The 144,179-nt window shown below is 49.1% G+C and overlaps 2 protein-coding genes and 1 long non-coding RNA gene across 4 annotated transcripts; all 3 read left to right on the forward strand.

The window, feature by feature from the left end:
• The first annotated feature begins 4,698 nt into the window (after positions 1 to 4,698).
• On the forward strand, positions 4,699 to 74,118 carry LOC144805561 (uncharacterized). The gene is made up of 2 exons (XM_078672086.1): positions 4,699 to 6,526; positions 74,078 to 74,118. Exons 1-2 carry the CDS (start codon positions 4,699 to 4,701, stop codon positions 74,116 to 74,118), a joined length of 1,869 nt encoding a protein of 622 aa, XP_078528212.1.
• A 25,724-nt stretch (positions 74,119 to 99,842) lies between these two features.
• LOC144805555 (uncharacterized) lies at positions 99,843 to 132,700 on the forward strand. The gene is made up of 3 exons (XR_013605541.1): positions 99,843 to 100,023; positions 132,391 to 132,507; positions 132,601 to 132,700. It is a non-coding gene; the product is annotated as an uncharacterized LOC144805555 (long non-coding RNA).
• LOC144805548 (uncharacterized) lies at positions 108,698 to 111,853 on the forward strand. Of its 2 annotated transcripts, XM_078672079.1 has the most exons (2): positions 108,698 to 109,472; positions 109,551 to 111,853. In XM_078672079.1, exons 1-2 carry the CDS (start codon positions 109,339 to 109,341, stop codon positions 111,511 to 111,513), a joined length of 2,097 nt encoding a protein of 698 aa, XP_078528205.1. In that variant the 5' UTR covers positions 108,698 to 109,338; the 3' UTR covers positions 111,514 to 111,853. The 2 variants fall into 2 exon arrangements, with proteins under 2 accessions (XP_078528205.1, XP_078528204.1); XM_078672078.1 differs by having other exon boundaries at positions 108,698 to 111,853.
• Positions 132,701 to 144,179: the final 11,479 nt, after the last annotated feature.

Genomic DNA, 144,179 nt, shown 5'->3' on the forward strand with positions numbered 1-144,179 from the left:
CTTATTTTCATATCCTCATTCACAAGAGTCATCGACAATTCTTGAGGTTTGCAGTAGCAGGCAGACACTACCAGTTCAGAGTATTACCATTCGGCCTGAAGTCAGCTCCACGCATCTTTACAAAGTGTCTGTCTCCAGTTGCGGCATACCTTCGCCAGCATCATCACCAAGTCTTTCCCTACCTGGACGACTGGCTCGTCAAAGCTCCTACTCGGACAGGCGTGGCCATGTCCTCTACAGCCTGCCTTCATCTCTTCGAGAACCTAGGCCTAACGCTCAACCAGGAACGTCACAACGTCTCAATTTCCTGGGGGCGACGTTGGATACAAAACAGGAGAAAGCGTTCCCTTCCAGGGGACGTCAGGTCAAGCTGAAGACCCTGGCCGTCCAACTTCAGTCCAAAAAGAGAGTCAAGGTTCGACTCTTCAAGTCGTTACTAGGAATGATGTCTTCCAACATTTTTCTCATTCCTCACTGTCGCCTCCACATGCGACCTCTTCAGGAAGCTTTAACAAATCAGTGGATCCAAAGTACAGGATCCTTCGACAACTGGATCAAGATCACTCAGGTCATGAAGAAGGCTCTGAGATGGTGGCTTCTGGGCGACAACCTGAACAAAGGCCTGCCTTTTCTACTCCCAGTCTCTCCTTATGTGATAACCCCAGACGCGTCACTGGAAGGACCGGGGGCATTCCTTCAAGAACTGCAAGTACACGGTCAGTGGTCAGTGGCAGAAAGACAACTCCACATCAATTTGCTAGAGTTACGAGCAGTGCGCTTGGCACTTCGAGCATTTCTACCCCGCATCAGGAACTTCCCAGTGCTTGTGAGGACGGACAACACCACCACAATGCACTACCTGAACAAACAGGGAGGTACTCGATCCAGGACGTTGTCTCGAGAATCTCAGCAAATTTGGATCTGGTTGCTCCAGCACAACATTTCTCTGCGGGCAGAGTATGTCCCAGGAGTAGACAACACCCTGGCAGACTCGCTAAACAGGCAGCGCTCAATTTGCCACGGGTGGGAGCTCGACCAGATGACGCTCGACTCGGTGTTCTCCCGTTGGGGCAAGCCTCACCTGGATCTCTTTGCGACGGAAACAAATGCGAAATGCCAACATTACGCAAGCTGGCTTCCCCAGAAAAGGTCCCTAGGGAATGCCTTTTCGATGACATGGTGCAAACTCTTTGCTTACGCTTTTCCACCGTTTCCCCTGATCCCCAGGGTTCTCCGGAAATTGAAAGCAGAGAGTTGTACCCTGATCCTGATAGCCCCAGTGTGGCCGCGCCATCACTGGTATACAGAACTACACCTTCTATCGCTGGAACCTCCAATTCTATTCAGGACCTGCCCACATCTCCTCACAATGAACCAGGGACAAGTCCAGCGTCCGGATCCAACATCTCTCAAATTATCGGATTTACTCCTGAGTTCAGAGAGTTCCGGAATTTAGATATTCCGCAGGAATGCAGGGTCGTCCTAGCCCGGGCCCGGGCTGAAAGTACTAATAAGACATATTCCCTTAAGTGGAAAAGGTTCTGTTTGTGGTGTAGGGCTCAGAAATTACATCCGTTCACTTCTACTCCAGCACAAATTCTGCCCTACTTGCTCCACCTAGCCAATTCAGGGCTAGCGCACGCTTCAATAAAGGTCCACCTGGCGGCCATATCCAGGTTCAGACGTTCTTCGTGTGGAGCTTCACTATGGACCAACAGACTGGTCAAGCAGTTTCTGAAGGGGTTATTCAGAACTTTCCCTCCAGTACGAGCGTCACCACCTACATGGCAACTAAATGTGGTACTAGCTCAACTAATGAAACACCCGTTTGAGCCAATCCACAAAACAGATCTTAAATATTTGTCATGGAAAACGGCTCTATTACTGGCGCTCACGTCAGCAAGAAGAGTGAGTGAACTGCAGGCTTTTTCTGTGCAAGACCCCTTCATCCAGTTCAAGAACGACAGGGTCATTCTACGGACTAATCCTAAGTTTATACCGAAGGTTCCGTCCTCTTTCCATCTCAACGAACCTATTGTCCTGAGATCTTTTTTCCCGAATCCATCATCTGCGGCTGAAAGATCTCTACACTCATTGGACCTCAAGCGATGTCTCAAATTCTACATACACAGGACAGAGCAATTGTGGAAGTCCAACCAATTGTTTGTTGCATTTAGCAGGCCCAGGAAAGGCCTAGCATTGACTAAACAGAGCATTTCCAGATGGATTTCATCGGCCATCGCATTCTGTCACCAACAGGCGGGCCATCCTCTGCCTTCAAAGGTTCGAGCACACTCCACTAGAGCGGTAGCCACCTCCATGGCGCTCTTTGCTGGGGTTCCCATTGTCGACATCTGCAGAGCAGCGACATGGAAGACGCCACATACGTTCACCAAGCACTACTGCTTGGATTCTGAACTTATGAAGGATGCAGCAGTAGGACAGGCGGTCCTACGTCATCTATTTCATTAGAGGTGAGCCTTCTTCCTATCATCCCACCTTTCAGGTAATTTATTGCACATTTCTTATCAGGTTGTAAGTATCATGTAACTGTGTAACAACTTATGATAAGATTTTTATGTCTTTACAGATGTATTATGTGAAATGTGCTCATTATTGCTTGCTATTCTGATTCAGGCATGTGAATCTATGAAAGATACCCATAATACTGGATAAGAAATGCGTTACTTACCTGTAACAGCAGTTATCCAGTATTGGTATCTTTCATAGATTCACATGCAACCCACCCGCCTCCCCTGGAAGGGCTCACCTTTGTCTCCTCAGTAGGTACTACTTGGCACTGTGCTTACGAAAATCTGAGGGACTAGGGCTCCTTCCAGGAAGGTGAGGAGGGTGATAGTGGCTGATTGACTACTGGCCAAAGTTTGGTCCTTTTTACATAAGGACCTAGATAGGCTACTAATGTGAGGCCTCTGGCCTAGTACTAAGTATATGTCCATGTGACATTACTATATTTATTTACCGGGGACTCCCACCCCGACGACGGGGAATGATTCAGGCATGTGAATCTATGAAAGATACTAATACTGGATAACTGCTGTTACAGGTAAGTAACGCATTTCTTAAAAATTAATTAATAGTATCCTTTTTTAAATATCTGTTTGGTGCCAGTGCATATGACTTTAATTTCTGCCTTTGGGATTCAATGTTACAAGTCCATAGGGTGCATGTATCCTTTGTGAGCTTAATAAAATGTTGAAAATTCTATAAATCCTCACTCCTACATCCAAGTACTCTCAGGCTACAATTTTACACTCTGCTCTGTATGAAAACCAGCTCAACATTTTCAAAATTCTGCAACTCTGCATTGATTTGGCTTGTAAATTATATTTTGGGAAATTTTCATGTATTAACTATTTAATTGTAATACTATAGGTGATTGAAATTACTGACGAAGAAAGCAAGATTTAGCACCAGGCAACTGAAGTCTGTGCCATAAGAAGGATTATTTTGAAAAACTGAAGGACATCCAGCATTCTACGTTTAAACAATTTCCAAAATCTAAGTGTGTCGAGGAAGTGGGAGCTGAGGAAAGTACTATACTGTAAGTGAAGTCTCTAATTTAGCATTTCATTAACCCAGAGCAAAGCCATATCTGTGTACAGAATAACCTTCATCTAAAACATCATGTAATTCCAGAGAGGAAGCACACACTGCATAAAAAGAAAGTTATAACAAAAGGTTTCTTCTGCAGACCATCAAAGAAAAGACGCTGAGAGAAGACTCCGAAGCTGACACGTTAACAACCAAAAGATTGGAAAATCACCTTTGTTCAACAACTGTTTTTAACCAGTTACACAAGTTTGAGACTATCTGACTCTGGGTAGAAAACCACGACCCACTCTGCAAACTCGTGCGAAAACCTTAAAAATTCACCACTTTATTGTGTTCATAACCATCTCAGATTGTTTATTTTTTATTGTGTACTGTTCTGTAATTCTATGTAAATCGCCTCAACAGTATCTGCTGTGAATGAGTGATATGTAAAACTATTAAATATGAAAATGGATTAAATGAGCACAGTTGCGCTATAGGTAATGTAAATAAATCCTCTTCTTCAGAACTACAAACCTTAACCTTACACCAAACATAGAAAGGGTAAAAGGAACTGATGTTCTGAGACTCATGATCCACAATAGTACTGTGCACGTTCGAACGCCTTCAATTACTGCCATTATGTCAGTGCAAAAAGGTACTTATCAGTTTAATCATTAAATATCAGACTAACACCTTATCACTGCATTGCTAAGAACCTATACAAATAGATTTGAGAAAATCTTCAGTCACAAAATAAGTTGCTGCCGGATAGGCTATAACCTAAAGACTATTATCTGCTAGAAATATTTCTACAGGTGTTACAGGGCTGCTTTCAGACATATTTTGCTCAATTGAAGTGTTAAAGATTACACACAATTTCTTTTAGAGATAAATGCTGAACATTATCTAAACAAGCCTAACTCTAAAATCGGGTTCACTCTTACTGTGGTATATAAGCAAGAGAAAACTAAACGTAGAGATATTAACTCTAGGAATACACCTTATAAAAACACGGACTGTGAGAACAAATTCAGTGTTCAAAACCGCCTAAATCAAGGCAAAATATCCTAAGTTGGGGAAAAAAGTTACATGTGCCAAAAAAGATACAGCCATAAATCTTATCTCACAGAATTTGACACAATGCACACTGGGGGAAACCACTCTCAGTGCAAAGTATGCCAAAAAAGTTTCAGGCGTAAATCTTATCTCACTGTGCATATGAGAATCCACACTGGGGAAAAACCTTATCAGTGCTCTGAATGCCAGAAAAGGTTTAGTGTCAAAGCGAGTCTATATCTACATGCATTAACCCACTCTGGGGAAAAATCTTACCAGTGCGCTGAATGCCCGAAAAGTTTCGCCCGTAAATCGAAACTCACTGAACATATGAGAATCCACTCTGGAGAAAAACCTTATCAGTGCGCTGAATGCCAGAAATGTTTCAGTGACAGAAGAGGACTTACTATACATACAAGGACCCACACTGGGGAAAAACCTTACCAGTGCTCTGAATGCCAGAAATTTTTCAGTGACAAAAGAAGACTTACTCAACATACAAGGACCCACACTGGGGAAAAACCTTACCAGTGCTCTGAATGCCAGAAATGTTTCAGTTACCAAAGCATTCTCACTCGGCATAGAATAACCCACACTGGGTATAAACCTTACCAGTGCTCTGAATGCCAAAAATGTTTCAGTTACCAAAGCATTCTCACTCGGCATATAAGAATCCACACTGGGGAAAACCCTTATCAGTGCTCTGAATGCCAGGAAAGGTTTTGTAACAAAGAAAAACTTTCTAAACATGCAATAACCCATTCTGTGGAACAACCTTATCAGTGCTCTGAATGCCCAACATTTTTCAGTGTAAAACGTAATCTCACACAGCATACAAAGATCCACATTGGGGCAAAACGTTATCAGTGCTCTGAATGCCACAAATGTTTCAGTGACAAAAACTGTCTCACTCGGCATACAAAAACCCACACTGGGGAAAAACCTTATCAGTGCTCTGAATGCCAGAAATGTTTCATTGACAAAAACAGCCTCACTCATCATATAAGAACCCACACTGGGGAGAAACCTTTTCAGTGCTCTGAATGCGAGAAATGTTTCAGTGTAAAAATCAGACTCACTAAGCATACAAGAATCCACACTGGGGAAAAACCATATCAGTGCTCTGAATGCCAGAAAAGGTTTTGTAACAAACAAAGTCTTTCTAATCATGCAGTGACCCATTTTGTGGAACAACCTTATCAGTGCTCTGAATGCCAGAAATGTTTCAGTGTAAAAAGTAGTCTCACACGGCACATAAGAATCCACACTGGGGAAAAACCTTATCAGTGCTCTGAATGCCAGAAATGTTTCAGTTTAAAAAGTAGACTCACACAGCATACAAAGATCCACACTGGGGAAAAACCTTATCAGTGCTCTGAATGCCAGAAATGTTTCACTGACAAAAGAACTCTTTCTCAACATACAATAACCCACACTGGGGAAAAACCTTATCCATGCTCTGAATGTCAGAAATGTTTCAGAGACAAACTCAGTCTCACTCAGCATATAAGAACCCACACTGGGGAAAAACCTTATCAGTGCTCTGAATGCCCTAAAGATTTCACACTTAAATCACTTCTAACTGGGCATGTGAGATTCCACACTGGGGAAAAACCTTATCAGTGCACTGAATGCGACAAATGTTTCAGGGTAAAAAGCAATCTCACTCAGCATATAAGAACCCACACTGGGGAAAAACCTTATCAGTGCTCTGAATGCCAAAAATGTTTCGGAAAAAAAAACAGTCTCATTAATCATATAAGAACCCACACTGGGGAAAAACCTTATCGGTGCTCTGAATGCCACACATGTTTCAGTGAAAAAAACAGTCTCACTCAGCATATAAGAACCCACACTGGGGAAAAACCATATCAGTGCTCTGAATGCCAAAAATATTTCTGCCAAAAAAACAGTCTCATTAATCATATAAGAACCCACACTGGGGAAAAACCATATAGGTGCTCGAATGCCAGATATGTTTCAGTAAAAAAGGCAGTCTCACTCAGCATATAAGAACCCACACTGGAGAAATACCTTATCAGTGCTCCAAATGCCAAAAATGTTTCAGCCTTAAATGTAATCTCACTAAACATATGAGAATCCATACTGGAGAAGAAAATTATCAGTGCTCTAATTGTCAGAAAAGATTCAGAGGTAGAGATAATTTCAAGCGCCATAAGAAAACACACCATCAAAATATTTTAGTGCCAGAAAAGCATCCGTTTTAAACACAATCTCCCTCTACATGAGCAGACGCACACAGGGGAAAAACAATACCAATGCTGTGAATGCCAGAAATTCCTATCTGATAGGCACAGCTTCACTAACCATAAGCGATTCTCCATACTGATGAAAAACTTTATGAGTGTTCTGAATGCCAGAAGAGCTGCAGAGAAAAACGCTATCTCACCATGAGAAGCTCCACACTGGAGAAAATCCTTATGCCAAAAAAGCTAGTATCTGAAAGACAGAATCTGAAAGAAACACGTTAGTGTTAGATTCCTTACCTTAGAATTACCCCCAGGCGTCAGACTGGATACGGAAAGTTTTTCGTCAGCAGTACCCCTGCGCGTCGGTAGGCGTCGTCTGCGGCTCCGTGTCCGTCGTCGGTGTCGTGATCGCCGGAATGATGTCGCTGGAGTACTTAGACGCCGCCCTCGCGCGCTGACGTCAGTTCTTCTTTTTTCCGCGCCAGCTAGCGCAGATCCGGGAAGAGCACGTACCTTTAGTCATTTTTTGACTAACTTTTTGGATGTTTTTGTCTATCTTTGTCGAGTCGACTCGACTCCTGGTGCCAGTAGGGATGCCCGGTTTCAAGCTGTGTGACGCCTATCACCGACTGATGTCTGTTACCGACCCCCTCCGCCGGTGTTCATACTGTTTGGGGGTGACCACGATGACAAGTCGTGCTCCGACTGCCGGGCCTTGACGTCGGAGGCTAGGCGGGAGCTTTCCCGTAAGCTCCTCGAGCTCCGGCAGTCGACTCTGTGCCGCTCGAGGTCCTAGTCGGGGAGGAAGTCGAGGAACTGGTCGCGGAGCCGCAGTCATCACCGATCATCCGGATCCAAGTCCTCGCACTCGGGTAAGTCGAGGCATGTCAAAAAGAAGCAGTGAGGACTCCCCTCGCCATTCACGCGGCTCAGGAGTCGCATCCTGTCCCACACCCTCTGGTCCCTGGACTGAATGCGACTCCGGGCGATATTAGAGACTTCCTTGTGGCCAAGAGGACTCTCTTCCCGCCGTCGACACCTGCCGGCGCGGCTTCAGGCCCGCGGGTCCGACTGGGAGTCCTAACTTGCTGGCGGCTTCGGCCCCGGTGCCGTCGGCAACTTCGGTCTCGGCGTGCAGGACCTGTGGGATCCAGGCCTGGATCCCGGTCGAAGCCAGTTGACCTTATGACTCCTCCGCTGGTGCTGACCCCGGCGCCATCCTCGGACAACACCGTCTCTGGTTTTAGCCCCAGTCCCGGTTCGGCGTACGAGCAGCGCCGTCTCCGATGTCGATGGGTGAGCCCTTCACCTATGACCCGGCTCTGTCATTTATGCAAGTGTGGCTCACTGGTTAGAGGAGGCAGACCCTGAAGCAGAGGTCAGACCCGGGACCAGGGTTCAATTCTCTACGCGGCAGGGTCTTGAGCCCAAATGTCCACGGACTCGACAATTCTCGCTACGGTGCCTACTCGAATCACGGGTTCACACTCTGCAACTCTGGGCAATAGCTTGCTTAATCTCCACTATGGCCCCCCAGCGGCGGGATGCCTGGCTTACACCTTGGGGATGCCCAGTAGGGGTTATCTCACAGGGAAAAGCCAGGACGGGTTCCCAAAGCAAGCGCCTTGAGACCTATCGGTGATAAGGCGCTATATAAGAACCTTTGACATTTGACATGCCTGTTAATCAGGACACGGATCAAGGGGAGGACTGGGAGGGGTCTGAGGACCCTCTGGCACAGCAGTGCCAGTTAAGTCAGGACTGGGATGATGAGCTTGGGGATGCCAGTGGTCTAGACACTTCGCCTGACACTGGTTTTCTCAATCCTCCCTCCGTGACTACGGAGGAGGGGGCTACTTATGCTGTGGTGTTGCGCAGGGCGCCCAAGGCCCTAGCCCTTGAGCTCCCTGCAGCAGCGTGAGGACTAACTTCCTCACCGAGGTGCTTCAACCGCCAGTCAGCTCTACGAAGCCTCTGCTGCCGTTTAATGAGGCCCTCACTGACTTTCTGATGGGCACTTGTTCCAAGCCCTCCACAGTTCTCCCTGTGGATCAGTACGTGGACCCACGCCAACGCCCGGCTCCGGGCGACCCCTGCTTTCTGTCCACCCACTCCACCCCCGAGAGTCTGGTTATCCAGGCCTCCACGTCCCAGACCGCATTCCCGACCGCTCTGCCATATCAGGAATCCAAAAGGCTAGATCAGTTTGGCAAGAAACTGTTCTTCTCGGTCAGCCTAGGATTGCGGTCCATTAACACTGCATGCCTTTTGGGCTGTTACACCCACTCTCTGTGGGATACGGTGGCGGACGTGCTGCCCCAGTGTCCGGCGGAGGCCCAGACACGGCTCGCCCAGGCTGTCGCTGACGGCCGAGACGCAGCACGGTATTCCATCCGATGTGGACTTGACACCACGGACTCGCTGGGCAGAGCAAATTCAATGACTGTGGCGATTACTCGTCACGCCTGGCTGAGGTCCGCCAGTTTTTCAGGGGATGTCCAGAACACACTCATGGACATGCCCTTTGATGGCCGTCTCCTCTTTGGCGACAAAGCAGATAGCGAGCTTGAGCGCTTTAAGGACTTCAGGGCTATGGCCAAGTCCTTGGGCCTGTCGGGCCAGTGCCATCAAACTTCAGCTTTTCGTCTCTTTCGTGGCCATGGAAGGGGCACCCCCACACGTTTATACAGCCTCAACGCGGTCGCGGACGTGCTGCCCGCCGTGACGGAGCAAGGGGTCAGAGAGCCGGTCAGTCCACATCAGCTCCCGCAGCTTCTGCCTCAAAGCCTTCCTAGTCCGAGCTTTCAGGCTCATTCCACGCCAGTCGGAGGCAGGGTTTGCCATCACGTACTCCACTGGCGTTCCATCACTTCGGACAGGTGGGTGCTGCAAATCATCCCAAGGGGCTACTCCCTCCCCTTTGAGGCGACACCTCCAGCCATGCCTCCACAGTACCATGTCGGGGGATCACTTGCAACTTCTGCGAGAGGAAGTTACGGTCCTCTTGGCCAAGGGGGCCATCGAGCGCGTTCCTAGTCCAGAAGTAGGATGTTTTTAAGCCCTAGAAGATACGGTTCGGTGGTTGGTTCAGTATTTAACACAATGTACTTACGCACACTAGGCTTCCACAGCTCAATTACCTCTCTATCACAGCAGCTCATTCTTAAAAAACACTCTTTGACCAGAGAAAGGTCCCTCTTACATATGCGCTCAGGATTAGCAAATAGTTCCTACCTACCCTGGAGAGGCCAACTCTTACATACTGGAGCCATCGGATGCTTGAGACATAGTCAAGTGAAAGGCATTCCCGTAGGCCATCTTTGCTAAGTGTATTTGCTTAATTAGCCCAAATGTTAAGCCACAAAGCCAGGGGACGAAGAGCCAGTACATCTGAGAGGAAAGGCATCCCCAACTCTTCGTGCACGACATAAAACAGGGTGCTTTGTGGGACAGAAAGGGCCCATCGCAGGAAAGAGTTTTCAGCACTTTGCACTACCCCTACCCTAATGTGGCCCCATATCTCACTCCCATAACCAACCGTTGAAATATATTTGGCTTCATATATCTTCAAAAGAGCCGCTATTGGCTTCCCTCCCACTCTACTGGCAAAGTTAAAAACAGCTGCAAGAGCTTTCACTATATCCCCTTTCTTCCAAGTAAGCACAGGGCACCAACTCAAGGAATTGTCTTTTTTTTTATTTTATTTTTTTATTGTAAACAGGCTGACAGGAAAACATACATTAATACATATATCAAGGACATTGAAGAAAGAAAAATTATGTTATACAAGCAAATAGATAAATAAGATAAAAGAGAAAAAAACAAGGACAAGTAAATCCATAATTCATAATCAACCAATATGCATAGAATTCATTACAGGTCCAAGAAGAAGTTTTACAAAGTCCTGCAATATTACTCCAGAAAAGGTCCCCAGTTTCTTTCAAATGTAATCAGTGAACGGATTCCCCTTAAATTTGCTAAAGCTAGCTCCATAGCATGTATCTCGGTTACTAGTGCCCACCAATCCCAAACCGTGGGTGGGTCTGTAGCGATCCAGGCTCTGGCCAAGGTTAGCTTGGCACAAGACATGAGTATGGTAACCAGAGCAGATTGTGAAAATGAAATGGAGTAAAAATCTAACAAAACAGAAGCAGCCGTAAGGGTCGGTAACATGATCTTCTTAGTTCGACAAACATTCTGTACGTCACCCCAAAAGGTCTTGAGTTTGGGGCAGGAGAACAGCATGTGAACTAGGTTGGCTGCCTTCAGCAGAGCACTTGGGGCATTTTGTGCGGGCGGTATAGGCGGGGTTGGGGGACCATCTAGTGATTCTTTCAGGAGTATAGTAGAGCATACAAGTTGTTCCAAACTGCTGTAGCCTTAGGCTAGAAGATCGTACTAATTTGTTGATGTTAGAAAGGGAGTTCTCTATTTGTTTCGAGGTGATGTTAAATCCCAGTTGAGCCCCCCACTTCTCCGCTAATTTAAGATGGTCGTTCATTTTATATTTAATTAGTGATTTATATGCCCCACTAATAACTGATTTATTTTTGTTTGAATATAAGCAAGTCCATATATCGCAATCGGTGATATCTCGAATCTTTTTTTAATTAATTAGATAATCATGAATCTGTAAATATTTATATCTCGCGGTTTCCAGTAAACCATGTATAAGTTTAAGTGTATTAAATTCAAGAAACCCCTGCGAGCCATAGAGATCCGCCAAAGCATTGATTCCCTGCCCGGCCCAACTATTAGTGGTGTTATCGGTGAAAATAGCCGGGAGACCTGGGTTACCCCATAATAATAACTTCGGATGGAAAAAGGATGTTTTACAAAATGTTAATACATTCCTCCATATCTTTAAAATATCCCTGGCCGTCTTGAATCTTACTCTCTTGTAGTAATTAAGATCGTTTGCTCTACGCAAAAACATATTTGATTCTTGTTTTAACATAAAATAGTGAAAGAATACTGCTCCTTCTTTGTGGAGTAGAGAAATCGTAAAAAAAACGAGGACCAAAAATACAACTTAAGATCTGGAAAGTTAAGCCCTCCGTCATGCGTGCTATTCTTCATAAATTTCAGTGATCTTCTCGCTTTTTTATAGCCCCAAATAAAACTGCTCAAAACGCCGTCTAATTGTTGGAAGAACTGATTGTTCAGTGCCAGTGGAATGGATCGAAATAGGTACAAAAACTTGGGTAATACCTTCATCTTGATAAGATTAATTCTGCCGATAATATTCAAAGGTAGCCTATGCCACTTCCTTAAAAGTAAAGTAGTGGATTTAATCAACTCATTGTAGTTTATGTTGTTAATTTCCTGTACTTTGGCCGTGATTTTAACGCCTAAATAAGTAGCAACTTTGCATATCTCTGGGATAGCCGTAGAAGGGAGGTAGTTAGCAATGACTTGTGTCTTCTGTAAATTAAGTCTGTATCCAGACACCTTCCCAAATTTCGCAGCCTCTAGTGTGATACCTTTCAGTGCCTCGCTGATGTTATGTGTGTAAACGGCAATGTCGTCCGCATAAGCGGTCAATTTAAGTTCTTGTGAGCCAGAGCTAAAGGGTACGATCAGGGTTTGGGAATTAAGGGCATGTAAAAAAGGTTCTAAGGAAAGGGCAAATAAAAGAGGTGATAAGGGGCAGCCCCGACGCGTACCACGCATAATTGGAAAATCTGAGGAGGTCAGGCCGCCATAACTAGTACAAGCAATGGGATTGTCATATAGCGCCTGTATACCCCTCAGAAACTTTCCACCAAACCCCATTTTAGATAGCACGCACCAAAGATAGTCCCACCCCACTCGGTCAAAAGCTTTTTCAGCATCTAATAAGATCATGCCGAGTGGGGTGGACTCTATCTCTGCAATATCAAAAGCTGTGATGGCCATATTTACGTGTGTGGTAGTGTCTCTCCCAGAGATAAACCCATGTTGCTGTGGGTTGACAATTTGAGGCATAATAGGGGCCAATCTAAGTGCCAGAATTTTCGCAAATATTTTCGCGTCTGTGTTTATCAGCGAGATGGGTCGGTATGACCCTCTCTCAACTCAAGGAATTGTCAAACACAACTCCCAAATAGGAGAAAACATTGGTCTTCGCTGTTGACGAAAGTCCGAATTTAAAAGTGAACTGCTTAGCTTTACGATGTCCCACCTGCATAATGAACGACTTGGAATGAATAAACGAAAGGTACAAGTCCTTCATAAAAAGGGCAAAATAATTCAGAAGAAGTTGTAGGCACCTAGCTGTCCTCGCCTAGAGGACTGCGTCGTCCCTGTATAGGAGGACTGGCAGGCTACGCTTGCCTACCTGGGTACAATCCGCATTTGTGGCCAAGAGGGCCTTCTCTAAGGAATTATTATATAGGTTAAAAAGAAAGGATGCCAAAATGCACCCCTGATACACCCCTCTCTTGATGTCAAGCTGACTGGACACTTTCAGTTCCTTTGAATAGCGGACAACCGCGGTTGAATCACGGTGAGGATCCCTCAGAAATAAAATGATGTTACAGTCAATGCCAATGGAGGACATCAGCTGCCGCAGCTTGGACCTATTGACCCAGTGGAATGCTGAGGACAGGTCCATGAAGGCTAGGTTTTTGGGGCTGGAACAAGCCACAGTGCATTTGTTCAGAACCATGTAAAGGTTTAAACACTGTTCCACAGCGGAACTACCTGGGTGAAAGCCGTATTGGATATCAGATATAAAGTTGTTTTCATCAACCCAAGATACAAGTGTGTCAAGTACCATGCGGCCCACCTCCTTCACCACAGAGTCAAGAAGTGAAATGAGCCTATAACAATAGGTACTCTACCGATTTTCCTTTTTAAATACCGGGACTATATAAAGCCCAAGAATCTGGGTGGCCAACCTGGACTGCAGCATTGATAACAGCTGTGAGGACAGGTACCCAGGTTTCTACGTGGGCGATGTAGAGATCTGGTGGGATCCCATCTGGCTCGGGGTCCTTGTTTTTAGACACACCCAGAATACTGACTCTCACCTCTTGCATGGTGATGGTGAAAACTAGTTCCGACTTGCTTTCCACCCTTTTCTACCCCGCAATTGGCGGGGTATCCGACTGGAAGATACCCTCGAAATTATGTACTCAATTGTCCTCAGTGATATGGGCCTCCGGTAAATTTGCATTATTTCCATATAGAAATGGGCTGTTAATAATGCCCCAGAACTTTGAGCTATTACACAGTGTACTAGCCTCGAATAAATCAATCCAGGCCTCCATCTTCAGGGCCGACTCGGGAGTTGCTAGAGCATCCTTATATGCTCTTCGTAGGCCTTTGACCGCCACCCGGTCTCGGGGCTTAACACCCAAGGGCTTTCTCAGATTCCTGGAAGCCTGGGAGCACGCCGAAGCATCGTGGACCTGGTTGCTTACAGCCCCCACCCGAGGCCCGTAGTAACTTCCTTATGACAGTAGACATGGATCCAAATGCCCCCATGATGTCCAGACCACTTGCCTCATCATCGAGACAGGTTGCAAACTTGCTGCGACACTGAGTTAAAAGGGACTCGTGGAGTAGCTCTGGGACAATACAGCCCCACTTTACGCTCCTTCCCGCTTGCATCACTTTAAGGGGGACACCAGCCCCCCCCGCCCATATTGGTATGTCTGAGTGTTCGGGTCTAGCCTGTTAAAACACAAATGGGGTTGTGGTCACTACATTAACACGCCTGCACAGAAAAATCTGTAACCAGAGAATAAGGGGGGTAGATATAAAGGTGAATTTAATAAAGGTCTCACAACCTCTTCCAATAAAGGTGGGAGTAATGTCTGTTTTCCCCGGAGGCAGCTTATTCATTACAGATGTTAGACCAAATTCAAGCAAGATGGAGTTAAGCTCAATACTATGGGGAGTATGTTCCATGTGTAAGCCTGCTTGGCATGTACAGCCCATAGCTTCCACTCCTCCTTGCCTGATGTCCCCACATGAGTGTTAAAATCCCCTGTTAGAAACATTTAGTGATAATTCTGACCTTTCAAGCTGCTATCCTGAAGTACAGACCCCATCAGAATTATATAGCCCTCATCCAGGCAAGGAACTCCCACGTTGTAAAAGTTTACCAGAAGTACCTTGCTCTTACCACTGGACAACAACATCACATGTAAATTGGGAGAGACATAAATGTAAATTGTAAATTGATACTTGTATAGCGCACTACTCACCCGCAAGGGTCTCAAGGCGCTTGTACGAATACCGCTGTGGAACCCATCCTGGCTTTCCCTGTGAGGCGTCCACTCCTGGGCACCCCCAAGATGGAGGCCAGGCATCCTTAGCGTTGTGGGGGCCATTGTGGAGATTAAGCAAGCTATTGCCCAGAGTTGCAGAGTGGGACTCCATGATTGGAATAGGCACCGAGGCGAGAATTATCAGGTCCGTGGAATTTTTGAGCCCAAGACCCGCCGAGGCGGGGCATTGAACCCTGGTCCCGGGCTAGACCTCTGCATCAGGGTCTGCCGCTCTAATCATTGACATATAGTGAGGTAGCAGAGATGCCAAGGACAGCTAGAGAAACAAAGGTGATAAGCCCCCCCTCCCCCCTTGGCTTTCCCTGACCTGGATGTGGTAGCTGGAATGAAGAGGGTTTTATAGCCATCCAGGTGATAATTATTGTCTACAGCCCATGTTTCCTGGAGGCATATCACATCAAAACACTTAACAAGAGCCAACCATTCGGTGTTCTCAATCATGCTCTCCAGCCCCGCGATATTCTGAGAAAGAAATTTACACCCTCCATTCACACTCGATACCTGTTCTGGGGGCGATACATTACCCTCGGATGCGGGTTCCATAGGGCCCGAGAGACCCACACATCGTCAATCGCAATCTTCCAATGAGCTCAGAGGAGTAAACCTATTTGCTGTGCTTACCCCTATCATCCCCTCTGCACAACCCCTATGACCTACCTCTTGGAGCCGCTCGCGCTGGGACAGTAGTTGGTAATAATTGGGTCTGTAGAAGTGTCGAGATTGCTGAGTTCCAACACCTGTGGTTAGACTGGGCAACCGTGGTTAAGGTTCGGTTTACCATGACTGGATTGTTAAAATTGATGATAATGCAGACCCCCAGACAGGATTTCTTGGTACTACCAACCCACTGTGTCCGGTGCACCATGAGAATTTGGTTTTCCACCCTAAGCCCATGGGCAATGTTGGAATTGAGCCAGTGCACCACCTTATTGTTCAGCTGGTAAAAGTCTTCCTTGGTTCCGGGTGTTGAGGCATGGTACTCACACCACAACAAGCGGAGTGGACTCAGGTAGGAGATGAACAGAGCCCAAACTAGGATGATAGTTATTGTAGTCCCCGGGGGGGCATGGCTTCCAGCCCTTTCCACCTATCATCGGAACTGTACAATCCGCCCACTTTGAAACCCTGAGATTACAGAGCCTGAAAAGATACTGAGTTCTGGGTGACCCTCGCCCCCCTCCGGTTGGTTGAACGGTCTTTAGGGTCAGTTCTGGGCATAATAGGTGGCGTTGTATCTCCTACCATGTGACTAGGCTGCTTCGTGATAGACACTGCTCTGTCTCCTGCTTCTGTGCCACTACTACTGGGACTGGTAATGGTGGTCGAGATCATAGGCCTTGTAGGAGGGATACTTGTGGAGAGAAGGACACGGTCCCTTTGCAAGTGGCTATCAGTGCAGACAGGTTGCTTTCCAGTGCAGAAAGTCAGAGTAGGATGGGGTCCAATTTAGTTCCAAGTGCTGACAGCAAGGCTGTTTTGAGCATGTCTAACAAAAAACCATCCAGGTTAGGCAATTCTGGGTGGACTGCTGAAGATGACTGTGATCCAATGTTCTTTTTGCATTTACAAGGGCCTCCAGCAGAGGGGCGCTTCCTCTTAGCGCCTCCTGGGCCCCACCCATTGCCAGGGGTCATGTCAGGGGCTGACCTAAAAATTGGAGGCTGGGCACCGACCTATTCGACAACAACTGGTGTAAGGGGGACGATACCCCCAGCCTAGCCTTGAGGCATATCTTGAGGTTTGTCCACCAAGCCTACTTGAGGGGACTGAGTATGGGAACCAGCATATGGAGCAACAGAAGAAGCCCCTAGGGAAGAGTGGAAAGGTGAGCGAGATAATCGTCTAATAGCCAGTTCAATCTCCTTGTCCAGAACCCCAGCAGCCTGCTGCAAAAAAGCATCCTATCAATGACTTTTATGTTTTTTTCCATTTACAAAACCGAATACAGTTTGTTGAATCCCCTAGTGTTTAGAAGAAACATAGATTAGACAGTACTGGACCTTAAAGTAAGACTTTTCTGCCTGCTATTGCTGCATTTGGTGAGCCAAGTCTACACAGGAAGTAACTTGATTGGTATGAAATAAAATCTTAGGCATCGCTATCTCCTTATTATACCTTTAGGGCCTGATGTAGGTAATCTCAATTTACCGATTCTTACATACTGAATTTGACCGATTCGGTATTTAAGAATCGGTAAATATGATGTAGGAAAAAAATAGGTAAAATTTACCGATTCGGTAATATTCCTTATTACCGAATCGGTAATACCGATTCGGTAATGAGGAATACTTTCCCATTCATTCCTATGGGCCTGGAATGAATAGGAAGCCATTCACTATTACCGATTTGGTAAATACTGAATCGTTAATAGCGGGAGCATATTCAAGGGTTGCAGGGTGTCACATTGACACCCTTGAATCGTGCATGTGTGCCCATGTGGCGCACATACATGCCCTATGGGCATGTATGTCTGCCACATGGCACTTTGAAAAAAGCAAATAACTGCTTTTTAAAGGTATTCGGTATTTACCACCAACTTGTAGTTGGTGGTAAATAGAGAATCCTTAAAGCAAAAATGCACTCACTTAAGTGCTACCTACATAGGTTTTAAGGATTCTTAATTTACTGATTCCTTAAAATAAGGAATCATTATTTTACTAATTCCTTAAAATAACGAATCGGTAAATTACCGAATCCTTATTTACAGCCTCCTACATTGGTAAGGGCTAAATACCGGTCTGTAACGGAAAATTCACTGATTTTTCGCCATTACCGACCGGTATTTAGCTTCCTACATCTGTCCCTTAGTCTCTTATCGGTAAACACTTTCAGTGTTTGGAAACTGGCTCTGTTAAAGTAGCGAGTGCTTTAAAAAAATCTTTGTGAATCTCCCCCCCCCCCCCACCCCCCTCCCCCAACAAGGTGTTCACTGATTTGGGCAGCCACAAACCTCACTCATTTATTTGTGGCTTCACCTCTTTGCCAAAATATTGTGGTTGAGAACTCTCTATTCAAGGTCTGGGCAGCTCGCACTCAGTGGAATTTCCATGATAAGAACAGTCCCGGTCTCACCATCACAGACCGTGACATCCACTAAAAAACAAGATGGCATCTATAAAACCAGGAGATGTGTTGTTTTTCTTAATTCTCAGCCTACCCTTGTGACAAATTGTGTTATCAAGATCAATCTCTTCGTTTTGAACAGTTACAGGAATAGCTTAAATCAAACAAAACATTTGAAGTAAGTTTGTGATAGAAAAACAGGACTGAAACCTTGGGTAGTCTTAGATGCATACTTCATATAATCCCACTTGTACCATACAGCAAGCGGCAGCTAAACCGCTACTCAACTGATCGGCTATCTTACACGAGGCCTTTGAACACTGCATGTACACGCCGCGACAGCCAGCTGCATCCTGTTTATGTTGTAGGTCTTCTCTGCCATGTTTCGTTAACCAGAAGCGCGGAGAGAAGCCACAATGAATATATGAATCTTTTACTTATACTTTAAGTTCTTTGACTCTAAGTTCCCTGACTGATTGTAACAAAATGTAAATTTGAGCTAGGACAAGTGGACACTGTCCTTATAGAATCCCTTTGGGATCGTAAAGAAGTGCCACACTCAGCGCAACTTCCTGCAAATTCGTTTTTCTACTTCCCTGCACAGAAAAACTAGGAAAGATTACATCAAAGATGGCATTATGAACTTTGGAACTGTATCTTATATAGCAATCCTAATTTAACTAATTTTACTAAATATGTTACTTTGCCCCATGGACAAAACATTTATCCACAGTTTTCATCTCATCCCGGCTGGTAAGTGAGTCTTAACATGCTTTCTAGTGTTGCGAGTGTTGAGATGAATGCATCTAAGGTAGTTGGGATCTTTCCTGGTAGGAGGGTGTAGTGACCGGATAATTTGTTCTATTTTGTGAGTGGTGGTGACTGTGGTCTACTACCATCTTAGTATAGTGGATAGATCCCTATTCTTAGCCTATTCTTAGAGTTTGCCTATTGACTTTGACATAATTCTGTGCCCTTTACATCGTTTTTGGGCCTGAAGGCTTATATTAGGAGGTAGATTCTTTATTTTTGGCCTTATATTACCTATTGGTTGGGCTTGCCTATGTACTTTGACAGAGCTGTGCGTCTCTTTCATCTTTTTCGGGCCTACAAGGCCCAAACGAGAGAGACTCCATTTTTCTTTCTGCCTCGGCTGCCCGAGGCGATTGTAGGTCAAGAGTAATATTTTAGTTATGAGCTGTTGTTCGCTGAAGAGGAACCGGTCAGAGCTGACCCTTATCAGAGGAATGTAAATGGAGCTCAGGTTTAAGACGAAACAACAGGTGGCCACTGTGGGAGCATCGAGAGCCCGGGGCCTGGTGCAGGAGTCTGGTGAGCTGCAAGTTACTGTCTGGAAATTTCCACGAACAAAGAGCTCTCTATATTATCGAAATGCAGAAGGAGAGAAAGGGCAGATGCAGATGATCCTTGGAGAGAAAGGCAGATGCACATGATCCTTTGGAGAGACCGAAGCCACATCATGTGTTGGTCGGTTAGAGCAGTTGGAGTTAGTTTGTCACCAGAATTGGAATAATCAGAGTGAAGAAGTTAGTTGAACTGATGGTTCTCAGAGTAGTGGAAACTATATCATTAGATTGAAGTTTGGAGGTGAAGACAGTTCGTGGGAGAGAAGAAGTCAGTTCAGATTGACCAGTGCAGAGCTGAGAGACAGAGACGAAGACCAGAGAAGGGTTAGAGTGCTTTGGAGGGGTGATGGAGGTGAAGGAGCATAGCAGTGCAGACGTGTATCCGTGAGTGCAGAGCAGAGTCTGAGAGGAGCCGAGGCACAGATGAGAGAGGGACCCAAACGACAGCCAGAACCGGACTACGTAATTATAAGGTGAAGTCTGTCCTGCTATTATAGTGTTCAAATATATGAACTATTTCCTTTACTTTTCAGGCTATGCTTAGGTTGCTAGGTGCTAATATGACTTTCTAATTCATTTTTTATTTTTATTGTTTATTAAAGGGACCCCAGTTCTTAATAAATACATCTGAATATTGTTTCCATGATAGGGTTAACCTTTCTTTTTAGCCAGGTGCTGACGAACAGAAGGATGGGACATTCCCTTCTGAGAAGGTAACTGATGACAGGGGAGAGTGTGAATCATATTAGGGAATAATTCTTGCATGTAATAATTTGGCAGTTCTTGTGTGAGAGGATCGGATCTCCTATCCATTACATGAGGGATAATAATAAATCATATGATAGAAGATACTTCCAGTAGATATTAGGTACTTAGGAAATTCCCAATAGAGAGCAGGAGGTATTAATAGGAAAGTGGGAACACAATAAATAGCTGCTCTCCGACTCGAGAGAGAGTAGAGTAGCCCGGGCCACATTGCCGTGGGGCTACAAGTGGGAACACTATAAATAGCGGCTCTCCGACACGAGAGAGAGCAGGTTAGCCCGGGCAGATTGTCGTGGGGCTATAAGGTGAGATCATAGGATATAGGATGGAATTCCGTAGTTCCTCTAGGATTTAGTGGTATATTAGCTGTGTAAGCTTGTATATATTGTGGGTTCCCCATTCCCAGGTAAGTACCCCAGTTACTGTTGTAAATAGGGTCTGGGAAGGGATGAAGTTACGTGATGACTGGGTTTGTGGTTTTTGGGTGAGCTGATAACTTGGTCAGGAAATCCGGTCATTACAGAGGGTTGGCGGGCCGGATGGTGGTGAAGCTGCAGTTCCGGCAGGAGAAGGGTCCTTGGGTGTGTTTCGGGGCAGCAAGGCAGCAGGTGCATGATCGTCCGGCGTTGAGTGCGTGGAGGGAGATGAAGTAGTAGCGGAGACCGGCGTCGTGGCGTTCGCGGGGGCCAGGTGTTCTGGCTCTGGGCGCGGTCCAGGCGCGGACGCCATAAGAAGGGGAGGTGGAAGGGAGGAGCAGCTGGGTGTTGGGGGCAGACGAATGGGCAAGCGGGGGGGCGGGGGCGCAGTGGCGGGAAAACGGGGGAGGAACGGTGAGGGTACAGAAGGCAGAAATGGCACAGAAATGGCACAAGAGGAAAAGGAGGAATGGGAAGGAAAACAACTAACAATCCAACAAAATGGAATACAAAATACACTAAGGCGAAGTGTAGCAAGTGGAGGGGTGAGGCCGGAGGGGACGCAGCGGCGGAGAAACCATGGGAGGAACGGCGAGAAGGCAGAAGCGCACTGGGCACAGAAGTAGCTCAAGAGGCAACCGGGGTAATGAAACAAACAAAATAAACAATACAACAAGCAATACAATTACACAAAGCAACCTACCACTGGTCACAAGGGATGGGGCGCAGGTGGTAGCCTGTAGGTGGAGGATGGCCCGATCTTGCGTCCAAGGTAGCTGCAGCGAGCTGGAAGACATGGGCAGACAGGTGGTGCTGTTGCGGCGTGGGAAGCCACCTGCCTGTGAAAGGGTCAAGGGTCGTTCTCCTCCGTGCAGCAGCCGCCATAAGAAGGGAAGATGGGAGGGAGGAGCATCTGGGAGGTGGGGGCGCATGAATGGGCGAGCGGGGTTTGGGGCCACAGGGGGCGCAGCGCCAGGAAAACTGGGAACGGCGAGGGTACAGAAGGCAAAAAGTGCACAGAAATGGCACAAGAGGAAAAGGAGGAATGGAAAGGAAAACAACTAACAATCCAACAAAATGAAATACAAAATACCCTAAGGCGAAGTGTAGCGAGTGGGGGGCAGGGCCGCAGGGGACGCAGCGGCGGGGTAACCACAGGAGGAACAGCGAGAAGGCAGAAGGGCACAGGGCACAGAAATAGCGCAAGAGGCAACAGGGGGAATGAAGCAAACAAAATAAACAATACAACAAGCAATACAATTACACAAAACAACCTACCACTGGCCACCAGGGATGAGGCACAGGTGGTAACCTGCGGGTGGAGGAGGGCCTTGAACTCATGTCCGAGGCAACAGCAGCGAACTGGGAGACACGGGCAGACAGGTGGTGCTGTTGCAGTGTGGGGAGCGACCTCCCTGTGACAGGAAACCTATTGTCCTACCTTCCCCTGCTCGGCCATGGCCCAGCAGCAGGAGGGCAGAATTGTGTCTAGCATCGGCAGCAGACCTAGGTTGCGGTTAGGCTCTGTAACGTCGGTCCCGGGAGCAGGGAGGGTTCCCCGGAAGAGCTCTCCTGTGATTGGAATCATACCTTCAACACCGGATACAGTGTTGGGGTGTGATTCCAACAGGTTTGATACCAAACATGCCCAGGTTCGTTCCAGTCAGTTTCGATATGGTCATCGCGTGATGACTCCTGGCCTCTCTATTTCAGGATTGCTGTTCCACTTACAAAGCCTGGAGAATGGACTCTAGGGTTTGTAGGGGTGTCCCGCTCATGCAGGGGCACCCTCACACTTAAAACCGAGCTCCCTGCCTCTGGGGCTGAAAAGGCCTGCCAGAGGGGTGACCTCTAGGGTCTAAGTGCAGTGGGGAGAGATATAAGGAGCTTATATCTCTGGTGAGAGGTGCAAGCACCAACTCACACAGTCTGCAATGGCAGGCCTGTAGTCAGGATTTGGAGGGACCCTCATGGGTGGCATAATACATGTTTCAGCTCAGGGAGGAACACTGGTGCACCTATGCCCCAGGTACCTCAGTGCCATATACTAGGGACTTACAAGGGTGCACCAGTAGCCAAACAGGAATGTACCAAGGTACTTGCCATAGCCAATTTAGGGAAGAAAGAACAGAGGCTAGGGTCCTGGTTAGCAGGATCCCAACCAGACTAGTCAGAAACAGTATAACACCGGGCATAAAGGGAAGGGAGCCACAGAAGCATATCCTACTTTGCTACACCGCTGCAGACAGTCTTTTTTCGAGCGTCACCATCCACAATTTATGGTGTTTGTTGGAGCAGAGGCTGTGCCTCTCACTCTCTGAGGAGGACTCCCATGACCTTTGGAAAGACCATGGCAGTTCCCTCCAAGAGGCCAGGTTGAATGAGTGACTAAATACGCACTTGTGGAGCGCATGGCTACCCAAGGGCATCCCAGCACTTCTTGTGACACCTTATCATTCACCACTGCTCAAGGAAAGATAAACATCTTCAAGTGCTTCCTGAACCTAAGATAGTTATGTTCAAGACGAATATGGTCCGGAAGCTGGTTCCAAAACTTGGCCGCGTTGTAGGGGAACCGTCGACCTCCCGCCCGTGACTGTTTAATCCTAGGGACTGCAAGAAGTTGTTTATTGTTAGATCTAAGAGTCCGATTGGTGCGATATAATTGCACCAAGGACTGAATCAAAAAGGTTGAAATTCAGTTATTTCAAGGTCCTACACCACTGGCACTGGATGCCGGAGTGGGTCTATAAAGCACATATGACAGAGGATTCCAAGTCCTGGAGGTGCTGAAGGTGTGGTTCACTGGCCTGTGACATTTTGCATTTCCTGTGGGACTGTATAGTACTTTTGTGCTACTGGGGCTCAGTTTGGGAAACCTTGATGACCAACCTAGGGGTGACACCACAATTAACGACCCGTCTGACCTTGCTTCACAAAATGTCAATATTCCCAGATTTAACCCACCATTGTAAGAGTTGGCTGGCTACGGCCTTCGTAGAGGCAAAGGTGGAATTTCATGCCATTGGTCATCCACCACACTACCGTCTCATAGTACATGGCTCTTTGACATGCACAGCATGGCCACTTACAAAAGACCTATGTGTAAGCTGAAAGACCAACTGAGAAAGTTTGGGGATTCTTCCTACATCGGTAGCAGTATACGCTGACACCAATCGGCCTGGTTCCGTCTTCTGTGCGTGCCCCTTGATTACTTTGGGGGTGGGAGTGGCTTCTTGAGGGGCTGCCAGGTGGCCTGGCACTCTGACTTTTCACTCCTGTTCCCATGTCCCTACTCCTCGTGTTCCCCCTCGTCCTCCTTCCCTAATCATCTGCGGGATCTTCTGGGCCGTATCACCTCTATCTCGAAGGGTTATGCTATTTGTTTTTTCTGTTCTCAATGCATTCTCACACGTTTCAATTTACACAGTATCTTGGACTCTGCTTCATAGATGATCTTTCATACCTGTTGATTGTATATGGAAAATGAATTAAGAATTCAGATATTTAAAAAAGGCCACTCAAGTTTTTGAAAACTAATTGGCATACTGATGACCTTACGGGGAGTGATGTCACCTAACATTTGACTTTGACTATGCAAAAGGCAAAGACATTACTGAATTTATAGATATGATGAGAACACGTGTAAAGTGATAGAAGTAACAACCAAGTCTCACTAAAATAGACATTCACATCAGCATTCTATTGAACTGTAACATGTGCAGTGCTCAAGGTGAAATATGAGAAAGGTTTTGCCACCAAAATGTGGACGGGGAGTCTGCTCTGTGCCGAAAGTTAGGGCGATGCTACTCAGCACACAGCAGATGTCATGTGTGAAATTCTAGTTCATCTCCATAGTTTTGAAGAATGAGCCAGGTTTGAGTCAGACTTCAGCACAACCTCTAAATGTGTGAGTGTCACTCGTGATGAGTGAAGCTTGAGGGCTCTGATGTATGCGCGTCTGAACTAATGTCATTGTTGTGTCACCCAAGGCAGCTTGCACGACAATGCTGCAAAGAGTTGATGCACTCACTAATAAACGGTGTATTGATGACGAGCGTACTATGATATAGGGGCCTATGTGAAGGAGAACAATATTTTCGAGTAGTGAAATGCTCCTCCCCTGTTCTTCAGACCAGAAACACCCACACATTTTTATGATTCAACGCACGCTGTGAGAAATCTTTGGATCATTATTGATTGCTCTATGATCTTAGGAGTTAATTGTTTCAAAGACATATTGCTTTATTTTTTTGTGAGTGAATCTCCGTTGAAAGATGGAGGTGGTTACTCTAAAGACAACAAAGCCTGGAAGAGGCCGCTATCTTAATATTTTAGGAGACAGTTGTGCTCTTAAACCAGAAACTCAAAACCTAATTGGGGCCTACATTTCAGTCTTGTTCGAGGATATAAAACCATATCAAATATCAGCAATATGCCACAGACACAGGAAAATTAGAAATAAGCTGTTCCTTTAATTGTTGCTTTGACACATGACCTATGCCGCATTGTCACTGATCTGGTGTTTAAAACTCCATGGTATTTTCCTCTGTTTACTTTCCTATGTACCACGCTGTGGATTTGAAAAATCTCCAGATAAATTATTTAAATAAATAAATAAGCTGTGCAGTTTAATTGCAAAACTGACCGATATACTCATATATTCATTTAAATACAGATATATTAATTGAAATACAGATATATTAATTGAAATACAGATATTGTCATTGAAATACAGACTGTCGCTTCCAGTTGTCACCTTTCTGTAAATACTCTTTAATCCTTTACGTCAGTGTTTGGAAGATGCTCATCTGAAGTGTAGCTATAAATACTTTTCCACAGCAGCAACCAAGTGTGAGGCCCTGTACTTGAACTGTCTGACCCTTAAAAACATTCACGTCTGTGACATCTGAAATCCCAGGTATTTACAGGTATAAATGCTTGTTTGTGTGAAATGTATTCACCGCTGGAGCCTGGAGGCGGCGGTTCCGTCTGCGGCCATCAGAGGGCGGTCCTCGCCTGCTGATGAAACTCACTGAGCTGCACATTGGATGAAGGGGATAAGGGTTTCCTCTTCCGGGTCAGTGGTGGCAGAGACAGCACCAGCAGCGGTGGTGACATCACTTCCGGCCTCTCCTGGTGTTTGCAGCCAGCAGCCGAGGAGGAAGGAGCCCTGTCTTCAGACCCTCACAGACCACCCCCCCCCCCCCCCCCCGCCTCCCCTCAGACCCCAGATCTGCCCCCAGGAGGAGGAGAGAGCCTGGACAAGTTTCTGCTGAGGTAGGAGAGCTGCCAACTCACTTGGCTGCAATTTATTAATCCATGGATCAGATTCCCTCCGACGGTGACATCAGGAGAGCTGCTGAGGCTGAGTGGGAGCGGAAGAGGTGAGGCCTGTCCAGGGTCAGAGGAGGTGAGGCCTGTCCAGGGTCAGAGGAGGTGAGGCCTGTCCAGGGTCAGAGGAGGTGAGGCCTGTCCAGGGGTCAGAGGAGGAGAGGCCTGTCCAGGGTCAGAGGAGGTGAGGCCTGTCCAGGGTCAGAGGAGGAGAGGCCTGTCCAGGGGTGCAGAGGAGGAGAGGCCTGTCCAGGGTCAGAGGAGGTGAGGCCTGTCCAGGGTCAGAGGAGGAGAGGCCTGTCTAGGGGTGCAGAGGAGGAGAGGCCTGTCCAGGGGTGCAGAGGAGGTAAGGCCTGTCCAGGGTCAGAGGAGGTGAGGCCTGTTCATGGGTGCAGAGGAGGAGAGGCCTGTCCAGGGGTGCAGAGGAGGAGAGGCCTGTCCAGGGGTGCAGAGGAGGAGAGGCCTGTCCAGGGTCAGAGGAGGTGAGGCCTGTCCAGGGTCAGAGGAGGTGAGGCCTGTCCAGGGTCAGAGGAGGAGAGGCCTGTCTAGGGGTGCAGAGGAGGAGAGGCCTGTCCAGGGGTGCAGAGGAGGTGAGGCCTGTCCAGGGTCAGAGGAGGTGAGGCCTGTCCAGGGTCAGAGGAGGTGAGGCCTGTTCATGGGTGCAGAGGAGGAGAGGCCTGTCCAGGGGTGCAGAGGACCAGAGGCCTGTCCAGGGGTGCAGAGGACCAGAGGCCTGTCCAGGGGTGCAGAGGAGGAGAGGCCTGTCCAGGGTCAGAGGAGGTGAGGCCTGTCCAGGGTCAGAGGAGGTGAGGCCTGTCCAGGGGTCAGAGGAGGAGAGGCCTGTCCAGGGTCAGAGGAGGTGAGGCCTGTCCAGGGTCAGAGGAGGTGAGGCCTGTTCATGGGTGCAGAGGAGGAGAGGCCTGTCCAGGGGTGCAGAGGAGGAGAGGCCTGTCCAGGGGTGCAGAGGAGGAGAGGCCTGTCCAGGGTCAGAGGAGGTGAGGCCTGTCCAGGGTGCAGAGGAGGAGAGGCCTGTCCAGGGTCAGAGGAGGTGAGGCCTGTCCAGGGTCAGAGGAGGAGAGGCCTGTCTAGGGGTGCAGAGGAGGAGAGGCCTGTCCAGGGGTGCAGAGGAGGTGAGGCCTGTCCAGGGTCAGAGGAGGTGAGGCCTGTCCAGGGTCAGAGGAGGTGAGGCCTGTTCATGGGTGCAGAGGAGGAGAGGCCTGTCCAGGGGTGCAGAGGAGGAGAGGCCTGTCCAGGGGTGCAGAGGAGGAGAGGCCTGTCCAGGGTCAGAGGAGGTGAGGCCTGTCCAGGGTGCAGAGGAGGAGAGGCCTGTCTAGGGGTGCAGAGGAGGAGAGGCCTGTCCAGGGTCAGAGGAGGTGAGGCCTGTCCAGGGGTGCATAGGAGGTGAGGCCTGTCCAGGGGTGCAGAGTAGGTGAGGCCTGTCCAGGGTCAGAGGAGGTGAGGCCTGTCCAGGGTCAGAGGAGTTGAGGCCTGTTCATGGGTGCAGAGGAGGAGAGGCCTGTCCAGGGGTGTAGAGGAAGAGAGGCCTGTCCAGGGGGCAGAGGAGGTGAGGCCTGTCCAGGGTCAGAGGAGGTGAGGCCTGTCCAGGGGTGCAGAGGAGGTGAGGCCTGTCCAGGGTCAGAGGAGGTGAGGCCTGTCCAGGGTCAGATGAGGAGAGGCCTGTCCAGGGGTGCAGAGGAAGAGAGGCCTGTCCAGGGGGTCAGAGGAGGTGAGGCCTGTCCAGGGGTGCAGAGGAGGAGAGGCCTGTCCAGGGTCAGAGGAGGTGAGGCCTGTCCAGGGTCAGAGGAGGTGAGGCCTGTCCAGGGGTCAGAGGAGGAGAGGCCTGTCCAGGGTCAGAGGAGGTGAGGCCTGTCCAGGGTCAGAGGAGGTGAGGCCTGTTCATGGGTGCAGAGGAGGAGAGGCCTGTCCAGGGGTGTAGAGGAGGAGAAGCCTGTCCAGGGTCAGAGGAGGTGAGGCCTGTCCAGGGGTGCAGAGGAGGAGAGGCCTGTCCAGGGGAGCGGAGGAGGAGAGGCCTGTCCAGGGATGCAGAGGAGGTGAGGCCTGTCCAGGGGTGCAGAGGAGGTGAGGCCTGTCCAGGGTCAGAGGAGGTGAGGCCTGTCCAGGGGTGCAGAGGAGGAGAGGCCTGTCCAGGGGTGCAGAGGAGCAGAGGCCTGTCCAGGGGTGCAGAGGAGGAGAGGCCTGTCCAGGGTCAGAGGAGGTGAGGCCTGTCCAGGGGTGCAGAGGAGGAGAGGCCTGTCCAGGGGTGCAGAGGAGGAGAGGCCTGTCCAGGGTCAGAGGAGGTGAGGCCTGTTCATGGGTGCAGAGGAGGAGAGGCCTGTCCAGGGTCAGAGGAGGTGAGGCCTGTCCAGGGGTGCATAGGAGGTGAGGCCTGTCCAGGGGTGCAGAGGAGGTGAGGCCTGTCCAGGGTCAGAGGAGGTGAGGCCTGTCCAGGGTCAGAGGAGGTGAGGCCTGTTCATGGGTGCAGAGGAGGAGAGGCCTGTCCAGGGGTGCAGAGGAGGAGAGGCCTGTCCAGGGGTGCAGAGGAGGTGAGGCCTGTCCAGGGGTGCAGAGGAGGAGAGGCCTGTCCAGGGGTGCAGAGGAGGAGAAGCCTGTCCAGGGTCAGAGGAGGTGAGGCCTGTCCAGGGGTGCATAGGAGGTGAGGCCTGTCCAGGGGTGCAGAGGAGGTGAGGCCTGTCCAGGGTCAGAGGAGGTGAGGCCTGTCCAGGGTCAGAGGAGGTGAGGCCTGTCCAGGGGTGCAGAGGAGGAGAGGCCTGTCCAGGGGTGCAGAGGAGGAGAGGCCTGTCCAGGGTCAGAGGAGGTGAGGCCTGTTCATGGGTGCAGAGGAGGAGAGGCCTGTCCAGGGTCAGAGGAGGTGAAGCCTGTCCAGGGGTGCATAGGAGGTGAGGCCTGTCCAGGGGTGCAGAGGAGGTGAGGCCTGTCCAGGGTCAGAGGAGGTGAGGCCTGTCCAGGGGTGCAGAGGGGGTGAGGCTTGTCCAGGGTTGCAGAGGAGGAGAGGCCTGTCCAGGGGTGCAGAGGAGGAGAGGCCTGTCCAGGGGTGCAGAGGAGGAGAGGCCTGTCCAGGGTCAGAGGAGGTGAGGCCTGTTCATGGGTGCAGAGGAGGAGAGGCCTGTCCAGGGTCAGAGGAGGTGAGGCCTGTCCAGGGGTGCAGAGGAGGAGAGGCCTGTCCAGGGTCAGAGGAGGTGAGGCCTGTCCAGGGTCAGAGGAGGTGAGGCCTGTCCAGGGGTGCAGAGGAGGTGAGGCCTGTCCAGGGTTGCAGAGGAGGAGAGGCCTGTCCAGGGGTGCAGAGGAGGAGAGGACTGTCCAGGGGTGCAGAGGAGGAGAGGCCTGTCCAGGGTCAGAGGAGGTGAGGCCTGTCCAGGGTCAGAGGAGGTGAGGCCTGTCCAGGGGTCAGAGGAGGAGAGGCCTGTCCAGGGTCAGAGGAGGTGAGGCCTGTCCAGGGTCAGAGGAGGTGAGGCCTGTCCATGGGGTGCAGAGGAGGTGAGGCCTGTCCAGGGGTCAGAGGAGGTGAGGCCTGTCCAGTGGTGCAGAGGAGGTGAGGCCTGTCCAGGGGTGCAGAGGAGGAGAGGCCTGTCCAGGGGTGCAGAGGAGGAGAGGCCTGTCCAGGGGTGCAGAGGAGGTGAGGCCTGTCCAAGGGTGCAGAGGAGGAGAGGCCTGTCCAGGGGTGCAGAGGAGGAGAGGCCTGTCCAGGGGTGCAGAGGAGGTGAGGCCTGTCAGGGGTGCAGAGGAGGAGAGGCCTGTCCAGGGGTGCAGAGGAGGAGAGGCCTGTCCAGGGGTGCAGAGGAGGAGAGGCCTGTCCAGGGGTGCAGAGGAGGTGAGGCCTGTCCAGGGGTGCAGAGGAGGTGAGGCCTGTCCAGGGGTGCAGAGGAGGAGAGGCCTGTCCAGGGTCAGAGGAGGTGAGGCCTGTCCAGGGTCAGAGGAGGTGAGGCCTGTCCAGGGGTGCAGAGGAGGAGAGGCCTGTCCAGGGTCAGAGGAGGTGAGGCCTGTCCAGGGGTCAGAGGAGGTGAGGACTGTCCAGGGGTCAGAGGAGGAGAGGCCTGTCCAGGGTCAGAGGAGGTGAGGCCTGTCAAGGGTCAGAGGAGGTGAGGCCTGTCCACGGGGTGCAGAGGAGGTGAGGCCTGTCCATGGGTCAGAGGAGGTGAGGCCTGTCCAGGGGTGCAGAGGAGGTGAGGCCTGTCCAGGGGTGCAGAGGAGGAGAGGCCTGTCCAGGGGTGCAGAGGAGGAGAGGCCTGTCCAGGGGTGCAGAGGAGGTGAGGCCTGTCCATGGGTGCAGAGGAGGAGAGTCCTGTCCAGGGTCAGAGGAGGTGAGGCCTGTCCAGGGGTGCAGAGGAGGAGAGGCCTGTCCAGGGTCAGAGGAGGTGAGGCCTGTCCAGGGTCAGAGGAGGTGAGGCCTGTCCAGGGGTGCAGAGGAGGTGAGGCCTGTCCAGGGGTGCAGAGGAGGAGAGGCCTGTCCAGGGGTGCAGAGGAGGTGAGGCCTGTCCAGGGGTGCAGAGGAGGAGAGGCCTGTCCAGGGGTGCAGAGGAGGAGAGGCCTGTCCAGGGGTGCAGAGGAGAAGAGGCCTGTCCAGGGGTGCAGAGGAGGTGAGGCCTGTCCAGGGGTGCAGAGGAGGAGTGGCCTGTCAGGGGTGCAGAGGAGGTGAGGCCTGTCCATGGGTGCAGAGGAGGAGGAGAGGCCTGTCCAGAGGAGGAGAGGAGGAAAGGCCTGCCCAGGGTCAGAGGAGGTGAGGCCTGTCCAGGGGTGCAGAGGAGGTGAGGCCTGTCCAGGGGTGCAGAGGAGGAGAGGCCTGTCCAGGGGTGCAGAGGAGGAGAGGCCTGTCCAAGGGTGCAGGGAAGGTGAGGCCTGTCCAGGGGTGCAGAGGACCAGAGGCCTGTCCAGGGGTGCAGAGGACCAGAGGCCTGTCCAGGGGTGCAGAGGAGGTGAGGCCTGTCAGGGGTGCAGAGGAGGTGAGGCCTGCCCAGGGTCAGAGGAGGTGAGGCCTGTCCAGGGGTCAGAGGAGGTGAGGCCTGTCCAGGGGTCAGAGGAGGAGAGGCCTGTCCAGGGTCAGAGGAGGTGAGGCCTGTCAAGGGTCAGAGGAGGTGAGGCCTGTCCACGGGGTGCAGAGGAGGTGAGGCCTGTCCATGGGTCAGAGGAGGTGAGGCCTGTCCAGGGGTGCAGAGGAGGTGAGGCCTGTCCAGGGGTGCAGAGGAGGAGAGGCCTGTCCAGGGGTGCAGAGGAGGAGAGGCCTGTCCAGGGGTGCAGAGGAGGTGAGGCCTGTCCATGGGTGCAGAGGAGGAGAGTCCTGTCCAGGGTCAGAGGAGGTGAGGCCTGTCCAGGGGTGCAGAGGAGGTGAGGCCTGTCCAGGGTCAGAGGAGGTGAGGCCTGTCCAGGGTCAGAGGAGGTGAGGCCTGTCCAGGGGTGCACAGGAGGAGAGGCCTGTCCAGGGGTGCAGAGGAGGAGAGGCCTGTCCAGGGTCAGAGGAGGTGAGGCCTGTTCATGGGTGCAGAGGAGGAGAGGCCTGTCCAGGGGTGCAGAGGAGGAGAGGCCTGTCCAGGGGTGCAGAGGAGGAGAGGCCTGTCCAGGGTCAGAGGAGGTGAGGCCTGTTCATGGGTGCAGAGGAGGAGAGGCCTGTCCAGGGTCAGAGGAGGTGAGGCCTGTCCAGGGGTGCATAGGAGGTGAGGCCTGTCCAGGGGTGCAGAGGAGGTGAGGCCTGTCCAGGGTCAGAGGAGGTGAGGCCTGTCCAGGGTCAGAGGAGGTGAGGCCTGTTCATGGGTGCAGAGGAGGAGAGGCCTGTCCAGGGGTGTAGAGGAGGTGAGGCCTGTCCAGGGGTGCAGAGGAGGAGAGGCCTGTCCAGGGGTGCAGAGGAGGAGAAGCCTGTCCAGGGTCAGAGGAGGTGAGGCCTGTCCAGGGGTGCAGAGGAGGAGAGGCCTGTCCAGGGGAGCGGAGGAGGAGAGGCCTGTCCAGGGATGCAGAGGAGGTGAGGCCTGTCCAGGGGTGCAGAGGAGGTGAGGCCTGTCCAGGGTCAGAGGAGGTGAGGCCTGTCCAGGGTCAGAGGAGGTGAGGCCTGTCCAGGGGTGCAGAGGAGGAGAGGCCTGTCCAGGGGTGCAGAGGAGGAGAGGCCTGTCCAGGGTCAGAGGAGGTGAGGCCTGTTCATGGGTGCAGAGGAGGAGAGGCCTGTCCAGGGTCAGAGGAGGTGAGGCCTGTCCAGGGGTGCATAGGAGGTGAGGCCTGTCCAGGGGTGCAGAGGAGGTGAGGCCTGTCCAGGGGTGCAGAGGAGGAGAGGCCTGTCCAGGGGTGCAGAGGAGGAGAGGCCTGTCCAGGGGTGCAGAGGAGAAGAGGCCTGTCCAGGGGTGCAGAGGAGGTGAGGCCTGTCCAGGGGTGCAGAGGAGGAGTGGCCTGTCAGGGGTGCAGAGGAGGTGAGGCCTGTCCATGGGTGCAGAGGAGGAGGAGAGGCCTGTCCAGAGGAGGAGAGGAGGAAAGGCCTGCCCAGGGTCAGAGGAGGTGAGGCCTGTCCAGGGGTGCAGAGGAGGTGAGGCCTGTCCAGGGGTGCAGAGGAGGAGAGGCCTGTCCAGGGGTGCAGAGGAGGAGAGGCCTGTCCAAGGGTGCAGGGAAGGTGAGGCCTGTCCAGGGGTGCAGAGGACCAGAGGCCTGTCCAGGGGTGCAGAGGACCAGAGGCCTGTCCAGGGGTGCAGAGGAGGTGAGGCCTGTCAGGGGTGCAGAGGAGGTGAGGCCTGCCCAGGGTCAGAGGAGGTGAGGCCTGTCCAGGGGTCAGAGGAGGTGAGGCCTGTCCAGGGGTCAGAGGAGGTGAGGCCTGTCCAGGGGTCAGAGGAGGAGAGGCCTGTCCAGGGTCAGAGGAGGTGAGGCCTGTCAAGGGTCAGAGGAGGTGAGGCCTGTCCACGGGGTGCAGAGGAGGTGAGGCCTGTCCATGGGTCAGAGGAGGTGAGGCCTGTCCAGGGGTGCAGAGGAGGTGAGGCCTGTCCAGGGGTGCAGAGGAGGAGAGGCCTGTCCAGGGGTGCAGAGGAGGAGAGGCCTGTCCAGGGGTGCAGAGGAGGTGAGGCCTGTCCATGGGTGCAGAGGAGGAGAGTCCTGTCCAGGGTCAGAGGAGGTGAGGCCTGTCCAGGGGTGCAGAGGAGGTGAGGCCTGTCCAGGGTCAGAGGAGGTGAGGCCTGTCCAGGGTCAGAGGAGGTGAGGCCTGTCCAGGGGTGCAGAGGAGGAGAGGCCTGTCCAGGGGTGCAGAGGAGGAGAGGCCTGTCCAGGGTCAGAGGAGGTGAGGCCTGTTCATGGGTGCAGAGAAGGAGAGGCCTGTCCAGGGGTGCAGAGGAGGAGAGGCCTGTCCAGGGGTGCAGAGGAGGAGAGGCCTGTCCAGGGTCAGAGGAGGTGAGGCCTGTTCATGGGTGCAGAGGAGGAGAGGCCTGTCCAGGGTCAGAGGAGGTGAGGCCTGTCCAGGGGTGCATAGGAGGTGAGGCCTGTCCAGGGGTGCAGAGGAGGTGAGGCCTGTCCAGGGTCAGAGGAGGTGAGGCCTGTCCAGGGTCAGAGGAGGTGAGGCCTGTTCATGGGTGCAGAGGAGGAGAGGCCTGTCCAGGGGTGTAGAGGAGGTGAGGCCTGTCCAGGGGTGCAGAGGAGGAGAGGCCTGTCCAGGGGTGCAGAGGAGGAGAAGCCTGTCCAGGGTCAGAGGAGGTGAGGCCTGTCCAGGGGTGCAGAGGAGGAGAGGCCTGTCCAGGGGAGCGGAGGAGGAGAGGCCTGTCCAGGGATGCAGAGGAGGTGAGGCCTGTCCAGGGGTGCAGAGGAGGTGAGGCCTGTCCAGGGTCAGAGGAGGTGAGGCCTGTCCAGGGTCAGAGGAGGTGAGGCCTGTCCAGGGGTGCAGAGGAGGAGAGGCCTGTCCAGGGGTGCAGAGGAGGAGAGGCCTGTCCAGGGTCAGAGGAGGTGAGGCCTGTTCATGGGTGCAGAGGAGGAGAGGCCTGTCCAGGGTCAGAGGAGGTGAGGCCTGTCCAGGGGTGCATAGGAGGTGAGGCCTGTCCAGGGGTGCAGAGGAGGTGAGGCCTGTCCAGGGTCAGAGGAGGTGAGGCCTGTCCAGGGTCAGAGGAGGTGAGGCCTGTTCATGGGTGCAGAGGAGGAGAGGCCTGTCCAGGGGTGCAGAGGAGGAGAGGCCTGTCCAGGGGTGCAGAGGAGGTGAGGCCTGTCCAGGGGTGCAGAGGAGGAGAGGCCTGTCCAGGGGTGCAGAGGAGGAGAAGCCTGTCCAGGGTCAGAGGAGGTGAGGCCTGTCCAGGGGTGCATAGGAGGTGAGGCCTGTCCAGGGGTGCAGAGGAGGTGAGGCCTGTCCAGGGTCAGAGGAGGTGAGGCCTGTCCAGGGGTGCAGAGGGGGTGAGGCTTGTCCAGGGTTGCAGAGGATTAGAGGCCTGTCCAGGGGTGCAGAGGAGGAGAGGCCTGTCCAGGGGTGCAGAGGAGGAGAGGCCTGTCCAGGGTCAGAGGAGGTGAGGCCTGTTCATGGGTGCAGAGGAGGAGAGGCCTGTCCAAGGTCAGAGGAGGTGAGGCCTGTCCAGGGGTGCAGAGGAGGAGAGGCCTGTCCAGGGTCAGAGGAGGTGAGGCCTGTCCAGGGTCAGAGGAGGTGAGGCCTGTCCAGGGGTGCAGAGGAGGTGAGGCCTGTCCAGGGTTGCAGAGGAGGAGAGGCCTGTCCAGGGGTGCAGAGGAGGAGAGGACTGTCCAGGGGTGCAGAGGAGGAGAGGCCTGTCCAGGGTCAGAGGAGGTGAGGCCTGTCCAGGGTCAGAGGAGGTGAGGCCTGTCCAGGGGTCAGAGGAGGAGAGGCCTGTCCAGGGTCAGAGGAGGTGAGGCCTGTCCAGGGTCAGAGGAGGTGAGGCCTGTCCATGGGGTGCAGAGGAGGTAAGGCCTGTCCAGGGGTCAGAGGAGGTGAGGCCTGTCCAGTGGTGCAGAGGAGGTGAGGCCTGTCCAGGGGTGCAGAGGAGGAGAGGCCTGTCCAGGGGTGCAGAGGAGGAGAGGCCTGTCCAGGGGTGCAGAGGAGGTGAGGCCTGTCCAAGGGTGCAGAGGAGGAGGGGCCTGTCCAGGGGTGCAGAGGAGGAGAGGCCTGTCCAGGGGTGCAGAGGAGGTGAGGCCTGTCAGGGGTGCAGAATAGGAGAGGCCTGTCCAGGGGTGCAGAGGAGGAGAGGCCTGTCCAGGGGTGCAGAGGAGGAGAGGCCTGTCCAGGGGTGCAGAGGAGGTGAGGCCTGTCCAGGGGTGCAGAGGAGGTGAGGCCTGTCCAGGGGTGCAGAGGAGGAGAGGCCTGTCCAGGGTCAGAGGAGGTGAGGCCTGTCCAGGGTCAGAGGAGGTGAGGCCTGTCCAGGGGTGCAGAGGAGGAGAGGCCTGTCCAGGGTCAGAGGAGGTGAGGCCTGTCCAGGGGTCAGAGGAGGTGAGGCCTGTCCAGGGGTCAGAGGAGGAGAGGCCTGTCCAGGGTCAGAGGAGGTGAGGCCTGTCAAGGGTCAGAGGAGGTGAGGCCTGTCCACGGGGTGCAGAGGAGGTGAGGCCTGTCCATGGGTCAGAGGAGGTGAGGCCTGTCCAGGGGTGCAGAGGAGGTGAGGCCTGTCCAGGGGTGCAGAGGAGGAGAGGCCTGTCCAGGGGTGCAGAGGAGGAGAGGCCTGTCCAGGGGTGCAGAGGAGGTGAGGCCTGTCCATGGGTGCAGAGGAGGAGAGTCCTGTCCAGGGTCAGAGGAGGTGAGGCCTGTCCAGGGGTGCAGAGGAGGAGAGGCCTGTCCAGGGTCAGAGGAGGTGAGGCCTGTCCAGGGTCAGAGGAGGTGAGGCCTGTCCAGGGGTGCAGAGGAGGTGAGGCCTGTCCAGGGGTGCAGAGGAGGAGAGGCCTGTCCAGGGGTGCAGAGGAGGTGAGGCCTGTCCAGGGGTGCAGAGGAGGAGAGGCCTGTCCAGGGGTGCAGAGGAGGAGAGGCCTGTCCAGGGGTTCAGAGGAGAAGAGGCCTGTCCAGGGGTGCAGAGGAGGTGAGGCCTGTCCAGGGGTGCAGAGGAGGAGTGGCCTGTCAGGGGTGCAGAGGAGGTGAGGCCTGTCCATGGGTGCAGAGGAGGAGGAGAGGCCTGTCCAGAGGAGGAGAGGAGGAAAGGCCTGCCCAGGGTCAGAGGAGGTGAGGCCTGTCCAGGGGTGCAGAGGAGGTGAGGCCTGTCCAGGGGTGCAGAGGAGGAGAGGCCTGTCCAGGGGTGCAGAGGAGGAGAGGCCTGTCCAAGGGTGCAGGGAAGGTGAGGCCTGTCCAGGGGTGCAGAGGACCAGAGGCCTGTCCAGGGGTGCAGAGGACCAGAGGCCTGTCCAGGGGTGCAGAGGAGGTGAGGCCTGTCAGGGGTGCAGAGGAGGTGAGGCCTGCCCAGGGTCAGAGGAGGTGAGGCCTGTCCAGGGGTCAGAGGAGGTGAGGCCTGTCCAGGGGTGCAGAGGAGGTGAGGCCTGTCCAGGGGTCAGATGAGGAGAGGCCTGTCCAGGGGTACAGAGGAGGAGAGGCCTGTCCAGGGGTGCAGAGGAGGTGAGGCCTGTCCAGGGGTCAGAGGAGGTGAGGCCTGTCCTGGGGTGCAGAGGAGGAGGGGCCTGTCCAGGGGGGTACAGAGGAGGTGAGGCCTGTCCAGGGGTGCAGAGGATGTGAGGCCTGTCCATGGGCGCAGAGGAGGGAGGCCTGTCCAGGGGTGAAGATGAGGAGAGGCCTGTCCAGGGGTGCAGAGGAGGTGAGGCCTGTCAAGGGGTGCAGAGTAGGAGAGGCCTGTCCAGGGGTGCAGAGGAGGAGAGGCCTGTCCAGGGGTGCAGATAAGGAGAGGCCTGTCCAGGGGTGCAGAGGAGGAGAGGCCTGTCCAGGGGTGCAGAGGAGGCGAGGCCTGTCCAGGGGTGCAGAGGAGGAGAGGCCTGTCCAGGGGTGCAGAGGAGGAGAGGCCTGTCCAGGGGTCAGAGGAGGTGAGGCCTGTCCAGGGGTGCAGAGGAGGTGAGGCCTGTCCAGTGGTCAGAGGAGGTGAGGCCTGTCCAAGGGTACAGAGGAGTAGAGGCCTGTCCAGGGGTGCAGAGGAGGTGAGGCCTGTCCCTAGGTGCAGAGGAGGAGAGGCCTGTCCAGGGGTGCAGAGGAGGAGAGGCCTGTCCAGGGTCAGAGGAGGTGAGGCCTGTCCAGGGGTCAGAGGAGGTTAGGCCTGTCCAGGGGTGCAGAGGAGGTGAGGCCTGTCCAGGGGTCAGAGGAGGTGAGGCCTGTCCAGGGGTGCAGAGGAGGAGAGGCCTCTCCAGGGGTGCAGAGGAGGAGAGGCCTGTCCAGGGAGGCAGAGGAGGTGATGCCTGTCCAGGGGCAGAGGAGGTGAGGCCTGTCCAGGGGTGCAGAGGAGGCGAGGCCTGTCCAGGGGTGCAGAGGAGGTGAGGCCTGTCCAGGGGTGCAGAGGAGGTGAGGCCTGTCCAGGGGTGCAGAAGAGGTGAGGCCTGTCCAGGGGTGCAGAAGAGGTGAGGCCTGTCCAGGGAGGCAGAGGAGGTGATGCCTGTCCAGGGGCAGAGGAGGTGAGGCCTGTCCAGGGGTGCAGAAGAGGTGAGGCCTGTCCAGGGGTGCAGAAGAGGTGAGGCCTGTCCAGGGGTGCAGGGGAGGTGAGGCCTGTCCTGGGGTACAAAGGAGGAGAGCCCTGTCCAGAGGAGGGGCAGAGGAGGTGAGGCCTGTCCAGGAGTGCATAGGAAGTGAGGCTTGTCCAGGGGTACAGAGGAGGCGAGGCCTGTCCAGGGGTGTAGAGGAGGTCAGGCCTGTCCAGGGGTGCAGAGGAGGTGAGGCCTGTCCAGGGGTGCAGAGGAGGTGAGGCCTGTCCAGGGGTGCAAAGGAGGAGAGCCCTGTCCAGAGGAGGGGCAGAGGAGGAGAGGCCTGTCCAGGGGGGCAGAGGAGGTGAGGCCTGTCCAGGGGTGCAGGGGAGGAGAAGCCTGTCAAGGGGTGTAGAGGAGGAGAGGCCTGTCCAGGGGTGCATAGGAAGTGAGGCTTGTCCAGGGGTACAGAGGAGGCGAGGCCTGTCCAGGGGTGTAGAGGAGGTCAGGCCTGTCCAGGGGAGCAGGGGAGGAGAAGCCTGTCAAGGGGTGTAGAGGAGGAGAGGCCTGTCCAGGGGTGCAGAGGAGGAGAGGCCTGTCCAGGGGTGCAGAGGAGGTGAGGGATGTCCAGGGGTGCAGAGGAGGAGAGGCTTGTCCAGGGGTGTAGAGGAGGTCAGGCCTGTCCAGGGGTGCAGAGGAGTTGAGGCCTGTCAATGGGGCAGAGGAGGAGAGGCCTGTCCAGGGGTGCAGAGGAGGAGAGGCCTGTCCAGGGGTGCAGAGGAGGAGAGGCCTGTCCAGGGGTGCAGAGGAGGAGAGGCCTGTCCAGGGGTGCAGAGGAGGAGAGGCCTGTCCAGGGGTGTACAGGAGGAGAGGCCTGTCCAGGGGTGTAGAGGAGGAGAGGCCTGTCCAGGGGTGCAGAGGAGGAGAGGCCTGTCCAGGGGTGCAGAGGAGGAGAGGCCTGTCCAGGGGTGTAGAGGAGGAGAGGCCTGTCCAGGGGTGTAGAGGAGGAGAGGCCTGTCCAGGGGTGCAGAGGAGGAGAGGCCTGTCCAGAGGTCAGAGGAGGTGAGGCCTGTCCATCGGGCAGAGGAGGAGAGGCCTGTCCAGGGGTGCAGAGGAGGTGAGGCCTGTCCAGGAGTACAGAGGAGGCGAGGCCTGTCCAGGGGTGCAGAGGAGGAGAGGCCTGTCCAGGGGTGCAGAGGAGGAGAGGCCTGTCCAGGGGTCAGAGGAGGTGAGGCCTGTCCATCGGGCAGAGGAGGAGAGGCCTGTCCAGGGGTGCAGAGGAGGTGAGGCCTGTCCAGGGGTGCAGAGGAGGAGAGGCATGTCCAGGGATGTAGAGGAAGAGAGGCCTGTCCAGGGGTTACAGAGGAGGTAAGGCCTGTCCATGGGTGTGCAGAGGAAGAGAGGGGTGCAGATGGGGAGAGGCCTGTCCAGGGGTGCAGAGGAGGTGAGGCCTGTCCAGGGGTGCAGATGAGGAGAGGCCTGTCCAGGGGTGCAGATGAGGAGAGGCCTGTCCAGGGGTGCAGAGGAGGTGAGGCCTGTCCAGGGGTGCAGATGAGGAGAGGCCTGTCCAGGGGTGCAGAGGAGGAGAGGCCTGTCCAGGGGTTCAGAGGAGGTGAGGCCTGTCCAGGGGTGCAGAGGAGGAGAGGCCTGTCCAGGGGTGCAGAGGAGGAGAGGCCTGTCCAGGGGTGCAGAGGAGGGAGGCCTGTCCAGGGGTGCAGATGAGGAGAGGCCTGTCCAGGGGTGCAGAGGAGGAGAGGCCTGTCCAGGGGTGCAGAGGAAGTGAGGCCTGTCCAGTGGGCAGAAGAGGTGAGGCCTGTCCAGGGGTGCAGAGGAGGTGAGGCCTGTCCAAGGGTGCAGAGGAGGTGAGGCCTGTCCAGGGGTGCAGCAGAGGAGAGGCCTGTCCCGGGGAGCGGAGGAGGTGAGGCCTGTCCAGGGGTGCAGAGGATTAGAGGCCTGTCCAGGTGTGCAGAGGAGGATAGGCCTGTCCATAGGAGGGGCAGAGTAGGTGAGGCCTATCCAGTGGTGCAGAAGAGGTGAGGCCTGTCCAGGGGAGCGGAGGAGGTGAGGCCTGTCCAGGGGTGCAGAAGAGGTGAGGCCTGTCCAGGGGAGCAGAGGAGGTGAGGCCTGTCCAGTGGTGCAGAAGGGGTGAGGTCTGTCCAGGGGTGCATAGGAAGTGAGGCCTGTCCAGGGGTGAAGCAGTGGGGAGGCCTGCCCAGGGGTACAGAGGAGGAGAGGCCTGTCCAGGGGTGCAGAGGAGGAGAGGCCTGTCCAGGGGTGCAGAGGAGGAGAGGCCTGTCCAGGGGCAGAGGAGGAGAGGTCTGTACAGAGGAGGGGCAGAGGAGGAGAGGCCAGTCCTGGGGCAGAGGAGGTGAGGCCTGTCCAGGGGTGCAGAGGATTAGAGGCCTGTCCAGGTGTGCAGAGGAGGATAGGCCTGTGCATAGGAGGGGCAGAGTAGGTGAGGCCTATCCAGTGGTGCAGAAGAGGTGAGGCCTGTCCAGGGGAGCGGAGGAGGTGAGGCCTGTCCAGGGGTGCAGAAGAGGTGAGGCCTGTCCAGGGGAGCAGAGGAGGTGAGGCCTGTCCAGTGGTGCAGAAGGGGTGAGGTCTGTCCAGGGGTGCATAGGAAGTGAGGCCTGTCCAGGGGTGAAGCAGTGGGGAGGCCTGCCCAGGGGTACAGAGGAGGAGAGGCCTGTCCAGGGGTGCAGAGGAGGAGAGGCCTGTCCAGGGGTGCAGAGGAGGAGAGGCCTGTCCAGGGGCAGAGGAGGAGAGGTCTGTACAGAGGAGGGGCAGAGGAGGAGAGGCCTGTCCAGGGGAGCAGAGGAGGTGAGGCCTGTCCAGGGGTGCAGAGGAGGAGAGGCCTGTCCAGGGGTGCAGAGGAGGAGAGGCCTGTCCAGGGGTGTAGAGGAGGTGAGGCCTCTCCAGGGATGCAGAGGAGGTGAGGCCTGTCCAGGGAGCGCAGAGGAGGTGAGGCCTGTCCAGGGGTGCAGAGGAGGAGAGGCCTGTCCAGAGGAGTGCAGAGGAGGCAAGGCCAGTCCATGGGTGCAGAGGAGGTGAGGCCTGTCCAGGGGTGCAGTGGATGTGATGCCAGTCCAGGGGTGCAGAGGAGGCGAGGCCTGTCCAGGAGTGCAGAGGAGGAGAGGCCTGTCCAGGGGTGCAGAGGAGGAGAGGCCTGTCTGGGGTGCAGAGGAGGTGAGGCCTGTCCAGTGGTGCAGAGTGGTTGAGGCCTATCTAGGGGAGCAGTGTCTCTCTTCGGGGGACTGGGCATAGCGCCTCGAGGCTCAGAGCGGAGTGAAAGGCACTGTATGTTGTGGAATGAAGTCTGGGCTCCTCTGACCTTAATGAGAATCCTTCACCGAAAGCTCCTGAGATAAGCACCGAGAGGCCTGTCCAGGGGTGCAGAGGAGGAGAGGCCTGTCCAGGGGTGCAGAGGAGGAGAGGCCTGTCCAGGGGTGCAGAGGAGATGCCTGTCCATGGGGAGCAGAGGAGGCGAGGACTGTCCGGGGTGTAGAGGAGGTGAAGCATGTCCTGTAAGGGGGTTAAGCGCAGGTGAGGCCTGTCCAGGGCTGCAGAGGAGGTGGTACCTGTTCCTGGCTGGGGGGGCAGAGGAGGTGAGGCATATCCGGGAGGGGTGCAGAGTGGTTGAGGCCTGTCCAGGAGGATGCAGAGGATGCAGAGGAGTGGAGGTGTGTCGTCTGCTGGGATGAAACCTGCCCTGTATGGGGTAGGAGGTGAGGCCTGTCCTGTTCTCTTGGTATGAAGAATGTGGACCGCCTCAGCCGCTGCTCTCACCGCCCAGAGATGCTCCTTTCCAGACATATCATTTTATTTTAAGAGCTCATAATCCGAGTTTTTGAAAAGTATCTGGAGTTACCTTAGAGGCTCAGATGGCTCCTGACAAAGGCAAACTGGCTAATTTCTCTTTCGTGAGTGCCCTGCCTTGCTTTAAGATGTTTATGTGTTGAATTCTGCTAGTTTAGGTGCTCCTTTGGTAACGCATCCTGTCCTGGTGACGCAGAATGTCTAAAAGCTTTAATTGTGCTTCCAATTAGTAATTGGGTGCATCCCATAGGGCACACTTACATGGTTCCAGTATAGGATTCCATTAATGTTCAAAATTAAATTAATTTTGCAAAAATTGTTCCAAAAGAATAATGTTTATTCCAATCGTTCAGAAATTATATTCATTTCTTTTAATTTCTTTCATGCTCAATAAACCGAAAAACTTTTATATTATCATATCGAGTTCAGTTGTTAGTTCCAATGCATTTCGGGCGCTGTGCCCTTCATCTGGGAGCGTGTCTAAAGTAAAAGTAACATAGCTAAGTTTTAGATTACATAGACATCATAAAAAATGTATATAAACAATTGTATCAGCCTGCAACAGTGTCCCCATGCTCAATAAAACGTGAAGTGAGACGTGATTTAAACGAGGTGTGTAATTCAGCACAGTAAGTGAAGAACGCTCTATGAGTGAACAACAAGCGTGTGGTTAAAAAAATGGTGCACCCAATTACTAATTGGAAGCACAATTAATGCTCCTGACAAAGGCACACATCTCCTCCAAGCATGGAGTTTATTTTTTAAACCACTGTCTTTAGTAAAGTAACCAAGACTACAACCCCCAGAATGCACTTATGTATTACAGGCATGAATATTCGGGGGATTACTCTATGGAAATATTTGGTACTTCCCAGGGCTTCGTGGCAGATGATAGTAGAACAGTTCATGTGCAAGGACGTTCATTCTCAGGCTCTTTCTGCAGATTGTGAGTTCAGTGAGATCTGTGATAATATGAATCTCTCTCAAGGAGATTTCACACAGTTTTATCTGTTTCAGGGAGAAATACAATCAAAAACAGGGGGTGCAAGTCCAGCGCCAGAGTTTCTAGTGTCCTTGGATCTCTGGACTGACGCTTCCCTGGTCCTGCAAGAGAGGACAAACCAGGTGTTTAGTCTGGCCTCTCTAAGGGAGCGAGAGCAGGCTCAGTATCCTGGTCCAAGTCCCGTCTCCCATCCTGGTCCTCACAAGGCTCCAGCTCATGTCCTGGTCCTCACAAGGCCCTGGCTCGCGCCCCAGTCCCCACAAGGCACTGGGTCATGTCTTGGTCCACCATACCCTGGCTCACGTCCGGGTCTACCAGGCCCACGCTTATGTCCTGGTCCTCACAAGGCCCGGCACACGTCCTGGTCCACCAGGTTCCAGCTCACGTCCTGGTCCACCAGGTTCCAGCTCACATCCTGTTCCACCAGGCCCCGGCACATGTCCTGGTCCACACAAGGCCCTGGCTCATGACCTGGTCCTCACAAGGCCCTGTCTCATGTCCTGGTCCACACAAGGCCCCGGCTCACGGCCTGGTCCTCATAATGCACCAGCTCACGTCCTGGTCCACACAAGGCCCCGGCTCACGGTCTGGTCCTCGCCAGGCCCTAGCTCACTTCCTGGTCCTCACAAGGCCCCGACTCATGTCCTGGTCCTCACAAGGCCCCGGCTCACGACCTGGTCCTCACAAGGCCCCGTCTCATGTCCTGGTCCACACCAGGCCCTAGCTCACTTCCTGGTCCTCACAAGGCCCCGGCTCACGTCCTGGTCCTCACAAGGCCTCAGCTCACGTCCTGGTCCTCACAAGGCCCCAGCTCACGTCCTGGTCCTCACAAGGCCACAGTTTACTTCCTGGTCCTCACAAGGCCCTAGCTCACGTCCTGGTCCTCACAAGGCCCCAGCTCACGTCCTGGTCCTCACAAGGCCACAGTTTACTTCCTGGTCCTCACAAGCCCATAACTCACGTCCTAGTCCTCAACAGGCACTTATCACATCCTCATCCTCACTAGACTCCGGCTTACGTCCCGGTCCTCCCCAGGCCAAGCAGAAGAGGGAGATCAATTGGTTGTTGGCCCACAATGCCATCTCAAACAGGAAGCAGACATATGCAAATCAGCTTTAGACTTCTTCCAATAGGGCAGTCCAGCCTGAAGAGCCAATCCAGATCCTTTCTGAATCGGAACAGAAGCAGCCCAGGACCGGTTTCAGCCTATCTGGGCGTTGACTGTAGGGTGCGGGTTCATATCAGTGGTGCAGCGAGCACGGGACCCATATCTGGGCACTGACTGCAGGGTGAGACTTCATTCCAGTGGTGCAGTGAGCACGGGACCCACACATGGGCACACCTGGCGTATTTATGAATAAGCAAAATGATGGGTGGAAAGTTTGAGTTCATCTCTGCCACTGGTAATTACTCTGGGACACATCCAAGCCCAACCTTCTTATTCTTGCCCTCCGTGACACCTCAGCATACAGCCAATCAGAGAGTTTTAGCTAACATTACTTCCATTGTTTTCCGCTTCAGTAGTCACAGCAGTTCTAACTCTAAGGATCTGCCTGTCTCTCTGTTCCTGATGTTCACCAAACTAACTGAGGCCATGGTGAACAAGCAGCTCACCAAATACCTTGAGTCTGACCAACTTCTGCACAAAGTCCATCTGTCGTGCAGGCCTCAGCCAGACCCGCTAGTGCAAGGGGTTTGCCCTTCTGCGCACGAAGTTCTCCGACCCAAAGGAAAAAGTTGGCACGGAAACTGGAAATGACAAACACATAGTTTATTACACCTCATGAGGTGGTGCTAAAGTTCGGACAGTACCCTTCGGCACTGTGAGAAGTAGCACAAAGGGCTACTGGACACATAGTTTATTTATACCCACACAGGGGCTCAAGAGAAGGCGGTACAAAGCATAAGAGCACATTTTATGTCCATACAAGGTAATATCGAGAGGCAAAATCGATCAGTGGGAGGAGTTAACAGTCTTGGGGTCTCGGCTAACACATTCCAATCTAGTGCTAACCATTAGCAGATGCAGACCCCAACGGTCAGCGGCAAAACACAGAGATGCTACTATTAGCCTGTTGCCGGGCAGATTCAAAGGCCATGAGCAGAAAGATAGGACAACGCACATGGTCGACACGTGGCAGCGTATGGCAGACAAAATGGCTGCCATGAATCCAAAATGGATGCCGCTAAACGTCAAGATAATGGCTAAAAACTCAGATGTCTTTTGCTAACGCTCAACTCAATCGCCGTCATAATACAACAGACGACCCTTTTAGCGTTAGCTAAAAACATATGCTCTTTTTGGATAATCTGTGCATTCATCTCGTATATCTATGCACATTATATTGGTCACTTCTTTATCCAACGATTGTTGCGCTTTTACGGCATTTCGTTTGGACGGTATGCAGGCAGTTATGCACATAGAACATAGCATTGGGTCACAGTGTATACACATACAACAAGTGAAAATTAGCGCAGCTGCAATACACAAAATAGTCAGTAGTTTCCAACCCCAAGCAGAAATTAAAGCCCAGAACCATCCAGCAAATGTCCAGGTACCATTTTTCTCATGAATATCAGAGGCTATCTTGTGCAGTTTAAGAATTGCTTCATATACAGAGGGCGAATTATCAGGGATGAACACGCAACAACTACTTCCGATGACTTTACATGCTCCTCCTCTATCTGCTAACATAACATCCAGAACCATTTGGTTCTAAAGAGTTACAATTCTAGCAATTTGCAGTTCCTCAGTAATGTTACCAAGTGCAACATCAGTTTCATTAGTGACAGCTTCCACAACTCTAGTAAGTTGTTGTATTTTCCTGCTGTTTAAAGCAGCACCTACAAACGGAAACAGGCCCAAATTAAAATCAACATACTGCTGCAGACTAGTGTCTGTCTGATCGATATCATCAATCCGAATTGTTTGTTTATAACGGTTCATGGAAATATTTTTAAACAGTTTAAAATCTCGGTGATAAGAAGCAGGTGCAAGGAAAACAGGGGGTAATAGGAAAGACACATAACAAATACCAGACCACCCTATAGGTAATCTATGATACCCATGACTTCCACATACTAGATATGTGTTATGTGAGGCCAGGAAAGTACCATCATTTATTCCATCTATATTTAACACAACAACACATTCGCTAACTCCCACTGGAATTCGTCCAGTACTTTGTACACAAAGATTAGCTTTAGTTCGTGTTACAGTAATTACAGATTCATTGCTTGTGATAGAGTCTCTTGTATGGGTAAAAACATAAGGTGTAGAAGCATTGTCTGGTCGATATTCTTCCCACTCCCATATTGTGATATAGGGTTCAAATCAGGCCTACATACTCTGCTAAACTCTCGAACACCTTAGTATAGAAGTTGGCACGGACACTGGAAAAGGTAAAAGACAAGTTTATTAAGACCCCATGGGGTGGTGATACATTCCTACAGCACCCTTCGGCAATGTAAGAAGTAGCACACCGAACATCGATGCGCGACCTCTTTTATACAGTTTAATAGCAATAAAAAGATAGGCGGGTACAAGTTACACATTTTAGGTACATATAAGGTCATTTTTGGAACACAGCCAACATGTGGGAGGAGTTTCAACAGCACTGGTCAGTTAGTGTGAACATTCCTAAAGAGTGACCAATTGGTGCATAGTGCGCATGTGCGCTTGACCAGTACTAAAAATAGCCTGTTGCCGAGCAGACTAGTGACCATGGGTATCGAGAAAGGACGAAAGGGCACACTGACCACGAGGCAGCGTTCATAGGAAACGGAAGTCAGAGGGATTCAAAATGGCCCCCGTTCGTTTTGGTCAAGTTAACAGAAAAGACCGTGTAGCTGTGCTAAACGCTAACTCAGGAGCTGCCAAAACACGACAGACGGCCCTTTTAGCGTTTAGCAAAAGCTACCTCATAGTGAACGTAGTCGGAATGTTCATCCTCAATGTCAATAGCCATTATTTTCAATACTTCATCATTGATCATTTTCTCTTGCTTGACAATAGCTCGTTTGGACGGAATACAGGCTGTGATACATACAGAACATAATGTAGGGCCACATTGAATACATAAACAAAGGAAAAATAGTACTCCAATAAAAACACAGAGAATCGTTAATAATTTCCAACCCCAAGTACTAAGCAGGGTCCAGAACCAACCAGAAAAGGTCCATGTTCCATTTTCTGGGTGGATCTCAGCAGCTATCTTATGTAATTTTGTAATCGAATCATATACAGAAGGTGAGTTATCTGGTACGTAAACGCAACAACTACTTCCGATGACGCGGCATGCTCCACCCCTATCAGCTAGTATCACATCTAGAACCATTCGATTCTGGAGCGCCACAATTCTGGTAATTTGTAATTCTTCAGTAATATTCCCTAAAGCAGAGGCAGTTTCATTAGCGACGGCTTCCACCACACGTGTAAGCCGCCTTATCTTCCTGCTATTCAGTGCAGCTCCTACGAATGAAAATAACCCCAAATTGAAATCTACATATTGTTGTAATGTGGTATCAGTCTGGTCTATTTCATCAAGATCTATTGTTCGTTTTACTCTGTTCAGTATGAAATCATGGTACAGAACATAATCATTGTGGTACATGGGAGGAGCAATAAATACAGGTGGTAATACAAAAGCTATATAACACGTTCCTAACCATCCCAACGGTAGACGATGGTATCCCTTATTTCCACAAATGAAATATGTGTTACGTGAAGCTACAAATGCAATTCCAGTTGGTGTATCAAAGGTAAGTGTAATATTACATTCACTGCGGCCTACAGGGATTGTACCTTTATTTCTAATACACAAATCTGCTTTTGTATCGATAACGGTTATTATATGCATGCTCGTCACATTTATAAGTCTTTGATTTGTATATACACGAGGTGTAGAAACATTGTCCGGACGATATTCTTCCCATTCGAATTTAGTTCCTTCAGCGTGTGGATAGCCATCTTTATCGTTATAGCATATTTTATTCAACCGAAAAAGTAATCCACCTTTCGTTGGCCATCGCAGAGTAAAAAGAAGAGTGTACCAAGCATGACAAGAACCATTATGAGAAAACGGGAGAGGAATGAGTGGTGTTCCTCCCTTCTTTTGGTGTCCGGGCAACATTCCACATACCCAACAATTGGACGTGTTGGTCATATTATGAGTATGATGCAAAATCTTAATAAAGCTGTTGTTCAAATAAGTCTGCCTATGTCTTTCTTCGTGAAAAGGCAGAGTGAAATGAAAATGTTCAGATGGACTTGGAGTGGTGGGCAGCAAATGTTCTCGTACAGGAAACAATAGTTCTATAGTCCAGGCTAATACTGCGATCACCACTACGGTCAAGACAAACAAAACAGCACCAAGAATTCTTCCTTTTTGTGTCGAAGGAGATGCCATAGTTCACAAAACAACACTCTTCACAAGCAACACTAAGCGAGAAAAAATAAAACGATGGTTCTGAACCGAGGCTGCCGTTGATTTGTTCTCCGGGATTCAAGACGGGTGTCGCTACACTGGGCAGAACTGATCCCCCCCCTTGATATTCCCGGCTTCCGTTTCACAAACCTCAGAGCGGTTACCAACCAGTTTCAAAAACACAAAAGGAATCTTATTTCCTGGGGCGTAGATTGTACTTCACTTTATCTGAAACAACGTGGTCCGGGAAGGCTCCCTCCAATTCATCAGGCGTGACAGCTGGGCTCTTTTCTGTATCCAAAATCTTTCTGTAGTCGGATAGCACCACAGGGCTCACCAGATCCGGAGAGACACGTCGGCAATGCGTTGAATGTATCCACCGCTTCTTGTTGGTGACTCTCACAGCAGTTCGCGTAGCCAGCAGCACTTGCTCAGGGCCATGCCATCTCGGTTCCAAACTGCTGGATCGCTCAAATACTTTGACCATCACGTGGTCTCCAGGGCGGAGATCGTGAGCCTCACCAGTGGAGTTATCAGGGAGCGCCTCTCGAACCTGTTGATGAATAGAAAGCAAATCATTTGTTAATCGTGCCAGATAATCGTTCATCATTATACAAGGCATATCATGTATCAAACGAGGCTTTGGAACCCCCCAAATATTCATAGGCCTTCCAAACACCACTTCGTAGGGTGTGAGGCCAGATCGAGAATGTGGCACTGACCGAATGGACAGCAATGCCAGAGGCAAAGCGTCCGGCCATTTCAGAGATGTCGATGCCACTATCTTTGCTAACTTCAGCTTCAGAGTTGCATTGTATCGTTCTACTAAACCTGCTGATTGCGGATGAAAGACAGCATGGAATCGTTGCTTGATTCCCAATCCCTTCAGGACATATTCCACTACTTTTCCAATGAAATGAGGGCCATTATCACTCCACATAAGTTTACAAACTCCGTAGCGCGGGAAGTACTCCTTGAGTAACACCTTAGCTGTTGTCAATGCTGTATTGTCTTTCGTAGGGTAAGCCTCAATCCATTTGCTGAAGGCACACACCACTACTAGGACATACTTGAGATTATTACAGCGCTCCAGCTGGATGTAATCCATTTGTAGTACTTCGAATGGTGCAGTAGGTGGAACAAACCCACCTTTAGGAGTATGAGTCCCTTGTCCAGGATTGTGCTGCAAACATATCAGACAGGTCTGCACTACTCTCTTAGCCGTGCTAGCAATGTCAGCATTTTCCCAAACTCGTGTAAGCAATTTAGTAATTGCGAGAGCTCCAATGTGTGCCAGCCCGTGTGTCATTTGCACCATTGTTTGTAAATAGGCCATGGGTAGTTTCCATCTCTCCATATCTTTACTACGCCAGCAACCCTCATCATCCAATACTCCTTCAGTGGCCCATTTCACAAGTTCTGCCTCTGATGCTGACTTCTGTATATCTAATATTTCTTCTCTAGCATCATGCCACCGTTCAGCTTGTGACTTCACCACATACATGGGGAAATTATTTTGCAGCATAGCGGTCTCTCTTGCAATACGGTCTGCAAAAGCATTGCCTTGTCCTATTTTGTCCGTCACCTTTTTGTGTGCACTGCACTTGACTATTGCAACTTTCTCTGGGCATAACAGTGCATTAAGGAGATCGCGTACCAATTCTCCATGCATGATGTGTACTCCGTGTGAAGTCAGGAATCCTCGTTCCTTCCAAAGTAGGCCAAAATCATGCACTACTCCAAAAGCGTAACGACTATCCGTGTAAATGTTCACACATAGTCCAGCACTTAACTCACATGCCTTCGTTAAGGCTATCAACTCAGCTGCTTGAGCCGATTTTTGGGGTATCCGTGCTGCTTCTACCACAGTCTTAAGTGTCGTGATCGCATAAGCTGCGGAAGTCGTACCATCTGGTAACCTCACGCACGATCCATCAACCCACAGTTCCCCATCTACATCTGGAAATGGCGTATCCTGTAAGTCGATACGACCCTTTGTCTGTTCCTCAGTCAGAAAAACACAATCATGTTGTTCTTCCTTCTGGGTCTCAGCAACAGGGTCCGGCAATAAAGTAGCAGGATTTAGTGTTGCACATCGTTTTAGTGTGATGTGAGGCGCCAACAACGTTAGCTCATATCCTGTGAGACGGGCACTGGTTAGATGCTGCGTTTTCGTTTGATTCAGTAACGCATCTACCGCATGGGGAACTAGCACCAACAATTTGTGCGACAAAACTATTCCCTCACTTTGTCGTATCGCAACTGCTGTTGCTGCAACTGCTCGAAAACATCCAGGCAATCCTCGAGCCACAGGGTCGAGTACCGCCGAGAAGTATGCACAAGGCCTCTGTTTGTCTCCGTGTGTCTGCACTAAGACTGACAATGCGCACCCATCCTTCTCGTGTACATATAATGTGAAAACCTTCGTGTAATCAGGTGTACCTAACACTGGTGCAGAACAAAGAGCTTGTCTCAATTGTTCAAAAGCATTCTGACATTCATCCGTCCATTCAATGGGAATCGGTGTATCTTTATACAACAATGCTAACAATGGTTTAACAATATGTGAAAAACCCAATATCCATTGCCTACAAAAAGACGTCAAACCTATAAAGGCGCGAACATCCTTCTGAGTGCGAGGGACTGGAGTATCTAGAATTGCTTGAATTCGATCTGGTGTCAATGCACGGCCCTCCTTAGACAAAAGATGACCGAGGTAGGTCACCTTTGGTCTACAATATTGCAGCTTTTTCTTCGAAACTTTATGATTATGTTTGGCCAGGAAGGAAAGCAAGGAAAAGGTACTCTTCTCACATTGTTCTGGCGTGTCTGCAGCAAGTAAGATATCATCTACATATTGAATGAGAACCACTCCCTCCTGTAAGTCAAAGGAATCAAGCTGTCTTTTTAATGCCTGACTATAAATGCTAGGACTTTCAGTATAGCCTTGAGGAACTCGACAGAATCTGTACGATTTATTATTTAATGTAAAGCCGAATAAATATCGACTGTCAGGATGTACAGGGATCGAAAAGAAGGCATTCTTCAAATCGATGACTGTAAAAGTAGTTGCCGTCGGTGGAACCAACGTAAGCAATGTGGTGATGTCAGACACCACCGGATACTGAGGCACTACTATCTTGTTTATTTCCCTCAAATCAATAATGAAACGGTAAACCTTAGCATCTGTATCTCTTTTAAGGATTGGTAAAATTGGGCTATTACAAACATTGTAGGGGACTTCCTCAACTACTCCTGCCGAAATTAAATCATCTACAATGTGTATCAAAGCAAGTTCACCTTCTCTAGAAATCTTATATTGTGGGACACGTGGTAGAGATACTCCCTCCTTTACCGTAATACGCACTGGAGGAATTATCATCTGCCCTACATCCGTATCGGAAGTGGCCCACAACGTTTTCGGTAAGGAGGCCAGAACTTCAGATTCATGGAGAAAACACACTCGCTCTAATTCCGGGTAATTCTCATTCAACACAACTCGCACTCCTTCTGGGGCACAGCGAATAGTAGCTCGAAAGTGTTTTAACATATCGAGTCCAATAATATTATCTGGTGTATTTGGAGACAACAAAAAGGGACAAGGGGCAGCAAATTTATCAACATGAAATGTAACTGGTTGAGACAGTGGGCTAGAAGTAGGTGTTCCATCGAACCCTATTGCTGTAATTACCTCGCCAGACAGGGGAGCCCTTGGAACCAAGTATTTGGACAAAGCGCTACGAGTAGCTCCTGTATCGACCAGAAATTGATCAGTGGAACCCAGAACATGTGCTTCTATGTATGGACCCCTTTGATCAACTGGTACCTCAACCGATTCCACACCCCATCCTACGCAATCCTATGCGTAATGCTCATCCCGTAGTTCAGCAGGACCACCCTCATTTATCTGATATTGATTGCGATTATCAAATGTATTATAATCTGACTGACCACGACCCCTTGCTCCATATCCCCCATGATCGTTCGTGCCATAACCTCCTCTTGACCCTCCATAATAACTTCTAGACCTTCCACTTCCTCGTCCCCTCAAATTACGCTGCTCTCGAAACACCGGACAGTCTGCAATCCAATGCCCGAACTGTTTGCAGTATGCACATTGATTCACAGAAATGTCAGAACGAGGGGGAGGAGCATTACTGTACGATCCTCGCCCCCCTCTATTGTTCCCTCTCGTAGCCTGAACCTGAGCTAACATTACCTTCGTTTTCAATTCCTTCGCCTTCTTTTCACTACTTTCTTTCGCCTCCAATTCCTGTCTTTCATAATATTGAGCCATAGTCAATAAAGAAGCAGGGGTTGCTGTGGTCCATGAACTTTCACTCGCTTTTAATCGTTTCGCAATCTCCGGTAGGAGATTAGCTACATACTTATCAACGAATAGATGCCTGCCAGTATCTTCTGTCAATAATTGACCACTGTAATCATGGAACGCTTCCTCGAAGCGAGAGAAAAAATCGGAAACTGATTCATCCGCTTTCTGCTTACAAGAGGCTAATATAGTCCAATCAATCTTTTTAGCGGGGGCAAGAGTTTTTAGTTTTGTCAGTATGGCCCCTGGAAGGTCTAATATTAATTGACACGGCTTACATGCTGGTTCTCTATCTAAATCAGCCTGAACAAGATCTTTCCAAGTGGCCCCGAGAGTCGTGAGGTCATCAAACCTACGAATCGCTCTCCACATATCAGGGGGCAATATCAACCCGAAAAATAGATCAATATCAACTAACGTCATGATACACGAAGAAATTGCACTTTCAACATTTTCATAAAAAGCCGCAGGGTTTTTACGGGGATCAGGTAAAGCATTCTTAAGCGCCATGACATCTGCTCTATTCCAAGGCGTATAAACCCAATTATATACAAAATACCCTTTCGCGTCTTTGGATCTTTTATCATCATCTGTGCCATCCCCTTTATGAGGGACATATAAAGGCGCAGCTTCTCGCATAGGTCTAACATTAATCGCAGCGATCTTATCTGTTTCAAAGATAGGGCATTCTTTGGATATCCCCGTCGCTCCGGACGCAGACGAATTCTTCGACTTTGCCACCTCCCGTAGTCGTGTCGCTTCATTACGTAGTTCAATCAAACGCTTGAAGAAGTCGTCCGCATCTGAAAGAACAAAAAGACCTTTACGAAAATTCTCACGACTCTTGGATATCTCCTTTGGTTCTAACTCGAGAGAATATTTTCTATACCGCTCAACAACTTCATCTCCAAAATGATCTAAAAAATACAGTCGTTCCTTATCAGGCCACTGTTCCATTTGTTTAGTAACATCAGAAACAGTAACAGTATTAATATTTAGCTTTCGTGCAACTGAGCATAATTCCGCAGCTCGTTCCGCATGTAACCTGGTACGCTGTGTTCGATCACTATCCTCGTCCGAGTCCTCGTTCGGAGCCGTAGGTACGACGTACGGAGGCGGACAACGATCTAGTAAGGAAAAATCATCTATTTCATTAGTAAGGACCGGATAAAGAGGACGCCTGATAGGGAATTGACCATTAACCTGTAAATTTCGTTCTCGTCTCTCCCTCTCTTTCTTTTCCTGTAATTCCTTCTCCTGCAGCTGTAAAGCTTTGTCATGTGCAGCCTTCTGCTGCACTTTCTCCGCCAAGGCTACCTCACGCTTCGCTCGTTCACGCACCTCTTTCTCCCACATACGCACACAATCAAACATATCTTGCCTAGACCTTCGCTGAAACAAACACTGTTCTACATACTGTACCTTTCGAAGGTCAAACGACCCATATAGTGGCCACTGTAATTCACGATCAGTTTTAGTATACTTATGCCATAATGTACTATACATTATTGGTGGAATACCGAATTTGACATACATTTCACGATTTGGAGTCCCCTCTGGGGGAGCCGGCTGTTTTGCACTTAATCGATAATTGGTACCATTTTCAGAACAGCACATCCTACGGAGTGTGCTAAAAACAGGCATGTTTCAAAAAGTACCACGAAAACGCGATACTACAAAAATGCCACCTAACACGGTGCACTATTCAAATCAAATAAATCAGAGAAATATCCCTACATGCCTGCCTATGTGAGGTGCACTTCACATATTCAAATTCAAAATCAAAGATTCAAAACGTTAGCTAACAAATTCAAATTCAAATTCAAAGTTTCAAAAAGCCACAGTAAGCGTCAGTAGACTACCTCACCAATCAAAAGCTTACCAATTTTCTTTTCAAACGTCCAAAGTCCAACTGCCAAGTTCTGTGGTCAAATCAGCCAAAACGGTACATCACGACAATCCAAGATCAGAATCTCAGTCGAAGACCGGCGCCACCTGGAAGGTCAGATCGGAAGGACGGGAAAACACACCGTGGGTGCCGAGACTCGGGTCACTCAGTGGCAGCGTACGCGTCCATGGCGAGTTTCCTGACCTTCGTCACGACCTCTCCTTCGGGCATCCGAGTCGCCGATGAGTCCCTTCGTGGTCGCCAATTGTGATATAGGGTTCAAATCAGGCCTACATACTCTGCTAAACTCTCGAACACCTTAGTATAGAAGTTGGCACGGACACTGGAAAAGGTAAAAGACAAGTTTATTAAGACCCCATGGGGTGGTGATACATTCCTACAGCACCCTTCGGCAATGTAAGAAGTAGCACACCGAACATCGATGCGCGACCTCTTTTATACAGTTTAATAGCAATAAAAAGATAGGCGGGTACAAGTTACACATTTTAGTTACATATAAGGTCATTTTTGGAACACAGCCAACATGTGGGAGGAGTTTCAACAGCACTGGTCAGTTAGTGTGAACATTCCTAAAGAGTGACCAATTGGTGCATAGTGCGCATGTGCACTTGACCAGTACTAAAAATAGCCTGTTGCCGAGCAGACTAGTGACCATGGGTATCGAGAAAGGACGAAAGGGCACACTGACCACGAGGCAGCGTTCATAGGAAACGGAAGTCAGAGGGATTCAAAATGGCCCCCGTTCGTTTTGGTCAAGTTAACAGAAAAGACCGTGTAGCTGTGCTAAACGCTAACTCAGGAGCTGCCAAAACACGACAATATAGTTCCATTCGCTTGAGGATAACCATGTTCATCTTGATAACACTCTTTATTCAAACGGAAGAGAAGTCCACCTACTGCAGGTTTTCTGTTAGAAAAGAGAAGAGTGTACCAGGCACGACAAGAACCATTATGCGAAAAGGGAAGTGGAATAAACGGCGTTCCACCTTTCTTTTGATGAGCTGGAAGCATACCACAAATCCAGCAGTTCGTAGTATTTGTGGCATCGTGAGTGTGGTGGAGCATTTGAACAAAAGTATTATTCAGGTAAGATTCTCGATGCTTATGCTCATGATAGGGAAGAGTAAAACGCTGATGCTCTTCTGGAATCGGAGTAGTAGGAACCATAAGGAATTTTCAAGCAGGACTCACCATTTCGACTGACCAAGTGATTACTGCTATAACTGTTAGAACAACAAAAACACCTAATACTCCTAAAATCTTTTTCTTAGTAGTATTCATAGTCACAAAGTCTTCTTCAAACTAAAAAATAGAAAAAACAAAATAGTCAATGAGCTCTTTACTCTGGGCAGACGTTGGTTTCTTCACCACAGACCAAGACAGGTGTCACTACACTACGCAGGGCTGATCCCCCTCCCTTGTCATATCGGCTCTCCTTTTCCACTACCCAGAGAGGTTGCTCATCCAGTCTTGCAACCAAAAACCTCAAAGCACTCTCTTTGATCTCAAATCGTAGCGTGCTACTCCAGGAGTCGTCTGGTCCGGGAAGAACTCCGCAGATCCGTCAGGTGATAAAGCAGGGCCTTTCTCCGTAGCCAAAATACCCCGATGATCGGTCAAAACAGCAGGTGCCACCAAGGGCGGCAGTACCTTGCGACAGTGGGTACTATGAACCCAGTTCTTCTTGTTGGTAACTCTGACTGCCGTTCTCGTGGCGAGGAGTACTTGCTCTGGTCCACGCCACCTCGGTTCCAAGCTGCTTGACCTCTCGAATTGTTTTATCATGACATGATCACCAGGACGGAGTTCATGGCCTTCACCTTGGGATTTATCCGGGAGCGCTTCTCGAACCTGTTGATGAATAGAAACCAAGCTGTCAGTTAATTGTGCCAAATAGTCATTCATTAAAACACAAGGTACATCATACACAGAACTTGGCTTCGGAACTCCCCAAATATTCATTGGCCGTCCAAATACCACCTCGTACGGGGTAAGACCCGTCCTAGAATGTGGTACCGATCTAATGGACAACAATGCCAATGGCAACGCATCTGTCCACGTCAACTTCGTGGAGGCTTGAATTTTCGCGATTTTGAGCTTGTGAGTACCATTATACCTTTCCACCAATCCTGCAGATTGTGGATGGAACACAGCATGGAACTTCTGCTTAATTCCTAATCCCTTCAGGACATACTTGATAACTTCCCCGACAAAATGAGGTCCGTTATCATTCCATAAAAGTCTGCAAACACCAAACCTCGGGAAGAACTCCTTCAGTAGCATCTTAGCAGTAGTAATAGCCGTATTATCTTTCGTAGGGTATGCCTCAATCCATTTACTGAAGGCACAAACCACCACTAGGACATATTTTAAATTATTACACCACTCAAGTTGAATATAGTCCATTTGCAAGACTTCAAAAGGTGCAGTTGGTGTAACAAAACCTCCGGATGGAACTCGTGTCCCCTTTCCGGGATTATATTGTAAACAAATCAAGCAGGACTTTACTACTCTCTTAGCTGTGCTAGCAATCTCAGGATGTTCCCAGACTTGCGTAAGCATTTTCGTTATCGCAAGAGCTCCAACATGTGCTACCCCATGTGCCATCTGAACCATAGGTTGCACGAAAGCTATCGGCAGCTTCCATCGATCCATTTGCTTGTTTCTCCAACAACCTTCATCCTCTAACTCTCCTTCTTTATACCATTGTTCACCCTCTTTGTCAGAAGCTGTCTTCTGTATCTCTCTCACTTCCTGCCTAGCATCGTGCCATCTTTCAGCTTGCACTTTCACTACATACATAGAGGTGGTATTTCTCTGTATTGCAGTCTCACGTGCTATTCGGTCTACAAAAGCATATCCCTGTCCAATCTTGTCTGTGGCTTTCTTATGTGCACTGCACTTCACTATGGCAATCTTCTTCGGCAATGTCAATGCAGTCAAGAGATTGTGCACTAAATCTCCATGCATTATCTGCATTCCATGAGATGAAAGAAAGCCTCTTTCCTTCCAGAGCAGGCCAAAATTGTGCGCTACTCCAAAGGCATAGCGGCTATCTGTGTAAATTTTCACACACAAACCAGCACTGAGCTCACATGCTCGCGTCAGCGCTATCAGTTCAGCTGCTTGAGCCGATTTCTGTGGTATGCGAGCTGTCTCCACTGTTGTCTCAAGCTTGGTGATTGCATATGCGGCTGAGGTCGTACCATCTGGCAATTTCAAACAAGACCCATCAACCCACAATTCACCATCTACATCTGGAAGGGGCGTATCCTGTAAATCAATGCGACCCTTTGTCTGTTCTTCAGTCAGAAAAATACAATTGTGCGTGTCTTGTGACTGCGGCTGAGTCACCGAATATGGCAACAAAGTAGCTGGATTCAAAGTTGCAGACCGCTCAGCCCTCCACAGGGCTTGGTCGCCCCACTCACTGCTGCCGCTCCTGCCTGCCTATGCCGCCTCCTGCCTGCAGATTCCTTCGCTCGCTGCCCGCTGCTCCTGGGAATTTCCCGCTGCTCCTGGGAATTTCCCGCTGCCCGCTGCTTCTTGGAATTTCCCGCCGCTGCCTCCCTGCGGCCCTGCCCCCCTGTGATTCCATTCGCCGCCCCGCTCCCGCCATCCAGCTGCTCCTCCCTCCTGGCTCCTTACTTAAGGGGACCGTAGGGGACCACAGAGTGTGACCGCTCAGCCCTCCACAGGGCTTGGTCGCCCCACTCATTGCTGCCGCTCCTGCCTGCCTTTGCCGCCTCCTGCCTGCAGATTCCTTCGCTCGCTGCCCGCTGCTCCTGGGAATTTCCCACTGCTCCTGGGAATTACCCGCTGCCCGCTGCTTCTTGTAATTTCCCGCCGCTGCCTCCCTGCGGCCCCGCCCCCCTGTGATTCCATTCGCCGCCCCGCTCCCGCCACCCAGCTGCTCCTCCCTCCCGGCTCCTTACTTATGACGCCCCCAGAGCGACCGCGCAGCGGACGCGCGCAGCGGGAGCACCGATTGAGCGCCGAAGGTGCGCCAAAGGTAAGCCCGTCTGCGCCCGTCCGCGCCTGGCCCGTGCCCAGCACCAGGACCCCTGGCCCTCCCCGCCGAGTCTAGACGACCTGACTGACCTACGACGCACCACTCTCAACGCACTCAATGCCGGCCGGACCCACGCCTGCTGCCGAGCCACCCCGAGACGCACCCACGGACCCTTCACCTGCTGCACCTGCAAGTTCACCTGCCTCCGAACCTGCCCCGCACCCGCCAAGACAAACACCAGCAGCAACCACCTCAAGTGCATCCTGATCAACACCCGCTCCGTCCACAGACACGCCGTCGAACTCTGGAACCTCCTCGACGCTACATCACCGGACGTCGCCTTCCTCACGGAAACCTGGATGAACGCCTCCTCTGCACCCGACATCGCCATCGCCATCCCGGACGGGTACAAGATCATCAGGAGGGACCGCATCAACCAGACCGGAGGTGGCATCGCCATCGTCCACAGGAACACCATCCGCATCACGACCGACGCCAACGACTCCTTCGCCGCAGCCGAACATCTCCACTTCCAGATTCACACCGACCCTAAGACGACCCTCAGAGGCACCCTCATCTACAGACCCCCGGGACCACGCACACAATTCAGCGAAGACATCACAGACTTCATCAGCCCGCACGCCCTCCCCTCCACTGACTACATCCTCCTCGGGGACCTCAACTTCCACCTGGAGAACAACAAGGACCGCAACACCACCGCCCTGCTGGAAAACCTCACCAACCTCGGACTCAAGCAACTGGTCAACACCCCCACCCACTACGCCGGCCACACGCTTGATCCCGTCTTCTCTTCCAGCAAGTACATCACCTTCAGCCACGCCACTGGACTCCACTGGACCGACCACAGCTGCGTCCACTTCAGCTTCAAAAGATCCACGACCCACCACCACCCGCAACAGGTACCTCACAGGAATTGGAGCAAGATCACTGCAGATCAGCTCACCACCTCCCTCAGCCAGAGCCCACCCGCCAACACAACGGACCCCAACGAAGCAGCCCGCAACTTCACACAGTGGCTGACCGCCTGCGCCGACGACCTCGCGCCACTAAAGAACCCTCCCAGCAGACCCAGAAGCAAGAAGGCATCCTGGTTCACCGACGACCTCAAGGACTCCAAGAAGACCTGCCGCACCCTCGAGAAAGCCTGGCTCCTCGACTGGACCACCGACAACATGACTGCCCTCAAACACGCTACCCGCAAGCACCACCAGCTCATCCGCACCACCAAGAAGAAATCCCTGAAGGAACGACTGGACAACAACGCCCACGACAGCAAAGAGCTCTTCACTATCGTCAAGGAGTTCTCCAACCCCAGCACCGGCACCAACGACATCACTCCGTCACAAGACCTCTGCGACTCCCTCGCCTCGTTCTTCCACCGCAAGATCGCCGACATCCACAACAGCTTCGGCGCCCCACCCACGCACCCAACCGTCGAACCAACGCCCCCCACCGCCACCCTTCGCACCTGGACCACGGTGACCACCGAAGACACAGCCCGCACGATGAACACCATCCACTCCGTATCACCGACCGACCCCTGCCCACACCACGTCTTCAACAAGGCCGACTCCACCATCGCACCCCAACTCCGGAACATCATCAACGCCTCCTTGAACACCGCCACCTTCCCGGAGAGCTGGAAGCACGCCGAGATCAGCGCCCTCCTGAAGAAACCTACAGCGGACCCCACCGATCTCAAAAACTTCCGCCCCATCTCGCTCCTCCCTTTTCCTGCTAAAGTCATCGAGAAGATCGTCAACAGACAGCTGACCGCCTTCCTCGAGACGAACGGATCCCTTGACCCCTTGCAGTCCGGCTTCAGAGCCAGCCACAGCACCAAGACCGCCCTCATCGCAGCCACCGACGACATCCGGACCCTGCTCGACAAGGGGGAAACAGTGGCCCTCATCCTCCTGGACCTCTCCGCTGCGTTCGACACGGTCTGCCACCGCACCCTAGTCCAGCGCCTCAGCAACATCGGTATCCAAGAGAAGGCACTGGAGTGGATCATCTCATTCCTCGCCGGAAGAACACAAAGAGTCCGCCTCCCCCCTGTTTCGCTCCGAGGCCACCGAAGTCATCTGCGGCGTCCCGCAAGGATCTTCACTCAGCCCCACCCTCTTCAACATCTACATGAAACCTCTCGCAGCCATCGCATGCCAGCACAACCTCAACATCATCTCTTACGCCGACGACACCCAGCTGATCCTCTCCCTCACCAGACACCCCGACACCGCCAGAACCTGCCTACACGAAGGGATGAAAGACGTCGCCGAGTGGATGAAGGACAGCCGCCTGAAACTGAACTCGGACAAGACGGAAGTCCTCATCCTGGGATCTTCGCCCTCCGCCTGGGATGACTCCTGGTGGCCCCCAGCCCTGGGCACCGCCCCCAAGCCAACCGACCACGCACGCAACCTGGGCTTCATCCTGTACCCCTCCCTCTCGATGACCAGACAAGTCAACGCCGTCTCCTCATCGTGCTTCAACACCCTGCGTATGCTTCGCAAGATCTTCCGCTGGATCCCGACCGAGACCAGGAAGACTGTCACCCAGGCACTCGTCACCAGCCGACTGGACTACGGAAATGCCCTCTACGCCGGAACCACAGCCAAGCTACAGAAAAGACTCCAGCGCATCCAGAACGCCTCCGCCCGACTCATCCTGGATGTCCCCCGACGCAGCCACATCTCCAGCCACCTGAGGAACCTGCACTGGCTCCCCGTCAACAAGAGCATCACGTTCCGGCTCCTCACCCACGCACACAAGTCTCTCCACGACCTGGGCCCCAAGTACCTCAACGACCGCCTGACCTTCTACACGACCACCCGCCAGCTACGGTCCACCAGCCTCGCCCTCGCAGCCGTACCACGCATCCGAAGAGCCACCGCCGGAGGAAGATCCTTCTCTTACCTGGCTGCCAAGACTTGGAACTCCCTCCCCATCCACCTTCGGCTGACCCAGGACCATCTCGCCTTCAGGAAACAACTCAAGACCTGGCTGTTCGAGCAGTAGCATACCCCTCCCCCCAAGCGCCTTGAGACCCTCCCGGGTGAATAGTGCGCTATACAAATGGCATGATTGATTGATTGATTGATTCAATGTAATGTGGGGGGCTAGCAATGTCAGTTCATATCCTGTAAGATGAGCGCTAGTCAAGTGCTATATTTTTGTCTGATTCAAAAGGGCATCAACAGCATGTGGTACTAGCACTAACAATTTATGTGACAAAACTATTCCTTCACTCTGTCGAATAGACACCGCTGTTGCTGCAACTGAACAAAAGCATCCAGGTAATGCTCTAGCAACAGGGTCAAGAACTGCAGAAAAGTATGCACACAGTCGTTGCTTATCGCCGTGTAACTGGACCAACACTGACAATGCACATCCATCTTTCTCGTGCACGTAAAGTGTGAACATCTTTGTGTAATCTGGTGTGCCTAACACTGGTGCTGAACAAAGGGCTCGGCGTAATTGTTGAAAAGCACTTTCACATTCTTCAATCAATCAATCAATCAAAGCATTTATGTAGCGCACTACTCACCCGGAGGGTCTCAAGGCGCTAGGGGAGGGGGGGTCCGCTACTGCTCGAACAGCCAGGTCTTGAGCTGCTTCCTGAAGGCAAGGTGGTCCTGGGTCAGGCGGAGGTGGGTCGGAAGGGAGTTCCAAGTCTTGGCAGCCAGGTAGGAGAAGGACCTTCCTCCTGTGGTGGCTCTTCGGATGCGGGGGACGGAGGCGAGGGCGTGGCCGGTCGATCGAAGCTGGCGTGTGGGGGCGTAGAAGTTGAGGCGGCTGTTGAGGTATCCTGGGCCTTGGTTGTGTAGGGCTTTGTGTGCGTGGGTGAGGAGACGGAAGGTGATTCTCTTGTTGACCGGGAGCCAGTGCAGATCTCTCAGGTGTCCGGAGATGTGGTTGCGTCGGGGGGATGTTCAGGATGAGTCGTGCAGAGGCGTTCTGAATCCGCTGGAGTCTCTTCTGGAGTTTGGCGGTGGTTCCGGCGTAGAGGGAGTTGCCGTAGTCCAGACGGCTGGTGACGAGGGCCTGGGTGACCGTCTTCCTGGTCTCGGTGGGGATCCACCGGAAGATCTTACGTAGCATGCGCAGGATGTTGAAGCACGACGAGGAGACGGCGTTGACTTGTCTGGTCATGGAGAGGGAGGAGTCCAGGATGAAGCCCAGGTTGCGTGCGTGGTCTGTTGGTTTGGGTGCGTTGCCCAGTGCGGGGGGCAACCAGGAGTCGTCCCAGGCGGAGGGTGAAGAACCTAGGATGAGGACTTCCGCCTTGTTCGAATTCAGTTTCAGGCGGCTGTTCATCATCCACTTGGCTACGTCTGTCATCCCTTCGTGTAGGTTGGCTCTGGCGGTTGCGGGGTCGTTGGTGAGGGAGAGGATCAGCTGGGTGTCGTCGGCGTAGGAGATGATGTTGAGGTTTGTTGGCGTGGGATGGCTGCGAGGGGGCTCATGTAGACGTGGAAGAGGGTTGGGCTGAGCGAGGAGCCTTGGGGAACGCCGCAGATGACTTCAGTGGCTTCTGATCTGAACGGGGGGAGGCGTACTCTCTGTGTCCTTCCGGCGAGGAACGAGATGATCCATTCCAGTGCCTTCTCTTGGATTCCGACGTTGCTGAGGCGCCGCACTAGGGTATGGTGGCAGACAGTGTCGAAGGCCGCGGAGAGGTCCAGGAGGATGAGGGCCGCTGTTTCTCTGTTGTCGAGCAGGGCTCAGATGTCATCGGTGGCTGCGATCAGGGCGGTCTCGGTGCTGTGGTTGGCCCGGAAGCTAGACTGCGAGAGGTCGAGGGATCTGTTCGTCTCGAGGAAGGCGGCCAGCTGCTTGTTTGTGGTCTTCTCGATGACTTTTGCAGGAAACGGGAGCAGCGAGATGGGGCGGTAGTTCTTGAGGTCAGTGGGGTCGGCTGATGGCTTCTTTAGTAGAGCGCTGAGTTCGGCGTGCTTCCAGCTCTCCGGGAAGGTAGCGGTGTTGAAGGAGGTGTTGATGATGTCCCGCAGGTGGGATGCGATGACAGCGTCGGCCTTGTTGAAGACGTGGTGAGGGCAGGGGTCGGTCGGAGATCCGGAGTGGATGGAGTTCATCGTGCGGATGGTGTCTTCGGTGCTGATCGGGGTCCAGGCACGGAGGGTGGTGGTGGGGGGCGGTGGTTCAGTCATGGCGTGCGTCGGTTGAGTGCTGAAGCTGTTGTGTATGTCCGCGATCTTGTTGTGGAAGTAGGAGGCGAGGGAGTTGCAGAGGTCTTGTGAAGGGGTGATGTCGTTGTTTCCAGCGTTGGGGTTGGAGAGCTCCTTAACGATGTTGAAGAGTTCCTTGCTGTTGTGTGCGTTGTTGTCCAGTCGTTCCTTGAATGCAGTTTTCTTGGTGGCGTGGATCAGTTGGTGGTGTTTTCGGGTGGCGAGCTTGAGGGCAGTCATGTTGTTCGGTGTTGGGTCTCTGCGCCAGGCTTTCTCGAGTGCTCGGCAGTTCTTCTTGGAGCTCTTGAGTTCGTCGGTGAACCATGGGGCTTTCTTGCTGCAGGGTCTGCTAGGCGGGGTCTTCAGTGGGGCGAGGTTGTCTACGCAGTTGCTGATCCACTTCGTGAGGTTGGTGGCAGCCTGGCTTGGGTTAGTTGCGCTGGTGGGAGGGTTCATGCTCAGGGAGTTCACGAGCTGGTCGGCTGTAATCTTGCTCCAGCTTCTGCGTGCCACCTGTTGTTGGTGGTGGTGGATCGTGGTCCTTCTGAAGCTGAAGTGGATGCAGCTGTGGTCCGTCCAGTGGAGTCCGGTGGCATGGCTGAAGGTGATGTCCTTGCTGGATGAGAATACGGGGTCGAGTGTGTGTCCGGCGTAGTGGGTGGGGGTGGTCACCAGCTGCTTGAGACCGAGGTTGGCGAGGTTGTCCAGCAGGGTGGTGGTGTTGCGGTCGTTGTTGTTCTCCAGGTGGAAGTTGAGGTCCCCGAGGAGGATGTAGTCAGTGGAGAGGAGGGCGCGCGGGCTGATGAAGTCGGCGATGTCTTCGCTGAATTGTGTGCGTGGTCCTGGGGGTCTGTAGATGAGGGTGCCTCTGAGGGTGGTCTTGGGGTTGATGTGGATCTGGAAGTGCAGGTGTTCGGCGGGTGCGAGGGTGTCGTCGGTGTTGGTCGTGATGTGGATGGTGTTCCTGTGGATGATGGCGATACCTCCTCCTGTCTGGTTGACGCGGTCCCTCCGGATGATCTTGTAGCCGTCCGGGATGGCGATGTCGGGCGCTGAGGAGGCGTTCATCCAGGTTTCCGTGAGGAAGGCGACGTCTGGGGCTGTGGTGTCGAGCAGGTTCCAGAGCTCGACGGCGTTTCTGTGGATGGAGCGGGTGTTGAGCAGGATGCACTTGAGGTGGTTGCTGCTGGTGCTCGGCTTGGTCGGTGCTGGTGTAGTGCAGGTCCGGATGCAGGTGAACTTGCAGGAGTGGCAGCAGAAGGGTCCGTGAGTGCGTCTCGGGGTGGCTCGATAGCAGCCCGGGATTCGGCCGGCGTTGAGTGCGTAGAGTTCAGTGGCGTCGTAGGTCCGGCGGGTGGGCTGGTGTCTGCGGGAGACTGGGATCCTGGCGCTGGGCGCGGGCCAGGCGCGGACGGGCGCAGACGGGCTTGCCTTAGGTGCGCCTTCGGCGCGCCAGCAGCGCGCCCGCTGAGCGCGTCCGCTGCGCGGCCTCCATATGAGTGGGAGAGGGAGGGAGGAGCAGCTGGGAGGTGGGAGCGGGGCGGCCAATAGGGTGTTAAGGGGCGGAGCTACGGGACGTGGCGGCCAATAGGGTGCGACGGGGCGGAGCTACGGGACGCGGCGGCGGGAAACGGGCGGCGAGGGGGAGACGCGGGGAATGCCAGAAGAAAAAAAATGGGACACAATCTGGGCACCAAAGGAAAGGGGAACAATCAAGGCAGCAACATACACAGGTACAGTGGGGGAGAATCACTCACTCGTGGGTACAGAAGATAAGGAGGGCACAGTCACTCTTAACGCAGGCAGACACAATGCAGCAGCGGTCAGTGGTCACACAGGGGGCTGCGTGGCGGTGAGGGGAGCAGCCTGCCTGGTAAACAGGGTCAGAGGTCGCTCTCTCTACCGCTGCGCGGCCTCCATATGAGTGGGAGAGGGAGGAGCAGCTGGGAGGTGGGAGCGGGGCAGCCAATAGGGTGTGAGGGGGGTGGAGCTATGGGACGCGGTGGCCAATAGGGTGCGAGGGGGGCGGAGCTACGGGACGCAGCGGCAGGAAACGGGCAGCGAGGGGGAGACGCGGGGAATGCCAGAAGAAAAAAAAAGGGACACAATCTGGGCACCAAAGGAAAGGGGAACAATCAAGGCAGCAACATACACAGGTACAGTGGGGGAGAATCACTCACTCGTGGGTACAGAAGATAAGGAGGGCACAGTCACTCTTAACGCAGGCAGACACAATGCAGCAGCGGTCAGTGGTCACACAGGGGGCTGCGTGGCGGTGAGGGGAGCGACCTGCCTGGTAAACAGGGTCAGAGGTCGCTCCATGGAAGAGGTACTGGGGTATCTTTTGTCAAAAGTGCTAACAAGGGCTTAACAATATGTGAGAATCCCAAAATCCACTGTCTATAAAACGAAGTAAGACCCAAAAATGCATGTACTCCTTTCTGTGTGGTAGGAACTGGTGTGTCTAAAATAGCTTGTATGCGATCTGATGTCAATGCACGTCCCTCCTTAGACAAAAGATACCTAAGTAAGTTACCTTTGGTCTACAGTATTGCAATTTCTTTCGAGCGACTTTGTGATGATGTGAAGCAAGAAAAGAAAGCAAAGATAAAGTACATTTTTCACACTGCTCTGGAGTGTCGGCTGCCAGCAAGATGTCATCGACATATTGTATGAGAGCCACACCTTCGGTCTGTACAAAAGAATCAAGTTCCCTTTTCAATGCTTGGCTGTAAATACTCAGACTTTCAGTATAGCCTTGAGGAACTCTACAGAATCGATATGATCGATTATTCAAAGTGAAACCGAACAAATATCGACTATCAGGATGAATAGGGATCGAAAAGAAAGCATTTTTCAAGTCGATTACAGTGAATGTAGTGGCAGTTGGAGGGACTAAAGTGAGAAGTGTTGTAATGTCAGAGACCACAGGGTATTGTGGTATCACTATCTTATTTACCTCCCTCAAATAAATAATGAACCTGTAAATTTGTGTATCTGTATCTCTCTTCAAAATCGGAAGAATCGGGCTATTGCAAACATTGTATGGAACTTCCTCAACAACCCCAACTCGTATCAAATCTTGCACAATTCGTATAAGTGCCTCCTCTCCCTCCTGTGAAATACGATATTGTGGCAAACGAGGTAACACAGCTCCCTCCTTGACACTAATCTGGATCGGAGGAATGGCCATCTGACCCACATCAGTGTCTGAGGTAGCCCATAAGGATTCAGGAAGTGAGGCTAATGCTGTGTCTTCTTTAACCAGGCAAATTCTATCAAATTCAGTGTAATTATCGTTCAAAATGACACGCACCCCTTCAGGAAAACATGGTATTGTAGCTCTAAAGTGCTTTAACATATCAAGGCCCAAAATATTGTCTAGTGTATTCGGGGAAAGCAAAAACGGACATGGAGCATTGAATTTATCAACATAGAATGAGAGTGACTGGGACAATGGACTAAGGGAAGGTGTTCCATCGAAACCTATCGAAGTAATAGTTGTGCCAGACAGGGGAGCCCTAGGAACCAATTGTTTAGACAAAGCGCTACGTGTAGCTCCTGTATCAACCAGAAACCGATCAGTAGAGCCCAAAACATGTGCTGTAACATAGGGACCCGTCTGATCTACTGGAACTTCAACTGATTCCTTACCCCATCCTAGGCGATCCTATGCATGAGCAGAATCGTACAAGTCAGGCTGAACATAATCAGATACTTGACATTGATTCCGCCTATCAAATGTGTTCTGTCTCTGCTGTGGGCGTATATTCATGTCAGACCGGGCACGATCATTCATATTCCCTTGATGCTCCGAGGAACCTGAACCAGTTTTCCCTTGGCCCCTCCCCCTAGCATCCTGCTGAGGACGTAACACTGGGCAATTACGGGCCCAATGACCATGCTGCTTACAATATGCACATTGATTTGAAAATAGATCTGTACGACCATAAGGAGTATTGGAAGACGTTCGGCCACCTCTGTCATAATTTCTATCAGGGCCCCTATCATAACCTCTAGAAGGCGGACCATATACCTGGGCCAACATAACTTTCGTTTTTAACTCTTTCGACTTCTTGTCCTCAGTCCCCTTCGCCTCTGCCTCCTGGCGCTCATAATACTGAGCCATCGTCAACACAGAGGCTGGAGAGGACGTAGTCCAAGAACTTTCGCTAGCTTTCAAGCGGCTCACTATTCCAGGTAACAAATTCGAAACATATTTATCGACAAATAAATGTCTGCCGATGTCGTCAGTGAGGGACTGACCGCTAAAATCATGAAAAGCTTCCTCGAAACGAGTAAAGAAATCAGAAACCGATTGATATGTCTTTTGTTTACAGGACGCTAAAACAGTCCAATCAATCTTTTTAGGGGGAATAATCGTTTTAAGTTTAGTCAAAATAGCTGCAGGAAGATCTAATATTAGCTGATGCGGTTTTTGGGCGGGCCATCTATCCGCATCCATGCGCTCTATCTCCTTCCATTCGGCACCAAGAACAGCGCGATCATCAATTTTACGAACGGTCCTCCACATATCTGGGGGTAAAATAAGACCAAAAAAACAAATCTATGTCACATAAAGTCATGACACAAGAATTTAAAGCACCCTCAACTTCTTCATAAAAGGCGGCTGGGTTTTACGCGGGTCAGGCAACACATTTTTAAGTGCCATTACATCTGCTCTATTCCAGGGAGTGTATACCCAATTATAAATAAAATAGCCCTTCGCATCGACAGAATTTTTATCATCATTATCACCCGTTCCTTTAGGAGGAACATATAAAGGCGCGGCTTCCCGCATAGGTTTCATGACAACTGGTATTATCTTATCTGTCACGAAGATAGGACGCTGTGCCTCTCCGGGCAGATTGGTCTGTGGAACAGCATCCGCAGCCTTTTTCTGGTCCTTCAGATGTTTCGCCTCATCTCGTATTTTAACCAGTCGTCTAATGAAATCATGCGCCTGGGAAAAAACAAAAAGACCATCACATACTTGTTTATGATCAGTTGCAATATCAGCAGGTTCTAAAACTGCGGAATATTTCCGAAACATTTCTATAACTTCATCGGCAAATGATGCAGTGAAATATAACTGCTCCTTTTCTGACCAATCCTGTATACTAGCTAAAAGATCGGAAGCAGAATTTGTGCTACGTATTGCCTTACGAGCAGCTTGTCTGATTTCAGCCGCACGTTCCGCAGACAGCAAGGATCGAGTGTCCCGCGCTTTCTGTTGTCCCGAACCAGAATCCTCATCGTCCCCGGACGGAGCAGACGGAGCGATATACGGAGGTGGAGGTCGATCTAATAACAAAAAATCATCTTGTGGTTTATTAAGGACAGGATAGAGAGGCTGACGGACAGAATATTGGCCAGATATCTGTAACCTACGTTCTTTTTCCTCTCGCTCCTGTAGTTCTTTTGTTTCTTTTCTTCTCAACTCCAGCGCTTTCTCATACACAGTCTTTCGCTGTTCTTTTTCAATCAACGCTTGCTCACGCTTCTCTTGCTGTCGTACTTCTTTCTCCCACATTCGCAGACTCTCAAACATATCACGCCTAGACTTTCGCTCAAACAGACATCGTTCCACATATTCAACCTTTCGCGCGTCAAATGACCCATGCAGTGGCCACCGTAACTCAGGATCCTTTTTGGTATATTTATGCCACAACGTGCTGTACATTATGGCAGAAAGACCAAACTTCACATACATATCTCGATTAGGAGTCCCCTCGGGGAGAGCCGGCTGCGGTTCCTCAAGTCGTAAACTGGTACCACCAAACAAGCAGCACATCTTTCGAAGTGTGCGACAAACAGGCATGCTCAAGAATAGTGCAAGATATAAACTACTATGGGGAAAGAGCCCTTAAGGTACTTTCTTAGTACGTTGCGCTATACATATCAAATGCGGAGAAAAACTCCATGCATCGCCTGCCTATATGAGTTGCAACACATATATCAAAATATCAAACAAACCTATCAAACAAAATCCAAAGTAGACAAGTCTATCCCAAATTCAAATATGCCACAGTAAGTGTCCTAAGACTACCTTACCATACAAGGCATCCAAAGTCCAAAACCTACAACAGGCGCCGCAAAACGGCTCTTACCAATCATAGGCTGTCCAGATTCCAACTGCCAAGTTCTAAATTCGACCAAACGGTCACTGCACGGCAGACCAGCAGAAGAGATCTCAGTCGAGGACCGGCGCCACCTGGATGGTCGGATCGGAAAGTAGGGAAGGATCACCTTGGATGCCAAGACACGGGTCCTTTCTGGCAGCGATCGCGTCCTCAGCGAAGTTCCGAACCTTCGTCACGACCAATCCTTCGGGCATCCGAGTCGCTGATGAGCCCCACGTGCCAGGCGCCAATTTGTCGTGCAGGCCTCAGCCAGACCCGCTAGTGCAAGGGGTTCGCCCTTCTGCGCACGAAGTTCTCTGACCCAAAGGAAAAAGTTGGCACGGAAACTGGAAATGACAAACACATAGTTTATTACACCACATGAAGTGGTGCTAAAGTTCGGACAGTACCCTTCGGCACTGTGAGAAGTAGCACAAAGGGCTACTCACACATGGTTTATTTATACCCACACAGGGGCTCAAGAGAAGGCGGTACAAAGCATAAGAGCACATTTTATGTCCATACAAGGTAATATCGAGAGGCACAATCAATCAGTGGGAGGAGTTAACAGTCTTGGGGTCTCGGCTAACACATTCCAATCTAGGGTTAACCATTAGCAGATGCAGACCCTAACGGTCAGCGGCAAAACACAGAGATGCTATTATTATCCTGTTGCCGGGCAGATTCAAAGGCCATGAGCAGAAAGATAGGACAACGCACATGGTCGACACGAGGCAGCGTGTGGCAGACAAAATGGATGCCATGAATCCAAAATGGATGCCGCTAAATGTCAAGATAATGGCTAAAAACTCAAATGTATTTTGCTAACGCTCAACTCAATCGCCGTCATAATACAACACATCCAGGGCTCCAAAAGAGCTCTCTGCAGAGACCTAGCTAGCTAAAGCCACGTGGGATATTAGTGACATTATGTATGGGGGTGGGGAGGTGGGGGCTCTGATCTGATCAGATCTGTCTGCAGCCTTTGCCCCCATCTCCCACTCCACATTACTACAGCGATTGCAGATGGTGGGTCTTAGGGGGAAGTGCCTGCTTGGTTCTTATCCTTTTTGAAAGATTTGACCCAAGTGGTGGCATCCGCTAACTTCAGATCAACCCCTAAGACCATTACCCCTCCCCCGGCTGGTTTTGAGCCACAATCTTTTCAATCTTTACATGGCCCACTTGGCCACCCTGATCGAGTCATTCGATATCACCTCTACTCGATGATACACAGATCATTAGATTAGAAGAAAATACACCTGATCGAGTCATTCGATAATTGATATCACCTCTACTCGATAATACACAAATCATAAGATTAGAAGAAAATACGCCTGATCATGCCATTCGATATCACCTCTACTCAAATGTACACAAATCATTGGATTAGAATTAAATACAGATAAAATGGCCAGTAATTTCAGGAGCTGCCGCCAGGAAGTTGCTGATTGGATGAGCTCAAACTCCCTGGCGCTAAACAGTGAAAAAAACAGAAATCTGGGTATTTGGGACCGGAGCCTCACGGCACAAGGGTGGCGGCCGGTGCCTTTGGGAGCTCTGTCTATCCCATTCCATCAGGTCTGCAAACTGGTCGTTTGGTTGGACTTGCATCTGTTCCTAAAAGGATTCATTAAAATTACCTGCTCTACAGGCTTCTGACTGCTGAAAGTTATCAGAAAAATACTTCCATTAATCCCTGCTTCATCTAGGAGGACCTGGTACTGGTTCTGAACCTATCGAGAATGGATTCCTGCATCACTTTATAGGTAGGCATATCTGAATATCGCCTACATAGATTTTTGCTGCTAAAAAACAGCAGTTGGGCTGGTTCTGAGGTTAATAAAATCAAGGTCGAGCTCCAACAAACTGGTCACATTGCGCCGGCTTCCTGTTCTGAAAAGATGTCAATATAAAGCACTTTATGTCATAAACGCTCTACAATCAGGGGATTCATTCTTATATGTCCTCGCTTTTTGCCTGGTATCAGCTGGCCGAGGGGTGAGATCCCATCATGCTTTGCTGACTAAAGTCTCTATGTTTACGAAAATCAGAATAGATGGATGCTCTCCGCCTGTGGTGACTGCAGGTACCTGGAATGAAATGCCCTCCCACCTGCCCTGTGCGCCCAAGAAAACATGAGTTCTTTCAGGAAACAAATCAAAAACTTTCTGTTCATGTTCTGGGGCTGTGGGATTTTGATACTTATGTGCTCATATTAGCGCTAGGACACTTCTTTCCCGAACTAGCTGTGCAGCGCTATATAAATTGGCTCTCACATCCAGTCATAGCCATCGATCTCTGGGCAACAGATCGTTGCAGCTATAGACAACCTAGGAGGAGGAAAGGCTCCGGGATCTGAAGGTCTGGTGTAGAGTTTTACAAAGCTTAGAAACAAATACCGGCCGCATATCTGCTAGCTAGAGGTGTATGCCGAGGCATTAAAGCGTGGTGTGTCGATGCCATCTATAAGTGACACAATCATATCAGCACTCCCCAAGCTTGGGACAGACCCGGCTAAGTGTACCTCTTATCGCCCTCTGTCACTGCTTCACTGTGATAATAAATTCCTGCCTGAGGTGATACGACTCGGCTATCCCTCCTACAAGAGAGAATAGTCTCCCCGGTACAGTTGGGATTTGTCCCAGATAAATCCACAGCGGTTCATCTACGGACGGTATTCGCAGTGCTGCATCGGGAAAACACACACATGAAGGCTGGTGATGCCGATAATGTGTTTGACTCCCTGGAATAGCCTTATGATTGAGACATTTAGGCTCAGGGAGTTTGAGATCACTCATGAAGCTGCTGGACACACAGCCTATGGCCTGAGTTTTCGTAAATGGGCTCAACTCAGACGCCATTCAGATCGCATGGGGCACTGGGCTGGGACGCCCTCTGTCACCCGTTCTTTATACCAGGAATGAACCCTTAGGCCTGTGAACTCCAGGAGAGGCATACCATAACCATACTGGGCTGACACCTTTTAGACACTGAAACCAAGAAGTAAACACATCTTTATAAATTGACAGGTTTATAGTCACGGTGGCCAGGCCGGGAGGTGGGTTGAGAGTTGAGAAGGTCAAACGACGGAACTTCAGAGTTCAATTGTTCGAAATCCTTGAAGTTAGAGGTTTTCTGGACAGGTCCGCTGTCCTCTGGAGATCTGGTCTCTATTGAAGAGTAGAAAATAAAATATCCTCTTGGAATCAAAAGTATCACCAAATAGGTATAAACACCATACAATCCACTCTACTCAATCACATCCACACAAGATCCGTTAATTATACATATATACCACCAAGAAAGAAATTCCACATAATAGCTGTGATATAAAAAATACAACTCATGTTATTTCCTTCGTACTTAAAAAGGAGATTATATATGTGACTCATTATAAACAGTGCAAAATATAATTTGGCGCACTAAATCACTTCAGATAAAAATACATGAGTCCCCCTGTCTTTTTAACCTTTTTATGGCTGATTTGTCGCATCATTTACATAGTGTAAATGCACACTCACCAATTCCTGCAGGCCAAAATGTGAAATATTTGCAATATGCAGACGATACAATTCTGCTGAGTCACACGCAAATAGGGCTGCAAAGATTGATAGAGTCATTTGATCAATATATATTGGCGAATGGTTTACAAATAAATGCCAAAAAACTAAAATTATGATAATAGGAGCGACAAAATCAAGTAAGACATTATGGAAAATGAAGGATTTATCTATTGAAACTGTAAAGCAGTATAAATACTTAGGAGTTACACTGGACGAAATAATGAATTTTAAACCACACTTTGATAATTTAAAGGCCAAGACAACTTCATTGTCTTTTGCCTTTAGATCATTGCGTGACAAACTTTCTTGCCCAAGTTACAATCATTTACTAAAAGTAATGAAGGTGAAACGTATCCCTGCGCTTACATATGGGTCAATCATTTTTAGAGAAAAGATAGCCAACTGCTGGATAAATTACAAATAAAAGTTTTTAAGTCAATTTTTAGGATTTCTAAAAATGTTGGACATGCTAGTTAGACTGGAATTTGGTTTGCAAAATCAAACATTGGTAAGACAAGCTGCATTTTTAAAATGCCTATTCTCACTTTACTTATCGGACCCGGAGTCCCTTGCATATATGTGTTGGTAAGAAATGAATAAGAAGGAGTATAGAAGACCATGGAGGTCATACTTAACAGAAAGTTTGAATACTTTTAAGCTCCAACCTTTTGATAACATGATTAGAAATAAAACCATTTTAAAACAGATTTTAAATCAATCAACTAAATTGGTATCATTAATATTGGATCAGGAGCAGACTATAAAAAAAAAGCATGCCTGGTCGGTTATCAATTCATAAAATAAAATTGAACCCCAATTCTAGCTATCTTTTTGCTTGAAACCGGCGGTAAGGGATATATTCCTCAAGCTTAGGTTTGGATACTACCCCACAAAAGATGGTACACCGAGATGGGTACAAGTTTGGAAATCACAAAAGTGTAGATTATGTGGTTATATTAATGAAACGTTATTGCACATTGTATGCATTTGCCCCAAATTGTGTCAAGAAAGATTAACTCTTTTAAAACCAATATTCAACAAACAAGGGGTGAGAACATGTCGCCAAGCGATAATACTGTGCGTTCAAGGGCGTATCATCAAATTAACAGTTTACTTTGTCAAATTTATTCTTCTAGCTGAGAAAAAACTGGCTCAGGACGACGTTGTGGTCATTTAATAAGAATTGAAAGCGGCTATGATTCCAATTATATTGTTTTTCTTTATACTGGCAATGTAACTTGATAATTTAATAAAGTATCTGAGGATTGGGGAAATTTTAAGAAGCATGGATGCAATTTATATATTAAGTATTAAGAACACAACTGGACCAAACATTTGTTACTGTATGCTCTGCTTCTTATTAGGGGCTGGTAAAAAATAAAAAACAAAAAAGATAAACAGACAGGGGACTCAAAGATTATTTGTATGAATTGGTTTATTAATATATAAGGTGAATAATAATGAAATGTATTCTTTTATATGGTTATGAACAAAATACCTTTTTATGATATGTTATGTACTTCTAACAGTTATAAAGATATTTTAATACTTCCTTATTATCTGTAAGGAATGTAAGAAATTGCTCCGATTCACGAACTGTTGTTTTATTGCAATGATTTTAATTAATCGCACAATAAAGAATATATATATACATGAGGTACTGGCATTAGTGTGGGTTTAATGTGCTGAGAAGTTTGATACCAAACTTCCCAGGTTTCAGTGTAGCCATTATGGTGTTGTGGAGTTCGTAATGACAAACTCCCAGCACCATATACTCTTAATGGCAGCACTGTACTTACAGGGCTCATTCACCTGTACCCACACTACGGGTATAGTGCACCCAGCTCAAGGGGTGGTTGATCTAGGCCAGGGCAGTGGGTTGTAGGCATGGCACACAGGGATGTGTGCCATGTCGACTCTTCACTTTGTTCTGCATCAAAACACGCAGCCTGCAAAGGCAGTGTCTGTGTGTAGAGGTACAGGGCCTCTAAGGGTGGCACAATAAGTGCTGCAGCCCTTAGAGGCCTTCTCTGGTCACAGTGCCCTTGATACCTGTGGTACCATTTACCAGGGGCTGACCAGTGGTCAGATAGGCCAATTGGGTTAGTTTTGGGGAAGGAACACAGGCCCTGGGAACCTGATTGGTACCAGGGCACATCAAGTCAAAGTGCATCAGTGGTCTGGAAAAAAGTGGGGGGGGGTTACTACAACAGAAACCCACTTTCCTACAGGTAGTCTTTGAACAAAATGTGGAGATGCATACCATGCGTTCTAACTTGTCATTTGCGGGTCTATTTTCCAGAAGGGTCTCTCTTGGAGTCCACCAAGCACGTTTCATCGTATTTTCAGCAACTTGTTTGGGTATCCGCGTTCCTTTAATTTGTGCACAAGAATTTCTGCATTCATGAAATAATCACTTTTATCTGAGCAATTCCATCTTATCCCGAGAAATTGGCCCGAAGGCAAATTGTCACGTAAACTGCATGGATGATGACTTGTATAATGCAGGGCATTGTTCCTAACCCTTGAATTGGTAAACAATGTACTTATTTATAAAGTTTTATATAGCGCGAACTTGATCCCGAAGGATATCAGAGCGCTTTACAGTTAGAGGGAGAGGAAGGAAATAGATCACAACAAGACTAAAATGGTGAAACTAATATGCATAAAATAATATAGTGCAAACAGAACAGATCCTATCTAATTCAGGGTTAACGTAGAGTGGGCTAGTCAATGATAAAATGACATCAAGGGAGTGATGATACATAATGATGTAAGCGGGGCTAATACAATTGTAACAAACAGAATTATTAATGCGCATAGCAAGCTTTTTTCAAAAATATTGGCTAACAGTTTGAATGATTTAATGCGAAGTCTAGTTTCAATAAGGCAGCATGGATTTATCTTAAATCGAGATACAACAGATCACGTGAAAAGGATTATCTCTCTTCTGGATTGGGCACATGCTACAGGATCTCCTGTTTCGGTAGCACTGTTAGATGCTGAAAAAGCATTTGACAGGGTTTCCTGCAGGTTTCTGTGGTCTACTTTAGTTTGGAAGGGATTCCCTAAAGAATTTATAAACGCAATACAGGCATTATACAGTCACCCGAAGGCAGCAATCCGTATTTCTGGGGATCTTTCAGACAATTTGGCAATACCAAAGGGGACCAGACAAGGTTGTCCTTGTTCCCCCTTGTTATTTGCCTTGTACATTGACCCATTTTTAAGTAGACTGGAAAAAACAAGAGGTATCATTCCGGTTAGGATACACCAGGCTGCATATAAAGTGTTTGCCTATGCAGACGATGTCGCTATCGTAACTTCAGATATTAAGAGTGCTTTACCGAAGATAGTGGAATTGGCGGAACAGTTCGGGGGATGTTATGTTATGTTATGTTATGTTAAGTATGTTTGTATAGCGCATGGCTGCCCCAGCAACAGGGCGTCCCAGCGCTTGCAGACAAGTCAATCAGAGGAGTGAGCAGGATAGGTAAGTTGAGCTAGAGAAGCTCGTGCTAAATGGAGGCGAACAGCCAGGTTTTTATTTTTTTCCGGAAGAGCCAGTGGTCTTGCGTTGCGCGTGCCTCAAGGGGGATGGAAATCCATAGAGCTGGGGCCAGGGATTTGAAGGAGCGTCCGCCTGCTCTGCTCTTGCGTACCGTAAAGGTGCGGGTGAGGTGGAGGTCTGCAGAAAGAAGGGCACGTGTGGGGGTGTAGAAAGAGCAGAGACCCCATAGTATTTGGGGGGCCTGGCCATGTAGGATTTTATGGGTAAGACAGAGTATTTTAAATTGAATTCTCTGTTTCACCGGCAGCCAGTGAAGACGGCGAAGGATGTGTGAGGAGTGGCAGCGTTTGGGTAGGGCAAAAAGAGTACGAGCTGCTGCATTTTGAGCCCTTTGGAGTCCATTCGTGGTCGTCAGGTTAGCACCAGGTAATAGGCCATTGCAGTAGTCCAAGTGGGATAGGACCAAGGACTGGACTATTACTTGTCTGGTGGGCGGCTCAAAGAAGCCCAAAATGGGCTTAAGAGTGCGTAGGCAACCAAAACAGGTACCAGCCACCTTTTTTGTATGTGACTCAAAGGAGAGAGAGTTGTCCATTAGGACTCCCAGATTCTTAACTTCATTCTTGGGAATCGGGGGAGGGTCCATCGTCGGGGGCCACCACTGGTCGCCCCATTTCTGTGAGTCCCGACCAATCAGGAGCACCTCCGTTTTCGAGAAGTTAAGTTGGAGGCAGTTCTCCGTCATCCAGCGTGAGATGGCTGTGACATCTTCCTGAAATTGCACCTGATCCGATATGGTGTTATTGGAAAAGGTGAAAATAAGCTGCGCGTCGTCAGCATACGAGATCAACTTGATCCCGCGTTCTTTTGCTATCAGGGCCAAGGGGCGAACATACATGTTAAACAGCGTAGGGCTGAGGGCAGAACCCTGGGGAACGCAGCATTTGAAAGGGAATTTGCTGGATGAATAAGGTGGGGCGTGAATCTGGAAGGAACGATCAGTCAGAAAGCATGCGAACCACGCCAAAGCCTTGCCCCAGACCCCGATCTCTCCAAGACGTTTGAGTAAAATCTTGTGGGAGACCGTGTCGAACGCCGCACTTAGGTCGAGCAGGATCAAAGCCGAGGTGTGTCCAAGGTCCTTAGTTGCTCCGTGACTGCCAGGAGCGCAGACTCTGTGCTATGGTTTGCCCGTAAGCCGTTCTGTGACTTGTCCAGAATCCCATGTGCTTCCAGATATTTGGTCAGGGTGGAGTTCACATGGGCCTCCATCACCTTGGCCAGGTACGGTAAGAGGGAGATGGGTCTGAAGTTTTCTGGCAGGGAGGGGTCCAGGGTGGGGTTTTTTAACAGGGGATGACTTTGGCATATTTCCAGGATCTGGGGACTGTGGAGGACTGGAGGGATCTGTTAATCAGTTCCCCGCCTACGAGCAGAATGGAGTCCTGGAATTGCCTGAAGGTATCAGGTTTGACAGGGTCATCGGGTGACCCAGACTTTACCTTTATGGCCAGGAGCTCAAGGTCTTTATTGGTCATGAGCGGGAGAGTTGGGAGGGAGTAACGGGAGTCCAGCTGGTCAGGGGGGTCGGGGGCTCGGTCGGGTAATGGGGAGGGTCCACTAGTATTCAGCAGTTTATAGATCCCCTCTACCTTATTAATAAAGAAGCAGGCCAGATCTTCACATTGGGAGTTGGAAACTATTGTACTATTGGTTCCCTCTGTTTCTTTAGTCATATCTTTAATTAGTGAGAAGATAGTTTTGGATGGGTGGGACTGATTTTAATCATGTTCGTATAGAAAGCAGCTTTCGTTTTTAGGTCTCGCACCTGCGACGCATCGCAAAGCGATGTCGCAGCGAGACCTATTGTTGTCAGCTCTGCTTACAAGGAGCTAAAGGGAGACAAGAGATGGGCACGTGCAGCCTCAGGAACCGGACCAGGTCGCGCGCGCGTTTACCATCTCCTGTCTCCATTTTAGCTCCATGTAAGCAGAAACACACGAGCGCACACACAGCGACATACACACGCACACACAAGAGCACACATACATGCACGCACATATAGAGACACACACCCCCACCGCACGCATACACAAACACTCAAGCGCGCGCACACACACAAGCGTACAGAGACACCCGCCCCCCCCCACCTACAACTAAGCCCCACTCACCTTCTCGGTGCCACTCCGGACTTCTTCAGCCTGTCCGGGGCTCTCCCTCGGGCATGGGAGCCCCGCGTCTCCACTGCTTCTCTGGCCAGGCACTCCCTGGACGCGGGCTTCTCGCAGAAGACGGAAGCCCCGCCCCACCACAGGTTTTGTTTTTGCCAGTGCATGCGCACGTCTTGTTGTTGCGCTGTGTGTGACATGCGCACCACTGTGTCTCAGAGGAAGCTGGATTGCTGTAAGAAGTCCTCGGACCCAATTCACAGTAGAGTAACTACTTTCTTTCACAATGTTTAATAAACTTTCTAATGTTTCTAACTCCACACCGCTACTTTAAAGCCGAGCCCGCTCCCACGTCTTTTTCCGCTTTAATTTAGTATTACATATGTTTATTGAAGATACAACATGTGAAAAAACAGTGGCGACATGAAAGAGTGGAAGATCCGTCCGAGGACAGACCCGCCGAGCAGTGGTAAGGAAGGCACAAACCCCTGATTACGTTATGGGCAAACAGTCTTATACACAGCAAGCTGCCTACAACCCAACCAGGGCCGGCCGCGTCATAAACATAATGTGAATGGAGAGCATCTCTGGGCCGTCACTACTTCCCCGTCTGCTTAAAGGCCGGTAGCCCAGTTCTCTGCATTACGGCCGCTGAATGTTCAACAGTCCCTCTTCGAGTGCCTTCCTATGCTTCTACCGTTTATCCGCCACTGCCAGACCCTCCTCCTAAGGAGTTTAGTAACCAACCCAAAACAAGAAAAAGAAGGGAGGACCCCTATTAAACAGTCTCAACTTATCCCAAGCCCTCATCCCCCAACCCCCCCAACAACCCTCATCCCCCTCCCAAACTCCCTTTGGTCCGTGGTCCGCTTTTGCCGCCACCTAGGGCCTCCTCAATCTTCACTGGCAAGTCAATGTGTTTTGGGATCTGTGTCGGTGTCTGTTAATCTCAACAGCCGGAGGTACTTAGGACAGGTCACCTCCGTGAACTCAGACGCTAGCAGGGACAGGAATGGTTTCCACAACTCTGCATAGTTCACTTCCTCCCCCGCCCTGGACAATGACAGTTTCTCCATGCCCAGAACCATCCATAGACGATGTAGCCACCCCTGATACGTGGGGATGTGTTCGGATCACCATTGTGCCACTATGTTCTGCACTGCTGACCCCAGTGCTATCGCTATCAGACGACCTCTTCGTGATTTCAGTGGGTAAGTCAGTGCGTTATTATAAACAAAATGGAATCCACTAGGTGGACGGTGGTTGTCACCACAATGGTGGGGAGCAACCAGTGTTGTTAAAATACCCCTCACACACCAACAGGCCCCTTGGTGTCATGCTTCATCATTGGGGTCTTCGCAAACCTCTACGGGATGCGGCGTGCTACGACTTCACGACTACGCAGGAGCACTTTCCTGTGAACTATGTGTTTGGTGTGTGTGAGAGTAAAAGATGTGAGTGGTGAGGTGAAGGTGAGAAGTTAAAAAATACCTGGCACGTGAGTACCGAAAAATTTTTTTTTAGTCTCCGGCTGGTATTGTTAAAAAGAGTGCTAGAGTGGTTTTGGTTTACTGATTAGGGTAACCCAACCATGTTAGTGCGTCGACATGTTTCGGAGTTAGAGAACTCCTTCTTCAGGACGAGGATGTGCACTACTTATCCCCACCTTACTCACATGTGTGTAGATTTTAAAGTGTGCTCTACAAAAATAAGCGAAGCGGCAGACACTGCACTAAGGCTGTCATAGACACACGGAGGTAATGCGCATGCGCGTCTGTCCCTCATCCCTCTGCCGCACATGCGCATTTGCACGGGAACGCCCTACCCGATGCGCGCAGAAGCGGCATGGAGACTAAGGGTCAGGTCCTGTTATGGGCTCTTTCCGCTTTCAATCAGTGGCTAATTGGGTAGTTAGACTATAAAAAGCCCTCTCCTCACCACACATATTACTCGTCGGAGCCGCGTGGAGGGGTAGGAAGCCAGACAGCCCTAGGAGTAACCGTGAGTGTGTATGAATGTATGGATATACTAAACGGTGTGAAAACCTTCATCAAAATCGAGGGATCACAATATTTTGATCCATTTCCTTGAATACCTCACAGGTTGCCATATCGGGTAGAACGGACCCCCCAACACGCTGTGGCTCATGAGGCCATTTGACCTCTTTTCATAAGTAAGCAACACATCTGTGTCAAAAACTACGCCCTCAAGGGCTTATCAGATACTATGAATGAATGTGTGTCTCAGTTTATATGTTGTTCGTTTTTTCGTTTTTTCTGTTTTTTCTTCTTTTTTAGGGTTCCTGGACCTTCACTTTTGTTCCTTGTTACCCTTCTGTGTACTTACACAGTATGAGACTAAAAAAACATGTATTATCCTGTTTTATTTGATTTTCTCTGTTTACAGGTGTCTTTAATCGCCAATTGGGCGCAACGGACCTTACATTAAACATAGATAGGTACATTTTCACCTAATCTTATTTTTGTAGAGCACACTTTAAAATCTACACACATGTGAGTAAGGTGGGGATAAGTAGTGCACATCCTCGTCCTGAAGAAGGAGTTCTCTAACTCCGAAACATGTCGACGCACTAACATGGTTGGGTTACCCTAATCAGTAAACCAAAACCACTCTAGCACTCTTTTTAACAATACCAGCCGGAGACAAAAAAATTTTTTTTCGGTACTCACGTGCCAGGTATTTTTTAACTTCTCACCTTCACCTCACCACTCACATCCTTTACTCTCACACACACCAAACACATAGTTCACAGGAAAGTGCTCCTGCGTAGTCGTGAAGTCGTAGCACGCCGCATCCCGTAGAGGTTTGCGAAGACCCCAATGATGAAGCATGACACCAAGGGGCCTGTTGGTGTGTGAGGGGTATTTTAACAACACTGGTTGCTCCCCACCATTGTGGTGACAACCACCGTCCACCTAGTGGATTCCATTTTGTTTATAATAATTGCTAGGGGAGACAGAATCCACTATTCCCTCTCCCTCCCCCTTCTGTTAACGATTATTTGTAGACAGCGCACAGCTGTGGGAGCCCCTCCCTTATCGAACAACACATTTTTTTTTGACGACACACTTCACACTCAACATTATATTGACCATCCACCTAAACCACCATGGAGGATGAACACGGGCTAACATTCACTGAGGATGAGATTGACAGAATTTTGGCGCAGGACAATCCATTCGAGGGTTTAAGCACCGACAACCCTGCCCCTACAGTAGGAGATTGGGATGAATTGACCAATGTACGGAAGGTACAGATCAGAGCTGCCCTACATGGTCTACTAATGAGGGAGTATTTAAGGAACAAACTAGCCCCTCAGGGTTTGCTAGTAAAAAATGAACCTTTTATCTTCCAAGATGACTTGGCCTTCAAAAAAGCATGGTCCTTAATCTCCTGGCATTGCACCAGGGACTGGTTGGTACTGATAGTACAAACGGCAAGTAAAAAATCCCAAGAATTAAAGATTGAGATACAGAGACTGGAAGTCCAACTAAAAGGTTACATCCAACCGGCTGATTTAAAGAAAGGTTTGGAAGAACTTAATAAACAAATGTCTGATTTCGAAGCCACTTTAAAACAAAATAAATTTAACAAATTCAAAAAAGACAAGGACCGTTTCACAGCTGAATGGGCTTACCCATACACCAAAGCGGACTATGTGGCTAGTGGGAATATCAGTGATGCTGACAGCGTCAACTCGGATGGGAGTTCTTCCAGTAACAACTCTGGGGGATTTAGGAACAAAAGACAACAAAGGGGCGGTTATCGGCAACAGAGAAACCAGTATCCACGCCAAAGAGGATGGCGAGGTTTCCAAGGACCACCTATGTTCAACCCCTTTCAGGGCCCTTTCCAGTTTCCACAATACCAGTATGGCCCACCACAAATGGGACCAATGTACCCACAATGGGGGGAAAACCAATCCACCGTACCACAACAAAACCAACAACCTTTTTTATCGTGGGGCCCAGGATCCAACAGGGGCAGGAACAAGAGAGGGAACAATGTCACCTGGCAACCGGTGACAGAATCAGACCCCAGAATGCACACCAGGAGCATGACAGCGGGTCAAGCCTCAACCAGCAAGAGAGGGACTTAGTTATAAACATATCCCCGTGGCCACTAACTGAAATACAGAAAAAAGTATTGAACAAAGGCCTAGGCTATGTACCCACGAACAAGCCAGACATTTTTCTCCTACACAAAGAGGTCCAGGATTTTATTAGGACCATCAAACTTAAGGCTTTCTTCCACAATCAAGCACCCAGAGTCGAGACATCCGACACGGGTTTGAAACCAAAATCTTCCTTTACACCTCAGGATAACCAGCTCCCGGTGGAAGTTTTAGCTTTTGAAAAAGCAGTTATGTCAGATTTAGGCAAAATGGATACAGACTCTAGGGTCTTTCAAAACATGAGCAGACTAGAGAACGAAGCTGTGAGGGAATTATCACAAAACAAATTAATCATAAAACCCGCGGACAAGGGCGGGGCCGTTGTGATCCAAACAACGACGGCGTACGATCAAGAATGCAGGAGACTCCTCGCAGACAGAAGGAACTATCAGGTTCTGGATGAAGACCCCACAGAGTCCATACGAATCCGAGTAGGAGCAATGACTGAAGAAGCTCTAAGCCATGACTGGCTCACGAAAAAAGAGGCCTTTTTCTTAACACAAAAAAACCCACGAGTACCGTATTTTTATACGATACCCAAGGTTCACAAGAATCTTGAGAACCCCCCAGGTCGCCCATCGTGTCTGGCATCGCTTCGATATTGGAACCCCTCTCCAAGTTTGCAGATGCTTTCTTGAGACCTTTGGTACAGGCCACTGATACGTATCTCAAGGATACTAAAGCCGTACTTCAACTACTAAAAGACCATCCTTTCAATCCTACCTCTCAAATCTTACTGAGCCTCGATGTGGAGAGCTTGTACACCAGTCTCCCACACGATGAAACCCTCAACATCATTGAGGAAGTTCTATACAGCAAACAGTGGCTTTACCATACCCCACGAGGTGTGGTGATGGAATGCATCTCGATGGCCCTCACCAAGAACTTTTTCGAGTATGAAGGCACCCTCTACTTGCAGCGCCATGGGACTAGCATGGGGAGCACATTTGCTCCAAGCCTGGCAGGTCTCTATGTACACCATCTGGAGACTACTAAAATCCTTCACCAGGACAACCCGTTCAGGAGTAAGATCCTGTCCTGGAAACGTTATATTGATGACGTCTTGGTCATATGGGAAGGTAATAACCAATCTGTCATGGACTTCATGCAATGGATCAACAGCCAGAATGATTTTCTGAAGTTCACCCACCAAGTGTCCAATGAGTCCATGGTCTTTTTAGACCTTAACATTTATCATGAAGCAGGCCATTTGAAAACGGAGACACACTTTAAACCGACAGCAAGGAACTGCCTCCTTAGGTTCGACAGTTTTCATCCACGTCACCTAAGAGAAAACTTACCATATGGGCAGTTCCTTCGCCTACGTCGTAACTGCAGCGATGTGGGGAAGTACAAAATCCAAGCACTGGATCTGAGTAAAAAACTACAACAAAGGAAATACCCAGATAAGATCATTAACCAGGCTATGAAAAGAGCCCGGAACAACAACCGGGAAGCTCTTTTGGATGACAACCCACCAAAAGAGGAATCTGGCAGACCAGTCTGTGTCACGACCTACAGCCCTGTATCGAACCAGGTATCCAAAATGGTAAATAAACATTGGCGCATCCTGACAAGTGTGAGTCTAGATCTGGAAAAACCCATCTTAGCCCACAGGAGGGGAAGAAACCTGAAAGATATCCTGGTCCATACGAGACCCCAAACCAATGTAATACAGCAAACAAGGCTGAAAGGACTACATGGGCATTACCCGTGTGGGAATTGTAACAACTGCCACCTGACTGAGAAAAGCTTGACTCTTGAATTCAGTAATGGCGAAAAGTGGGAACAACGTGCTGTCACGAATTGCAACAGCCGCAATGTGGTGTATCTCATCACATGCCCTTGTGGAAAAGAGTATGTGGGAATGACCACACGTGCTGTAAAAACTAGAATTAATGAACACAAGAGCAAAGTGAGATGCAAAAAACAAACAACAAAAATGGCATCCCATTTCCTAGAAGCTCAGCACTGTGTAAATGATATACATTGGACTGTTATTGAGCAATTGCCATCAGAAAGAGGCTTATTTGAGAAAGAACAAAGATGGGTGTTTCGTCTGGGCTCAGATGTGACTGGGTTGAACGACTCCATTCCATGGAGCCAACTACGCTAAAAAACCCCACTACTTTGCCAAGTACGCAAATAACTGATAGCCAACTACTTCAGTAACTGGTAACCCCTGATACCCAACTGCATGAGTTTTTTTTGCCAAAATTCCATATCCAAGTGAACATCCTCGCTATCATTTATGCTGTATAAACTATATCCGCAGCAATAACTGTACCTACAGCTCAAAGGGTTTCTCTGATCAAACCCTCCTGAACAATGTATTTTATTTCCATTAATATTGTCAGTTTGTTTTGTTCAGGATTTAAGTAATTTTGACAGCTCCCCTAATGTCCTTTACATATCTAGGGTTTAACTATACCCTTGATATTATAGGCGATTTATGCATGGTGCCTAAAACCCTCATCGAATCTTAAACCATTCCTGCAGCTCGACTCAATGTATTTTATGTATTTTTTGGTCTCTGAGGCAATAACTTCAGGCTGAGACAGTCACGGCGTTTATTATCAGTTTCGCGCATGCGCGAAGCGGCAGACACTGCACTAAGGCTGTCATAGACACACGGAGGTGATGCGCATGCGCGTCTGTCCCTCACCGCTCTGCCGCACATGCGCATTTGCACGGGAACGCCCTACCCGATGCGCGCAGAAGCGGCATGGAGACTAAGGGTCAGGTCCTGTTATGGGCTCTTTCCGCTTTCAATCAGTGGCTAATTGGGGCTAGTTAGACTATAAAAAGCCCTCTCCTCACCACACATATTACTCGTCGGAGCCGCGTGGAGGGGTAGGAAGCCAGACAGCCCTAAGAGTAACCGTGAGTGTGTATGAATGTATGGATATACTAAACGGTGTGAAAACCTTCATCAAAATCGAGGGATCACAATATTTTGATCCATTTCCTTGAATACCTCACAGGTTGCCATATCGGGTAGAACGGACCCCCCAACACGCTGTGGCTCATGAGGCCATTTGACCTCTTTTCATAAGTAAGCAACACATCTGTGTCAAAAACTACGCCCTCAAGGGCTTATCAGATACTATGAATGAATGTGTGTCTCAGTTTATATGTTGTTCGTTTTTTCGTTTTTTCTGTTTTTTCTTCTTTTTTAGGGTTCCTGGACCTTCACTTTTGTTCCTTGTTACCCTTCTGTGTACTTACACAGTATGAGACTAAAAAAACATGTATTATCCTGTTTTATTTGATTTTCTCTGTTTACAGGTGTCCTTAATCGCCAATTGGGCGCAACGGACCTTACATTAAACATAGATAGGTACATTTTCACCTAATCTTATTTTTGTAGAGCACACTTTAAAATCTACACACATGTGAGTAAGGTGGGGATAAGTAGTGCACATCCTCGTCCTGAAGAAGGAGTTCTCTAACTCCGAAACATGTCGACGCACTAACATGGTTGGGTTACCCTAATCAGTAAACCAAAACCACTCTAGCACTCTTTTTAACAATACCAGCCGTAGACTAAAAAAAAATGTTTTCGGTACTCACGTGCCAGGTATTTTTTAACTTCTCACCTTCACCTCACCACTCACATCTTTTACTCTCACACACACCAAACACATAGTTCACAGGAAAGTGCTCCTGCGTAGTCGTGAAGTCGTAGCACGCCGCATCCCGTAGAGGTTTGCGAAGACCCCAATGATGAAGCATGACACCAAGGGGCCTGTTGGTGTGTGAGGGGTATTTTAACAACACTGGTTGCTCCCCACCATTGTGGTGACAACCACCGTCCACCTAGTGGATTCCATTTTGTTTATAATAATTGCTAGGGGAGACAGAATCCACTATTCCCTCTCCCTCCCCCTTCTGTTAACGATTATAAGTCAGTGCGTTAGGCAGCCCCAGGAGCACATAAGCGGGGAAGCGGGGATTTCTGTTTCGAAGTGTGTGTCTACCTCTCCCAATATCTGGCTCCAGTATTCCTGTAAAAGTGGGCATTCCCAGAGCACATGCACTAATGTGCCAATCTGACCGCAGCCACTCCAGCACCGCGGGTCCTGTTTGCTATCCATTTCGTACTAGCGTTCGGGGGTGTAATACCAGTAGAACGCGACTTTCGTGAGGGTATCTGTAAGTCCCATGTGATAGGATGAGTGGCGCGCTCTATAGTAGACTCCCTCCCACTCCTTATGTGTTAGGTTTCTCCCCAGTTCCCGTTCCCAACGCACCCTGCTCGCATTATAGGTGTATTTGTGTTTCTGCATGAGTGTCTTGTAAAGGTCTGAGATCAGTTGTTTGTCATTGGTGCGGGAGATCAGCCAGTACTCGAATTTAGTCAGGTGTCTGTCAGCTGTCGACCTTACTGTGGGATTGAGCGCCCAGTGCCTAACCTGTAAGTAACGGAGCCTTTCCGTCTCTGACAGGTCGAATTCCTGCCTAAATTGTTGGAAGGGAATCACTCCTTCTGCGTCATAGACGTGATGGAGACTTCTCGTCCATCCCCGGGTGGAATTCCGGATTCCCGACAATGGGTGTAAGGGGGGAAGGAAGGGTGGTGCGAGTTGCTGGCGGACTGCTTTTAGTAGCCTCCATATTCTCGGAGCCCCCGTTCTCTAGTGCATCTGTTCCAACTCCCTGGTCTGCTGTGTGAGTTCTTCCCTCTTAAATTGACGTTCTGCATTTTCTGCAGTCGCGAGTGATATAAATTCACCCCTAAGAACCGCTTTCAGCGCAGCCCATTGCGTGGATAGCGTGGTGTCATTGTTGCTGTTATGTGCGAGATAGTCAGTGATCGCGCTTTGGATTTTGGCGACCACCGCTTTCCTCTGTAGTAGTGAGTCTCGGAGGCGCCAAACCCTACTTGAGCGCTGTGTAGGTGGCATGGAGAGGATGACTTTCACTGGTGCATGGTCGGAAAGTGAAGCCGTTCCTATGTCGGCGCTGGTGGCAAGCGTTTTGGTGGCAGTGGAAACTAGCAGGTAGTCAAGACGTGCATATGTTTGATGGGCAGCTGAGAAATGTGTATAGTCTCTCTCCCCAGGATGCAGCTCGCGCCAAAGATCTAATAAACCTAAGTCCTGCATTCTGGCTTTGCCTGCCGTTGTGAGCACTCCCACCTGTGTAGTGCATTGACAGGACCTGTCAAAAGTGTTGTCGAAGACCAGATTGAGGTCTCAGCCCAAAACTATGTGACGGTCCGTTGTATCGGTGACATCAGTGAGTGCTCTGTGGAGAAAGTGTTCCTGTCCATCATTGGGCCCATATATCGAGCCAATCGTAAGAGTCCTGTCGCCTACAGCGAACCTGTATACCAGTAAGCGCCCCTTGATCTCAGCCAGCTTCCCCAGCACCTTGCACCTGAACTTTTGTGCCACTAGGATCGCAACTCCCGCCTTCTTATCCGGACATGAGGAGGTTAATTGATGGGGAAATTTACAAGACCTCAGCCTGTAACAATCTTTATTCAGAAGGTGTGTTTCCTGCAGGAGGCATATGTCCGCCTTTGACTGTTCTAGCTGCAACAGGATCGCTTTGCGCTTAACAGGATTATTCAGGCCACGCACATTCAATGTGAGGATAGTTAGCTCATCATTCTTCATCTAGAGGTTCCAACCCGCTTCCTGCCCCTTGTGTAGCCCTAGAGTAGCCGGGCCCGTTAACCCCCAACCGCGCCGTGGCTCCAACCATTCTGCCTCAGAGCCGTCTCTACCAGCAATCGAACCATGGACCAAATTCCCTCCCCAACTCAAACTCCCCCCTGCCCCCCATCAACTGTAAATTGTCATTGTCTCTCATCCAGGGATGAAAAGGAAAAAAGATTAGTGTAAGGTAGTCTTACTAGTCTGTTCGGGAGCACTCTCCCGCCAACGGCCATGCGGCCAGAATGGACAACCAGATCAGTAGGCGTCTGTAAGTCTCTCATCTCGTGGGACCGGTGCCATTATCCGTGGCTACTGCATCCACTGCGGCACGTTGTCCTACTGCCATCTCCGTCGCCGGAGGCTTCTTGACTCGTTTCCGCCTTCGCTGTTGGCTCCATTGCGGCCTCCTCCCTTCCGACTCTGGCGCGGTTCCTTGGGCCCCCGCGTGGTCCTCGGGTACTTCTATTCCTAACAGCGTGCAGGCCTCGGAGACCGACCGAAGCTGGTATTGTTTATTCTCCAGTCTGAAAATGAGGCGAAAGGGGTGGCCCCAGCTGTATGGAATATTGTTCTGCTGCAGGTAGGCTGTGACTGGCTTAAAAAGCCGGCGTTTGTGCAATGTGAGCGCCGCCAGGTCCTGGAATAGCAGTGGCGATGTGCCTTGGAATGCTATTGGGTGTTTCTGGCGTGCCTTCTGTAGTATCTCCTCTTTGGTACGGAAGTCCTGAACACACACCAAAATGTCCGGGGGGGGTGCCATCGCCACGCGGGGTGGGCCAGCCCTGTGAGCCCTATCTAGCTGTAGAGGAGAGTCTAATGGCCACCCCAGCACGTGGTTGAAGAGTTCTCTAGCGTAGCGGAACGCATCTTGGGTGGCTTCGGACGTAGCCACGTTGCGAATGCGGATGTTATGGCGTCTGGAGCGATTTTCTAAATCTTCCAGGTGGAGTTGCAGATCCACCTGCTGGTCGTGCAGTCGAATGATCTCCTGTTGCTGGGCAGCGAGTTCCGTCTCCCTTTCGTCGCTTTTGGTTTCCAGGTCTGCCACCCTTTCCCTTATGCCATCCATCTCGCGCCGCACCTCCCGGATTTCGCTGGTGAACTCCGTCTTGAAGGTCTGGATATCATCCCGCAGGGACGCAAAGAGGGACTCCAAAAAGGCCTTCGTAATGGGTTCCGCACCGTTGTCAGAGGTCTGATCCAATTTCTCCAGTGGGGTGGCGCTGGGTCTCCACGGGACCAGTGTGCACCCTCCGGACAGCCCAGCGCGAGTCTCCCTCCTCAGTCCGTTCCTGAGCGCGGTCGTTCGCCGTTGCGTGCTCAGCCCGGCTCCGCTGTGGGCAGTCACCCCTGCTCAGTCTTGGTGTGCCTCTCCTTCCCTTCAGTGCCCGAGACGCTTCCTGTCTCCCAGGCCGTGAGGGAAAACTCCCTTTCGGGGGGTGCGGTACTGTGCCCCTGATGGTTCCAGCCTTGTGCCACCATTCGATGCCGCTCGCCGAGGGCCCTACAGGGACGGCTGGGCCCCGATCAGGGACGCATCAATTTGGTTGCCCCAACCACTTCCGGGACGATATGGCCCCCGAGTGAGCTCCCTGCCCTCCAGTAACTCCCCGCTGCTGTGTCTCGGGACTCACAGCTATCCCGCTCGTGCCCTCCGGTCCTGGGTACACCTCCGGCCTTCTTTCCTGCCTGGCGCTTCCACCGGCCTCTGGGCTCCGCGGCGTCTTTCAGTAGCTCCGCCGTCCACCGGACCCTCACCTCAGCTCCGCCGGCTTCCAGTTCGCCTCCGCAGACGCCGTAGGCCTCAGCTCCGCCCTCTGGCAAGCGCTGCTGTCGCCCGCCTCAGGCCGCACTATAATCGCCGAGAAAGGGGCCTCCTCTCGGTTGCGCTCCTCTTCCGATGTCGGTCTCGTTTTCAGAGCTGCGGGGGGGATGGGGCGTTTCGCGCTCTCGGGGCTGCAGGTGACCGGGTCCGTCGCGCGTTGCTCCTCCGCCGGTACCTCCGGGTCCGCTCTGCTTAAAAGACGGTTCCGACAGTCCGAGGCCCCTCACTGCAGGCACGGAGGTGCCGGAACCGGTGCTGAAACAGGGCCGTTGGCAGGAGCAGTGGCGATGCACGTCGGCTCACTCCGCCATCTTCTTCCGCTTTAATTTAACAGAATGTGCTCTCACAGCATCAAAGCGTAACGGTCTCCGGATTTGCGTCTGGAAGGGGGCGCGCGGGCAAATCCGCCTTCTGGGAAAAACAAGCCTCTGATGGCACAGGTGTCACTGTTCTCACAGGTGAACACAACAGCGGTTCTAAGTGCTGCTTTTAGCCGGAACCGTCGTAGACAGCGCCTAGAGTGAGCGGCTTCGTGGTGCTGGCCGGTCGTCAGGGAACGGGAGGACAGGAGCGCCTCAGAAGTATCCTGTTCGGCAGACCTGACCCCGGCGGCACCGGAATCTGAATCCGCAGGGTTAAAAGGCGAACTTGCAGTAAACCTGCCCCCTCCAAGGCCAGGCATTAAATATTCAAGACCATCTGATCGGGAGGCTGTCTCGGAGCTGGAGGCTGTCTCGGAGCGGCGCTTTCTCCTGCCAGACCCGGTCTCAGCCAATCTCCGTTTCACCGACGCCCTGCCAAAAACCCCATTTAACGCCTTCACTCCTTGCCAGGCACAACAGCTCTTGGTAGATGCTCGGTGGGTCAATGCACCGGGTACTGCCAGTGTAACCTCCACGGGAAACCACCCCATCCCGGCAATTTGTGTGCTTGGGCGGAACAATCTATTTCGGGAGCACCTCTGAAAATAGTTAGCAGCACTTTCTTCAAAGCGCTGGACAGAACGCTCTCACTCTTTCCTGGAGCGGGCCTATTTTGATGGGAGGACAGGGTCAACGACCTGGGGATTTATTTTCACCCATAGCGCCCCCCACCCCCTCTCCTTGGGCTGTGGGAATCTGCAAGCAGGCAGTTGGGTTAAGTGGGGTTTGGTGGCCCCCGAGCTGTCCTCATGAGGGTGTACATCACTCGGTGTCGGCGGCACTGACTGGGTGGGCGATTCATACACGTTTTAGAGACGGTAGTTTCAGTTCAGAACCTGCCGGGTACCAGGCATACAGACACACCCCATACCACTGAGAAACACACACGCACCAAACATTGACAGACACAAGGATACGAATGAGCACAGACATGCAACAAAGTCAGACATGCACGACCACACACAGGCACACCCCACATAAAACACCCAAGCACAGACACGGACACACACCGCACACAAATACACCCCATCCATTGACAACAAATTAAAGTGCCACGCACAACACAGGTGCACGCAGTTACACCACAAAGACACAAACACATACACACGGACGAATACATACCGTCACAAACCATGCCGAATCACCTACGCATGCAGACATCCCTCATAGAAACACACCGCAAACATTAACAACTGCCTAAATACACAGAGCTACAACAGGTGCACATATATATCACAAAGACAAATGAACAACACGCACAACAACATTTGGCGCACACCTCGCCGGATCTAAACACGCACACACACCAGGTACAGACACACGTAGCCAGGTGTGACAAAGGCATGCACCAGAGCGCGCTCACGCACTTCTTACATATCCACGTAGACTCACCAGACGGTCTTCGTACACCTGCAGACACATCATACACACACACATATCACACACTGCACACTGAATGAAAACACACAAGTACCTTGGCGCAGATCCGTGTCTAAACATGCATCCAATGTGCACGCACCCATGTGCAGGGTCTTAAAAACACGGTCACTAATAATAAAATATAAGTTGTGTTTAGTTATACAGTGAAGTACACACTGGCACCTATAACCATATAGTCACTTCCTTATATTAAGTGCAGACGCATGCATCCCTATAATTTTTATGAGGCAAACACACGTACATAAATAGACAACGACGCAGAGCCACAGGCATGCATATGCAATCACGTTGACTCATGGACAGACACACAGACATCACACTGACAGACACGCACACACACGCATCCCTGCAAAAGACACACAGCCTCCTGGTAAATGCCCCCTGCCGCTCCCCCTTTGAGGACCTCACTGTTCTGTCCCTCTGGGGGGGGAGCAGGGCAGAGAGACACAGCCCCTCCCAGACAGGCAGAATTGTGTCGGGGACCCCCGAGCGGAGGCCGTTAATAAAGTGACCCCGCACCTGGGTCCGGCGCTGCTGTAACCCGCAGAAGTGACAGTCGAAACACAGCGGGCGTAACATGCATGCTCTCTCCTCGTAGGGGTGCTGAGAGGGGAGGATTGTTAGGCTCGAATCGTTCCTTTAGTGCCACAAATCATTAGTTAAGGAAGGTGGGTTCTGTTAAGTTGCTGATGAATATTCCAAGGAGACAGTCAGCAAAACCGGCATTAAGAGCATTGCATTGGCTTCCGGTACGGGAGAGGATAAAATTTAAATCTCTCTGTACGGCTCATAAAATCCTGCGGGGGAAGGGTCCTCCCATTTTGGGTAATATGGTGCTCCCTTACAAGGCTATCAGAGCTCTACGCTCTGACCATAACTCTTTGTTAAAGTGCCCAGAGTGAAAAGAGCTCGGACGGGCGGTAGAAGATTCTCGGTGAACGCAGCCAAGTTATGGAATGCGCTGCCTTTGAATTTACGAATAGAGACTGTTACTATTCGGTTCCGAAAGCTTCTTAAGACCCACCTATTCCCCGCTTAATGCTGTTTTCAATGTTGTTTTCTTAGCTCCATTCCCTTGAGTCATGAACGAGCGCTGGGATGCCAAAGGGTAACCGTGCGCTATACAAGATTCCAAATAATAATAATAATAAGTTAAAAACAAAAAACTCCGGCACCTGGGAGAGGAAAAATGAAAGAACCTCATAAAGCTTTTTTACGTTTTCTTTTGTCCCGTGAAAGTGCTCCAGTGACAAGTGGGCTCGTGGCAAGAAACTCCGGGGGAACTTTTTAACGCTGCGTAATATCGTCCATCATCTAAGTACACTACATTCGTGGCCTTACAAAGGTTTCATTTGCCCTGAGAGAAGTAAGTCAAAGGAGGCCCCGCCCCTCGCTGGATAGTTAAAGACAGCCGTAATTGGGGTGTGGTGAGCTTCTTACACATAGCCAACACTGCTTCTGCTGCCACAATTACAACTATGCCACTGCACTACACAGTTCATTTTCCCGCCCAAAATGTACTTTTTAGTCACCGTCATCTGGTCAAAAAATTACGTACCCAATTGTTTAACTGAAATTATTAGATGCTCTAAATCCTGCACAATTTGAAACGACATGCCTAGTGCATACACAGTGATAAACAACACACGCAACCACACACACACAACCACACACACACACACACACACACACACAACCACACACACAACCACACACACCACACACACAACCAGACTATCAGTGCACACTTTCACCAGACACAGACACCATCAGTCGTCAGTGCACACTTTCACCGGGCACAAACACCACCAGCCTTCAGTGCACGCTTTCACCAGGCACAAACACCACCAGCTGTCAGTGCACGCTTCCACCAGGCACACACCACCAGACGTCAGTGCACGCTTTCACCAGGCACACACACCACCAGCCATCAGCCATCAGTGAACGCCATCAGCCATTAGTGAACGCTTTCACCAGGCACACACACACCACCAGCCGTCAGTGCACGCTTTCACCAGGCACACACACCACCAGCCTTCAGTACACGCTTTCACCAGGCACACACACACCACCAGCCGTCAGTGCACGCTTTCACCAGGTACACACGCCACCAGCCGTCAGTGCATGCTTCCACCAGGCACACACACCACCAGCTGGCAGTGCACACTTCCACCGGGCACACACACCACCAGCCATCAGTGCACAATTTCTACAGGCACACACACCACCAGCCATCAGTGCACACATCAGTTGTTAACACATCTACAATTAACTATTGTAGCAATCGCAGTATGGCACACTTTACTTTTACCCAAGTTTTGTGGGTAGAGCAGTCTACCCTCGTGACTATGCGCTCATTCAACAATGAAACATGAAGGTTTCTACTCAAAGTTCAGTTTATTTTGCTTCAAATTTGTGGACGATTCAATTCATAATAGAAGATAAATTTGCAAACATTAGTTCCTTGCGTACATAATATTCGTCTTATGTCGCCATATTGCAATTTCTCATGGTTTTAAATCCACCCAATGCATTTCGGGTCAGAAAACAGTGACCCTTCGTCAGGGGTCTGCAAAATAATGGGTAAAACAGGACCAAAATTAGTTACTCCGAACATTATGTTGATCTTGTTCGCTCTTTCATGTTTCATTCACATTTGAAGTGCAAGAGTGGGAATGGTCAGCGTTAGGGATTCTTTAAAAGAGCTCACCGGCCCGGGAGGTCGGTAGATGAGAAGCCCCGAAAAAGTAAAGTTGTCTGATATTCTGATCTTAAAAAGGGTGCATTCACAGTCTGTATAGTAACGGGGGAGAGTGCAGGAGTAAGTTGTTTTAAATATCACAGCTAACCCACCTCCCCTACCTATGGGTCTGTTCTGAGAGGACATCGAGTCACTGGTTAACCAGGTCTTGCTTAGAAAGAGTGGATCTGGTGACTGGTCCATAAGGAGGTCAAATACCTCTTCGTGGTGTTTTACCAGAGACCTACAGTTCAGACTGTATACGTTCAGTTTGGTGGTTATCGGGGGCTCTGACGGAATCTGGGGAGTCTCCGTGGCCCTGAACCCACATTTATACTCGGGGTATAAACTGAATGTCTCCAAAACTCAGTTGATTCATTCGGCAGTGGGTTGACCAAAATATATACATTTTTCTCCAGATGCTCTCTATTTGGGTATTAAAATATCAGCAAAAATAGATGACATAGTGCGGCTGAATGTAGATCCTATTCTAGATTCAGTAAATAGAACGGTCGTAGCAATGTTTAAAAAATGTGAATTTTTCCGAAATTTTTGTATTTATTTCGTAAGATCCCTCTGCTTTTTCCAACTTCTTTTTTTCTTAGAATATATAGACTTTGCTCTAGGTTTCTTTTGAGCTATCATAGGTCTAGGAGAGCAATGAAATGGTGTATACTCCCTAGAGCTAGGGGAGGTTGGAGGATCCCAAATTTTTGGTTGCAATATTGGGCGGTAATGTTGAAATGTTACCTCCAGGATGTAAATATTGAAGAATCCGTTAGCCCCTCATTCTATGAAATGGTATTGGGTAAGGAGGCCAGCCAATGCTTAGTGAGAATAATTGAGCCCAGTTATTACAAAAAAACAAAATTTAAAATTTTGATGACGGTTTTTCGAATCTGGAAACAAAAAAAAAAAAAAATTGGCTTGAGATCTGAGTTGAATTATTACACACCTTTAAATAATTGTAGGGCACTACCAGATATTTTTAGGGATCAAGTGATGCATAGATGGCATTCCGCTGGGATATGTATATTAGGAGATCTGTATCAGGGGGACCAAATTGTCTCCTTTACTTATTTGCAACATAAATATAATTTGGTAAGGACAGATTTTTTTTTAAGTATCTTCAAATTCGAAGGTTCTTGGATCAAAAAAAGGCCCAAGATCAGTTAATGACAGATAGAATGGATATATTGGAAGCAATAGGAGCTCAATGGAAAATTGGCCCAGTTTACCAATTGTTGTTAAATAGATTTCAAGATGATTTAAGCTTTTTTGAAGATAAATTGTAAAGAAAGCTAGAAATCGATAAAATAGACACGACTAGGGTAATTGAATTATCAAGTAAAGTTTTGTTTAATGGTTCGCTGAAAAGTCAATATTTCATGTCTATATTTAATCTTTATTACACCCCTGCCAAATTGGCAAAATGGAAGTCGCAAAAAGGTGATAAATGTAATCGATGTGGGTGTATTGCCGCCGATTCTACTCATATGTTTTTTCATTGCCCCAAATTGCTGCAATTCATTACCGATATTCAGTTTTTTTCTGAATGATAGTTTGGGGATCCGTGTCCAATTATCAGCAGAAATGGTAATTCTGGGTATGCAGGCACATCAAGTTGGATTCAGAACTGAAGTAGAGGAAGGGCTTTTATTTATTTGTATGTCAATCTATCGATCATGTATTACTGCGCAATGGCTAGATTCTGATCCACCAGTTTTTAACCGCATCGCTGCTAGAGCGATTCCCCTGCTGTGCTGGACAGCAATAAAAACGGGTGTGGTCATGACGAGCTCAGCTCGTCATGAGCACAGGAGCACTGTACTGCATGACGAGCTGAGCTCGTCATGGAAGGGGTTAATAATTGTCAATCTAGATTATTATCTACATATCACTTGGAGATGGCTGCATATAAATCAAAGGGGGTAAGAAAAAAGCTATTTAGGTCGAATCTATGGGCTCCTTTATTTAAATGGATTTGAATTTAGTGATTAATGTCCTAATTTTGGAGAATGAAATTATGTTGCATTTTGATTTTTATGTATAATGATTTGTGTCCTATTCAAGGCATATGATTTTTTACTTTCTTCGAAATCTGTTAGTGCCGCACAACCCGACTCGGCAATTAAGATCAAGCGGGGCAGGGCTGGTACAGGCACCCAAGGTTAAATGAGCCAGACTGGGGGGGAGGTCATTTCGGTTCCTGGCGGCGCGACTGTGGAATGGACTGCCCAGTAGCTGCGCCTGGAAGCCTCGGAAACGGCATTCCGCAAAAAAATAAAAACGTACCTTTTCCCAAGAGGATGCCCTTAGAGTCAGAGTAGGTGGCGAGATGCTGCCCAGGGCTGTATGTGAGTTATGCACTAGCGCGGGGACACACTGTTAGTGTAACCAAGCACTTTAGAAATTCAGTTTACTATAATGACTGTTTGCTGTTTGCTGAGGTAACACAATAAACAAAAAAACAAAAAAAACAGAGCGATTAGGGTCCATCGTGTTAAGGTAAGAACTTATTAATGAGGAATCTTTTTGCTTCCAATTTGAAAGCAACCTTGGAAGAGATTCTACGAATTTCCAGTGAAAGCGAATTCCAAATTTTTGGTGCAGCACCAGAGAAGGCTCGTTGATGGTAGTTCATATTCGGCCATTGTGGCCAAAGCCTGCTAAATCCAAAAATTTGATAGATGATTGGCTACTGAACACACAGAATTGTATATCTACTGATCTGGGATTCAACCATTCAATAAACACATTTAAGATATCATCTTGTCCATCCCAAATGCAAAACATTTCATCAATAAACCGAAAACATTTGTGGATACGATGCACAAATGGATTGCTATCATAGGTAAATTTCTCCTAAAATTTGGCCATGAATAACACGGCCAGCTCTGGGGCAAAGGGACAGACCATCGCTGTCCCTTTGATTTCCTCTCCATGGACAGCTCGCTGGTGTGACAGTGTCTCCATGAAGACACAGTGAGATGTCTGCCCCAGAAGTCATGGCGGAAGGTCGAGTAGTCACAGTGGAAGGATCTCCTTCTTCGCTCTGAGGTGCTGGTGTTATCGCAGAAGTGCAACAACGGTAGAGTCAGCAGTGGTTGTCTGCATCTTCCCCTCTGGGGTCTCCAAATCAGCTTTTTTTATTTAGCAGTTGACACTGGCAAGTGAGACACAACCTCTACACAGACTTGCTCAGTCAGGGAGACTGGGGGACTCTGGGCACTTCACAGGACTTCTCGGCACTCTGCCACATTTCCTCTGTTCCTTCTGGGCCGTTTCTCACAACGGGCTCTGCTGCTGGTCCTCCTCAAAGGGTTGGCAGACTTCTTTCAGACAAAGCTCTCTCCTCTTCCCTCTCATCAGACAGGCAGCTCAAAGGGCCACTGCCCGGGTCAATAGTGTCATCCTGGAAGACTTGCAGAAACCGGGCAATGTGTCCTCGCCTACGGGGGGGGGGTCACTATCAGTGATATTCTTGAAACAGCGGCTCTTCGTGTCGGTCAGTAAAGCAACTTGAGTTACAACAAAGCCCATATGCTTGCCACCCACTTTTCTGTGGTATTGTCAGACCCTGAATGCTTATTCCCTGTCTGGGTTTACCGGTTTCCCTGGTTTCATTTCATCGTCTAATTTTTTCTGCAGCACAAACAAGGACTTTGTGCTGGGAGATTGCTGCTCACAGCAGGTAGTGACGATGCTGCCTCCATGCAGGAATACTTACAACATGAGCACAGTGAGTGTGAATCTTCTAAAAGGCGGTCCTGACTCAATCCCTCCACCCTTGTGTCCAAAGTTACACCCTTCTCGTCTGGATTGCTGACAATGTTGCCCATCTTGTGCCATGTTAGATGATGGTCAATCGAACATGGATGTAACTGGTAACAATATACTTACACATTTGAAACAATATAGAGCCCTGCTACCTTATATTATAAAGACATGTCTCGAAATTCAAACGGGGATGCCAATGCATGGTCTGGTCATGACACGTGAATGGAACTTTACCCAGTGCCCTGTAAGCATCGCAGCTGCCCTCTGACAAGTAAACTGACCAGTTCAGCTGGTGACCTCTAAGAACATGGTACACTGCTACCACTACTCACTGTACATAGCCAGGGACACAGATCATAGTCTTTGCCCCATCAACAGAGTGGTTGTAGTGTCTGTCAACATCCCCAGAGCCAGGCTAAGGGTCTTCGGGTCAATTTTGGGCCTAGTCATGCAGTGCGCACAAAGTATCTTCTGCCTGCTGAGGCCAAAATGAAATCAGGATACCAGAGTCACTTGCAGCTCCATTTCTCAAAGCAATGGTGCATGGGCTTTGGCCGAGGTGGGGGAAAGGGTGACCAAGCAGGGCTCAGCCAGTCTATATTGTTGTCTTCCCCTAAAACAATTGGCCTCTGATATTTACATTTATTTATGTTAGCCTTCATTTCTAAAGCCACAATATACTGCAGCAGAACTTTGAGCTGGACGAGGGTCCTACCAATCAGGGCGGAGTGGGAGGAATTGTAATATAATATACACATCTAAAATGAAGAGTAAATGCAAGTTAAACTATTCTGTATGAAGTGGGCAATTGCTTAGTGTTATAATTTCTGATGTCTTCGTCTCAAACTGGAGGGTCGCTAATTTGAATCCTGGTTGGTACACTAGGGAATAGTGACTTGTATATTTACAGTTCTAGGACATCCCTGCCTGTGAAAGACAGCACTTTGAATAGGAAAGCCAATAGTTTAAAGAAAGAATTAAACAAAATATAAAATACGCTACACAAATTATTGGATGGGCTGCAGAGAGTATAAGATCAGTCGCGCTTTATTTGCAAAAAGGTAGAACGTGTAAAGGCTTACTGTGCTATCAGATGTTACCTTTTTAGTATCTGCAATCATACTGTAGCTAGTGTTGACCTTTTTTTTAGGTTGCATGCAGCCTACATAGAGAAAATGGCCCTGCCGGGGCGCTCTCCTCTGCGCCTAACCAATCACAAAGCGTTGTGATTGGATTAGGGGAGAAGGAAGAAGGAGGCTGCCTAAAAGGGCGCCAGGACTCCGGAGCAAGCAGGGGCTGAGGCGGAGGCGCGTGATGTGGTCCTGGAGGAAGCAGGTACGTTTTTTTATTTTATATAGATAAGATACTGATAGATTACCCCCCCCGGCGTGAACTCACCCGCTTTGCCGGCCGCTTTGGTTTACATGACCACATGGGACCCGATTAAACGTTCCCACCATAAATGCTTCATCTTCCTAAAATTATGGAACCCTATCATTGAAAACAATTGGCTATATATCAACAGCAGGGGTCTTCTTTGATTGACAGTGCATGGTAGCACTGTTTGCATGAATTTGCGTATTAATATGCCACGGTTCTTACGTATAGTGTCACCATCGTTTCTCAGGCTGACAAAACCAAAAGCGTTCTCTGTTAACAAGCAAGATGCTATCACGGTTTTCCAGCGTACCTTATCCTCCGAAGCATTTTGTAGAGAAGGCTTGTGCAGTGGCGTAACGAAAGTTGAAGGGGCAAGGTTCACAGAGGGGCACCCCTTTAGGTTTAATCCGGAGCTCTCCGGCGTGAGTACAGTACTGAGGGGGCTGCGGGTGATGTGGGTGCCTTTGTTACATCCCTGGGCTTGTGTCTTTGCTAACTATTCAGGAACTTTCATAACCGCATAGCCACGTAACAGTTGAGCTGAAAAAGACACTGGAATAAAAAGAAGATGGCGTTTTCCCAAGTGGAGTATTGGTTAATAAAGATAGTCTGTGAGACTCAAACACGGTGCACATAAAGCCGCCCACCCAGGGTAGACAATACGGTTGTATCAACGTCTAGTGCAGTTATCTGCATCAACAACGTTCTTTACTAAGCTCTCAACTGTGGATTACCGTTAGCATCCTAAATCCCGCAGTCTCTTCACTGTAAAACAGAGCAAAACAAATCAAACTTGAAGACAATATACATAGCATGTGCATATTTACTGATCTGTTGTGTCCTGTGAACACTATTCCAATCTGATGACAGGCTTTTCAGGAGTCATTGGAGGGTTGAGCGCTGAAGTGCCTGGCCTTGCCTGCAAGAACTCTCTGCCTGTTTTCTGCTTCCCGCCGAGCTGCTTGTGTTCCTGCTTGGAAATCGGCATCTCTCCCGACACAATATATTATCTGCCGTTTCAAAGATGCTGCCGTGTTTTATGTTGATAATATCTTAATAGCCTCCCCTGCTTGGGAAAACGATCTAAATGACCCGTCCTCCAGTCCACCCTGCCAGGGCCGTATCTGTGAACCACGGATTGTCTTCCCTGCAGTGTCGTCGACCAGATGCCAGACAAGCAGGAGGCATGTCACACTCTCACTGCCTGTTATGTGTGGCTCCGTCCTTAATCTTTACGATAGTGAACTTTATTATTCTTTTCCTGCTAACAAGCTGTGTGGCTAAACTCTCATTCACAGAGGCTGCAGAGGCACCAGAAGTCCTCTGCGGGGCTTCCCGAAGAGGGACACATAACCATGGGGTCAGGCCACTTTTATCTTGGCTGTTTTTAGGTGTAGTCGCAGCAGGGAATGTACGAAAGCAGTTTTTCACTCCCCATCTCGTGCAAAGTGCCAGTGGGTGGGTCAGTTCAAGACTTAGGGCCAGATGTAGGTAATCCAGATTTACCGATTCTAAAATACCGAATTTTACAGATTCGGTATTTTAGAATCGGTAAATGGGATGTAGGTATTCATTCGGTAAGTATTACCGGATCAGTAAGATTTGGTAAATATAATACCGATTCGGTAAAAGGGGGAACACATTGAAGGGTGGCAGGGTGTCACTTTGACACCCTGTTGCACCCCTAAATAGTGTATGGGTGCATATGTGGCACACCTACATGCCCTAAGGGCATGTATGTCTGCCACATGGCACTGTAATAATTTGAAAAAAAACTTTGACACCCTGTTGCACCCCTAAATAGTGTATGGGTGCATATGTGGCACACCTACATGCCCTAAGGGCATGTATGTCTGCCACATGGCACTGTAATAATTTGAAAAAAATTGCTTCTTTTGGGGTTTTTGATATTTACCACCAACTTGTAGTTGGTGGTAAATAACAAATCCTAAAATGGGAAAAGTACTCATTTGAGTGCTCCCTACATTAAGGTCTCGGTAATTTAGCGAATCGGTATTTAAGAATTCGGTAATTTACAGATTCCTTAAATTACCGATTCGGTAAATTATCGAATTCTTAAATTAGGCCCCTACATCTGAAAAGCCTAATACCGGTCGGTAACGGCCGAAATTCTGTAATTTTGGCCATTACCGACCGGTATTAGGCTACCTACATCTGGCCCTTAGTTGTTTTTTTTAACCTAGCTACCTCATTACTCTTGGCATTTGCCCTTCTTTCAACAGACTACTATCGGAGCTGGCTGCGTGTTAAAGAATCACACCACAGGCTGCGTACGTACATAATAATCATAAGTGTTTGTTTTATTAAATCATTTTCATCTGCTATTGTGTTGTACAAACTGTGAAGAGTTAATTTTTTTAAATCGGGGCTGCATTGTGACAGGCGTTACCATACCAGAAACAACCTTTGTCTGCAATTGTTTAAGCAGTTCTTAGTTCATTAATTATTAACTTCTTTCGAGTGGTAGATGTATTCAACTGCCTCGCAATGACGTCGGGAATAACACCAATTCATCAGAAAAACTTTTCATTCATTGGCTAGGATTTTGTTTTCTCACACCGAGGCTCATCTATAAGCTGAGTGAACGGGAACTAGCAGGCCTCGTTTTTTTAAAATCATGTTTTTAAAATATTTTCTTCTGTTCGATATGGCTCTGTCTTTGAATTTGCCCCCATGCTTGTCTATGCACGCTGGAAGCCATTGAGCATGGACTCTACGGGTATCACTTGTTGTGATGTAGTATGTGGGATCTGTCTCTGTGTAGCGTGTGGTAGTAGTGGAAGGCCTTATCTTAATTTAGGGTAGGTGTTGTCTGTCCGTGTTTTGGTGCAGGGCGTCAGTAGGAATGACGAATATGAGGTAGGAGTCCGAATAGTGGGATTACACTCTCAAATTTGCTTGAAAATGCACCATTTGCACCCTCCGTAGGTGGTTCAGTCTCGCTCGCTCGCCACAGTGAAGTACAACAATTGTTTTATGCCTCACCACTTTCAAATGTCACCAGCCGCCACTGAGAGAAATCCCAGGTACCTCTAGTTTTGAAAAGCTTCCTGCATGGGATGTTCAGATACAGTGGTTGAATTAAACCTTGGAGCAGCACTTGTAGTGTTGACTTCTGGAGTCTTGTAGTGTGTGCTGTATGCAGTAGGACTGTCTCAATGCTCTACGGAGCTCATAAAATCCAGACTCTCATTCATCTCAGAGCTCGAGCTCTGTGGCATGACCAGTAGAACTGCAATAAAGAAGATGACCTAGAACAGTTCTACCTCTCCCAACCTTTGAACTGATCATTGAGGAAAGAAGCCCTTGTCTGGAAAGCAGATCTACGCAAGGCACAGCTGACACAAGCCCCTGCCTGGAAGGAAGATCTGCACAAGGCACAGCTGACAGAAGTCCAGCCTGGCAGGAAGATCTACACAAGGCACAGCTGGCAGAAGTCCACCCTGGAAGGAAGATCTGTACAAGGCGCAGCTGACAGAAGTCCACCCTGGAAGGAAGATCTGTACAAGGCACAGCTGACAGAAGTCCACCCTGGAAGGAAGATCTGTACAAGGCTCAGCTGAGAGAGGTCCACCCTGGAAGGAAGATCTGTACAAGGCACAGCTGACAGAAGTCCTGCCTGGAAGGAAGATCTGTACAAGGCACAGCTGACAGAAGTCCACCCTGGAAGGAAGATCTGTACAAGGCACAGCTGACAGAAGTCCTGCCTGGAAGGAAGATCTGCACAAGGCACAGCTGACAGTAGTCCACTCTGGAAGGAAGATATGCACAAGGCACAGCTGAGAGAGGTCCACCCTGGAAGGAAGATCTGTACAAGGCACAGCTGACATAAGTCCACCCTGGAAGGAAGATCTGCACAAGGCACAGCTGACAGAAGTCCTGTCTGGAAGGAAGATCTGCATAAGGCACAGCTGACAGAAGTCCACCCTGGAAGGAAGATCTGTACAAGGCACAGCTGACAGAAGTCCACCCTGGAAGGAAGATCTGTACAAGGCTCAGCTGAGAGAGGTCCACCCTGGAAGGAAGATCTGCACAAGGCACAGCTGGCAGAAGTCCACTCTGGAAGGAAGATATGCACAAGGCACAGCTGAGAGAGGTCCACCCTGGAAGGAAGATCTGTACAAGGCACAGCTGACAGAAGTCCACCCTGGAAGGAAGATCTGTACAAGGCACAGCTGAGAGAGGTCCACCCTGGAAGGAAGATCTGTACAAGGCACAGCTGACATAAGTCCACCCTGGAAGGAAGATCTGCACAAGGCACAGCTGACAGAAGTCCTGTCTGGAAGGAAGATCTGCATAAGGCACAGCTGACAGAAGTCCTGCCTGGAAGGAAGATCTGCATAAGGCGCAGCTGACAGAAGTTCTGCCTGGAAGGAAGATCTGCACAAGGCGCTGCTGACAGAAGTTCTGCCTGGCGGTGACCTCAAAGCAGTGAGAGATCCACAAACCACTAGACCCTTCAAGCCCAGCTAGCCACACTGGACACAATGTACATCAAAGGCCTGATTTAGATTTCAGGGGATGGTTTATTCCATCACAAATGTGACAGGTATCCTGCCCGTCCCATTAAAAATGCATTACATCCTGTGGCAATCATAATAAAGCAGACAGGATATATGTCACGTTTTGATTAGGCCTTGGAATAGTTCACAGAGTTTTACTCTGCAGAACTCCACGAAACTTCACACTCTGCGGACTTCCACAAGTGGCAGAGTTTGTTAAATTGCGCTGTTCTCACTGATCTTTCGTGCCAGGAGTTTGTCCTGCATTGTAAAATCAGCATGAACGGCACTACGCGTCACACCAGAGGGCGCTGCTGCTTTCTGCCGCTCGAATTGACATTCTAATTGAGTGGCAGCTTCATCAACGAGAATGGCAGATTTCTACACTCAAGTGGTCGCGACCTCCCTAAATTAGAAGTCTCACCAGGAGGAGGTCTTGCGCATAATATATTCTCACAAGCGCTCGCCACCTTACCGTTGGTGAACCGCTTGTGAAAAAAACTCAGTTCTGCATCACTTTGTGGAGTTTTTTGGAACTCGGCACCTGTCGGCAAAACTTCGCAAGCTCCCCCGGCAGAGCGGAATTCTTCTACCACCCCTAGTTTTCAGGCAATAATCTGTTGGACAAACTCCTAACTAGGCCCTATGTCTGCAATAAGTGTTGTAGAAGAAGTGAGATCCATGGCCTTGTGACTATCAGGTCATTATCAGACTTCTGATGAACCCCACAGAGTGAGTGTGCAGCCAGAGGGCAGTAGGGGGGCCGAAGGACAGGAAATGAGATAAACTAGAAGATGGCAAATATGGAAAGGTAGAAATGCTGCATCACCGGTGGATAACTGACACCTCCTTCCGATCTTCCAAAGGCCCATCCATTCACAAAGTGGCATCCAGGGCCCCAAACGGACAACATCATGCCAGATGCCATGTAATGTTGGAAAAGGGGGAAAAAAGAGTAATATGCACACATCTGATGCGGGGATACGTAAGGTAAATTATTGGTTGTGATGGATTTTCTATAAGTACTAAATGACTGATATTGTTGAATATTAAATTATATGAATCAACGTTTGTTTGCCTTATCTGCGCTTATAATGTAAAGGACGGGCCTTACATTGAACCCCTCGCTCTGTTTTACACAAAAGCCCCGGAAGGAGCTGCATCTTACAGACTTTATCTACTTTAGGAAGAACTAAAGACTTGCTTTTTAAAGTTGTCTTCCAGGGCCAGAACCAGGCTCTGTAAGCGGCACTAGTTTCAGGGAGATGGACAGATGTTATGGCGATAGGAAACCCCCTCAACTCACAATAATGTTCCAATCTTCCAGGTTAGAAGAAACCAGAAATGCTTGAACCAAGGAGCTGTTGAAAGTGTCAAAGGTGACTTATGAACAGCGAGTAAAGACAGGAGTTGGTATTTGAGATGATCTTAAGTGAATAGGAAAGAATGAGAAAAAGTGTGTAAATGGAGTTACTTTTGTTGTATACTTCGTAAAAAGAGTTACTGGAAATTTTACAGCCCAGCCTGATCCATCTCTTTTTCTAAAATCTACTGTTGTTTAAATGAAATCTTGACCATATGCGTCTATCTTAAGCTATGCCTCTAGCACTTGGGTGCCCCGTGAGTTACTTTGCTCAGTTACTCTGTAAACATTGGTAAATCACCTCCTTTTCAGACATTAATAAGATGTCACGTGATCAAATGAACTTTTAGTTAAATATCTGTGTATGATGAAATATTCCTTGCTAAGTTTCAAAAGTGATAAAGAAGAAGGGGGAGATTTACTAAGATTTTGCACTGTGTTTACGTCACAAAAGAGGCACAAAATGGCGCAAAATCTTTTTTCCTAATTTACTTTCCAGCGCTAAACTTGTTTAGCGCTGGAAATAACGTTAAAGTAATGTGACATAGCATTGTTTGGCATTACTTTGTGCCATGGGGGTCTGCCAAGGTTGGTGCATGGGCGTTCCCGTGCAACCAGATAACTAGGTGCAAGGAAGGAGAAATGCTTTCATTTCTTCTTCCTTTTCTGACTTTGCATGTGTGCTGCACTGTACAACACGTATACAAAATGGTAAAAGCTTTCCCTCGTGTCGTGTAGTATTTTGTACAGGAAGGGTGTCCTTCCTGTACAAAACCCATGCTGGACTCACAGACACACACACGCTAGTGCTCTGGTGCTAAGGTGTGTGCATGGCGCAGGCCTTCTGTAATCAGTGCCGGCGCAAGGGAAAGGAAAGGAGAGAGCCATATCTCTGAAAATATGGTGCTCTCCTGTTCCCACTCGCGTAGCTAGGGGGGGTGAGGTGGGCGCTCCGCCCCAGGCGACACCATTTTTGAGGCGGCAGCCGTCCCGCGGCACTGGAGGCCCGTTGCGCTGAGGCGGCCTTTAAAATGTATTTGGGATTCTTGGGAACGATTCACTGGAACTAAAGAAGGAACACAGTGTCCCATAAATTATTAAGGCGGCCGCAACGGGCCTCCAGTGCCACGGCCGTGCTGGGGTAGAGTGCGTCTGAGGTCACGTGACGTCTGGAGGGAGAGAGAGGAAGTAGGCAAGCGGCAGCGGGGGAATCTGAGGCTATGTGCTGCACGAGACTCAAGTGAGTCTCTCTCTCAATGGCACAGCCTCCCGACACGATGCAATCATCCGTCGATTATCATGGCGCAAAACAGATACTGCAGGCAGCTGGCGGGCTAAGTCAACAGGGTGGCCAGCCAGGCCAGCCAGGCCAGCCAGGCCAGCGTGGCGCCTGAGGGCCGCCCAGGACGAGGGGCCCACATCAGCAGGCGCAGCCTGGAAGAACTGGGCTGCAGCAGAGAGAGAGTCCTCCAAGAACTGTAAAAGTAAGTGAGTGATTTAGTCGACTAAGTCGGTGACAGTAACAGGTGGTGCAACTGACATCATGCATGCAAAAAAATATTGGTAGCAAGATAAAAAGTGGCATTAAATGTATGTGGAAAATAACCCTGTGGTAATGAGGTAGCGCTTATGCAGTAATTTCATTCTTTTCAGGACGATGACGTAAGCAGAGAAACAGAAGGGGGTTCCCCACAGGGATTTGGATGGTCGGCAGGTTAAGGGGTTAAACAGAGCAAAAGATCAGCAATAAGAACCCTGCCGAGTCACAATACGTGACGTAAGCAGCACTGAACGGCACTTACATTATCAACCTTCATTGTCTGACACGCCAAGTTTATCCAGCAAGACAAAAGCGTGCACTTTCTTAAAGGATATGTTCAAGTGCCATCAGGTAATTTGGGTCATCTGAAGAACTATTACGTGCTTGAACTTGTTCCAAACACGGATATAGACAAACTAGAAAAGCAGATTGTTTTGTCGCATTTAATAGTTTACTCCAAAATATGACGTTTCCTGTATACTTTCCTCTTAATACATTAACAATCTATACAAACTAAAATTGGGAGTTGTCGATTAAATAAAATTAACAATGTAAGAATTTCAGTTGCGCTGTGCAATAGGGATTAAACACTTAGACATGTTTAATTAAAGTAATCAGAAGCGTAATAGTTGCAACACACTGACAATATTTGAAAAGACACATGTTAAAATTGGGGTGCAACAGAGTAGTGTGAGATTTTCGGTAAAAGCAAAACTGACCAGATTCCAGCTTTGGCTGCCAATATTTTTTCAAACTCAAAAACGGAGCCTGCTGATGAGAGACCAGAGAATTCATGAAATGCTTGTAGATCCAACTTCGTTTGCTATGTTTGCCATACATGTATGTGCATGTAACTTGCATGATCGAGGTAACTATTAGCAGCAATACTACGTGTCTCTCGGACATCTTTCAAGTGCTCACCGTCCTTCCCCCCCCCCGGGCCCCGGGCGCCACAAGCTCTAGCTACGCCCCTGCCTGTTCCCTTCCTGTCGCGCCACGCAGCATAGCCTCGCAGGGGGAGGGCTGCGCTGCATTGTGTGGAGTGTCGTTTACAAACAGTTAAACATTGTGAATTCTCCTTCCATTATGTTTCAATTTAGTAATTTTAAATATCTTTACATCCAACAGAAAACAAGCCTTGAATGTGTGAAATGACCATCAATAATGAAGCGAATGCTGAAAATCTTCAATAATAGCAGAATAAATGAGCTACGGTATTCAGGAAGTCATCAGCGCAGTCGGCGACAGGGGAACCTGCACACAAACTGACAGATCCCGGATGAAGCATCAAGGGCAGTTCAGTGATTGTAAGAGTCTAAGCTGTGCACCTTCACGCCACAAGACGGAGAAATGACCGTAGGAAAATAAAGGCAACAACAATAACAAACCGCCTCCTGTATAAACAAGTGTCCAACACCAGCTTTGATCCTGGGATCGGTATGATGTGATTACCGCAGTGCTCTATTTAATAAAGTGATGACAAGCCATCATTCCGTGCTCTAGGAGAATTGTAAACTCTTTCTGGACAAACCACAGTAACCAGAGAAGAGCACAACAGAGCGGAGCCAGACAACTGTCGGGTAAAGGAAAGAGGAGTTCTTCTATCTACAATACAACAGACTGTCCCTATTTGCACCGGTCAGAAGGAAGATACATCTTTACCCTCAAGCGTGCATAGCCATAATCCAATCTAAAGGCACAATTACCTACAAAGACACCTTCTACGTATTAGGAGTGTGGCAAATATTTGGTGGCTATCGCATTTTATTGTTAAAACAGAACAAACATGGAAAATACAGCACACATTTAAAGTGTGTGAGAAAAACACAAGTGCTTTATAAGCCATGTCGGCCCATCAGGAAATGCAATCATGGGATGTAGACAAATATATACCCGACCCACAGACACTAACCAAGAAGGAAGAATCATACACATGCAGCGAGAGCTTTAGTTTGACATCACTACGCAAGCTTCATCAGCACACGTACATGGGACAAAAACCATTCAAGTGCAGTGAATGTGTCAAGAGGTTTAGTAGGTTATCAAACCTCCAAAGTCATCAGCGAACACACACAGGGGAAAAGCCATTCAAGTGCAATGAATGTGGGAAGACCTTTAGTCGATTATCAGTGCTACAAAGTCATCAGCGAACACACACAGGGGAAAAACCATTCAAGTGCAGTGAATGTGGGAAGAGCTTTAATTGGTTATCAAACCTTCAAAGTCATCAGCGAACACACACAGGGGAAAAACCATTCAAGTGCAATGAATGTGGGAAGACCTTTAGTCGATTATCAGTGCTACAAAGTCATCAGCGAACACACACAGGGGAAAAACCATTCAAGTGCAGTGAATGTGGGAAGAGCTTTAATTGGTTATCAAACCTTCAAAGTCATCAGCGAACACACACAGGGGAAAAACCATTCAAGTGCAGTGAATGTGGGAAGTGCTTTAGTAGGTTATCAGAACTACAAAGACACCAGCGAACACACACAGGGGAAAACCCATTCAAGTGCAGTGAATGTGGGAAGTGCTTTAGTCAGTTATCACACCTTCAAAGACATCAGCGAACACACACAGGGGAAAAACCATTCAAGTGCAGTGAATGTGGGAAGAGCTTTAGTTGGTTATCAAACCTTCAAAGACATCAGCGAACACACACAGGGGAAAAACCCTATCATTGTAGTGAATGTGACAGTAGTTTTCGCTGCTCTACAGCATTAAAGGATCATCAGCGAACACACACAGGACAAAAACCATTCAAGTGCAGTGAATGTGTCAAGAGCTTTAGTAGGTTATCAGAACTACAAAGACACCAGCGAACACACACAGGGGAAAAGCCATTCAAGTGCAGTGAATGTGCTAAGTGCTTTAATCAGTTATCAAGCCTTCAAACACATCAGCGAATACACCGAGGGGAAAAACCATTCAAGTGCAGTAAATGTGCAAAGTGCTTTAGTAAGTTATCAAACCTCCAAAGTCATCAGCAAACACACACAGGGGAAAAACCATTCAAGTGCAGTGAATGTAGGAAGAGCTTTAGTTGGTTATCAAACCTTCAAAGACATCAGCGAACACACACAGGGGAAAAACCCTATCATTGTAGTGAATGTGACAGTAGTTTTCGATTCTCTACAGCATTAAAGGATCATCAGCGAACTCACACAGGAGAAAAACCATTCAAGTGCAGTGAATGTGGGGAGAGCTTTAGTCAATTATCAGGACTACAAAGACATCAGCGAATACACACAGGGGAAAAACCCTATAATTGTACTGAATGTGACAGTAGTTTTCGCTTCTCTACAGCATTAAAGGATCATCAGCGAACTCACACAGGAGAAAAACCATTCAAGTGCAGTGAATGTGCAAAGTGCTTTAGTCAGTTATCACACCTTCAACGTCATAATCGAACACACACAGGGGAAAAACCATTCAAGTGCAGTGAATGTGCAAAGTGCTTTAGTCAGTTATCAAGCCTTCAATGTCATAATCGAACACACACAGGGGGAAAACCATTCAAGTGCAGTGAATGTCCAAAGTGCTTTAATCGGTTATCACATCTTCAAAGACATCAGCGAACACACACAGGGGGAAAACCATTCAAGTGCAGTGAATGTGCAAAGTGCTTTAGTTGGTTATCACACCTTCAAAGCCATCAGCGAACACACACAGGGAAAAAACCATTCAAGTGCAGTGAATGTGCAAAGTGCTTTAGTTGGTTATCATACCTTCAAAGCCATCAGCGAACACACACAGGGGAAAAACCATTCAAGTGCAGTGAATGTGCAAAGTGCTTTAGTCAGTTATCACACCTACAAAGACATCAGCGAACACACACAGGGGAAAAACTATATGATTGCTGTGAATGTTTGAAGAGCTTTAGTCAGTTATCAACCCTACGAAAACATCAACAAACGCACACAGGGGGAAAGCCACTCGAGTGCAATGACTGTGGGAAGAGCTTTAGTCGACGATCAGAGCTACAAAGTCATCAGCGAACACACAGGGGGAAAACATAGAAGGGCACTGAAAGTGAGAAGGGCTTTTGTCAATTTTCGATCCCACACTGCCCTCAGTGAATACACTCCTTCATTTAACTCACATGGAAATAATCCTAGAGATGCAGAGATTCTGGAAAGAATTTAAGAACATCAAAAATAATATTGACCCATCTAAGGACATAGACAAGAGCAGAACAGTGCAGTTATTGTGAGAGGAATGAATTACGGAAAAAGATCAAATTCAAATTATGTATGACATTGAAATACCAATGATAGAAGACCTGAATAGCAGTAAAGAAGAAAACCAGATAACAGTATTTGCAGAATTATAAAAGTGTTTGTTTCCAGTGATTGTTCACTTCCGTGCACATAGCAAAGTGACATGATGTACCAGGATACACAGTTGGAGACAAGCACAATGTGGATTAAAAGAAACATTGTTGATTTTTATTTGGTGAAGAAGAGATACAAAGAAAAAAATTCAATCGCACCTGACCACACTACCTGTAAAAGCAACACTGAACAATACTGGGACTAACAGCGGTATCTTCAGCTAACTTATCGGATTAGTGATAAAACCTATAAACCCAACACACCCAGAGTGGACATGTTGTCAGGGCTCTGGAGATGGAAGCTTCATTGGTAAAATGCATGTATTACTATTAACAAATGCTACTGCAGTATATGTAATGAACTAAAGCGAAGCACAGGTGTTCAAGAAATAACCTATTTTGAGATATAAAAGAGCACATACCTTGTTTTTAAGTAACGTTTGGTGCATCTTTTACACACTGTTATCGGTCGTGCCTCGCGCCTTATTACTAAGTGCCTCTCCGACTTGGCGATGTGGTGAAATAGCGAAATCCCACATCAAAAGCATATATGTCTCAGGACAATCAGTTGCACTCCCAGCAACTCGTCTTCCACACTGATTGTTCCTTGTTCTCAAATGTTCTGAAGGATTTGTCATATGAATGCCAGAAGTGGCAGTGACATTCATGAAGCTAAAGCTAACAGGAGGGTGTGGGAGATAGAGAGGGGGAGAGATAAAGAGAGCGAGAGAGACAAAGAAAGGGGGAGAAAAAGAGAGAAATGGAAGGAGGGGGAACAGCACGTTATTTGTACTCACCTAAAAATAGAAGAAGCAGCCGAATACATGCCAAAGTGTGACATCACCAGAGAAACGGGCTGAACACCTGTGAATTGATATGTTTATTTTTAACACCTATAGACCCATGTCATGCCAATAAACAGGGCACAAGTAAGGAAAATAGTGAAGGAGCCCATTATCATATGCAAATCACAGAGACGTCACATGTAGTGACATCACAAGAAGTGATATCAGGCCCTTATAATAATGTTCACGTGAAAGGTTGACGGCCTGTTTTAAAAACAAAAGATAAGAAACATAAAATAATGTAAAAGTACGTTTTTGGTTTCAGTTTTTATACATCATGTGTTTTTCCCACTTTTAGTTTGTAACTAAACTCGGAAATGACTGAAAGTGTAAATATTTTTAAACAGATATGTGGAACTTGGAAATTACATTTTTAAACAGTTTTCAGTGAATAAATAAAATTTGCTTTTAATTTGCGCTTGTTTCCTGACGTTATTCCTTATCCAGCCCCTAAGCCCCAAAGTGTTTCACATTTACAATGTATTAAGCAATAGAAGGGCTAATTTTGTCAAGTTCTCTGTCTCTCTCTTGCGCCACTCACACAAACAAACACTCAGAGGCCTGTGTCTGCAGTGCAGGGGCACAAAGTAACAATTACCAGTTGCAGACTAAGGATCTAGGTGGAACTGAGTCCCGTTTCTAGATAATAGTGGGGGGACCCCTTAAACTGTGGCTACCCCCTCGACTTGTGCCGTGCTGATAAAGCAATAGTGAAATTGAGTAATTTATGATGAATTGAAATGAGAGAAAGAGAAGAAGAGAGCGTGGTGCAGGATATATTAAAGAAAATGAAAAAAAGCGACACAAGACTTTACCCTGTTCGGTGTACTAGCACTTTACGTAAGCAAGTTGTGCTGTGTGTTGTGAACAGGCTGTCACCCCCTTTGTATGTAAATGAGCTTCTGTGACCAGACACCCCAGGCTCCCATCTCTTCTAGCGCGGATGATAATGTGAGCACTGTAAGGTAATCACAAACTAGGGCTTTATTGAGAAACAATCGGCTTCCAGGTCCCACAGCTGTGGTTATGTAGTTCTTTATTCGTTTTTTTTAATTTACTTTAATTTGCAGCAATTCTCCAGGTTACTTTTTCTCAGTATTACGCTTCAGGTCGCTCATAGCTCTCCATCAGTTAAATGTGAGGTTTGATGTAGGATTTGTTGCAAGTGTTCCTAGACCATGTTCCAATCCCTTTGTCCTCGATTTGTCGGCATGGGTTTTGTCCACACACTGGTCTAGGATGGGCCTTCTCAAGGTAGAAGGCGCTGTAATAGGAATAATAAATCAGACATATATGAAATTGTATGTAAACAAATGTGTGCCTTTCAGTTATCAGGCACCCCCAGACCCACATCTACACATGGAATTGAGCACCAAACTAAAGTGACTCCTCCCTGTATAAATATGTGCCATCAGTAATCAGGCTGATCGTTCTACTGATGTTGACAGCAAATATAGTTTCTGGCATTGTGCACATTGGCCTAAATTTTAATTGGTGAAGTTTCACGCAGTTCCGCTGATGCGCACAGCTTATAAGGTTTGTGGATATTGTGCACTGTACGCAGATCACTGAAGATCACCCTTAAGTAGTAACTAGGTGAAAACATAGCTCGTACATCATGCAAGATGTCACTGCCCCTCCCTTCTTGTTGACATCTCCAGAAGTTCCTCCTCTCTCGTGGAAGAAGGTTTCCACACATTATGCTCGTGTCTGTGCCACTTAAGCGCAGGGAGGAAAGCCTCATTGCTAATGCATTGTTTGGGCTCTGAGGGATAAGAATTCTTTGAACACCTTCCTGAACTCTCTGATAGTGACTCCGACACTCTTAATGAATACGAGATCTGCTTCAAAAAGTTGGACTTGCACCACCTCCCCAAAGTGAGTACAGTCCTTGAACAATATCACTTCGGGAGAAGGATGCAAAGGCAGGATGAGTCGGTCGAACAGTACATAACTACCTTGCGCAAATTGGCTTCCACGTGCAATTTTGGTGCCGCTTTAGGGGATCGCTTAAGAGATTAGTTCATGTTAGGATGCACCCTCGACAAAACAAGACATGCCCTGTGGTAAAAAGACACACCATCTCTTCAAGAAGTGCTGACCATAGCCAAAAGTCATGGGCATTCAAAAGTGTGTGTTGATATTATACGCAAAGACAGTACAGGTGATAAAAAGGAGAACATTAATGTCAAGGTGGTGGTGGATAGATTTGTTAAACCCATATTGAGCACCACTTCAAAGTCCTTTAACACAAAGAATTTTCACAGGAAGTGCTTCAGGTGTGGCAACTCTGGCCATATGGCCAGCTTTAATCCGTTGCGTGCGTCGGACGGCCCCCTAACGTCACAGTGGGCATGTGTGGAGGGGCTGTACGTACTGCACCCACTCATTAATATGCCCGCACAGCGGTGAAATTCGCGCCACAGGCAACGGGTTAAAGACTGCCCAGGTTGGAAGGCCATGTGCAAAACTTGTGAGAGAAAAGGTCACGTCTCAAAGAGCTGCAGAACGGGCCACGAGCATAAAAAAGTCAGGGAAGTTTATCTTTATGAAGAAGATTTAGAAGGAATCAATGTTCTCCCTGTCACAGGGAATGCTAGAGATGGCCCTCAGGAGCTAGTTTTGATCAGTGATGCTCTAGTGAGCATGCTCTTCGACTTTGGGGCCAAGATACCGCTAGTCCCCAAAACATTTTATGAGTGTAATCTGCTGGGCAAACTCACCCTGTTGAAGCCAGACATTAGACCAAAAGGTTAAGGTATGGTGACTATTGAGTTGCTGGGTTATTTCTGGGGCACGATTGACTTCAAAGGGAGAGTCATCCCTGGTAAAATCTATGTCTCGATGAAGCGGGACTCGCTCATAAGTTGCTTCCATCAACGTGATCTACATATCTGCCTTTATCCCAATGAGATCTGTCTGCCTAAAAAAATTACCACCAGTTAGGGTTGTTAGTAATGCTAATCGAGACTGGATCAAGGAATTCCTTGAGGTCTTTGCTGGTGAACTGTGTTTGTTTCAAAAACTATGTACATGGGATAAAGGTCAAATCTAACGCTGTTCCAAAAACAGCTAAGGTCAGAAATGCACCTCTGTAAGTAAGGGAGAGCATAAAAGTTGAATTAGGCAATCTCTTAGCCAAGTTTATCATTCAAGAAGTTGAAGCAACGTTGTGGGTCTCTCCTGTTGTTATGGCCCGCAAAGCCAATGGGGAGGCTAGGCTCTGTGTGAGCTTGAGGGAGCTCAACAAAGCAGTTATTGTTGATCATTATGCTTTCACCCACATAACTAAAATGCTGTGTTCTCTTGAGTGGGCAAGGCATTTTTTTTCTTGGACTTGACCTCCGCCTATCACCAGGCCGGCCTTCACTCCTCTTCAGAACATTCAGAGCATTTACTCCTCTTCCCAGGACCTTACCTCCTGGGTAACACCCTTTGGTACCCTTAGGTTTCTAAGAATGCCTACCGACTGATTTCTGCGGCCTCAGTTTTTCAGAGGGCGATGGAGGGCATTCTTGGAAGCCTTCAGGGTTTCAAGGTGTACCCAGATGATGTGCTCATCTTTGGTGTGGATCTTGAGGATCATAATGGGAGGCTGAGGTCAGTATTGAAGAAGTTAATTGATGCTGACCTCACCCTTATTGCTGACCAGTGCAAATTTGATGTCAAAGAATTAGAGTACCTTGGGCATTTTGTGTCCGCTGCAGGCATCAAACCTAAGCACCATTTGTAATTTGCACAACCCTTTGAACAAAGAAGAGTTTGTAAAGTTTCTCAGCATGGCTGAATTTTATCACAAGTTCGTTCCGAACTTTGCAGGGAAAACCTCTTGTTTGAGGTCTCTCCTCAAGAAGGGAAGCACATTTGTTTGGTCCAAGGGCTGTGAGGAAGAGTTTGAGTGCATTAAGAAACATCTGAATGAAGCACCTTGTCTAGGAAGTTTTGACCCCACAAAGGAATCTTATCTCATCACTGATGCCAGCTCAAAGGGGTTAGGAGCAGTTATTTTGCAAAAGGTTGATGTGGAGGTTAAAATTATTATGTTCTTCTCTAGGCCCTTGAGGGGTGCTGAATGCAACTGTTCTGTTGTGGAGAAAGAAGCTCTGGGTGTTTCCTGGGCAGTGCGCAAGCTGAGAAAGGATTTGTGGGGGAAAAGGTTCAGAATTCGTACTGATCACAAACCTCTTAGGGAGGTCTTCTCCAAGAAAGGCATTGACTCTGTCTCCCATGGGATACGGAAGTGGGTTGTGGCTCTACAGTTCTGGCACACTGTCTGTCAAGACTGGTGGTGTGGAGTATGAAATGACAGATGATGTTGAGAGGTTTGGAGGTGAATAATTGGAGGAAGGAATTAATTTGTGTGTGATTAGCGAAGGGTTGATTTCAGAGAGAGAGTGGAGGGAACATCACATGATCGGTTTAGACTTGCAGAAAGTCCTCACCATGGTCAAAGGTGGTTAGTGTGAGAAGAAGGACTGTGAGGAGGTCCTCGAAGGCTTTTGGCAAGTTAGGAAAGATCTGGCGGGGGGAGGATGGTCTCCTCGTGTGTGGTAGTAAGTTGGTTGCACCCCTTGCTCTAAATTATAAGCTAGTAAAGAGTGCTCACACCTCGCATATAGGCATTGCCAAGACAAAGCAAATTATCAGGTAAGAATATTGGTGGTCTGCCATGGATGTACATGTAGAGAGGTTGGTGCGTGAATGTGCGTGTTATGACAGGATATTGAAGTGCAGGACTCAACCCATGGTTATTAGGGAACAGGCTACTGGTCCGTGGTGGACACTTTCATAGATATTTTGGGACCTGTGAAGTTGAAGACTCAGGATCTCTATTTGATCGTGTGTATTGATATGTTTTCCCATTGGCCTGATATCAAAGGTGGTTAATTCCGTTGAGTCTGGTGAAGTGATTGAGTTTCTAGAAGAGTTATTTGAACGTGAGGGTTTCCAGTTAACACTCTTGTCAGACAATGGTATTCAGTTCACAACCTTAGTCATGGAAGAGTTTCTGAGTTCCAGGGGGATCAAGCATAAGAAGGCGTCCCTGTACAATCCACAAAGCAATGGTGTGGTGGAAAGGTTTGTCAAGGTTGTTAAAGAGACTCTGCAACAAGCTGTTGTCTGTGGTGAAAGTTGGGAGTTGGCCATGAGGAAGTAGGTTAGCGAGTATAGGTTCACTTCTTGTTCGTCCACTGGTGAAACTCCCTTTTGTTTATTTAAAGGAAGGGTCCCCAACATGGAGGTCACTCTGTTGTGGGTAATGATCAAAAGAACCTTAGTGGATGAAAAGGTGGGTTTTAGAACTGGGGGTCTCTAGTCAGCAATGGCTTGCACCTTTGTCCAAATAGGGACCCTTGATTCTAGTCAGAATAAGGGGGCGACACTCCTAAAATAACCCCTGCTCAACCCTGTGGTAGCTTGGCACGAGCAGGAAGGTTTATCTCAGAGGCAGTGTGTGAAGCATTTGTGAACACTTACAGTAATACAGGGAAAACACTACAGATGTACACCACACAGGTTTTATAAAAATAAGTATTCTTAATATAGACTTAACACAAGACTCAAACGACAAAAATCCACAATACTGTAAGCAGAAATAAGATGGTAGAAGTAGCTCAAAAATAGGTTATTCACTTAAACGCAGTTTTTAGCAACAGATAACCCCAACTGGAGTTATCACAACGTCGAGGTCAAAGAAATCCCAAAGTACGGCGCCGACCGTGAGGTGCGCGGCTTCGAGCGCGCAGTCAAAACAGACCCACAAAGAACAGTACCTTGGAAAAGTGAAAACAAAGACAGCTCACAGCGTAATTGGCGCTGTGTTGTGTCGGTTCCTTGCTTCAGGGGAGGCGCGTGTCAGGTCCTCGATGCTTGCACAAAGCAGGGGAGGCGTTGGTTCCTTACGATAGCGCCGAAACCAAGGTTCCGTACAATGTCACGATGTCGATGGATTCTTGACCACCCACTTCTAAGATCGGCTCCACAATGATGTCGGCTTTGGAGGCGATGTGGCATAGCAGCTGGCATCAGGCCTACGTCACAAAGTCGGAGCAGCGCTCAGGGCTTGTGGCAGGTCACGATGTCGCTTGTTGGTGTCGATATGGCACGGCGGCCGGCGTCGGGTCTACGTTGTAAGTCAGAGCAGCGCTCACGGCTTTGATGGAGATTATGGCTTTGTTCGCCGGCGTCAGTTTTGCAATTTCCTTCTGTAGCAGCCAGAAAAGCAAGTTCCAGATGCAGGCAGGCATATGGGGTGAAGTCTTTGTATCCCTGAGACTTCAGACAGGAGGCATGCTCAAATTCAAGCCCTTGCAGATTTTCTGCAAGATGATGAAAGTTTCAATAAAAGTCTTTTCTCCTTTCCTTGGCAATAAAGAAACCACTGAAGGTCATCCCCAGCAAACAACACACTGGTATAGGGGTAGTCAAAAACTCCTGCTGATTCTCTTGTTCTTCTCCTTGATTCCCAGAAGTGATCTAAAGTTCTGGGGTCTTGGTCCCCCTTTTTATACACACAAATCCTTTGTCTCTGAAGGTAGAGAGTGTCTGTACCTAGTCTAAACCAGTTCTGGGTGCATCCTGCCAGTGCACAACTTCTTCCTTTGTCAGGGTGGGCCAGGGTCAACAGACACACCACAGGAGGTGGAGCCAGCATTGTGGAAGGCAGGCGCAGCCCTATTCAGGCCCAGGTGCTACTCCTCTCACCACTCTACATGCAGATAGGTCTATTCAGCCCAGTGCTGACTCACCCTGTCTCCTGGAGCCCCCTCAGCCCCTGTCACTCACAGACCAGACATGTAATACACATCCTTGCAGAAGCAGGCTTGGATGGTTAGGCAAGAAAATACCTATTTCTAAAAGTGGTAGTTTCAAACACAGAATGTTTAAAACCAACTTCACTAAAAGATGTATTTTATCATTCTGAGTTCAGGCATATTAAATTCATTTTTCTACCATTTCCCTGGGATAGTTAAGATTATAAGGTGTTATAACCAAACTGCCCCTTCTGGCCTATGGGGACTGGTAGCCTTGCAGTAGTGAAAAACAAAATTGGCTGTAATTCACTACCTGGACATGCTACACACATCAGTGCATGTCCTACCTTTCACATACAATGCACCCTGCCCTAGGGCCTACCTTAGCCACACCTCTCCGGGGAGAGGTGTGGCGCCGCAGCCAGGGCGACTGACGCTGGAATCTGGGGACCACGGTTCGATCCCCGGCTCCGGCGGCAGGTTAGCCCAGCACCATGTGACTCTGGGCAATAGCTCGCTTAATCTTCCCGACGGCCCCCAGCGCCTAGAGACCCTTACGGGTGATTGTGCGCTTTACAAATGTGGACTGTACTTTACTTTTACTTAGGGGTGGCTAACATGTAGAAAAGGGACGGTTTAGAGACTAGTCAGTGGGTGCACTTTATAAACAACATAAGGCCTCACCTAAAAGACACTTAGTCCTAACGTAAATAACAAATCCGGGGTTTTCAATACTCTTCTCAATTCCCTCGAGTGTGTACAGTTCAACTACTCTTGTTTGTCACAGTGTCTCACTAAAAACAACAACTGCTACCATCCAGACTCCCCACCTTCCAGCAGTGAAAAAATGTGAGAGAAGGGAAAGAGTACCTCATGGTAGAACCGCCAACGGGGTTGCTGAATAACAATCGCCAGCTCACCCACTTCTCATCATCGGTAACTCTCTCTCTGAGTGTGTAAGAAGTAAAGAAAAGACAGAAAAAAACAGTGTTTGTTCTCCTTTTCGAGAACCACAAAAAAGTGGTGACACAAGTGATAGTGAGACAAAATAACCGTGCTTACTATTGTGTATATGTGCCCAATGAACCCCAGTGAGAAATAATGAACGTAAATCTGTGAGTGGGTGCACTTACCAAGTCCACATGTCAGTACTAGACTGCATACAGGCTCTGCAATGGCAGGCCTGAGACACACTTTACAAGCTGTTTCTGTGGGTGGCACAATCAGTGCTGCAAGCCCACCAGCAGCATTTGACTTACAGGCCCTGGGCACACGCAGTGCACTGTACTAGGGACTGACATGTAAACCAAATAAGCCAATCATAGAGTCATTAATCCATGACATCAAATTAACATAGGGAGCACTTGCACTGTGGCACTGAATAGCAGTGGCACAGTGCTCACATACAATGCACCCTGCCCTAGGGCCTACCTTAGGGGTGGCTACCATGTAGAAAAAGGAAGGTTTAGGGACTGCTCAGTGGGTGCACTTACCAAGTTGACATGGCAGTACTAGTGGAAGGGAGTCTCATGCCAATGCTGAAGGCATACAGTGGGCAGTATTGAGGACTGGAAAGAGAGAAAGAGGTGATAAAAAAATACAGATCTTGTATGATAAAAGGAGGGCTGTGAAGAGAACAGTGGTCGACGTGGGAGACTGGGTCAAGATGAAGTCTCCCAGATCCAAATTCAGTCTTCCGTTTAAGGGTATCAAGTTTTTCAAAAATGCAATAAAGACGAGTGAACCTGATTCAGGCTCTGAGGTGGAAGAGCCTGTTGCAGGAGAAAGGGGCTCTGGGCCACTTCACTTGAAATGTATTCCCCGACGTTTGCACGATTGTGTTTCTTAAAGTGAGCTCTTTTCCCATTTGCCATGCACCCCAGTTTTCTCTTTGCCTATAAAATCGCTTTGTTGAGTTTTTCAAAGCTCCTACATGCATTCTCTATTATGTTCTTTGTATCCTTTGCATTCATAGTTAAGTTTCCTTTTATTTTCTTTAAGTTTAGAATGTGTGAGGGGGAGAAGGTGTGTCGTCCTGTGTCATGATACTCTGGAATGTGAGGATGGGTGCTGGGCCGTGGGCTGGAATAGAGACATTTGTCATTCAGTCTTAGCTTGAAGAAGGATGGGGTCTCTGTAGCTGTGATACTTAAATAAACCTTTCTTGACCCCCATATGATCTACTCTGCTTTCTGGAGGGACACACTTCCACAGACGTCCATGTTAAATCTAGCAGCGCACAACCCACTGAGCATTCCTGCATGTGTGGTACTTGATGGCAAAGGTTTATTGTCAGCGGTTTATGCCATAACCACCGTTCCCTCTAAGGCGTGTGCGCGCGCGCTCGCACCGCTCCTGACCTCACCACGCACCACCTAGCGTGGAGCGCGCACACAGTCAGGAAGTCAAGCCGCCGGCCGCTTTGAAAGAGAGCGGCGCGAATGCGGCGGAGCGGTCGTGAGGCGTGCAGGTAAGGAGGTGGGGGGAGGGTTTGTGGTGCTTGAGGCTATGAGGGAGGGCGGGGTAGACTCTGGCCTTTTGTTTAAGTATTGCTGTTAATCAGAGCCCCTTCACGGGCTCCGATTAACAGTAATACTTAAACAAAAGGCCAGAGTCTTCCCCGCGCTTTCCTAACAAAAGAGCGTGTGTTTGGAAACTGCCTACGCTTTTGTTAGAAAAGCGCGGGAAAGACTCTGGCCTTTTGTTTAAGTATTACTGTTAATCGGAGCCTGTGAAGGGGCTCTGATTAACAGCAATACTTAAACAAAAGGCCAGAGTCTTCCCTGCGCTTTCCTAACAAAAGAGCGTGTGTTTGGAAACTGCCTACGCTTTTGTTAGAAAAGCACGGGAAAGACTCTGGCCTTTTGTTTAAGTATTACTGTTAATCGGAGCCTGTGAAGGGGCTCTGATTAACAGCAATACATAAACAAAAGGCCAGAGTCTACCCCGCCCTCCCTCATAGCCTCAAGCGCCACAAATTGCTATGTGTCACATTTTCATAATTTCATTGTAATTTCGAGTGACATTTCAACAACTATGAGTGACACTTTATCGGAAGCAAAAATCAAGCATGAAACATATGGGGAAACATATAATTATCAAAAATGACACCCATTTGAGCAACAGGAAACTCTAAGAAGTGCACTAACAGGGAGGGGCCTGCCTGTGAAGAGCGCGCTGCTCTGCCAAACAATGCTGCCCGTGCTGAGTGGCGCCCTGAGTAAAAGCAACCACGAAAACTAAAATAAAACATCAGCAAAAACGAGTGGGACAGAGGGCAGGAGGGCACCAAAAGCGAGTGGGACAGAGGGCAGGAGGGCACCAAAAACGAGTGGGGCAGAAGGCAGAAGGGCACCAAAAGCAAGTGGGGCAGAGGGCAGGAGGGCACCAAAAGCGAGTGGGGCAGAGGGCAGAAGGGCACCAAAAGCGAGTGGGGCAGAGGGCAGGAGGGCACCAAAAGCGAGTGGGACAGAGGGCAGGAGGGCACCAAAAACGAGTGGGGCAGAGGGCAGAAGGGCACCAAAAGCGAGTGGGGCAGAGGGCAGGAGGGCACCAAAAGCGAGTGGGGCAGAGGGCAGAAGGGCACCAAAAGCGAGTGGGGCAGAGGGCAGGAGGGCACCAAAAGTGAGCGGGACAGAGGGCAGGAGGGCACCAAAAATGAATGGGGCAGAGGGCAGAAGGGCACCAAAAACGAGTGGGGCAGAGGGCAGAAGGGCACCAAAAGTGAGTGGGGCAGAGGGCAGGAGGACACCAAAAGCGAGTGGGGCAGAGGGCAGAAGGGCACCAAAGGCGAGTGGGGCAGAGGGCACCAAAAGCGAGTGGGACAGAGGGCAGAAGGGCATCAAAAGCGAGTGGGGCAGAGGGCAGAAGGGCACCAAAAGCGAGTGGGGCAGAGGGCAGGAAGGCACCAAAAGTGAGTGGGACAGAGGGCAGTAGGGCACCAAAAACGAGTGGGGCAGAGGGCAGGAGGGCACCAAAAACAAGTGGGGCAGAGGGCAGAAGGGCACCAAAAGCGAGTGGGGCAGAGGGCAGAAGGGCACCAAAAGCGAGTGGGGCAGAGGGCAGAAGGGCACCAAAAACGAGTGGGGCAGAGGGCAGAAGGGCACCAAAAACGAGTGGGGCAGAGGGCAGGAGGGCACCAAAAACGAGTGGCATTTGGCGCTGCAGACACGCGAGGTTCGGTTCCTGGCGCACATAGCCATGGTTGCAGTGCACCGAGACCCTCCACTGCCGCACACAGAGGAAAAAAATTAGAGGGAACATTGGCCATAACGCCTAAAACATTGATATTTACAGCACGTAATAAAACAATCACAATTCTTGTTCATTTAAAATGACTTAAGCATAGATCATATAAATACTACACTTTGCGCATAATCCATGATCTGACGTGAACTGCAAGTGCAAACGGATGACGTACATCACTATTAAAACCAATCAATTAGATAGAGCGGTCATTAGATCTTACAAAGCGTCCCAAATAACATGCGCATACCGAGGTGCAGACACCGGCGTCTCCGTCTGCTTGTTGCCCACTCAGCAATTAAACCTATTAGGAAGCCTGAAAGCTGTCTTATAAGCAACAGAAATAAAACAAGAGCACAAGCCTGCTGCGCAAACGTTATCTATTATGTTACAAAAACGAGGATTTGACCAAATAGTTACAGTTTTGCTGACAGCCCTATGGAAATTAACCCTCAGATATGGGCCAATAGACGTCCAACACCTAAGCGAGCATTTTATAAAGTGCAGGTGCAAGTAGAAATGTGCAACAATACCTCTCGATGCTCTGTCCAGTCAATAAGGGGCTCCTGGTCGTCCATTTTGCCCGAGTGCCTTTAAAACCGGAGTCGAGCCACACTCCAGTTTATGAGGGCAGATATATCAAAGGACGACCACAGCCCCCAGAGACAACTCGGAAAATGGCAAAACCATCACTACAGTTGGTTTATGGTTTGCACCCACTTTCTTCGCTGCTGTTAGTAGTAGGTCTGCATATACGAAGCAACTGCCTGGCAAATCTCCATACGATCAGTTCTATAACATAAGAAAAGTGCTGCACTGCAGCATCTCAGATTACGTTTTAGAAAAAGAGGACGTAGGTAGTACCTTTGGATTTTAAGCGACATATCACACGGCAGCATAAAACGCATAAATGACTCGGGCCCCCTTATGTACTGGGACATGTGTCAGCTCCGCCTCCAGGGGCTTTACCCATGATTTAGCAAAGGCCCCCACCGGAAGAGTTCCTAATCTGAACATGAAATATAAAGATATTTAATCAACAGGGAGGGATGAGGATTTTGTGTGTCCGTTTCTTTCCCCAAAAGTAATATATTATTTAATCAACAAAAATAGACACTTGTAACACTGCTCAACCTTCGGTTCAGTGTAAATAAGGAAACCCTCAGAGAAGTCAATGTATAGATGGAAAAGCGGTATATTTGTTTCATCCGCCCCACATTGACATTCACGCAGTTATCATAGGGTTATTCCTATTTGTGTGTACTGCTTGCCTCATCCAGAGGCACCTCCAGTCTCGAGTGCAGTGTCCAGAGACAAAAAGGATTTTCCCACAAAAAGTTGTTAAAAATGAAAAAATATGCCAAAATAAGTTTATTGCAAGGCAAATTTCCATTAGTTAAAAAGGATTTTATATACTAAGTTTTGGCCGAGTTACTGGGCCATGCAGTATTATAAAAAGAAGGTTGTCGACATGTTTCAGCTCTTTGGGCCCGAAGGTCTGTAGAGCTTTCATCAGGACTTACAAAACAAAATAAACAAAATTTATATACACATATAATACTACTCACACAATTTGTGCGGTAATCCCTTTCTCATAATTATATGAGAAGTGTGCTCTTCACGATCTGTCGTGTAAGAATGCTCTGATTCCAGCGGGGGAACCACTTCTAGTAGATGCAGAGCCGCGTGGAGGCTACGCTCTAGCCTTGTGCTGACTCTGCCCCCGGAGGCAGAGTCAGCACAAGGCTAGAGCAGAGCAGAGCTCTTAATACTGCCACTGGGTGCCAGGAGCCATGTTCAGTACACATCTCAAGAACATTTTCCAAGTTTTTGAACAACGTGAACTTTCGTAAAATCCCACAGTTAGCACCATAAGAGCAGGCCACCCGTGCATTTGTCTTGAATGTGTCAGTGCTAGTTTTATTGGTCTCTTGCTGCTTGAGTTAGCAAAATGTAGAATTGTGGCGACAAGTTTGTTTCCGACTTCGCCAGATGAGCTTTCCAATATAAATGGTCATCCATTCCTATGCCGAGGTAGCCATGTTTTAATTAGCTTAGTTGGTTTACTATCAATCCTGAATGTCAACAATAACTTTGATTTAGGATTAATTATCATATATTTTTCTCTTTATTGATTATTAACTTCTGTACTTTAGAGAATAGTTCGAAGCCTTCCAAAAGTTGATGCATTGATTTTTCAGTATGCGCTAATATTACTGTATCATCTGCAACCAGCGGGATCGGAATATTCTCCTTCTCCAATATCGGAACATGGAGACCAAGATTCCCGAGAGAATCAGTTCCATTGATGTGAATGTTGAATAAAGCTGGGGCAAGTACGCAACCCTGCCCAACGCCAATGTTTATTTCAAACTTCTCTGTGCATTCTTTTATACTGAATCTTACTCTGGAATGATTGCCGCGGGGCAGATCCTTTCGGATACTCAAATAGTTGCTTGGGATCTTCCTTCCTCCAGAAGACTCCGAAGGACGGAGCGGCTACAGAATAGAATCCTGTTTTTAGGTCTCCAAAGACCACGAAGAGCGGGAAGTTTCCAGGGACACGTACTTCATACAGATCATGTACAACCTCAGAGCCGGGTCGATTCTACTTTGGCCTTTTCAGGATCCGGCCTGAAGGTTAGAGAGAATATAGTTCTCCTCTGTCCATGTCTCGAGTCGTGACTGTAAGAGTTTCTCAAAGATTTTCCTGATGTTGTCTATGAAGGAAATTAGCTGAAAGTTGGAGGGGTCATCTCTCCCCCCTTTCTTGTGAATCACCACAGTTATGGAAGACTTCCATGATTCTGGAACCACACAAAGAATCATTACAGTGGAAAATAAAGCTGTTAAAGACCCTGAAGCACTGAACATCTGAACTGGCCATCCCTCCTTTCCTCTGAATCCATGCAATAACGCTTAGTGGAAGTGTGGATGAGGGAATCCCATGTTACCGCACAGTAAACAAAGTAATGCTATAAAGAGAACAAATGTATGCCCAAACTAATAGACCAGGAACCTGGGGGAACAGCAGGTAACTAGTAACAATGCTTTGCTGTAGACTGATTTCTGAAAAATACTAACTCGATGACTGTGTGGATGCCGCCGCTCTCCAAGAACGGTCCATTAACCAGAAATGTACAGTTTTGACATTTGCTGACACGACTTCGACAATTTGGAAAATACAGTTAAAAAGCAAAGATAGAACAATCACACTTTATTCAATCTATTCACATAATTTAGCAGATTATCCCACCCATAGGATCATGAGACCACCATGAGACAGACCAGATTAACCCCCTACCGTAGGACCATGAGACCACCATGAGCCAGACCAGATTACACCCCCTACTGTAGGACCATGAGACCCACATGAGCCAGAGCAGATTACACCCCACCGTAGGACCATGAGACCACCATGAGCCAGGCCAGATTAACCCCCTACCGTAGGACCATGAGACCACCCAGAGCCAGACCAGATTACACCCCACTCATAGGATCATGAGACCACCATGAGCCAGACCAGATTATCCCACCCATAGGACCATGAGACCACCATGAGCCAGACCAGATTACCCCCCCCCATTGTAGGATCAGGAGACCATCATGAGCCAGACCAGATTACCCCCAGAGGATCATGAGACCACTATGAGCCAGAGCAGATTACCTCCCACCTGTAGGGTCATGAGACCACCATGAGCCAGGCCAGAGGAATCCACCCACAGGATCATGAGACGACCTAGAGCCAGACCAGATTACCCACCACCCGTAGGATCATCAGACCACCATGAGCCAGACCAGATTACCCCCAGAGGATCATGAGGCCACCATGAGCCAGAGCAGATTACCTCCCGCCTGTAGGGTCATGAGACCACCATGAGCCAGGCCAGATTACCTCCCACCTGTAGGATCATGAGACCACCATGAGCCAGGCCAGATTACCCCCCACCCGTAGGATCATGAGACCACCATGAGCCAGGCCAGATTATGCCACCCGTAGGATCATGAGACCACCATGAGCCAGACCAGATTACCCCCCATAGGATCATGAGACCACCATGAGCCAGACCAGATTACCCCACCCCATAGGATCCTGAGACCACCATGAGCCAGACCAGATTACCCCCCATAGGATCATGAGACCACCATGAGCCAGGCCAGATTACCCCACCCGTAGGATCATGAGACCACCATGAGCCAGGCCAGATTACCCCCCCACCCATAGGATCATGAGACCACCCTGAGCCAGACGAGATTACCCCCCACCCGTAGGATCATGAGACCACCATGAGCCAGAGCAAATTACACCCCACCCATAGGATCATGAGACCACCATGAGCCAGGCCAGATTACGCCACCCGTAGGATCATGAGACCACCATCAGCCAGACCAGATTACCCCCCCACCCTTGGGACCATGAGACCACCCTGAGCCAGACCAGATTACCCCCACCGTAGGATCATGAGACCACCATGAGCCAGACCAGATTACCCCCCACCCGTAGGATCATGAGGCCACCATGAGCCAGACCAGATTACCCCACCCGTAGGATCATGAGGCCACCACGAGCCAGAGCAGATTACACCCCACTCATAGGAACATGAGACCACCATGAGCCAGGCCAGATTACCCCACCCGTAGGATCATGAGACCACCCTGAGCCAGACCAGATTACCCCCATAGGATCATGAGACCACCATGAGCCAGACCAGATTACCCCACCCGTAGGATCATGAGGCCACCACGAGCCAGAGCAGATTACACCCCACTCATAGGATCATGAGACCACCATGAGCCAGGCCAGATTACCCCACCCGTAGGATCATGAGGCCACCATAACGTTTGAGCAAGAAGCAACAGCTAAGACGCAGATATTCGCTGTATCAGAAGTCCACAGTGATGGGTCGAGGAGATGCGGTCATGGAGTGACTTGCACGTATTCTCTTACTTTAGCATTCTCTTTTTTGTATTTCTTTCCTTTCGTTCTTCTCCTTCCTGCCTGTTTTTCTTCTTCCCCTCACCCTGCCCGATTGCCCGAAATTTTTTCATTTATCAACCAAGGGGTAAGATGTTGATTAAAGCTTAATTTGAGCCGGCCGGTCGCAGGTGGGGCCCATCTGCACACTCGTTTTGGAGGCTGGCACTTATTTTCCCTCATCAGACTTTGACCCATAACGAGGGATTGAAAAACACACGAGCGGGAAGAAAGAGGAAGAGAAAGAAGAAAAAAGTGCCAAAGCGAGAATGCAGGGACCTACAGGAGTGAGATAAAGATACAGAGAGTGTCAGGGGTGGACTAAAGAGCCAAGAGGTAGAATCAAGAGTGAGATAAAGGTGCCGAGTTTGTCTGGGGGTGTATTAAAGAGTGTCTGGGGGTGGATAAAGAGCCACGAGGTGGAATCAAGAGTGAGATAAAGGAGCCGAGAGTGTCTTGCGGTGGATTAAAGAGCCATGAGGTCGAATCAAGGGTGAGATAAAGGAGCCGAGAGTGTCTGGGGTGGATTAAAGAGCCATGAGGTGGAATCAAGAGTCAGATAAAGGAGCCAAGAGTGTCTGGGGTGGATTAAAGAGGCATGAGGTGGAATCAAAAGTGAGATAAAGGAGCCAAGAGTGTCTGGGGGTGGATTAAAGAGCCATGAGATGGAATCAAGAGTCAGATAAAGGAGCCAAGAGTGTCTGGGGGTGGATTAAAGAGTGTCGGGTGGTCGATTAAAGAGTCATGAGGTGGAAACAAGAGTGAGATAAAGGAGCTGTGAGTGTCTGGGGGTGGAGTAAAGAGCCAGGAGGTGGAATCAAGAGTGAGATAAAGGAGCCGTGAGTGTCTGGGGGTTGATTAAAGAGCCATGAGGTGGAAACAAGAGTGAGATAAAGGAGCCGTGAGTGTCTGGAGGTGGATTAAAGAGCCAGGAGGTGGAATCAAGAGTGAGATAAAGGAGCCGAGAGTGTTTGGGGTGGATTAAAGAGCCACGCGGTCGAATCAAGAGTGAGATAAAGGAGCCGAGAGTAGCTGGTGGTGGATTAAAGAGCCATGAATCAAGAGTGAGATAAAGGAGCAACCCTTGACCCTGATCCAGGCAAGTCGCTCCCCACTGCTGCGAGTTCAAGATCCTCCTCCACCCGCAGGCTCGCTCCTGCACCTCATCCCTGTTGGCCCAGTGGTGAGCCGTAAGTATCTGTGTGTTCGCTCTGTTCCTTTTTCCTTGTTATTTGTCTGCTGTTGTATTACTTTTTGCGGTATCTGTTCCCCACTGTTGTATTACTTTTTTGTATTCTGCTGCTGTAATATTTTGTGCCCACTGTTGTATTCCTTTTCTTTGTATTCTTTGCTTCTGTTCCCATTTTCGCTCTGTAGCTCTCCAGCATTCCAGCCTTCCTCTCCCCTTCCCGCCGATGCGTCCCCTGCTCCTCCCTCCCACCTCCCCTTCTAATGGCAGCCGTACCGAAAGCACGCCAAATGCAAACCTGCCTGCGCTCGTCCGTGCCTGGACCGCACCCAGCGCCAGACCACCTGGCCACCTCGAACGCCACTACAACGCCAGCACCCTCCACGCACTCAACACCGGCCGATTATACCCCTGCTTCCTGGCCACCCTGAAGCGCACCTAAGGATCCTTCTCCTGCCGGAGCTGCAGCTTCACCAGCCTTCAATACGCCACCACCTCAGATGCATACTACTCAACACCCGCTCTGCCCAGAAGCACGCCATTGAACTCTGGGACCTACCCGACTCATTCTCTCCGGACAATACATTCCTGACGGAGACCTGGATGAACCCCTCCCCTTCACCCGACATCGCCATAGCCATCCCGGAAGGCTACAAGATCACCCGCAGGGACCGTACCAACAGAGAAGGAGGAGGAATCACCATCATCCACAGGCACACCCTCAGAATCTTGACCAGCACCGACGACATTCTCAGCACTGCCGAACACCAGCACTTCCAGATCCACATCGACCCCAATACCACCATCAGAGGAACCCTCGTCTACAGACCCCCCTGGCCACAGTGCAGCGACTCCATCCCCGACTTCATCAGCATGCACGCCCTTGCATTCACGGACTACATCCGCCTCGAAGACCTGAACTTCCACCTCAACAGCAGCTCTACCACCCTGCCCGACAACCTCGACAACCTCGGACTCAAACAGCTAGTCACGACTCCCACCCACTCTGCAGGACACATACTCAACAGCATCTTCTCCGCGAGCAACTATGTCAACTTCAACCACACCACCAAACTCCACTGGACCGACCACCGCTGCATCCACTTCACCTTCAAGAAACCCACCATGCACCACCACACACAACGGACCCCACGCTGCAGCTGGAGCAAAAGTCACCAAAGATCAGCTAATCGCCACCCTTGCCCGAAACCCACCAACTGACACCACCAACACCAATACTAAACAAAACACAATGGTTCAGCACTCCACAGTGAATAATAATGAGCCAATACATTTTGAAGAATTTTTCCTTATTCCTTATTTTTCCTAATACAGAGAATGATTGACCGTTCCAAAATGGCGTCTATAAATCGGACTTAGTTACACGATCATTTCCCTTTGTATACAACGGACATGCCTTGATTCCTAACTTAGAAAAGTACTTAATCTTGATGAACCGTTCCCTTTAACCTCTTTAAAAGACATCTATTTTGTGTGCCTCAATCATACTACATGTATATATGTCGACTTCAAGATGGCGACTCTAATCGAGTGGTCTCGTTACCACTTGGAAGCTGAGTGCAAATTGCGGGATATTTAAACCCGCGATTTTGAGATGAGTGTGTATCGACTTTTCCTGAAAGCGGTGATGTATGAAGGATGATGACTTAGGGCCCGATTCACAGAATGAACTTAAGACTCAATCCTAAACTTACTACTATTTTGGTATTCACAGAATGCACTTACTACTTTTGGTATTCACAGAAGTTAGGATTTTGTCTTAAGTCTGTCTTAAGTCTGTCTTAAAACAAACTTAAGACAAAATCCTAACTTCTGTGAATACCAAAAGTAGTAAGTTTATTCTGTGAATACCAAAATAGTAGTAAGTTTAGGATTGAGTCTTAAGTTCATTCTGTGAATCGGGCCCACTATTTTTAAGTAAGTGAGGACCTTAAGGGTGGGGATGAATTTTGACTTAAAAATGGCTCCACTTATAGTAGACTAGTCTTTAACTTTGCCATGAGCATTATATATTACGAAATAGAACCAATCTTGGGAGCACTTTGCTTCATTGTTGGGTGTCTCTATTGCTTTGGAATCCAACGGTCCTGTTTAAATAATTGCTTCCTTTGGTACTCTATTTTTTATCTAGAATTGTATTTAATGATCATTTATGTGCAGGCTCGGGGTTACAAATTATAACCGATGTCACCACGAACGGAGCTTGCTTCACAGCAAAGCGATATGTCTTGGCTTGGTTGCCCGTGTTTTGATGCTGGTCTGCCGGCGGCTGTGGAGCACGTAATATGCTCTGTGGCCGCTGGTGGGACCCTTGTTTGATTGCGGGTTTCTTGGGCTCTTGAGACTGTCCGTGGATGCTCGGAGGAGCAGTGCACCCTACATCTGGTATTTCCTGATCGTTATCATTACGTGATGGTTAACAACACACGTTTGGTGGCTCAGTGCTTCTCTATGCTTTTAACATAAATATGTGTAGGACTTATAATGCAAACAACGTCTATACACAACTTTATTTATTTATCCTTTTACAAAGGGGGATTACAAGCGCCACAATTACTGGTTGAGAAACCTTGAACAATCCAAGGAACCCGTTGTTGCTAAACATATTGAAGCAAATAATCGAAGGACGTACAAATAACATATTGACAAGGTATGTAGAAACCTTAGTGTTGAATACTGGGACAATCATAATGTCCATAAAATATCAGTATGAGTAAGAAGAACATTCCTCTCTATACACTAGGTGGCCATCCCTGCACACTTTTGCGTCTCTGAACCATTACATCCGTGAATGCACCTATTGGTCGTTAAAATCAACAGTTGACATCTATTTACTACCTTTGGTAAGCAATGTTTTAAAAATCTGAAATTAAAATAACATAGAAAATTCTAGGATCAACATAGTATCTACTTGATAAGTAACATAACATACATATGTATGATCAGCTCCTTCCCATTGGAAATGTAAAGTCAAAGAAATATGTAAATAGGCTCTCTTTCTCTCCTTCTGTTAAATTTTGAAATATTACTGTGCTCGATGTGTTTTGTAAAACGAATATGAACATGTAGGGAAATCCGTCTAGTAGGTGACTCTAGTCCGCTTACAAAGCAAAAGTCTCATTTTTTTAACTTGTACTAAGTAATCATGTATTTTGAAGTTATGGTGTATTGAAGTATTAAAATATCTGTTTTTTATCTGTAAATAGTGGTTTGTAATATGTATATTTCTGTATATTTAATTTTGTAGCCCTGAAGAAGTCCTCTGGACGAAACTCGTTGGCTATGCTTTGCATGAAGAAATAAGAATAAAAGAAATTTGTAAGCCCCACTGAACGGATTCTTCAAAATTTATTGGCTCAGTATTATTCACTGTAGAGTGCTGAACCATTGTGTTTTGTTGTGAAATTTGGGGTGAATGCCCTGGGACGCCTAGGGGTATGTGGCTTCAGGTTCTTGGCACCCATACTCATTGTACACACGAGACCAAATTGTAGATAGGTGTGGTCATATTGCCTTGTACCCTTGATGCTTTTTTGTTGTTTAAACCGACACCAATACTGCTACCCGCAACCTCAGGCAATGGATCGACGACTGTGCCAACACTCTCGCCCCGATCAAGAAACCCTCAAACAGATGCACCAACAGAAAAGCCAGCTGGTTCACCGCCGACCTCCAGGCATCCAAGCAGACCTGTTGAAGGGTCGAGATGAAGTGGCACCACGAACAGACACCGGACAGCAATGCAGCCCAAAAGAGTGCCATCCGCAGACACCACCAACTCATTCAAACTGCCAAAAGGACTTTTTTTTAAGGAACGCTTTACAACAACGCACACAACAGCAAAGAGCTCTTCAACATCATGAAGGAACTCTCCAACCCCAGCTCCAACTCCAACAACATCCTGACAACACGTGCCGTCGCAAGACCTATGCGACTCCCTAGCCACCTTCTTCCACTGTAAGATCGTAGACATCCACAACAGCTTCAACAACCAGGCCCCCCAACAGCCACCGACACCTCCGACTCACCGCCCCCAGCCACACCAACCCCCTGCTCTCCTGTACACACGTCAACGACGACAACACCATCAAAATCATGAACACCATCCACTCCGGCTTACCATCAGACCCCTGCCGGCACCACATCTTCAATAAAGCAAGCTCCACCATTGCACCCCATCTCCGGCATGATCATCAACAACTCCTTCGAGACCGCCACCTTACCGGAGAGCTGGAAGCAGGCAGAGATCAACGCCCTACTCAAGAAATCCAAGGCGAACCCTAAGGACCTCAAATACTTCCGGCCCATCTCCCTACTCCCGTTCCCAGCAAAAGTCATTGTGAAGATTGTCAACAGGCAACTGACCCTCTTCCTCGAGGAGAACAACAATCCTGGACCCATCCAATCCGGATTCCGCAGCGACCACTGCATCTAAACTGCCTTCATCACCGCCACCGATGACATCAGGAACCTGCTGGACAATGGAGAAACCGCGACCATCATCCTCCTGGACCTTTCGGACGCCTTTGACACCGTCTGCCACCACACCCTACGCACACGCCTCCACAACGCAGGGATCCACGACAAAGCCCTGGACTGGACCACCTCCTGCCTCACTGGCAGAAGACAGAGTGTCCGCCTCCCTCCGTTCCGATCTAAAGCCACCAAGATCATCTGCGGCGTACCCCAAGGATCATCCCTCAGCCCGACACTCTTCAACATCTACATGACACCTCTCACCCACATAGCCCGATCGCATGACCTCAACATCATCTCATATGCCGACAACACCCAGCTGATCATCTCCCTCACCAAGGCCCCCACCACTGCCAAAACCAACCTCCCCGAAGGAATGAAGGCCGTCACCGAATGAATGAAGAACAGCCGCCTGAAACTGAACTCGGACAAGACCGCTGCACCCTGTCCACCTGGGACGACGCCTGATGGCCGGCCACACTGGGAGCTGCACCGACTCCCACTGACCACGCACGCAATCTGGGGTCCATCCTGCACTCATCACTGTCAATGACTCAGCATGTCAACGCTGTATCCTCCTCCTGCTTCAACAGCCTCTGCATGCTTTGCAAGATCTACAGATGGATCCCCACCGGAACAAGAAGGACAGGCACCCAGGCCCTCGTCACCAGCAGGCAGGACTACGCCAACGCCCTCTACGCAGGAACCTCGGCCAAACTCCAGAAACAACTACAACGCATACAGAATGCCTCTGCAAGCCTCAGCCTCGACATCCCCCACCACAGCCACATCACATCCCACCTGAGAGACCTGTACTGGCTCCCCGTCAACAAGAGGATCACCTTCAAGCTCCTCACCCACGCATACAAGGCACTCCACAACACCAGACCAGCGTACCTCTGCAGACGACTCAGCTTCTACACCCCGAACCGCCAGCTTTGCTCCGCTGACCTTGCCCTCGCCACCGTCCCTGTGTGGGTGAAATACCCCCTCCATCCTCAGACCCCATCCACTGAGTGAGAGACCTCTGTGTGGGTGAAATACCCCCTCCATCCTCAGACCCCATCCACTGAGTCAGAGACCCCTGTGTGGGTGAAATACCCCCTCCATCCTCAGACCCCCTCCACTGAGTGAGAGATCCCTGTGTGGGTGAAATACCCCCTCCGTCCTCAGACCCCATCCACTGAGTGAGAGACCCCTGTGTGGGTGAAATACCCCCTCCATCAGACCCATCCACTAAGTGAGAGACCCATGTGTGGGTCACACCTGATGGTTCTTTCTCATGACTTTATTGAGACTACAACCTGCTTCTTTCCTTGTTTTATGAGTGAGCCTCTGAAGGGGGTGATGGACAAGAAATCAACAGGGAAATGCAAACCCTGATGTGGTGCAAAGCAACGGGAGAGAGTTGATTGTCGGAGGTAGTCATTGCGGCGAGGTCCGGTCCGTACAATTGCTTCTGCTCGAGAGGTATCAGTTTTCTTTAAAGTGTATTTTACATTTTATTAATAGCGCTAGCGCGCTGCCAGTGCTGCCGTTCCTAATACTTTCAGAGCCAGTTTGTGACCTGAGTTGTTTGTACTAAATAGTAAAAGGTTGTGCTGCTTATTCGCAGCGAAACCCTCTTCTATGCAGTCCCGGCTATGTTTTCGCTTACTGGAGTGGCATCGTTCAATAAGAATGGAAAATATCTTCAATTTGTAGCGTTGCTTAAAAAGTAAAAATGTCTTTAATTGCAAACTGTCCTTGATTTATGTGTGGTACGACGTTCCCGTTGTGCGCTCTCTTTCCTCATGTAACTAGCGTGTGTGGCAGAGTTTTATTTTTTACAAGACATGCGAATACATTGCAGGTGTCTTATTCCATTGTTGTAAAGACAGAGGCCCCATTTGTCACAATTGTCTAAGCCAGTGGTTCCCAAACTTGTTTGACCTGTGGCTCCCTTAACCTAATCGGCAGTTGGCCGTGGCTCCCCACCATTTCTTTATCGGTGGGTGGGTGGTATGTACCTCCTGTTATCTTCCTTAAAGTAATTGGGACACATTCTTTCACTCATCCAACCATCCGTTCTCTCATCCATCCACCCTTTCACTTTACTCATCCATCCATCCTTTTGTCCATCTACCCCCTTTCACTCACTCATCAATCCTTACATCCACTCTTTCACTCATCCATCATTCACCATTTCACTTATCAATTCATCCATCCACCCATTCACTTGCCCATCATCTACCCTTTCATTCATCCATCCATCCATCCATCCTTTCACACACCCATCCACCAATTCACTTACCCATCAGCTGCCCTTTCACTCATCCATCCATCCTTTCACACACCCATCCACACTTTTACCCATCCATCTACCTTTCCACCCATACATCCATCTATTTACCTTTTCTCTCATCCATACTTCCACTTATTCACTCATCCATCCATCCTTTCTTTCATTATCTATCCATTTCCCCTTTCATTCATGCATTCATCCTTTCAGTAATCCATCCAGCCATTCAGACATTCCTTCACTTATTTACTCACCCACCTTTCCACATTATGAGCTGAGCCTTTGTCTGCAGAGTTGCAGGCAGAAGAGGCCTATCAAGAACAAACTACAGCAAGGGGTGGGGTGCAGTGGGGGAGAGTTCACTATGCTCCTGCACATAGGCAGACTGAAAACGTAGAAGTCATGCATGATGCACAGTGCCAGGATGTGAGGTTACTGTAACATGGTGTTGTTTCCAGGGCTTTAAGCGGTGTAAAAAAACTGGGGGGTCTCTTCAAAGGGGGTGTTGGATGTAATTAGGAGCACAGTTTAAAACACCTAGGCTAAAAATCTGCACTTAGCATAGTGTTGCGCCCGACTGGTGTTATGTTGTTTCTGTCATTGCATCCAGATATATAATACAGCAAGTATCATTGCACCAACAACAAGCCAGGACTATTGGCTTTGTCAATGGTTGCTAGTTCCTTAAAATAAAAAAGCAGCAAACATGGCTTTGTTGAATATAATATTGAAAATACTTCAGTTAAAAAATGATGAGACAGTGAAAGAACGATAACCTGTTCTTTTAAACTTATTTCACAGGCTTCTTTAAATGAAGTGTTCTCTAACATTGCAGCATGGGCGTTTTACCTTTTATATAACAGAATGCCTTGCTCTACACTGAGGTAGGAGGCCACCACCACATGCTTGAACACCCCTGGCTGCCCCATTGTCATTCTGTACGTGGCAATCAGCCCCATACAGAATTTCAATGGGCGGGAGGGGCTGCCCTTGTGCTCCTGGAGGAGTGCGAGGCGGCTCCAGCAGCGGGGGTGAGGCCTCTCACAGGGGAGCAGCGCTGCTCACTGTGAGGGCCAAAATGACAGATAAAAGTGGTCACCCTGCTGTGCGCGACGCCCCTGGCATCTCATTACGGCGCATTGGGGTGCCGCGGCGCACAGTTTGGGAACCACAGGTCTAAGCTATTCAGCTAAGTTGTGCCATTGTAGCTTTGTTTTTTGACTGAATTAATCTATTTAGTAAACAGGTTCTCTTGGTTTCTTCTAGCGAACTTAATTCAGCATAGCTCACGTGCTCAGTATCTATGTAGTAGCTCTCCGTGACAGCAACTTCTGAAAACAAATGTGTGCAGGGCCCTTCTGTTAATCTGGGCAGTGTGCGGGCTCTGCATTCACATCATAATGTTATGCAATTATTTCATAACCTGTTGCAGAGGCCTGCTTGGGAATTGTTTAGCAGTGATACGAGTGTATTTAATACCGAACCTCTCTTGTTTTGAAACATACTCCGGTTCTTATCTACATGACTGCGTTTTTGTCTAAACGATTGCATTTTATTTTCATGGGCTGTTTCTTTAGTACATTGTGGCGTCTCAAGGTCACCTAAAAGCGATCATAGGAGTTCTGTACTTTGTTTTCATGTTACACCTGACCTAGCGCTGTAATCCGTACTGGAGTGTGCACGCGCCCTGCTCTCCACATGCGGCCTAAGCAGAATATTGCTTGTAAGACCTGAACTCTTCTGTTTTTATAAACACCAAAACAAAAACCTTTTTTGGAAAGCAGTATGAAGACGGAAAAGGGAGAAATGGTCCCTAATACTTTCACTGAAATTATGAAAATGTCACACATGCAATCTGAAACCTTGGCAGCTATGGTTTGGGGATTCACTGCCCTGTCAAATATAAAGAATCACCCCAGGAACAGGAACATTAGAAACGCTGCTCAGCCTCATTGCAGCAGCTGTGTCTACATTGCACACATTGAATGAAATACAAGTCCTCATTTCAATTCACTCCTGAATATCATGTCTGTTCCTTTACAGAAGTTTAAAAAATTAACACATTGCTGGTATTTCACTGAGGGATCGGGCAGAGCTGGCATGAGGGTCTGAATCTGAGGCTCCTCAAGAGCACACCATGCAAGGGCGAGGCCTGCCCTTGGACTGTGAGTATCTCACCCATATCTATGTGTTTACAGGCACCAATGCTTGTTTCCCATACGAGACCCATGTCTGTGTCTTTACAGGAGCCAATGCTTGTTTCCCATAACACCCACGTCTGGGTGTTTACAGGAGCCAATGCTTGTTTCCCATAACACCCACGTTTGTGTCTTTACAGGAGCCAATGCTTGTTTCCCATAACACCCACGTCTGTGTGTTTACAGGAGCCAATGCTTGTTTCCCATAACAGCCACTTCTCTGTGTCTTTGCAGGTGCCAATGCTTGTTTCCCATAACACCCATGTCTGTTTCTTTGCAGGTGCCAATGCTTTTTTCCCTTAACACCCATGTCTGTGTGTTTGCAGGTGCCAATGCTTGTTTCCCATAACATCCATGTCTGTGTCTTTACAGGTGCCAATGCTTGTTTCCCATAACACCCATGTCTGTGTTTTTACAGGTGCCAATGCTTGTTTCCCATAACACCCATGTCTGTGTGTTTACAGGTGCCATTGCTTGTTTCACTGCTGGAGGCGGCGGTTTCATCAGCAGCCACCAGATGGCGCTCCTCGCTTGCTGATGAAACCCTCGGAGCTGCACATGGGATGGAAGGAGAAGGGTTTCCTTTTCCAGGTCAGCGGCGGCAGAGACAGCACCAGCAGCAGTGGTGACATCACTTCCTGTCTCTCCCCCCTGTGTGCAGCCTGCTGCCGAAGAGGAAGGAGCCCTGTCTGGTGAGCAGTTACCTTCATCTACAGACCCTAACAGACCCAGATCTGCCCCCCTCAGACCCCAGATCTGCCCCAGCCCCCCTCAGACCCCAGATCTGCCCCCCCCCAGACCCCAGATCTACTCCCACCCCCCGACCCCCTCCCCCCAGGAGGAGGAGAGAGCCTGGACACGTCTGCGCAGGTCTCTGCTCAGGTAGGAGATTGTCAGCACCTTCTGCTGTGTTTGTAGAAATAGACTGAATAATCCTGGACCTGTGCGCTGCATCTTACTGCACTGTGAAGAATCTACACACTGCACTGCATCTTACTGCACTGTGAGGAATCTACACACTGCGCTGCATCTTACTGCACTGTGAAGAATCTACACACTGCGCTGCATCTTACTGCACCATGAGGAATCTACACACTGCACTGCATCTTACTGCACCATGAGGAATCTACACACTGCGCTGCATCTTACCGCACCATGAGGAATCTACACACTGCATCTTACTGCACCATGAGGAATCTACACACTGCACTGCATCTTACTGCACCATGAGGAATCTACACACTGCGCTGCATCTTACTGCACCATGAGGAATCTACACACTGCGCTGCATCTTACTGCACCGTGAGGAATCTACACACTGCGCTGCATCTTACTGCACCATGAGGAATCTACACACTGCGCTGCATCTTACTGCACTATAAGTAATCTACACACTGCACTGCATCTTACTGCACCATGAGGAATCTACACACTGCGCTGCATCTTACTGCACCATGAGGAATCTACACACTGCATCTTACTGCACCATGAGGAATCTACACACTGCGCTGCATCTTACTGCACCATGAGGAATCTACACACTGCGCTGCATCTTACTGCACTGTGAGGAATGTACACACTGCGCTGCATCTTACTGCACCATGAGGAATCTACACACTGCGCTGCATCTTACTGCACTATAAGTAATCTACACACTGCACTGCATCTTACTGCACCATGAGGAATCTACACACTGTGCTGCATCTTACTGCACCATGAGGAATCTACACACTGCGCTGCATCTTACTGCACTGTGAGAAATCTACACACTGCGCTGCATCTTACTGCACCATGAGAAATCTACATACTGCGCTGCATCTTACTGCACTATAAGTAATCTACACACTGCACTGCATCTTACTGCACCGTGAGGAATCTACACACTGCGCTGCATCTTACTGCACTGTGAGGAATCTACACACTGCGCTGCATCTTACTGCACCATGAGGAATCTACACACTGCGCTGCATCTTACTGCACTATAAGTAATCTACACACTGCACTGCATCTTACTGCACCATGAGGAATCTACACACTGCGCTGCATCTTACTGCACCATGAGGAATCTACACACTGCGCTGCATCTTACTGCACTATAAGTAATCTACACACTGCACTGCATCTTACTGCACCATGAGGAATCTACACACTGCGCTGCATCTTACTGCACCATGAGGAATCTACACACTGCGCTGCATCTTACTGCACCATGAGGAATCTACACACTGCGCTGCATCTTACTGCACCATGAGGAATCTACACACTGCGCTGCATCTTACTGCACCATGAGGAATCTACACACTGCGCTGCATCTTACTGGACCATGAGGAATCTACACACTGTGCTGCATCTTACTGCACCATGAGGAATCTACACACTGCGCTGCATCTTACTGCACCATGAGGAATCTACACACTGCGCTGCATCTTACTGCACCATGAGGAATCTACACACTGCACTGCATCTTACTGCACCATGAGGAATCTACACACTGCACTGCATCTTACTGCACCATGAGAAATCTACACACTGTGCTGCATCTTACTGCACCATGAGGAATCTACACACTGCATTGCATCTTACTGCACCATGAGAAATCTACACACTGCGCTGCATCTTACTGCACTATGAGGAATCTACATACTGCGCTGCATCTTACTGCACCATGAGGAATCTACACACTGCGCTGCATCTTACTGCACCATGAGAAATCTACACACTGCGCTGCATCTTACTGAACCATGAGGAATCTACACACTGCACTGCATCTTACTGCACCGTGAGGAATCTACACACTGCGCTGCATCTTACTGCACCATGAGGAATCTACACACTGCGCTGCATCTTACTGCACCATGAGGAATCTACACACTGCGCTGCATCTTACTGCACCATGAGGAATCTACACACTGCGCTGCATCTTACTGCACCATGAGGAATTTACACACTGCACTGCATCTTACAGCACTGTGAGGAATCTACACACTGCACTGCATCTTACTGCACCATGAGGAATCTAAACACTGCACTGCATCTTACTGCACTGTGAGGAATCTACACACTGCGCTGCATCTTACTGCACCGTGAGGAATCTACACACTGCGCTGCATCTTACTGCATCGTGAGGAATCTACACACTGCGCTGCATCTTACTGCACTATGAGTAATCTACACACTGCACTGCATTTTACTGCACCGTGAGTAATCTACACACTGCACTGCATCTTACTGCACCATGAGTAATCTACACACTGCACTGCATCTTACTGCACCATGAGGAATCTACACACTGCACTCCATCTTACTGCACCATGAGGAATCTACACACTGCGCTGCATCTTACTGCACCATGAGTAATCTACACACTGTGCTGCATCCTACTGCACCGTGAGGAATCTACACACTGCGCTGCATCTTACTGCACCATGAGGAATCTACACACTGCACTGCATCTTACTGCACCATGAGGAATCTACACATGAAATACGACCTGGGGGATGGTTTCACGGATATGGTCGGCTTGCTATATCAACGACCCACCGTCCGAATACGCATAGGCAGACTCCTCTCAGATACTGTTTGAGTGCGGAGGGGCACCAGACAGAGTTGCACTCTGGCCCCCCTGCTTTTTTCCATTCCTATGGAACCCCTGGCCACGATACTACGAACGCAAGGGGAGGAATGGGGAATCCCAATGGCGGACGGAATACATGCAGTCTCGCTCTATGCGGACGACCTCCTCCTGTATGTCAGGGATCTCGCCAACGCCCCGGGGACCTTAACTGGGATATTCCGGACCTTCGAAGCTGTGTCAGGCTTGAGAGTCAACTGGTCCAAGTCTTTTGTCTACCCCTTCAGCTCGGACACGCCTGCGTGTGATGTCCGGAACGGTGGCGAGAAGCTCGACTGGTATCCCACCACGTTTAAGTATCTGGGGATCCACGTGTACAGGAACCCGTCGGACATCCTGGACGGGAATCTGATGAGAGCGATCTCCTCCATACGCGCACAAATAACCTTCTGGAAAACTCTGCCCTTGAATGTGCCTAGCCGTGTGGCGCTGGCTAAAATGATTGTTCTGCCACTACTCTTGTATTACTTTGCCAATATCCCGACTTACGTCCCTACCAGGGTGTTCCGTGAACTGGAGGTTCTACTTCGCGGCCTTATCTGGAATGCAGGCAGTCCCCGTGTGGTGCTGGTGAAAATGTACATGACCACTGGCTCTGGAGGCCTCGCGGTCCCCAACCTGGAATTATACTACCTGGCAGCGCAACTACAATGGGTGTCGGGATGGTTGTGTGGCAAGACGTTAGAGGACGCTGCCACGGACACCACTACCTGGACCCAAGCACAGCTGTGCACATTGTTCCATCCCCTGACTAAGGCCCCGCGCCCTGCACAACTCCACCTAGCAGTGCCACGCAAGTGCTTCCTGCGCTGCCTGAGACTTACCCGAGTGGCGACACCGTACGCCCCAACACTCCCTTTGCTGGGCACTCCCAGAGAAGACGACGTGATGATGGAAGCCATGTTGGAGAGATGGACACGGGCGGGTGTGGAAACCTTAGGAGACCTTTATACAGACGGCGCCTTGCTTACTTTTGCTGAACTCACTGCGAGCACAGGCTTACCGGCCGGGCAGTTCTTACTGCATGCGTCGCTGATACGCACGCTGGCGGATGCCTGGGGGGACATGTCGGAGGAACCGCCGATGCACCACTTCATGCAGTACTTGCATGTCATGGGCAACAGCACCCACATAGTGCACTGGCTCACACAAGCCCTCTTGGTACATACACAGCCCTCCACCCTACAGCTGAAAGACAAATGGGCGGCAGACAGAGGGAGGGACTGGACGGACAAAGAATGGGCAATGGTGTTGAGCGGTCCGATCAATATCCCACGCAACCCCCGCTTCAAGATCATACAGTTCTATATCTTGCACCGCGCCTACCTGTCGCCGGATAAGATCAACCGGTACCTCATGGTCACTGACGCTGCCTGCCAGAGATGCTCCCTAGTGGGAGCAGACTTCCTACACATGCTCTGGCTGTGCCCCAGCATCCAGTCCTACTGGGACACGATCACGACACTGCTAACGCAATGCACAGTCGTAAATTCACCGCATACATGGGAGGCCTGCATCCTGGGGCTCTATAAAAGGACCAAACTGAACAAGGTACCGACTAGGTTTTGGGACCTGGGACTCATAACAGCCAAATGCCTCCTCACCAAGCGCTGGAAGAACAGCGAACCTCCACACATACGACACTGGTATACTTCTTTTACTAACTGGGCGCGGGCGGGAGGCACCGTCCTATGCCGAGAGGAGACAGCGGGGCTCAGGAAGTTCCCCATCGCACA

The sequence above is a fragment of the Lissotriton helveticus genome, assembly GCF_964261635.1.
Source record: "Lissotriton helveticus chromosome 1_1 unlocalized genomic scaffold, aLisHel1.1 SUPER_1_unloc_14, whole genome shotgun sequence".
Taxonomy (NCBI): Eukaryota; Metazoa; Chordata; class Amphibia; order Caudata; family Salamandridae; genus Lissotriton; species Lissotriton helveticus.

Bases quoted from the DNA above. Each gene is read 5' to 3' on its own strand.
- LOC144805548 (XM_078672078.1), top strand. From the start codon at position 109,339: ATGTCGGCCCATCAGGAAATGCAATCATGGGATGTAGACAAATATATA.
- LOC144805561 (XM_078672086.1), top strand. From the start codon at position 4,699: ATGCACACTGGGGGAAACCACTCTCAGTGCAAAGTATGCCAAAAAAGT. The intron at 6,527-74,077 runs GTCTCATTAATC...TTATTCTTCTAG, and splicing joins ATATTTCTGCCAAAAAAACA to CTGAGAAAAAACTGGCTCAG.